General features: G+C 29.5%; 3 protein-coding genes across 3 annotated transcripts; 2 read left to right on the forward strand and 1 right to left on the reverse strand.

The window, feature by feature from the left end:
• Positions 1–1242: 1242 nt before the first annotated feature.
• LOC119687573 (Down syndrome cell adhesion molecule-like) lies at positions 1243–81281 on the forward strand (the record flags this gene model as incomplete). Its single annotated transcript, XM_038101931.1, is given in 20 exon segments — positions 1243–1404; positions 3098–3247; positions 3472–3589; positions 36089–36338; positions 36617–36821; positions 38974–39110; positions 43083–43242; positions 45303–45413; positions 45691–45849; positions 60568–61050; positions 67947–68066; positions 68152–68343; positions 70114–70581; positions 70666–72018; positions 72077–72355; positions 72421–72599; positions 72668–72926; positions 74230–74805; positions 74867–74945; positions 79761–81281. Coding segments are annotated over 20 exon segments (6299 nt in total), but the record flags the coding sequence as incomplete, so codon positions are not given.
• Positions 34615–35255, forward strand: LOC119687574. The gene is made up of 2 exons (XM_038101932.1): positions 34615–34717; positions 34772–35255. The coding sequence occupies exons 1-2, from the start codon at positions 34682–34684 to the stop codon at positions 35063–35065; spliced, it is 330 nt and encodes a 109-aa protein (XP_037957860.1). The 5' UTR covers positions 34615–34681; the 3' UTR covers positions 35066–35255.
• Positions 81282–89044: 7763 nt separating the features above from the next.
• Positions 89045–89794, reverse strand: LOC119688504. Its single transcript, XM_038103181.1, has one exon. The coding sequence runs from the start codon at positions 89792–89794 to the stop codon at positions 89045–89047; it is 750 nt and encodes a 249-aa protein (XP_037959109.1).
• Positions 89795–102248: the final 12454 nt, after the last annotated feature.

Below are 102248 nucleotides of genomic sequence, written 5' to 3' on the forward strand. Positions count from 1 at the left end.
TTATATTATTATTTATTTTATTTTATTTTTTTATTATATTTTATTTATCACATTTTTAGTTTTATCACATTTTATATTATTTAATTTTATTAATTTTTATATTATTTTTTTTTATTATTTTATTTTATCACATTTTACTTTATTTTATTTATTTATTTTATTTATTTCTTTATTTTATTTATTTTATTTATTTCTTTTTATTTATTTCTTTATTTTATTTATTTCTTTGTTTTATTTATTTCTTTATTTTATTTATTTATTTATTTTATTTATTTAATTTATTTTATTTATTTATTTATTTTATTTATTTTATTTTATTTTATTTTATTTTATTTTATTTTACTTTATTTTATTTTATTTTATTTTATTTTATTTTATTTTTATTTTATTTTATTTTATTTTATTTTATTTTATTTTATTTTATTTTTTTTTATACTATCATTAAAATTTAATTAAATACTGATACTTTTGGAATGGAATGGATATAATATTTTGTATTATATATGTGATTATACGATATAATCACGATAGCAATGTAATCGATATCAGAAGAATAAACACAAGAAAAATAAGATAAAATCATACAATAAATAATACGTCCATAAAAGTATAGTACTAAAATTTAATATTTAAAAGTACTTATAATTAATTATTTAAATTGTTGAAGTTAATTTGTTAATGAACTTTCACAGCAAATTAACAAAACTTCAAATTTGAACATATAAGTCAAGTACAGCTTTGGGTTAGTTTGCTAATAAACACTGATTCTGAGCTTTAAATTTAGCAGGCTACTAGTTCAACTCTTTGTACTTGCAGTCTTAGAAATAAATCAACAAATAATTAAATACAATAAATAATTCCAAGAGCCATCATCAGTGGATGGTGGCTGATCCAATACTCAAAACAACTGTATGGTCAGACAAAAATTTGATTAATTAAAATAAATAAAAATGTTTAATGGTTGCAATTCACTATTTTTCCAAAACTTATTATATATTTTTTTTAAGAAATTATTGTTTAGAATTGTCAGTATTGGTACAAATTATAAATAGTAGGAAGTACTGAATATGTAAATGAACGCGCATAATTCATAATTTGATTCACAGTATTCTTCATCTCTAGCATCAACCTATTGATATTTTTTAAATCTTTAATTTTCAACTTGTGTATTTATATTTTTTACTTATATATACAACATTTTTAATATATATATTTATGACTTTCTAAATCTTATACTTGCAGTTGTCAATCAACGCTATGAACCGGAAGTACAAAATCCAGGAGGATTTATTGGTAGCAACGTGCTTATTAAATGCAATATACCATCCTTTGTTAAGGAATATGTTACTGTGACGTCATGGCTACAAGAACCTAATTTTAATATATATCCATCACTAGAGGGTGGTAAGATATCTAATAATATTAACCTTTTTAAATTTTATCTCTGTGCTATAAATAAAGATAAACCTTGTAATCGAAAAAATAAAGAAAAAGTCAATGAGACGCCACACCTTTCGAAATATAGATATATATTTTTGAAAGAATAAGCTACTTGGTGTTTGATCCTTGAACATACGAGTTTATATATTATTATATGAGGGATAATGGCACACCTCAACCTATGAGATATATCATGTTAACCTAACTGTCATTAAGGTAATGTTGTCGTTAATTAGAAAACTAAACTAGGCTATATCCTAGTTTATGGCCTGAACTACAACAATGGTATCAGTGCAACTAACATTCCTTAACTAGTCCCAAAAATCTTATCTAATTGAAACAGCATGCGACTCAACTAACTGAAGACCAACGAATTCGATTCTTCTCAGAAAGAAAGTGACAGAAACATGTGAATCGGAACCCGACAAATAAATTATCTATATATAAGATTTGTATTAATACAAATCTGATCTTGGTCTAATAAGCGAATTATTGTGTATTTTTTCTAGAGGATAACGTGGTATAAAAGTAGTGAAGACATAGATGGGGAAAATGTCTTTCTAAAACTTGATATTTAATAAACTCACATATTGTGTGTTCTGTCATTATCTTTATTGTGTGACTGCATTCTTACAGATTTAATTCGGTTTTCTAATAATACTCTCAGCTTGACATTATTTTTAAAGTTTGGGTTTTGATTCTTATTCCTTATCCTTCTGTTATTATTAAGTTACATCAGAAACTGCATAAAAATAATATCATATATTGTTGATATATGGATTTGTGTAACATGAATTTTGATAATTTTTTATATTTTTACTTCGTGTTTGAGTTGACTTTCAAGGGGCAACTATTTTTGGGAGTTTTTTGGGGTTTGGGAGTCCATTGAAAATTTATCCAGAAACTGTTTTGGTTTTAATTAAAATTTTTTTTTTATTAATATTTTATATTTTTTTTCATGTAATATTTTATATTATTTTTTTCATATAATATTTTTTTTAATATTTTTTATGAATATTTTTTTTAGATATTTTTTAAAATATTTTTTTTAATACATTTTTTTTTAAATATTTTTTTTAAATATTTTTTTTAAATATTTTTTTTTAATATTTTTTTTTAATGTCATTTTAAATATTTTTTTTTAAATGTCTTTTTAAATATTTTTTTTTTTTTAAATATTTATATGTGATTAAATTTTTTATATGTTTTTTATGTCAATTTTTTTCATATTTTATCAATTTTCAGCGTCCATAAATAAATTTTTGATTGGTAGAAAAAATGCAGGATTTTTCATTTTATTGTTTTTATTTTAATAAGCCTACATTAAAATGCTTAAGTCGTTTGTAAAAAGAATTTATCATTAAAAATATATTGAAAGCATTTTTCTTTGTGGTTTTATGGTTTACCTTTACGAATTTGTGGTCCTTAATTTGCGTGTCCATTCGATGACAATTTCTCATACACATATTTTATACCAACAACACCAATTGTATATAGATATATATATATATATATATATATATATATATGAGTAAAATATTCACTTAATAATTTCCATTACTTTTTCATTTAAAATTTCAACTGGGAATATATTTTTTAATAAATAACGTTTTCGTTTCTTTGCATTAATTTTTGGGTCCCAATCATGATGACAAAGATGGCAAAAATCATATGTTGCCAACCGGGGAACTTCTGGTGTACAATATTACGCGCACCGATGCGCATAAAATTTATCGCTGCCGGACTCATCATAAGCTGACGCAGGACTCTGTTGTCAGTAGCAACGTAGGCAAAATTCAATTAACTGGTAAGTGGGTCGTTGTGTGGCCGTAGGGCTAAGTAATCGGTATGTAAATTGAGGTTATAAACGAAAACATTTGTGTGTTATAACACAAATTGTGCTACTATGGCGCACAATTTTAATACACTTATTTTGGAATAATAAGTTTTAATTAATTAATTATTAAAAAATATTTTATTTTTGTGCACTTTTGTTGTATTTGTTGTATTCACGCTTTGTTAAACTTGCAGAAATGCGGGAACTTGTTCCACCAATAATGAATGAAAAAGTGATAACCGTCACAGCTCGATTAGGGGATCCAGTTGTAGTACCATGTGTGGCATATGCTAATCCAAAACCAACATACCGGTAAGTAATTTCATACTTTCACTAAAAAGTTTAAATTTAAATACATTATGAAGAAAATTATTTGTCAATATGTGACGTTTTAACGGTATTAAGTGTTTGTAATTATATAAAAACGGATTATAAAAGAATTTTTGAAATATATATAAATTTTAAATTCAATAACTAAAAAAAGACAAATTATTATTAGCCACAGTTTTAACAACAGCACACAGACGGCTAGCTATGGATATGTTTCAAGGTAGCGGCCTCTTTCTGCTCCTCTAGAACAGCAATGAATGAACTGCTATTACAAATAAGAATAGAAGACCGCGAAACTATAGCATATGCGGATGATATTGCGTTAGTAGCTACCAGTAAATGTGTTACCAGTCTATAGAATATTTGGTTTTGATATCCTGAACAAATGTACAGCAAAATATAACTTTGAGATTAAAATGTTTCTATGCTGCAATTAACGGAGAAAGTTAAATTTTAATTTGATTGTTTTTGTTAATTTTATTGTTAACTTAGTTGGAGGTAAAATATAAATCAACGCGCTACGAAAGCCAATATTGCGCTTTTTCTTTTCCAATAAGCTGGCGACTTAAAATTCAGTGGCTATATATGGCTGTCATAAAATCTATACTGTTGTACGGCATTACGGTGCCATTAACGGTCTAAGACAAACCTTCATTATTGAATGGTAACAGAACGCGGCGTAGCGTTGAACTCTGTATAAGTGGTGTATTGAATATAACACCATCCATTGCGTTGCACCTAATACTTCACTTAATGCCGCTTGTTCTCATAATTAAACATGTGGAAGAATCATCTACTGTTAGACTTAAAGCAATAAGTTTATTTAACAATAAGAGACTTGTGACTACGGTTACGGTTTTATTGTTAATCTTATCAGTTATATTTTAAAAAATATTGACTGCATCTCTTTTGTTTTTAATTTTGACAAAAAATTTAATGTCCATTTTCATCTAGAGATGCCGGGTTGTCGGGAAGCCCATTATTAGAAGATGGTTTAAACTTTTGCAATATCTGAAATAGTTATTGGTGTAGACAGTGAAATTTCCTAGGAAGGATTGAACAAATAGTTTGTCTTTAATTGGATAATATATTTACAGCCACTTTGCAGTCTTTGACTTCCGTACAATTTATATTTATGGCGGTTCTTAACTTCTATATATTTTTTAACAAGATATCAATACAATGTAATATTTCTCAACTTTGAGTTCCACGCCATAGAGATAGGGCCTCACCCTAAGAAGCAATTACGACTTCGGTCAGTGGCTTCCTTTCTTGAGGGTATTGTCTAGTTCCAGGACTTCTAGTTTCCTAAAAAGCAATTTAAATGTGAATTTTATACCTTTAAGATTTTATATGGTAACTTAATGCGAGGATTGGCACTTATAAGCGGGACAGGTATCAGTATCCGTTTAAAATAAGTAATTTTAAGTGAGACGTAGTCATATATTTGTTACATTATGAGCCCCACTCATAATGTGTTAATACTTAATATTTAAGTAGGTTGGAAGTGTACGTTTTAGACGTTTTTTGTACCCTAGGTCCAAGGCATTACTTTTAAATTGTCAAAAAATCTTGTTTGCAATTTCAAATAATGTTATTGCATTACTTTGTTCAACATATCATGGATTTAAGGTCAATTTTTTCTCGCCGATAATGGCGTGTCTTTTTATGACGAAATAAACTATTTAAAAGTTAGACAGATTCGAATAGCAAAGAAAGGACAAAGACAATAATTTTTTATTTTTAATTTATTGAAATTTGGCTGACCATACAACGCTGTTTCGAGTATTGCCAAGCACTCTTCATCAGTGGTCTTTGGAAATAATCGAATTTTATTTAATTAGTTTATAGTCCGTATATAATTTGTTTTGGACTGCAAGTGCCAGGCTTAGAACTTGTGCCTGTCAAATTAGAAGCGATGACTAATCGTGTTTATCCACAAATAGCCAAGGCTGCACAAACTTTCAATGCTCAAATTCCAGGTTTTGTCACTTATTTTTATTTAATTAGTGACACCAACCAAAGCACTTGCCGTGCTTTAAATTCATTAATTTAATTTTTATTTTAAAAATTTGTTGCAGAATATATAAATTTTTAATTTTTATATATAATTGGATGCTCATCGAAAGGGAAGTTACCACATTCTTTGTGAAATATGTAAGCGTACTTAATATGAAATCAAAAACGCAGATGCCAGATGCCTTTCTGGTATTCTTCATTTCAAGATTCATCAGTCCTGTCAGTGTAGCTTGAGTATGCAACCAAAGTTGGGAAAATACATGAAATGATGACAGGTAATTTGAAACCGGAGTGGAGAGTAGAATAATAGCCCGCATCTTATACTCGTCTTGAACTGTCAGCGAATCATTTTGTTAGGTACGCTTTGCCAACTGTTTCGACTCAATTCTAAACATTCCAATTACTGTTGAGTTATTTGAAGTAATAAGCGTGAAACGCATTTAAGCATTAAGGACATTAAATGCTTGCGTAAATGTTGCGTTTGCCTGCAAATAGTATGCGTCTTTGTACGCGGCTTATATTAGTTTAACAAATTACAAATAAAATGCTAGCAAAAATAAATTGCAAAAATAAAATTGCATTTAACGCAATTTTCAGTTTCATTAAGTGCAACCCGCACGCTACAACGCAAAAACGCACACACGCACAAACGCATTCATGCTTAGACCAAATGTGTCGCTTGTTTGGCGACATGAGACGTAAAAAGCCAAGAATGTAGCGCACAATTAAAACCGTTTTACAGCAAGCGTAAGGAGCGCGAAATAATTACGCTCCACAAGAAACATTGGAAAATTTATGTAGCAAAAAATGCGGCACGAGTGGGTTAAAGATGGTAGTGGTTCCGCAATGCACTTCAGGCTTTACTTTCATGGGTGTGCATGTGGATGTGAGTGTAGATTTCTAAGAATTTTATGTGTGTGTGTAAAATTTGAAATAAAATAAAATGAAAAATCCGTGAGTTCATAATTTTCCACGAAACCATAAAAATTTTTGAAATTAAAACTATATATGTGCAAATATATGTACATATAAACACATACGCCTGAAATATTAGTATAACCTAAGAGTGAAATAACAACAAGTACATAGATTTGTAAGGAACATAAAAGTAAGCGAAACAGTTTAGCACAGACAAAACTCTGCAGCAGCATTTAGCTACTATATATGTGTGTGCAGATACACATACATATATCATGAGAACGTGGAAGAAACATATAACTTTACACACATCATAGAATCATGAAGCAAAAAGCAGAAAATCATGGAGCAGAAAAACTAAAAAGCAGAACGGCAAAAAAAGATTTATATATTTATAAGAAAAAAAGAAAAACAAAAAAAAAAACAAAAAATAAGAAAATATATGTGCTATATAAAAAATGTAATGGCAAAGTGCTTAAAATGTTAAAAAAAAGAAAACGTAGCGATACGAAACGAAATGAAGACGACAGTGGAACCTTTCAGCACTAATAGAAACAAAACAACAACAACAGTACGAATAGCAAAAATACTGATTAAAAAGGGGTAAAGAATCCAAACAAAAAAAGAGTGAAAAAAATAAACGTTAACTGAGGTAAGGTGAGTGAAACAAATTCAGTTGATACGCTCGAGTGCATTGACATGCATCATTTGGGTACACAGCAATACACAGAGCAGCAACATCAGCCAGCAGCAGCAGTGCCAGTGCGAAACAGCAAAGCAACCACATACTCAGCATCAAAATAAAAAAAAATAACAAAAACAAAACTATATATACAAACATGCATAGAAGCGCCAAACTCAACAACAATAACAACAACAACATGCACAGGATAAAAAAAAAAGGAAAAACAAAGCAACTGTGAACGATGGCAAAAATCAACGAAGCAATAACAGCAGTGGCAGCAGTGGCCGTAGCGGCGACATCAAGCAAGTATAGCAAGTCAAAGCATCGAGAACAAGGCCAGACCAGGCCATAACGCTAGGCTACTAAAAAACAACAGCGAAATTTCATTAAAAAAATAGAAACAATAATAAAAACAGAAAAGACTACATATACAGTTATGCAAACACAATAATTACACATATACACATAAACACAAACATGGCACTCAGCATATAGCATATAGCATACAACATACAGCTTCACTGCTAGCGATAAGAAAAAAACAACGCTTGACGTTTAAGTGACGAAAAACATGTGCTACCGAAAATAAATTGTACGTATGAACAAATATGTATATATATGCATATGTAAGTATGTGTGCTCACTGCCATGTTGCTTGTGCACGCATACAAACATCAAGACAAATGTATGTGTAAATATCTGCCTTTGCATAAATTCAAATGTTCGCAAATATTCTGCTTTATTTATTTCATTTAAAAGTTAGTAGCCAAATAAATTTTTGGTGTTTATATGCAAATTGCCGCTCTTTCTTGTTAGGAAAATTAAAAAAAATGTATTCAGAACGAACATAAAAAAGTACAGAAAACTATTTTAAACGAATTTAATAAAAATCAAAATTTTGTTCAAGTACAACACAAACATTCATATGGAATTGCCTTTTAGTGCAAGAAAAAAAAACCAAAATATTCGTGCCTTAAATCCCAACTGCCTCCTTATCAAAAAAAAATATTTGATTTTTTTTGGGTTTATTCTTCAGAATATTTTTTATCTTAAATTCAAAGGGTGAAAGTTACAACAACTTGAACTAAAGAGATGAAGAAGAAATTTGATGTTAGTACCGCATTTACCTTAAAATTTAGTATAAAACTTTTGCAAGAAAAAATTTAGAAATTAGAAATGCAGTTTTTTATAGTTCAGTAATCATTAACATTAACTCTTACCTCTACAGCTCACAGTCCGTTGTCATGCTACCTAAGTTCGTGAAGTTCGATCCACTAATATATGAGTTGCTCTTTATATATGTATGTATGTATGCATGTATGTCTCAAAATTTTGTAGACTGTCTTTTTCATATGTATATTGCAACGAACTCTTTCCAACGTGGAACATAAAAACTAACATAGGACTCACATTTGTTATACGAAATTTTTTATTATCTATCCTTTTATTCAACTGATATTTGCGTTCGACATGACATGACATCACATAGATCGTAAAGTGGAATATTACAGTTTCATAACATAATAATTGTGTCATTTCATACTATGTATGTAGGTTAAAATCTTAGACTTCTAACAATCTAACTTAATGTTGCATTCATGACGCTCAAGAAACCGTGCCCTATTTTCAAAACTGGTAACGATTATAATATACAAAAGATTATGTAAATTATAAACAAATATATTTTTTATTTTATAACCTCTCATCAGTAACTACACATGCAATGCATAGAAGTATTAAGTGTACCGTAATTCGAGACTCAAATGCGAGACACAACAGTGCGTATGAGTGATTTTTTATTTCATCCCAGAAATCAATTTTATGTAATAAAACTATTTAAAATTTAAAAAATAAATACTAAAATATTTATAGTAGTAGTAGTATTTTAGCTTTATTTTTAATTTATTTAAAATTTGTTCTGTTACGTAGAAATTTATAACAATTATATTATATATATAAAGCATACAGTTATGGCATTTCAACCGTCAGCATATGTCTATGTATTATAAACATATATTGTTTATACGATAGTTTTAATTTTTCATATATTTTCTTCATTAAAGCCTAGGTTAGGTTAGGTTCGAGTGGCGGAATTGTGCCCAAAGGCGACTTAAGTTAAATAATGACCCGTTGTAGTACCACAAGTTTCTCGTTTGTATATGCGCCAACTAAAGATCAGCGTATGAGCAACGCCGAAAAATACAACTCCTCCAATAGGTAAAAGTAAATGAACTTGACAATTTTATAAATTTTTCTAAGACGGCAAGAAAAGTGGCCGCGAAGATATTAGAACTTCGCGTAGCTGAAGATGGAAGAGACTAAAACCTAAAAACGCCAAATAATAAATTTATTTTTTTTTAGATATAAATAGCGTTAAAAACCTTTTAAAGCAAATCTGCTGCTGCAAATGAAATTACACGTGACTTTGTTTCAGGACCCTTCAGCTAATAGAGGATTTCAGTTTAATTCCTTAAACAATTGTCTTTCACTTCTTATGTTTATTACTTTATTGGTTAATAAAATCATTATTATTAGAGCTCTTACTCCCTTTAATGCATTCCAATTTATGTTTATGATTTACAAGTAAATTCGCTATTAATTTGATAATTTCGTTATCAAATTAATTTCGTAATTTTGTAATAGAATAGGTGGTTCTATTGTTTAATTTCTTCGTAAAATCTTTGGTCCTTTACGAGGTGGCGACAACTAGCGCAACGAATATACCACGAGTTGTACGAGTTTTTTAATGACATTGACATAATTCAGCGAATTAACATACAGCGGTTTTGTTTCGTTGGCTAGGTCATGTTGTGATAATGGATGACGCTTCTCTAATGAAAAAAGTATTTGAAGCGGTAGTTGGAGGAAGAAGATATAGAGGTAGACCCTATCTCTGGTGGAGTGATCAAATTAAAGAAGCATTAACAACACTTGATATACGAGATTGGATAAGTTATGCATGTAGCAGAGGCGCCTGGAGCGTAACAAAAACTACAAGTGCCTTATATCTTATGGATTGCTTATTCGTCGGAACACTTAATTTTTTATATAAAGCAGTACTTCGTGTGTACCATGTAAGACTATATTAATTATCAAATAACATTATTTTGCATTGTGATTTGAAAATAAATCATTCTCTTCAGTGTCAGATCGCTTTATAGAACCATTTTTGTCAGAAATGTTAGAAATTGATAAAAATTTATTATAAGTACAATTTTTTTATATTTTTTTGGTAATTCTTCGTTTTAATTTTAAACTTAATATTATCAAGTTAGAATACTTTCTTATTTTCGCTATTTTACCTTCAATCATATCCAAAATTCAGTACGTAATTTTATGTAGTCTTAGTTAAAATAAGGTATTTTTATTGTATTGCATGTTTAGTCAAGTCCTTTTGGTCATAAGCAGTAATTTTACATAGATAAAAATGACTACTCGTGAGATCCATTGACGTTATAAGAGCGGGAAGAAAGAAAAAAATGAAAAAAAGAAAAAGCATGCAGAAAAAGAATTAAAAAAGAAAGAGAGTACAAAAGAAAATGGAGAGGCAGAAAAAAATTAGGGAGAGAAAATAGAGAGAATTGAAGATGGCACTTATTTAATAATTTCATAATAGTAGCTTTTACCAGCACGGTAATATATAGTAATATAACATTATAGTGTCTGCTATAAAAAAAACAACGCCAACTTTATGCAGGGTTCCTTAAATATGCGTAACCCTGCGGTTCTAAACAATTTCAGAATAAAAAGATATATCTCTCTATACAATCTATATGTAATCTATATTAAAGTTTATTTAATTTAATTTTATATTGTTGAAAATATTTGTAAGAAATTACACTTTTTACTCTTATCACTTAATTAATTGCTGATGCATAGGTAAGAAGGACCTAAAACAAATAAAATCAAGTATTAAACACTTATCAATAACTGAACCGTAAACATAATAAGAAATTTGAGTTTAGTCAAGTTGTTGATAAAAGAAAAACTTTAATATTAATTCCAAACTAAATATTTGTGCAATTATTATTACAACATTTTTCAACACTTCTACATTTGGCCTAGATTTGTAATATTATGTAAATCAATAATTTATTTAACCTACACCAGAAATACAATTTTTACAATACTAATTGAATAATTGAAATTGACATTATGTTCAACCTGTATCCTGATGGATCCACTGAGTTTGTGTGGTGGTTTTATTAAGTTTGTGTAATTGGTTAATAAATTATTTCAGTCATACTCAGTTGCTTTCCATAAGCTTAACGAAATAACATAGTAAGGTTCACTTTCATAAAAACTGCAGAAACGTATACCTTTCAATGTCTTTCGTAATAGTCACACTTATTAATTATTTATGAATTTTAATATTTTTTTAAATAGTTTTAATAAAATATGCAAATAATTGATGTGTTTTAACTTTTTTGCATTATAATAATCTATGGAATATTTTACATTTAATTACGACATGCGATTGAGAGTTGTTATATAAAAAATGCATGAGATTTTTATTGAAGTGCGTCAACTTCGAAAAGCAGAATTCGCCCACAACAAGCTTTTAATTTAAAAATTCTTAATATATTAATAATAGTTTATTCAAATATAATAGAAATCTTATAAACAAGACTAACTGAAATACACTTTAGGCGTAGTCGCCATAGGTCTAAAATATACCAATTCTCTCTTGTACTCTTCCTTATTTTTTTTAACTCTACTTCTCTTTCTTTTTGCATCTCTTTCAATTGTTCTTATTTCTTTTTCCACGTCTTCTTTTCTATCATTTTCTTATTTTTATCCCCAGTTTTCCAACTTCTTTTTTCCCTGGTTTTTTCTCTTCCTTCTTTTTATATTTTCATTTCTCTTTTACTCCGGTTTTTGATTTTTTTCTGTTCCTCTATCACTGTTATTCTTTTTATGGGTCTTCTTTTATTTCTCTTTCTTTCTTTCTTTTTTTCATTTTTTCTCTCTCTGACTCTCCTTTATTCTCTCTTTTTCTCTTTTACTCTCTCTTTCTCTCTCTCTTTTGCTCTCTCTTTCTCGTACTCTCTCTCTTTCTCGTACTCTCTCTCTCTATTACTCTCCCTTTTTCGCCTTTTTGTTCTCTTTGTTTCTTATTCTTTCACTCCTCTTCTTCCCCTCTCTATTTTTCTCTTTACCTTTCTATTCCTCTATTTTCTCACTCTCTTTCTTTCTCTGTTTCTTCCTCCCTTACTTTCTCTCCCCTTCGGTCTATTGCTTTTTCCCCTCTCCTTTGCTATCTCTCTCGTTTTTTATCCCTCTTCATTTGTATCCTTCCCGTTTTCTATCTCTCTTTTTTTCGTTTTCTATCTCTCTCTTTCTCCTTTTCTATCTCTTTCTCTCCTTTTCTATCTCTTTCTTTCTCTTTGTCTTTCTCTCTCCTCTCTGTGTTTCTTTTTCTCTTTATGCCTTTTTTTCCCTCTTTCGCTCTTTTTTTTCTTTCTATTTCTCTATTATTCTGTCTCTGTTTCTTTTTCTCCTCTCTTTTTCTATCTCTTTCCATCTCCATCTATCTTTCTTTCCATCTGTTTATTCCTATATTCCTGTTTCTTTCTGTTTATCTATTTTTTTATTCACTCACTCTCTCTTTTTCTCTCTGTCTTTTTTTTTTATTACTACTTTTTCTTTCTTTTTCTCTGACTCTCTTTCTCTCACACTTTCTCTCTTTTCTCTCTCTTTCTTTCTCTATCCTTCTCTTTCTATTTCTGTTCCTAGCTTTCTTTTTCTCTCATTCGATGATTCTTCTTCTCTTTGTCATTCACTCTTTTTCTCTCTGTTACTCACAACCTCGCTATATTCAATCGGTGTTTGAATATGTCGCTAGCACTAGTCGTTCCTAGTGCTTACATTAAGATAGTTAGTACATTATGCATGATCTATTGGGGTAACTTATTCTGTTGTTCGGCTAACTAAGTCATTACATTAAGAATTTCCAACGAAAAATTGATTGATTTGATCGGAGATAGAAGATTAAGTAAAATTTGTACAGTTTTGTGAAGGAAGCAAATAGAGTTGACTGCAGTCGCTTATATAGTACAATGCTAGAAAGAGAGCACGTGTGGAATATTTACGCCTAGAGAAAATGTTTGTGCCAGGATTAAATACAACAATAAATTGTCAGAGCAAGTTCAGAGAGTATATAATAAGTAAGTTGTTTTGGTGATAGTTGGGTCATGTCATGTGAATTGGAGTCGATGCTGTGGTGAAAACAACACAATTTAATGTGATAGTTATAAAGCAAAGACCTGAGAAAATTCCGTGTCATTGATAGACGTCTCAAATACAGATACAACAAGTCGCAGTTATTATGAGCAGATACGACTTGTGAATACGCAGGTGTGACAGAGACTCATGGATAGGAGTTTTATACAAAATTGAAACATTATAATTATTTGTTAGACCATTCAGGTGTAAGTAATATTATGATATTTATGATTATTACAAAAAAAAATGTCTCACAATAAAGTTAATTAATGAGCAGTTCAACTATTTCTTGTTACTCGTACCTTAAAGTTTTTTTAAGTGCAGTAGGAATCAAATTAGTTACTTAAAAATACTTTTTGTTTTGTTATACATTAAGACCGAAAAGTTTTCGGAAATTCTCATTTAAAATTCGCGCGCTGTATATTTTTCGATATTTTAAGTTTATGTAGTTTGGCAGCACTGTCCTTAATTACTATGCCAAAAATGAGCGCGATCTGTCAGACAGTTCGTTTACGGCAGCTGTTGAAACCAGTTCACCTCAGTAGGGCGTTGCGAAAAAAACAATGGAAAAAAATATTGAACAAAGAGTTTGCATCAAATTTTGTGTTTCGAACGAAATTTCGTGTGCAGAATCGTTGCGAATGCTACAAAAGGCTTATGGGGAATCAGTTTTATCGAAAACTCAAGTTTATGAGTGGTACAAAGCCTTCCAGGACGGTCGTACGACCGTCGAAGACATTTCGCAACGCACTACTGAGGTGAACTGGTTTCAACAGCTGCCGTAAACGAACTGTCTGACAGATCGAGCTCATTTTTGGCATAGTAATTAAGGACAGTGCTGCCAAACTACATAAACTTAAAATATCGAAAAATATACAGCGCGCGAATTTTAAATGAGAATTTCCGAAAACTTTTCAGTCTTAATGTACAACCAATATCTGAAAGTTATTTGAACGAAGTTCTGCTTGAAAACAGAAGTAAAGTAAATACATTTTCCTTTATTACCAAGAAGTGAAAATATGTTGAAACAAAAAGTTTTGAGACATACACATTGTTCTTAGGGATTTGAGTTACAGACAGACACTGCACGCAGGCGAATGCAGGCGCTGATGCAGGAGGTTTGACTTCACAATAAGTGCAACTGTGGCGTATACATCGTAAAAAAGGCAATCCTGCCATCAATAGCAGTGCCAGAAGAGGCGGTAATTTTTTGTAGATTGAGTAATAGTTTCACTTCGTTTAAAGAGGAAAATATTCCGAAGCCTATGTTTCCGTTGTACCCATGCAGCATCCCTGTTTGCTGCAACTTTTGTAATAGCTGATGCTGTATGTGTTAAAAGTTAATTTGGACTTATGGAGTGAAGGCATGGGCTTAAATGGTAAAATAAATGTTCGTACAAAATTCGAAAAATTGTGCTAAAATTTTTGCTGCAAGAAATTTTTAGGCGCAAAATAATAAATGAGCAAAACAACGTAAAAGTATCTATTATGTAAACAGTAGATACACGTATAAACATGTGCTTGTGAAGCTGGAAATGAGTGCAAAATACATGTAATTTTTTAAATTGCTTGCAGCGGACAAATAGCTCAGCAAGCCGTAATTATAAATTATCACATAATTCCCGATCTTAATTTTCAGTGGAAAAGACTTGTAAAATTTTGGATTAAATTTCAAGTAATTTTTTTAAGAAAATGTATTGGTGCCTCGTCGAGTTGCTACAGTCTTTACTGCTGCTGGAAATTTGCATTTCAAACCATTTCGTATCCTTTAAACTTTGCTACTTTTGTGGCTAGCTGCGGGAATAAAGATGTAATATATTGCCTTCGTTCGTATGTGTAAGTTCTTCACAATACATATCTGAATATCCTGAATTAAATATACATATATCGTATACGTATCTGTATATACATATATACGACTATACGTACATACACTTATGTGTGTAAATATTTAATATAAATATTTGTGTATTATGAAACAAATATGTTCGTTCACATTCGGAAGATTGATGATTCACATCAGACCACAGCAACTGCTGCCGCAGTAATATAAATATTTTATATTAGAAATAAGAAAGAAATGTCGAGAGAAATGTTGAAATATATTCACATTAAAAAATGTTCATTTTAAGTTCTCAATGCTACACTCTTCTATGTTACGTAGTCAAGCCCAAGGAACTCTCAGATAAACTCCTAAAATTTATTTCTACTTAAATCAAATGTTAGAAGAGGTTTTTATTTAAACTTTTAAAGGAAAGACAAGTTGATGGTGTTTAGAAAGGGTTATACGTGGTAAATTTTATGTATGTATGGTAAGTATGTATGCACAACAATAGAACCATATATTTTCTTTGACTGTTTTCTCGCATATTATTGTCTAATAATTTATTCAGAAACTTAAGCTAAAATAAATGAAAATTCAATATCTGTTTTTTAAAATTTGGTATAATCTGATTTAGTATAATCACTATATTGAGAAAGTGTACAGCCGTACAGAGTCTAGAAAATGTTGAATCTGATTATAAAAGACTCATATTTCAATTGAAGTGGGTTTGGGACTGTTCTAATCATCTTAACATCTTACCAACAAGGAATACTGTGACTTTGCTATGGATACCGGCATATGAGAGGCACGAAGACAATGAAATTATATTGTTGATTTATAAATTGTAATATTTTGGTATTTTTATAGATAATACTATCGTACCAGTGATCCCAAAAATCCATTCAAGCCTTTTGATTCATTGTCTTATTGAATAAAAACTCAAACGTTTAGCCACTTTAAACCTTTGGCGAAGGCTAAAATATCATTAGAGATGGGTCCTAGAGCTGGCTAATATCCTCAAAAAAGTAAGCCTAGCATAATCCATCAACGTCGCCCTCAACGTTATTGTTGAGGCACTTTCATTGTCCTTTCCAAAACTGCGAAAGGAATGATTAAGTGGGAGATTGAATCTTTTAGCTATGTTCCTTAAATGACTGTTTCTCGCAACCGAATCAACTGATACAATTTCAAGCAGGCATTTCAATGAGATACCTGCTTTTCCGTAAGGCACTCTAAAAGTATCAACTGTATTAATTTTTGAGTTTTATAACCTAATATAAGAAAGCATATTTTTGAGAGTATGTAATAAGGTGATGTGCTCAAAGTATGTTAAATGCGTTAGTGTTTCATTTTCATCTAAGCTTCCGCAACTGTATACAGTTAGAGATTTTCACATATTATTAACTGACTGAAGAAAGTGGGTGTTATTGATTCTCTTTAGAGTACACAAAAGAATAAAAACATCTAGATAGACAGCTATAAAATAACAAGAACATCTTTTTTTCTGTTCAATATTCTTTTATTTGTGAATTCAGTTTCCTTTCCGCTTCATATTCCATCGCATGATTGTAATACACTTAATTGTCAAATGTTATTTTGGTTTTGTGTGACAGAGAAGGGCAATGCATGCGCACAGATCATGATCCAGCGCCTCGGAAAGTGAGTGCCCTAATCGCACGGACTAAACCCCTCACGCTCATTCTTAGTGACTTCGTCCTACCCCAGAACTAAAACTTTCATAGGTGTGACCTGCATCCAGATCCTGCTGCTGCTTCAGGTGACTAACCTTGCAGTTGGTGTTACTATAAAACACCTGCTTGCTCCAGCTGTCTTCTGTTAAAATCTTCATTTCTCAAACTAAGAATCTTTTCAGCAAACATTGCTTTGTGATCTCAGTTTGTATTGTTTTCCATAATGTTTTCTGCCACCGTTCTTAGGGAGAAGACATCATCTTGCGTCACTAGCATTTGTCGTTCGGATAACTACTTATTGCACTCAAAAACTATGTGCTCTCCGGTAATTGGACTTACTTTGAAGTAAGTACTTTGAACGAAAGAGAACTCCCAGATAACTTAGATAGATATTTATGGAGCACCAATGCGAATTAAACTGTTTTCTTTCTTATTTAATATATAAGTAGGGCGATAGGGCGATATAAGTGAATTGCGCTCTATTAAAAAAATCCGTGTTCTTTCAATACAGAAATGGAAAACTCAGTTTGCTAAAAAAAGAGTTGCATACATTCAATCCTCTATACGCAATCTATATAAGAATTTTTTTCTTCTACAGTATTGTCTTTGACCGAAAATATATAAAATATGTTGTATATTGTTATTTCTACATATGGACGTTGTGATCAAGTGAACAATTTGATTTCTGAAGTTTGTGAAACAAACGTAAACAAAAGGATTTGTTAATATCTTCCGAATTTGTTTTATTTTTGTATTTTTTTGTTTTTTTGTTTATTTTTACTTTAAAATTCTTATGTGGAATTGAGGCAAAGTTTCTGCCCAGCTATCAACTATCTGCAGACTATGGGAGCACAAAACCAGCATATTAAGCCACACTAAATCATCGGAGGAGGCAGGAGCGCGCCGGGTATGGCACATCCAACAAAAATAGCTATCAATAAAACAAAAACGGCAAAACTAATTTAGCTTAAGGGTTCCAACGGAAAGTAAATGTGGCAACACTGTATGCAATAACCATCAAAACTTTGAGTTCAACAAAAAGTTTGAGTTCCATTGTTTGTATGCATAGCAAAGAGCAATTGTGTTCATATGTGGATACAAATATCCACACACCCACCTACACATAACCATTTTAGGTTAACCGAGGTCATGGTTATGACTACCCGACTATCCTTTTTTAAAATTTATTTCCGCAATTGAATGTAACGTTTGAACTTTTCTCCATTTCCAATATATTTGCATACATATATAGTCGTATGTTGTTATTGGCTTCTCCATATGTTTTATCATTTGTGATTTGCGATGTAGTATCCTTTATCCGTTATCCGTTATCCTTCAGCCTTTATCTCTTCATTAGAATTTTTTAATGTTTTTTCTATTGTAATTAAATGCAATTAGCTATTTAAATAATAAAAAATTTTACTAATGGTTTAAAAAAACATGTATAATAAAACAATATAATATGCTTATATTGAATAAAAATTTTCATCGTATATAGAAAACTTAAAAGAAAAATATTTTCATTGATTTTATTATGTTTCCCACATTTTTCATAGATGAATTTAGATTTGGATTAAAATAGATTTTTCTATAATTTTAACAAGTTTGAAAAATTAAATGAACAGGACTCATATGTACACTTTAAGGTCTTATTACAATATTTAACTTAAAATCAACAAAAATATTTGTTGATCTGTAAAATAATGTACGTTGACGAAGAGTAGCCATTTTTTTTTATAGAAAAGTGCATCTGAAATCTAATCGACTCAATTCCTGTTTTATGTATTGGTTGTACTGCAAGTATTATGTATGTTAAATACGAAGTGTTTATGTTGTTTGTTTTGTCCTAGTTGAGCGAATAAACCATAGGTAAATTATTTGGTTTAGAAAATAATTTTTGTGAGAATGTAATATATCAAATCAAAAAATTTTATATAAAATTTTATAAACAGGTTTTCGAACAGAAGTGAAACAACAACAAAAATTTATTTTTTAAATTATTTTAAATAATTGAATTTTTGGCTGATCATACAACTGTTTCGAGTATTGCCAAATACCCTTCATCTGTGGTCTTAGAAATAATTCTTGTATTTAATTATTCGTGAATAATTATTTTTGAGACTGCAAGTACCAGGAATCGAACTCGGGTCCTGCCAAATATGAAGCTCAGAATCAGCGCACCTTAAAATTTTATGGTAGAAACAAAATTAATGTAAAGCATGAAAAAAACTGTTTGACGACTAAATTATTATTACGAGTTCATAGGTAATAAAGATTAGGGTCAATACATGGTGATCAATTCTTGAAATGCTCAAAAAATTAAACAAATTATGTTGGCTAACAAAAGCATAACCATTAGATAGGTTACTAAAGTCGAATGAGGGAATCGTGCCTTTCTCGTTGTACATATGCAGTCCTTTTCTTGTGGTGTAAAGAATGGTAAAGTGTACTTTGGGCACAAGATCACCACTCAAACTTGATCTAAACTAGGTTGTTGTAAAAGTAGAAATGCTATACAGCTCATGTTGAGCTGTTTCGACAAATTTTACAGCTATAAAATTAGTGATAATAAAATTTGTTGCTTTTAACATAATACTACAACCATCATGTTCTCTAGATATGGCAACCTGCGTTTTTTTTTTCATTTTTAAAAACTCAAAGTCAAAAATACAACATTTTGCAACTATAGCTTGGAATTGGAATAGTTGGGCGAAAGACTAGACAAAAGATCTTTCAGGTTGCACTGCATGCATAGCGTGACTATAATAATATTAATGACTCAATCATTCGCCAGTTCTTTGGGTTCGCTCTTATCTTTTTAATTACATTTTTTTGGCATTTGTTAGTCTAATTCGCACTTGTGTCTCATTTCTTAGTGTATGCCACTTATTATAAAAACCTAAGGTGTGCTCAGCGTTGTCACAACCTCCATTAACACATCTGGGTAGATTCGTCTTTCCTATACGGTACAGGTACCGATGTCCAGTAAGTATCTGAGTGAGATAGTAATTTTTTTCATCTCGTTTTTCGTTTAAGCCAGGTGATTACATTAGGTAAAAGTTTAGATTTTCATATTCCTTGTGTATTATTGTTTCATCTTTCTTGTCGTATTGCAATGGTTTGCTTCTCATCTTAATTTTGTTGAGTATAATAGTCCATTTTTGTTGTAAACTCTTTAGCATTGTTTTCTTGTAAGTCAGTTGAAGTAAGAGATGGTACAAATATAGAGCACTGAATACTCTTTAATCAAGTTTGATTGGCGTATTTTTAATATCATGTCATATCTCTAACTTTGGCTTAAAATTTTATATATTGGAGCAAATCTTGTTAGTTGCATATAAATAAACATTTTTTGCCAGTTATTCGATTAAGAAGATACATGTTCTGTCAAAGTGATATATTTGCTTCTCGTCGTATGTTTAACTAAACTCTCTTCATGGTACTCACATTGCACGAGCTGTTCGCGAGAATGTAGTAATATAAGGCATTAAGTATAACCATCTATACTAATAGTAAGACGTATAAAACAATAAATATTAAAGAATTGGTTAGAATTTTTAAACTTTTTGTTTTGCTAATCTATAGGAATTAAAAATAATAGCAATCTATAGAACTTCAAAAGTACTTGAAGGGCAATATTTTGAATTAAAATTCATTCATAATTCCTTCTAATCTCATAAGAATTAAAATCGTTTCTTAATTCTTTTGAATCCTTTTAATTAACGATTTTATATAAGCTGAGGCTTTTCTTTTTTCAAATATATAAAATTGTTAATAGAAGAGTCCTCGACAATAATTGTGCAATTTATGTGCCCCTACTCTAAACGTTACGTATTTTACACAACAATAAAAAGGCACCCAAACAAAAATTTACTGCCCTGCCATACTAACGTAGTCTGTGGGCTACTCCTGCCACAGTTCCTGCGTTCGGATTTTGCGGTATCAGCTACTTAATGGCAGTAACAGAATTACATACTTACACGTATAAGTACCCAGCAGTGTTTACACAAGGCGGTGCATATGTGGGAAAAAATGGCAATTTGCTCAATGGTATGAAAGAAAATCTGTAGCCGTGGCTTTACTTTTGCGCTTTGAGTAAACACAATTAAAATAAAATTTAATTAATTAAATTTTTATGTAAATAGTTATGTAAAATTTTTTACACAAAGGATCCTCGCTGGCATGAACGTGTGTACGCAAGCACATATGGTTGCCAAAAAAAGTTGTCCCAGTTATGGCCAATTGAATTTTATGTCTTAATAAATGCAAAGGTTGCAATGACTGACCCAATCCCGTCATAAACATATTATCAACTCAGGGTTTTAAAACGACAGCAATTAAGTTCAAAATGACACAAGCAAACCACCCCTGCTGAATTATATTAACCTGAAGACTTGTGAATTATTGAGATTTTAAGTGGATATTGAACTATTCTAAACTTTACTCGTTTTTGAGCCCAACTAATACCGAATATTCAATAAATGTCTTTTAAATAATGTGTATTAAAACATAAATCCTTCACGCTTTTTATAGGTTAGGTTAGGTAAAGTTGGAGTGGCGGCCTTGTATAGCCAGATATTGTCGGTGAATATGATATTGTCATAAGTGAGCTTCATGAAATAAGTCTGCCTGATATGAAGATATGAATATTTTAAAGGAACTATTATATATATTTTTTTTTAACTTTTCCACACCTCATAGGATCTTTTAAAAAGTGTGATTATGTATATTCATATAGTATTCTGTTCTATGGATGTGTCGCTTTAAATATTTCAAGACATCTGCCACTGCGTATGACAAAGGTATGTTGAACGTTTGTGGCACGGAAAAAGTAATTATTTACGATGACAGAAATCACATTATTTTATATAGCTATGAAATTTCCTGTTAAATTGAAACTCGGACTGACTTTAAGTTTATTCTCTTTATTTTATTTCTGAACATTTTTCGATTACCAAAAATGCTATGCTTAGCAATTTTATGTAATTTATATGAAATTTGCTCACTAATGTCGCACTGTGCACACATACATCAGAAGCCTGCATTATTTTGTCACATTAAAATGGAAATTACAATAAGAAAATGTTGTAAAAACCACATAAAACACCCGCAAAGGCAGTTCCTTGATAAAAATACAGGAGGCGGAAAACTCAAAAAGCAATTGAAACAAAAACGCCATTTTTATAAAATTTTTTTATTTTTATGGCACAACACAGAGATGCCAAATTGTCATCAAAACGAAGCAGAGACGGCAATGAAAAACAAATCAGAATGGAATTAAACTTTAATGTTAAAATAGTACACTGCCATGCAAGAAATTATGCCCAGTTGAAGCGTTTGCTATCGTAGCAATTGCTTTCGCAGTAAATTTAATAACATAAATTATTTAATATTAATTTTTTTTTTTTATCGTTAGTTATGACGGCAGTGACTATTTTACTTAATAGAAATTATTGTATTTAGTAGTGAGCTTTCAAATCATAGTAAGTTGCAACAACAATATTTTTTATTTATTTTTAATTAATTGAATTTTTGACTGATCATACAACGTTCAGAATTTTTTACGTGATTACCTGCCTTGAAGGCTTCAGTTGCCATAAGATATGATGAGGATGGTAAAGGTTTTTGGCAAAATGTTTTCATTCTCTCCACAAAGAAGTCTAAAGCTGCACTTCTATTATCAGTTACTCATTCGCTCATTCACTTATTGTCAAGCACACAGTATAAGACTTGAGATTGCTGTCACATAACTAAGGTGCCAATCTGGCACGTCGAATTTTGAAGGCTTAACACCACGGTGTTCTACAAAAACATGTATCAAGATAATGCGCCGATTAACACCAAATTGGAAATTCTAATAAATTTCCGCGGTTTTCAAACTTTTCGCGGATTTTGGGCATAACTTCCTCCTTGGTAAGGAGCGAGGCCTGCCAATACCTCTGCTAATCTTTGAATCTCAGCACCCGGTGGTGAATATGCTACTTTACTCTGAATGAAAGATAAACAAATACCTGTTCACTCTTACCGCGTAAGTTTGGGTATCAACCACAGCCACTACGACTCTGCCAACCATCACTTGGCCAGAACTGCCGATCAGTGCCCGCACCTGATCCCCTTAGTACCAGATTTATATCTCCGGTCGGATGTCGCTAGTGAAGACACGCACTTACTACCATGCACACTTCACAACAATGTCGGTATATATAATATCGGAATATTCTAATCCCTTACTCGCAGGAGGATATTAATTATACATCTGTTTCAAGTGTTTCTTATATTTAATTGCTATTCAAGTACGGCCTTGGGGCACTTGGCTAATGAACACTAACTCTAAGCTTCAAATTTGGCAGGGTACGAACAATTATACTTTAATGAGATTCCCATACCACAAATTGATACAATAGAACAATAAAACGTTCCAAAATTAATACAACTTTTATACACATTATACATAAACACTTTCGCAAAAAATTTCAGAATAGATGAAATATTCTCCAGAAAACTGAAACGCAAACCTTTCTGCATACTTGTAAATAATATAATCATTTAACTCTAGCCAAATTATGATCACAGACTTGTCATCAGTTCGAAAAATATAGCAGTTAAGATTTAGTTGCCGTTCAATCAAGCAACCTTATATTTTGATTACAGGTTAGGTTGTACCGCCGATTCAAATGCATCTATTTAGATCGATTGGCCCGCTGTGTTTATGTATAAGTGAGAAACTGAGTAGTATAAAACCATCTAGAACCTTTGGCATAGCTTAAAATGTCAGTTAATAGAAGGTCTTGCAGTTGAACAATATCTTCAAGAAGAAGAAGAAGACCTATAGGATAGGAAGGCGTAGGGCAAGAACAAGTTAGATGAGAAGCACTTTTAGCGTTCTCTCCACAACTGCGAGAGATATAATTGAAAGAGAGATTTAATCTTCTAGCATGGTTACCTAATATGCAATGACCTGTAAGAAAATATATCATAAGACCAATATTCATCAAAAAGTTCAGCATAGAATGAACTAAATAGCCATTTGCATAAATTCAGTAATATACACAGATTGTTTAAGTGTTTTGAGTTATTTCCTGAAGCACTCCGTATGACTAACTCATCTGCTTTGCATTTGCCCAGTTTAGAGAAATGTTGAACTTTGCGACATCCCCTTTACAGAAGTGCACTATTTTATAACCGACCTGAACACGAGAACTTTATAGCAGCCTGACTATTTGGTAGTATGTATATATTCTTATTAAGTATATTATTCACGTTTAAAAAAAGCATGACTTCTCTATTGGGGATCATCTTCGCCTGAGAAGCACTACAATGATCTGGAAGCTTGATAAATAAGATTTAATCAACTTTTTTGAGAAAATTTCACTGCCTACATCACTAGGCATTTAAATTTCTCTGATAATAACTAAAAAAAAGAGTGGCCATATTATATAAAGTAAATAAATCAATATATAAAAAATTGTATCTACTATAAATCAGAGAAAAAAATTTAAGCAGTTTCTGTCACGATCCATCCAGCTGTAAAATTTCTAAACATTTAATTTATTTTATTAATTTTTGTTTAACTACATATATATTGTGCTTATTTATAAAAGCATTCAATCAATTTATAGCTTGCGGGAGACAATTTCTACTAGTAAATCCTAATAATAGGTAAACTTAGTAGAACGTATAACAGAACTTCATATGCTAAAAATCGATGCTTTCCTGTAAGACTTAATTAATTTTGGTTAATTTCCGTTCTTTAGTTTTTGAAACAAAACGGAAACTCCAAACTCCGATTACATATTTCCACCGCATGAATTCATCTTTCACCACAAATATTCCAGAAGGTTTATTGAGTCAGAGCTTTTCATGTCAACAGTGCGAGTTGTGCTTGGTTTCCCGAAACTTCTGTAAACTACGAAAGCCGCACTAAAACTGCTTTAACAAATTTAATTAAAATTTTTATTCATATTCACTCATTAATTCCTGAAAAGTGCTATAATGTTTCAAAGGACAAAATAATTTCGAGTTAATTTCATTTTTGTCAATTACAGTTTCATGGATCATTACGCGCTCCTTTCTATGCTTCAAATACTCCTAACATTTTTTTAATATCCATAAAAAGAATTTTCAAAACAAAGGAACATATTTAGGCACTTCGAAAAAGGATACCACACATTCTCCAAATCGTTATCAAACACATCCAAATACAATGGAAAAGCAGGAATACAAATTTCAATTGTACGCGAGAAAATTGTAACGAAATTTTGTATTCAGCTTTGCCTGGGCATTTTTATAGCCTTTGCTTTGAAAACAACAAAAGCAACAAAAACAACAAAAACAAAAAAAAATTACAAAACGAATTAAAAGGAGCATTTCGATACTCTTTTTTATTTCGGAATTATTGCTGCTTTTTTATTCCAAAGGCGCTCAAAAGCAGACCTTTTTCGCTCGCATACAGAAGGACCTTTTTCCGGTAGATTGATTGTTCAAAGTGTGGTGGTGTGGACGCGACAAGTGAGAAGTGAAAATTTCTTTTTTTTTTTTTTCTCATTTTTCGTCGTTTTATTTTTCTGATAAAAATGGTGCAGGTCGCAAATGTTTTATTGCTCCGTAAACTGCACCGTGCGGAGTGGAGCATGAGAGCATGTTCTAGTTGGAAAATACAAAGGACCTTACGGTTGGTGGAGCAGGCAAATCCAATTTCAAATCGAATTGAGTTGTGTTAAAAATGTTCGGACGCAGCGTTTAGATATGCCTGCAAATAGGGGATACGGTTCTATGTTATTAGACTCAGATAGGTTGTTTTTGAGGGTCGCTTTCGCAATTCTGGCAATTCGATAGAAGCAATTTGGTTATGTAATGTAAAATACCTGTAATACTACCTCCATAAAAGCAGACACAAATTAAATAAAAAAAAAGAAACCAAAAAAGAATTAAATAAATATTCATTATATCCGTAAAAAAGCAGGGGCTGCCTTAAAACTTTGTTGAAAACTGTGGAGTCTAACCCGGTAAGCCAAAAGGCAACTTAAGTGAAAACTGCTATAAAATTTTGAATAAAACTGTGTACGGATTTAACACTTGCGCCATTTTTAGTGAAAAAAAAGTACAGGGCAATAAGTACAGAGACAAATTGATAAATATTTATGTCATCCTTATGTTAATATCTAGATAAAATCTAATGATATTTTCTCTTATATATTAGAAGTGTTTGTATTTAATGAACAAATTTTATAATGCAAAGAAAAAATTCGTAAACCTCAAAACATTTGTGGTTATATATGTATTGTAAGATATCGTAAACCATCATATGATCTGTAATATTATTTTATTGAAAAAATTTTTAAGAGGTTATCTATTCTATAATAAAAGAATATCTATTCTTTATCTATTATCTAAATATCTATTCTTTAATAAAAAAATTCTTTAACAAAAAAATATCTATTTTTTAAAAAAAGAATATTTATTTATTAATGTAATGGAGTATATAAAGAAATATGTATTGTTTATCAAAAGAATATCTATTCTTTAGTAAAAGAATATCTATTCTTTAGTAAAAGAATATCTATTCTTTAGTAAAAGAATATCTATTCTTTAGTAAAAGAATATCTATTCTTTAATAAATGAATATCTATTATTTAATAAATTAATATATATTCTTTTATAAAAGAATGTATATTCTTTTATAAAATATTATTTTTTTGAAAAAATTTTTGAGAGGTTATCTATTCTATAATAAAAGAATATTTATTCTTTAATAAGAAAATATCTATTCTTTAATAAAAGAATATATATTCTTTAATAAAGGAATATCTATTCTTTAATAAAAGAATATATTTTCTTTAATAAAAGAATATATTTTCTTTAATAAAAGAATATCTATTCTTTAATAAAAGAATATCTATTCTTTGATAAAAGAATATCTATTCTTTAATAAAAGAATATCTATTCTTTAATAAAAGAATATCTATTCTTTAATAAAAGAATATTTATTCCTTAATAGGAATATTTATTCTTTAATGAAATAATACTTATTTATAAAGAATATCTGTTCTTTAATAAAAGAACATTTATTGTTTATTGAAACAATATCGATTCTTTAGTAAGAGAATTTCTATTTAGCAAATGAATATTTATTCTTTAATAAATTAATAGATATTCTTTTATTAAAGAATATATATTCTTTTATAAAAGAATTAATAAATTGAATAAAATTAATAAATTAATTGATATTCTTTTATTAAGGAGTGTATATTCTTTTATTAAAGAATATATATTCTTTTATTAAAGAATATATATTTCTTTATATTCTTTAATAAAATATTATCTACAATAGGAGTATAAATTCTTTCCTTAATAAAATGATGTATATTCGGTATAAAAAGAATATCTCTTCCTACTTGAAACACGTTGAAGTTTTGTTAATATTTTATTTTACATAACAACATAATCCAAACTGTCATTTCCAACTGTCATTTCAATTTTTGGTTACAAGCGATTTGCAATTGACACGACGGTGTATTCTTTACAAATAGAAACATTCTGCAGCGATTAAATAGGAAAACTTTGTAGGAAAACTGCATATTGTATATTAAAATATTTATTTTGAATACTAGTAGTGCTGTACATAAATTATATAAGGCCTTCTCTATCTTCGCTGATACAACAATTAAAAGTTATGTATCATTCTTTTATTTTGATTGATTTAATAATAGTGTTTTAATAATAACAAGAATAAAAAAAAATCAAAGAAAACCCATATATATATCCCGTGTAGAGCATATAAATACTCTCCACAACATATTAGATGGACTGAATGAATGGCAAGCATGGATAAATTTAATCATTATCGAGTTGAAGACAGCATTAACCCGTTCTTCTATTTTACTTAAACTTGTGTTATTTTACTATAGATAATATGAGTCTATTTTGAAATTTGATTGTTGGTTGAGTTAGTCTGAATTTGATTGTTTTATGCAGTGCTTACATTTCTTCTTACTAAAAGTTCTGTCGTTGTTATTTCTCTGTAAATAAAATTACTATGTCGTGCCGAAAATATCTAACAAATCAGGAACTATTATATATTTTTGATGATTGGAGCGAACATGACCCATCAGTGTCAAATGATATTCCGCTACCTATTAAAATGGTGCTATGTTTGCCACCGGATAATGTTGCGGGTGAATCAGACATTGAATTGATTGACGAGGATGAACTTTGACTGAAGTGGCAGATTAGTATTTTTTTCTTCTTTTTTGAATTGCGTTTGTCTTATTGTGAGAGGGTATTTAGGTACATTAGGATTGTATATGAATAAAATGCAGAAGTTTATGGTGGTCTTGTGAAAATGCCAGAGTCGCAACAATTTACATTGGAACTTGAAACATCTGTAAAAAAGTATCGTACTCAAAGTGATTTAAAGCCGATCTGGAAAAAGACTGCGCTACAAATATGATATGGTGTAACTTAGGCCTTTAAATTCTTATTTACCTTTAAATTTTATTTTGTAGATAAAAATAAATTAATTATTTCAATTTTTTTCGATAATGATGGTGTTGAAATGCTTGTGGTGGAAACCAATCGTTAAACTGATTAATACAATATTGCAAAATGTTGCGATAAATATTTAATATAGCCTTTTATCGGAATACTCTTACTTTTCGGATATTATTATGTGTCAAATGTGAAATTATATTGGACAAATAATGCCGCGGAATACCTTCCTGCGGTTGAAATCAAATTTACATATCGCAAATAATGATACATTGTCATTGTCTGACAAAGGATTATTTGGACGATAAGACGAATAATATTTTGGTAGTTTGTTGGATGGACAATTCCGAAGTCACTATTGCAATTAATTATGATTTCGTTGAACCCATTGTAAATGTTCAAGGCTATAGCAGAAAAAAAATAAGGTTGGTGTCCCACAATCTCAAGTTATGGGCGGCGTCGATTTACATGACAATGGAGTCGCTAATTATCGTATCGGATTTAGAGGCAATAAGTGGTAGTGGCCATTACGGGTACAGTGTTTTGATAGCGGAATATTTTTAACTTGAAATAAGACCTTTCAGAAAATTTCACCATGAAATTCCAAGTTTGAACTTTCCTAGTAATAAATGGATTAAACAGTATTTTAAGATTCGCCAAAGACTCCAAGTGATTTTAAAGCCTGAGTTTCTCCATAATACGGTAGCATTCATATTAATAAATTCATATTAAAAGGACTAAATGAGTGCTCAACATGGATAGATTTGACCTTTATCAAGCTGAAGATTTACTGCAAAATCATTTCAAATAATATATGATATTAATAATGGTAATATAATTAAACTCAGCCAAGTTTATTTTATAGATCTGTTCGCTGCAAATATTAGAGCTCCGAATTGATTTATTAGTCCAATATTGAATTTCCATAATGCATGAATATCTTTCAGTCCCAATGAATTCTATGTCACACTCTCCAAACCGACATTTTTTTCACTCACCGTTTGTGATGTGTTACCTGATTTTGGTTACGATTTGTGTTTACGATTATATCATATATCATAAGCTCTTTATCTGCAGCAACACTGTTCCTCAAACAGACTGTTCCTCTGTACATTTTTTCCGCAGCAAATAATATTTCTCTTAATAATAGTCCATGTTATTTAAAATTATTCTGTTAATATTTAGTTCAAAGCAATGACAGGGTTATATACAATCATCCTTTAAATGAGGAACTTTATCCTTTAAATTAAGAAATCTTTATTTCTAACTTAATATTTTCTGTTTTTTTCATATTGAAAATGTGTGTGCGTATGACATCTCTTCACTCAAAACATTTTCGTATTATTTTTCTGTACTTTTTAATGCTCTAAACTAGCACTTTCACTTATGCTGATTTTAAAATACATCTAAATATTAATTATATTGTAAAATATCTAGCTGGCTGAGTAAAACAAAGAGGTTTAATTTCTAATTGATGTGAATTTAATTATATAATTATTTATATTATTAATTATAATTTCAATTTACATATATATAGTATTATACGTAAAAAAGGTTTTTTATTTTATATTCGCTACATTTTTAAATTTGACGTTAAGTTTTAATGTTAATAAATTTAACACAAAACTTGTTACACTGAGGTAAAAGCACTTTTTTCAGAATAAGTGCTTGTATATATCTTATTAATACTAATTAATACTAGTAATAAAACTATTAATTAATAAAGTTAAATTATAGTTCTCAATTGCTTTGGTTTTTTATGAATATATATTTTGTGACTGCTTACGAGTATGTGTTGATTAAGATTCTGTTTATATAAGAATATATTAGGTTGATGGCCAATATAAACGATTATGTTGATTTGACGGAAGCCTTATATATGTAGAAGCACTTAAATTTGAATTAATATTACCTACATATGAAATTTAAGAATCCAATGTTGACTTCACATATTATAGCTAAAAACAACTATTCAATTTTGCAGTGTAAATTTAATTATAGAAATCATATTAACAATAAACAAAATATAATATTATGCTTGTTGTAATAATATGGTGCTGCTATATAGAAACCTTTTATCCAAAAAATGTTAATAACATTTTACAATGATTATATTTTGGTAGTATTTTATTAAAAATATATCTAATCGTTGTTTGTAAGAAATCTAACTTACAACAATTATATCTAAATAAAAACTAATTTTTAGAAAAAGGTATTATATAAAGATACATTTACGAACCTATTCTGTGCACTTTATAAAATTGTCAAACATTGAGACTTGTCAAAATTGACTGCTGTAAAGGTTTTGGTATTCTGTAACATAAATAAAAAGCACTTTTCCTTGTTAGTTGTCAATACCTCAAATGCTGTTCACAACTATAAAAATATGCTCTTTTTAAGCATTTTTTATTATTTGCATGCATGACAAATATTCTTAACTAAAATATACGCTCCTTACAAGCATTTTTTTTATTGTGATTTGAATGAATGAAAAATGCTTTCTACAATTTAAAATATATACTATTTTTTACGAACAGTTACGAGCAATAACGAACAGTTACGAACAGTTTTATATACAAAACACTTTACACCATAGTGTGGTGAGAAGCATTAGGTACTTGAGACTTGAAATTTGTCAAGATGTGTCCAGAATACCAAAAAGCTTTCTGCTTTATAAAAATCAAAAATTTTATTAAAGAATTTGATAAATTTGTCAAGTGCACAGAATAGGTCCGTTAATGTACCTGCAAACCAGTGTTGCACTTCTACTAATGTCTTTATATATTCATTAAAATAAAAATTTACCTACTAGTTTTTGGCTGTATTCATGTGTTCATGTGTTTGATGTGTTTTAACTACTATAAATTTCGTAATACATTTCAATACAAAGCCATCGTTCTTACAAATGAGATCCATTTAATTTACTCAACGAGTTCAAAACACAGGGATGTTTTTAACAGTGTGGAGTTTTTTCTCTAAACTCTGTAGAGTTTAGACAGTGCTCAAACCTTTTTTATATGTTATAATGTGTTTTAAATATCAAACAAAAATGTTTGCTTTGAACACTGTAATCAAAGGTATCTAGGTTAATATCTGTCTTTACAGGGAACTGGTCAATTGGACGGGATGGAGCTAGACTCGGCCTACCTGTGATATCTCTTGCAGTGCGTGTCTACCAGCCATCGAAGAAAGGACACCAGAACACTTGATGTGTCTTTGTACAGGTCTGGCCAGCACTAGGTTTAAGTTTCTAGGGGCCCCCTTCTTCAAATTACTCGGCGATACCTCTAGCATTAGCCAGATTCTTACCTTTATAAATGTCTTTGACTGGTTCTAGTTTGACCTTCTCTTTACTACCCACTATTACGATGTTTTTGTGGATTCAAAACGGCTTTTTTAGCTAATTGAGGAGGACTCGTCCTCCCTTCATCACAACTAACTAACTAACTAACGTCGTTATTCGTTATAGGAAACTAATTGCGTTTTCGATTGATGGATCGATTGGATCCATTTTGTTCGAGATTCACTGATCGAAAATGATGATTGCACTGAAAATGAAACTCGTTTGAAAAAGTTATCCCAAATTTACTAATCAAAAGTGGCATATACTCTCAGCCGAAATGAGAATATTATACCTTTTAGAAAAAAAAAACATTTTTGTATTATTGGTGAGTTGAGCATACGTTCTCAGTCAATCGAAATTATGGTAATATAAAATTTAGCCTATTATTATTCTATTATATAGAAATTTTATGACAAACTTCTTTAATCCAATTTTTTTGTTAATAATTTATTTCTTATCATTTTATATATTAAATTATTACTTCACAGTATTATATAATACAATATTTTTTTTTTTAATATTTATTATATCTTGTTATTGTTTTATAATTGATAATTAACTAATTTTTTGAATTGATAATAATTTGTTACTAAATTCAAGCAATTTTTTATTTCTTTAGATATTTTATAGTAAAAATTTATTTCTCTATATTTGTTTTAATTTTAGTTACTTATTATAAATATTTTTTATATTAATTTCAGATATATTTTTCAGAACTATTTTAATGTATTTAACGTAATTTGAAATTATTTAAATTTGGTATAATTCATCATAAAATGAACATGAAGTGAATATTTACTAATAATAATTGTGATTATTAACTTCTTGTTTATCTTTTACAATTAAAACGTATTTGAAATATTTCAAAATATATTTACTATAAATGTAATAAGTAATATTTTTATTGGAAAGGAATTTAATCTGAAATTATTTTTAATAATTATTAATATGTCTATATAAAACACGTTCATGATAAAATATATATGTTTATATTGTGTTATTGAGTTCCTATGCTTTAGGGGAAGATACAAAAACTGATGATGATGATATACTAATAGTATAGTATATTATCTAAAAGATATCCGTATTTATATTATATTTATATAATATTATAAATGTACCATAATATTAATAATATTAAATATATTTATTTCAATATTTATTTTAAAACTAAATGTCATTTTGTAACAATTACTACCACTCGAAATATAGTTCTATATAATGTTAATTTTTTTCTTGTCGAGAGTGACGCGTCTTTATGATTATTTAAAAATGAGATAGATGGATTCGAATAGCAAAGAAAAGACAAGAACAAAAATTTAGTTAATTTATTAAGACCATACAATGCTGTTTCGATTATTGCCAAGTACTCATCTTCAGTGGTCTTAGAAAATATTTGAATTTCTTAATTAGCTCATAGTCCGTATATAATTTGTTTGAACCGCAAGTGCCAGGCTTAGAACTCGTGCCTGCCAAATTAGAAGCGATGACTAATCGTGTTTATCCGCAAAAAGCCAAGGCTGCACAAACTTTCAATGCTCAAGTTTCAGGCTTCCTATCACTTCTTACTTTTTTTTTTAAGTGACACTAATCAAAGCACTAGCCGTGCTTTACATTAGAACGAGCTTATAAACTAAAGTTTTATTTGGAAACCCAAGTTCAACTATTTGAAAGCTATCTTTTGAAGTTGACTATTTCTATTCTATATAGTTTATATAAAGGCTAGGTAAGATTGCTTTATAATTACACTTTCATAGCATTTAGTTATATACATGGTATATATTTACATTGAGGCGAGCACTTTTTACACTATCTAAATATTAGTAAATATAAGAGTTAAAAGTTATAGAAAAAAAAGAGTATGGAAAAAGAAAGAGAATGATATATACAGGTTAGGACAGAGTGAAATAAAAGCAAAATAAAAATGGGAGTCTGAAAATGAAATTTCTTGTAAATTTAAAATAAATTCTCTCGCAATATTATGAAATCAGATTTAGCTATTAATATAACTAACATACACTATATCTTTTAGTATCTGCAAATAAACAAGTAATAGATTTATACATACATATCTATATACAATGCAATATCCTTTGCGATAAAAAAAATGTTAAATGTTTTTTCCTAGTAATATTTTCATTTACTTTAATGCCATGGTTTGTAAAGCGGCCAACGTTATGCTGGTTCCAATCCGTATCCTACATAATCTAATTTACTGCTTAAATTCCATTTGAGAGTGAAATCGTTTGGCAAACTTTATTGGCTAAAACCGAAACCGTAATGTTATAACGAAGTTTGAAAGCAATTTAGGTAATCATTTTTTTGTCATTTGCGAATCTGATATTTTTGAGGCACAATTAGAAAATTCACAAATAATCCCTTCTACTTCTGCAATTGTTATCAATTTTTCAATTAATTTTTTGGCACATACTACCATGGACCACCTTTTTGATGCCACAATTTTTCAATTCATGCAACAATCGCAAACGTCTGTATCTATGTATGACTGCATACTTACATACATATGGCTATGTCCAGAGATATCACATATGAAATCTAGCTTGGGAATTTCATGGCAATCGAAATCAATAATTTATTCCATTTTAATATTGCGCAATAACCAAGTTTTTCTGCGTATGTTTCGTCTAAATAATTTCGATACCCTTCGCACAAATAGTAGCGGGAAAAGGATATATTAAATTTGTCGATATGTTCATTTGTCAAATATCAAGTATTCATAGAAATTTATTTTGATTATAAAGTTTGTTATGCATTAAATTTTTTTATTGTTTTATATTTATTTCAATTTAGTTTAGTAAATTTTTTATTTTTATAATTCCTCAAAAACAACGTCGTTTCCAAACGATAGGTTAGCAGGACAATGGAGGTGTCACCGCTTTGTGATATGTTCTTGAGGGTAATTTATTGTGTTTGATATTTGTCACATAGTTTTACTAACGCTTATATATAGTCATCTTCAGAAAGCAGTGGTGAAGACGATGATGTTCCAGTGAAGGATTGCAATGATACTAATGCTACCCCTGAAGTAACAAAGTTTCAAATTGTTGAAGCTCTGGGTGTTTTATGTTCTAAAGGAGATGTAACTTCTAGAACTAGTATTATTGAACATATTATGAAAAAGTATCCAAAAATTAAAAATGATTCAATAACTCGAAAAATAGTTAAAGCACATATCAATGAGTTACGGGATGCTGGAGACATTATTTTTCTATGCAAACATCACTTTCGTTATAACGGCGAATAGTGGCGGCATTATTCACACCTACCTACCTTCATACGTACACCTAGAAGACAAATTTGAGGAAATCGTAATAATGGCAGTGATATTATATTGTCTAAGTGACACCACTGCTTAATGTTTAATATATATATTTTTCAAATTTTAAATATTTGTTAATAAATTTGAGCAATGAGTTAATCAGTCCAGAACAGTATTCAAGGCATGTGTTTTTATTCAAAAGCAAAATACCGCTTTATTTTATAAATATCTGTGAACCACAATCCATTGACTTCACAAATGTCAAGGATATTGGAACAACTATAATCTGTAAATATTATAGTTCAACTGAATACAATTATTTGAAAAATATGTTTAGGACTATGTAGAACTTGTAGCTTTTATGTTTGCGTTATTTGTATAAATGAGACTCCTTACATTTTTTAAAAATGACCCATGTTTCTATTCCACGCATTGAGAAATACGAAACCAGTGCCATATTATTTTCAAGATTACTGTAAAAAGGTAAAAACAAAGAACTGACACGAAGAAGGTTTTGATATTTGACCAAATGACTTAAAAAATAAGATACCTTCGGACAACAAACCATAGGATAGAAAGCCATAGGATAGAAAATTCTTGTAACTAGTAAGAGGAGTAGAAGACAAGCTTTAAAACAAGCCTTAAGGAGATATCTTCAGACTGAGCGCGATTATTTCTGGAACAGTTGGTCAAAATGGGACTCCGAAATAATATTCATTGTCCCAGCTATTGGTCTCATATTGGTCTCATCATTTAAACCAATCAAATAAATGTAGAACGGTCATAAAAATAAAACATAGAATTGACCGTACATCTCAAAATATTCATAAGCATTAATTTTATGTCAAAAAATTGAATAGTCTATAAAAGCTATCTGTGTGAAAGGTATTAAAGTTTCGGCAAAACCAAAGCTATATTTTTTGCTTGTTACTTTTTCAATCAAATTTGAATATTTTTTAGACTTGTTTAATTTAAAATCCTCTATTTTTTTCCTGTTTTTATCTGCAGTTGGCAGACCAAACGGTCGAATAATGAGGAATCCATACAGCACTTGTTGGCCACTGGGCGTGCAAAAATCAAAGATGGCACTTTTATAATAACCGCAGTGGAAAAATCGGACAGTGGAGCTTTCTATTGCACAGCTACGAATTCTGAGGGCAGCGAAACCCTAGAGGTGCAGATGTCAATCACTTCGCCGCTCACAGCAAGTATCCAACCCACCATACAAACAGTGAATTTGGGAAAAACTGCGGATTTGGTAGGTGTAAACAATGTTTTCCATTTTTATATTCATTCCACTATTCTCATTTATTCATTTCTACGAAATAGCTTTACTGTCAGTCACATACTCCAGATATACACTCCCACTTACACCCATATTTCCACACACTATAACACAAATTTGTTACACATAATGTTTCCGCTTCGGCGATGCTGTGAAAACCGCATTGGTTTTGAAATTTTGATTGAAATGCCAATTTTTTGTGATATGACTTCTTTCACTTCTTTCACATTTTTTCTTTTGCTCACTTTCAGATCTGCAGCATATCGGGTTTTCCGAAGCAAAGTATACTGTGGCTAAAGGACGGACAACCACTACGTTCAGGTGCACGTGTGCGCTTACTCTCCAAGGAGCACATACGTATCACATCCATAACGAAGGAAGACAAGGGCATGTACCAATGCATCGTAAAAAATGATTTGGAGTCAGTGCAGGGCACTGCAGAGTTGAGGCTCGGTGGTGAGTGAATTTCAAATTATTTTTCACACTTTGTGGGTACATCATACCATAAAATCGTAAGAAATAGCAACACAGTTGAGTTATTGTTTTTTAATTTTTTAGAAAATATGTTTTCAATTTTAATTTAAAAAAAAACATTTGTGTTCTATATACACAGATTTGAATAAATTTTTTATCTTCATAATCATAACCTATTTTGTCCTTAAAACACTGTAATAGGCACTAATATATCAATAGATCATTGAAACAATGCACTTCAATTAGCAAGTTATAATAAATTTGATCGGTTTTGAGGTTTTTGTAGAGGGCTATGGGTTCCCAACGATCTGGAGCACTGCGCCTTTATTTCATATTAAATAATCTAAAATATTACACTGCTGAACATTTTTTTTTGGAAACGGCTCAGTTGAGAAAGAAGCAGACGAATAAGAAAAAGAAGAAGAAAAAAAAGAAGGAGAAGAAAAAAAAAGAAGAAAAAAAGAAGAAAACGAAGAAGAAGAGGAAGAAGGAAAAGGAGAAAAAGAAGAAGAAGAAGAGAAAGTAAAAACGAAAAGAGAAAGAAGAAGATCTAAATAGATCAAAATTTGGCTAAGACAATAAATGTCCGAATTTACTTCTATTAGAAGTAAATATGTGTATTTTTGGGGATTTTTAAGTATATCCACGCAAAAATAATTGCATCCTCTATTAATAGATTTTAATTATAGATTTAGATTTAATTTAATAGAAAGGTTTTGAACAATACTTCATAGCAACAACAAAAAATTTTATTTTAATTAATTTAATTTTTGGTCTGATCATATTATTATTGCACACGTAATTTTTCATTATTCGTAAATAATTTTTTAAGACTGCAAATATCAGGGGTTAAACTCGTATAAACTCAAATCTCAGAGTCAGCGTTCATAAGCCAACTGACCCAAAGTCGTTCTTGATCTTCGAACTTGGAGTTTTGTTAATTTGCTGCGAAGGTTCATTAACAAATTCACTTGCTATAGTATAATATGTATAATAAAGAGTAATCCATAATATTTGTATGAAATTGAGGGGTACTTAGCATAGTTAGAATGATCCCATTTAGGTCAAATATGCCTAAGCCTGGTGTATGCATGGGAACCTTTCAACCAAGTTTTAACAAGTCAATATCGATGTGTGTAGCCTGACGTTGTCCTGATGGAACACAATTACTCTCCTATTGTTCAAAGCTGACCGTTTTCGGGCGATTGCTTCTTTCATAGTCGACAAAACCTAAATTGCTTGGATTGCGTTTTCGTCTTTATTAAAGAAAAACTGTAAAATAAGGCGTATTTTTTCTTTGCTAGTGGCTATTTTAGATATGCGCTCAAAAAACACTGAGTCTACCAATTACCAAACTATCTAATCTCATCTCTCTTATGTCGTAACCCAATCAGACTTAAACATCACGGGATACAGATAACTAAAGCCATCTATTGGAAAAATGATGCCATTTTTTTAACTGCACCCAATATTAGAACGAAATCATAAACCAGCTGTAGAATAATTAAATTAATTATATATATTGTTTTAATAGTTAAGCATTATTCTTTTTTATTGATGATGGGTATTTGGCAATACTGGAAATAGCTGTATGGTTAGATAAACATTAAATTAATTAAAAATATATAAAATTTTTTGTTGTTGTAATTCACTACTATTCGAAGCCTTCCCATTAAATACAAAAGAACTGACGTTGAAATTAAATTTAACATTTCAGCTTGAGAAATAAAAATATTTAATAAAAATAGTAGTTGAAGTACGGAATTGACAATTACGACATGACTCTCTGTAGAGCATGCCTTTTGGTCATGACCAATAGCAGTAAATCTTCGTCATATGACTATCTGTATCATGCAACTTGACCCTAATGCAGACCATCACATTTGATTGAAATGATTTTTAATATAGGTATATGTACTTTTTCTTTGATGGATTCAATGGCACTTGCCTTGTTACTAGAAGAGTGGTCATTAAAATATATGTTTCAGAATCACAGTATTATTTATTAGTTTTTTACAATGCAGCAGTTTTTCCCTAAAAATAATGATTTATATTAATTATAGAATGTGTATTCATAATAATTAACAATACTTTATTCATATATAAAAATAACTAATCTATAATTATTTTACAGAGGTGTCCCCGCAGCTAATTTACAAGTTCATTGAGCAGACAATGCAGCCTGGTCCGTCGGTATCTCTGAAATGCAGTGCTACTGGCAATCCTACACCAAAGATTGTATGGCACTTAGATGGTTTCCCACTACCAAATGTAAGTATACCTGATGAAATTTTCCGTAAATATTTTTAGAGCCGTTTTGTGTTCCACATACGTAGTACAGATATTAAATTAATTTTGTAAAACAGCAAATTTTGGATGTGAAGTTAAAACATTGGAAAAATGTTGCATTTTTAGTATTGTCAATCGCTGTCTATGCTAATGAAGCCCCACTTAAATGAATCCTTCCGTAAATATCAATAACACAAAAATTTGTAAAGACCGTCACCGAAGCGTGATTGATAAGTTTCACGTTGGTATTGAAATTTTGCTTTTATACTTTGGCTGCTGCAGGATTATTGTCATTCGGGAATCTCGTACAGATGTGCAAATATGCAGATGCGCCCGTTATAGGACTTACAGAGTTGAGTTCATGAAATGCGAGGCACCAGAACAATTCCAGCAACACCGACACCAGCAGTGCGAGCGCCATTATTTTAACAAGCGAACCAGCAAAATCATCCAGAATTTTGTTTGTGCCGCATGCATGGGTGTTTATCTGGCGGTGCGTATGTGCGTGCAAGTGCTCTTCCATAGTTCACATTAGTTGCTGGGGGGAAGGGCTTCTATGTGGAACCCGCATTTCCAAACGTTCCTCTATGCACTGCATGAGAGAGCACGCAAATTAAAGCAGGAATCCTTGCCATCATTCGGCAGTGAATCATTTGTTGTACGCTACATGTCTCGAATTTTGCTTTGCATTCCAAGTCACTTTACTCCGCAGTGCTGTACTCTTGCGTAGCACTTCATCATGCCTGACATGCGGATAGTTTGCAGTTACATTAAAGGTGAAAACGGCGCTGCAGCTTGTGTTTAGTGGAAATTTAACTTAAATTTGCCTTTTTTGTCAAAACTGTTTTTATTTTTATATTCCTGCATTTGGTAGTTTTATTACTTCACCATCAGCGAAATCACTGCTGTGGGCAAGAGTTAACCGAACCGCAACTAATGTGTGTGATGTATGCCCCGGTGACTGTTTTGGTAAAATTGTGAAAAATGCCAAAATGTGTTTGCGAAAGGAAACAACTGCAATGAATAGGAAAAGTCCTGCGTGATCCATGCTAGGTATATCATAAATGCAGTACCACTATAAGAACAAATAGAACTCATTTCGGCTGCATTCTTACTTCCTCACAACAATCAAAATGTATGCTTGCATACGCAAATGGATGTGCATAAATTTTAGTTGCAGAAGAATTACTTGAAAATACTTTTGGCATTTCATAGATTTGTGGTTACCATAAATCTGTTTTGTACACTCGGTTGTAGTAACTTTTTAAAACTCATTTTTATTTGTTCTGCACTGCAGTTACTACCCTTTAAACTAACTAAATCTACGCTTTTAAATCTCGATTATTTGTTTACAATACTTGTGTTTCGTCATCTATACCATTTTGTATACGAAGCTTTTGAGTTGTAAGACACACCAAAACAATTTCCATAAAATCTATAATAGAGTTGAACTGATTTATTATAAGAATCCATATCGATTAAACAAGAAACAGTCGCTTGTTTCTATGTAAACATATCGCAAATAACAGCAAGCAGGTACCTATGTATGATCCAGAAAATAATCATGACATTTTTAGAAGAAATTTCTAGAGGAAGATTTTTTAAATGACATAGATAGTTAGATGCGAGGATGATATCGTTCACTTCCAAATAGAATTCTGTAATAAATAAATAGTTGTGTAAGTTCTTGAAGTTTTTAATTCTAGTTTTTGTCGTTCTCATAAAAATTTAAAGATAAGATAAAGACAAAATAAATACTTGGAATATGTTGAATAGTAAGGGGAGATCAAAACACTACAGATGTGGAAAAATAAAATGTAGAGAACTAAATATAGATGATATATTAAAACTAGACCTGATCGAAGTGCAGAAACCTTTTAGTTTGAGCTCAGATTTCTCATTTAAAGAGGAGCTGCAATTAGTGCTTACATTAAAGACGAACAGGTTTTGCACGTTTCAATTTAGGATTTAGCACATTGAAAGATGAATTTTTGCAGTGCGAGAATGACATCTTTTATACCCGGAGACGTTGCAGTTGTACTCCTCGAGAAAAATTTGTTGCAATAAAATATTGGTATGCTTAATTTAAACGTTGTCGTACGAGTGTTCTTGATGAAGAGCGTCTGGGTTGTCCAAAAATGGTCACAACTAAAAAAAAACATTAAAAAATTCTCGGTTTTATGTTAGATGATCCAAAAAGCGTGAGATATCAGAAAGCTTAGATCACAAACATATCATATAATATTTTATATATGTATCGAATATTTTATATGAATATTTGGGTATAAAAAAGCTTTCGACAAGATGACTATGTCACTATTGCTCACAATTGATTAAAAAAAACGATAACGTCTTCGTCATTCGTCATTAGCTGACTATGAGTTAATCAAATCGAGTAGTGATAAATGAGTAAACATAGATCCATTACTTAACACTGAGAGAAAACAGCACAACAAGACAGAGAACGGTTAGAGTCCGAGGGGAAGTGGTCCCAAACGACCACAAACTTAACAACCGACTTGAAAAGTTTTGGCTTCCGTATTTTTGGATTCAATTCGAATGATTTTCATATACTATTTGGAAAAAGGAAAAACAATAAATTTAGACTACTATTTCATAATACTGGATCAATTAAATAAGGGAATCAAAAAAAAAAAAACATGACCACATTTGCCAAAGAAAAAATTTTATTTTTCCAAAATAAAGGCACCTACTGACACGTGAATATAAATCATGGTAAAATTAAATGAATCACGGTACGAATTGCTTCCGCTCGCACCGTATTCTCCAGGTTTGGCTCCCAGTGACTTTTACTTGTTTTCAAACAGGTATAGATTTGCATCAAATGCTGAAGTGAAATGGGTGAGGCTGATCTTTCAGATGCTGAAAGTTCGTTGGACTTGGTGTGTCGAGCTAAAAGAATACTATATTGAAACATAAAATATGTTTTCCCAAAAAAATGCATATTTATTACTTAGGCCGCGTATTTATCAATTCACTTAGTATGCTTAAAATAACTCGCCATATGGCCACCATTGCATAAAGTAGACTTCTAACATTTGAATAACTTGCCAGTTTCTGAACAACTTTTTTATATTTTCTGTTGAATCTCTGTTCCGATTTTTAGTTTTTGTGAACCTAATGATTAATACCTAAGTATTTCTTTTCACTGCATAACTGCATTTCTTTTCATCATATCAAGTCCTTTAATGTAAAAGGATACACATTTTTAGAATAAATTAATACCGCAATCAGTAGTATAGTTTCATTTATCAAATAATACATTCTATACTTAATAGTTGAGGATACAACAGCACTGAGACTTTAATTTACCACCTCAAAATAAGAACAGTACCAATCTAAAGAAATATTTACAACATTTACATATTAAACGTATAGAAAATATGTGTCAAAATTTGCATCTTCACAGTGCAGCATTGCAGAACATATATTTTTTTCCCACAAGTTAAAGTTGCTCCCAAAGACAATAAATATAATCATATGCATGTCCGTCTGTTGTATTGTCTTAGTGAAATATGTGCTGATATTAATTAAACATTTCATCAAAGCAGCAAAAAGTTTGTTTTGCGATTGCAACTTCAGCTGTCAGGGTATCAAAATTCATCTGTCATGTCGCTATAGTCTAGTATAAAGTTTTCGTTTATGAAGCTAAGCATAACAAAAGTTTTTCTCATTTACATAAAACACAGTTAGCAAAAGCAATCGTCCAGTGCATAATATTGCACACCAGTGCGTATGAGTAACTTAATTTACTCACGCTAGTGTTTTGTACGTACACAGAAATTTATACACTGGTTGCTCTAAGTGTGTGCTCTATGAATACTTCAAAAAACGTCGAAATTAAATACGAATTAAAAAATATTTATGCTAAAAACTTTTATCTAACGTCGTGTTTTAATAGAAAAACTCATATTTTTTTGTATAAATTGACAGAATGATCGTCTTTTGATTGGACAGTATGTTACCATGTTTGGCGATGTTATAAGCCATGTCAACATTTCCGCTGTTAAGTCAGAAGATGGTGGGGAGTATGAGTGCAAAGCAATTTCACGGGCTGGTGAAGCTTCGCATTCAGCACGCTTAAATATTTACGGTAAGTAAAATGAAAATAACTCGTATAAACATTTTTTTCAATTAATTTAATTCAATATTTTCAAGCTATCACATATAGATATATATAATATTTATATAAAAATTTTTTTTTTGTGTTTACTTATTTTTTTTATTTATTTTTATAATTTTTAATGTAATCGCATTAGTTTTTTCTAAATTTAAAAAACATTTGCAAAATGTTTTGAAGTATTTCGACTAAACTGCATTTAATTATGTACATTAGATATTAGAAATTTAAAAAAAATAGTGAATATTATATAGACGTTCCATAATTTGACAAGCGAACGTAACTGTAAGCTCTGTTTTGTTAATATTGGAGTCTCTTTGTGATTATATATGTATTGCTATGGCCATTTATTAATGACATGATATTTAGTTTGAGTTAAACATATCATATGGTGTTTATACGTCATGTTGTATACAAGACTATCTCGTTTTCAAAATAGTTATCCGATTACACCAAAACAATGCAAATATATAATAAGTACATGAATAATTATCGTCGACCTCAATAATTCTGTGTTTAAATTTTGTCGGGCTTTAGGTCGTGTTTTTAAAATGATATTTTTATATAATAACAAAAACAAACTTTTATATATAAAAGCAAACTTAAGATTAAATAAAAATTATCACAGTTGTTAACGTAAGTAATATATTTTATTAACAGATATTTCGGACTATCTTCAGTGTTATTAACACATAAATAATTAAAATTAATAAATAAATAATTAATATATAATAATATAATATATAATAATATAATATATAATATATTATAATATAATTAATATGTATAAATAATTAATAAATAATTTATTATTTTAAATTTAAAAACAGCACCCAGCGAGCCTTGGACTTTTTTTCACGAAAAGTCAAATATTTTCATTATTATATTTGTAGCATAAGGGTTAAATACACTATCCTCTTTCTTGAAAAAAAAACACATGTTAGTTTCTAAATCAAAGCATTAAACAAAAGAATACCTTTATCTTTATACTGATCTGTTGCCAACAAAATTATCCTTTTGAAGTTGTGAGATTATTTATTGTTATAAAGTCAATCAGCTATACAAAATGATTTCATAAAATTATTTTAGTAAGAAAAAATATATTATATTATATCCAGCATAACCTCAAAATATCAAATATACTTTAAAAAGGTACTACCAACATTAACCCACAAAAAAAAAAATGGGAACGCCATTCTGATTAATAATCACGTCGAATGGACAATGTAAGTACTCAACTATTTTGAGAGCGGTTTTCTATTCAACAGTATGTTGATATAGCTTACTTCTTGAGCCATCGAAATTTGAAGTTGTAAATTTTTTACATAATGCCTTCTAGTATATGCAATTTTTATATCGGTTATAAAAACGACGAGAAACAGCAAGTAATATATTATATTTATTATTGTATTATAATTATTATTATATTATATATTATATTTATTATTATATTATATATATTGTTATACATGTATTATAATATACTATATATTATCAGATAGTGCAGTAGGTGATTTTCTTGTAAAAAATTTCCAATTTAAAGCGCGTTATTAAGTCATATTTTTCATATTATATACCATAGGAGTAGGTTTTGCTCCACAAAACTGGAGCAAATCCTATTATCCTGGAGTAAATTATTAAAATTCATTAATAATGGATTTTCTCGGCATGCTCGAGAAATTAGAATCATGTACATAGATATTGTTTATACTAGAAATTTGTTGATATAGTTGGCTTTTTCTAAAGAAGAACCTTATTTGTTTTTCCACTCCATACTATCATATCTCGTACTATATTCATTATATTTTATTTATCAAAAATTTGTAAATTTTGTTTAATAATTTAGTACCATAAAGAAAACTATTTTAAAATACATTTTAATTATTTTTATTCCAATGACATTTTAAACTCATTTAAATAAGACAAAATAAATCAGAAGAAATTTGATTGATTAGTTTTTATTTTGAGTTAATTATTCTCATCAGTTAAAATATATTTATCTGTGCGTTTTTATTTATGTATCTTTACGCTAGGTATGCCGTATGTACGCCCAATGCCAAAATTGTCCGCTGTAGCGGGTAAAACATTTTTCCTAAAATGTCCTGTGGCAGGATATCCCATTGACAGCATCATTATAGAAAAAGGTACGTACATAATGTTGAGTTTAATAACAAAAATAGAAACTTTACTCTTCTATTTCTAGGTTTGTGTTAGTGACGTCTTCATTAATCATTCTGTGTGTCGTAAAACATATTTCATGAATATTTGAATGGCACCATCTCACTTTTTACACACAGACATGTATATATATATATATATATGTATATATATATATATATATGCTACTATATATTATATGCTACTTAAAATTTATGTATATATATGTATATGTATTTTAATATGTTATATTTTTAATAATAGACGGCATCAAGCTTCCCACCAATATATGACAGCGTGTGCAAAATGGCACCCTACTTATAGAGAATGTACAGCGCACCGCGGACCAGGGTACCTACACTTGTATTGCACGTAATAAACACAACTACACATCGCAACGTTCGGTGGATGTCAAAGTTTTGGGTAAGTCATTTCATTACAGGGAGTCCTGTAGATATTTCATTTCAGCTTTTATCGTATGAGCATTACAGTATCTACGTAGAAAGTGTATAAATGTTTTTTAATTTTCAAGAGCAAATGCTTAGTAAGGGTTTTTAATAAAAGAAACGAATTTTGTGTTAAACACGATTTAATGCCTTTTTTGTTATTTGAAATCAAAAAAGTTTACAAAATAAATTCATTTAATGGATTTCATTTCATTTTTAATATTTTACTGCTTTGATCATTTCAGTATAAAAAATTAAATATTAAAATTTCTACGCGCAGCAAGAGATAAGGATGGGTTTCGGAAATTCGACTTTTTCAGAGTCCGATTGTAGGTGTTCAAGTATCAAAAACTTAAATAATATTAAATAATAAAAGAAACATTTTCTTACTTAAATTATTGTTTAATTTTCACATTTTTATAACACTTTTACAAAATATTATTTTTCTATTTCTACTTCTCCGTTCTTATTGGGGAGACTGTTTCTTAATTATATTAAAAAAGCAAATTCAAAATAAATATCGAACAAAAATAAAAATTATATTTGCTAGTTCTACAAATTAAAAAAAAAATTTCTACGTTTTCAATATTTATTAAATTTTTTATAACATTTTTTTATATAATTATTAATAATTTATTTTTTTAATCATTAAATTAGTAATAATAATTTTATTTTTGATACAGGCTAGTTGGTCAATTATTAAATATTACATTTAAAAAATAATAATTATGCTTTTAATAATAAATAATAATAATTATACATTTAAAAATTATATAATTATACTGATAATTATACTTAATAAAGTATTGTATTATTTTTTTGTAAATTATATTAAATTATTACTACATTAATGACTATAGATTCAAGTCGAAATATTGGTTTGAACAAAAATTAAAATTTTAAAACTAAAATTTTTTTTAAATTGTTTTATTTAAAAATTGACCAATATTAAATATTTTTTGTTTAATGTTAATTTTTTCTTAACGAAAGTGACGCGTCTTATGACGCAAAGAAACTATTTAAAAGTTAGAAGGGTTCGAATATAAATGAAAAGACAAACACTAAAATTTAATTAAAACTTTTCTTTTAATAAAGCTGCATGTTCAAAGATATCAACTTCCAAGCTTACTATAACTAATTAGATCACTTAAGTGGTTTAATCTTCCTAATGTTGTGTAGTTAAGTGTTAGGGAGAAATATTATTCCTACTTATATGTTATTTTGATTTATTATGATTAATAATTATTATTTATACCAATTATTATTTAATTCAACAAATAGTTAACTAATCTGAAAACCTTAGTTCTCTCCTTAGTTCCCTCTTGTTCCGTTAGGTGTCATATGGACTTCTATTATTTCCACTTGTTATCTGTCTTGAAATCAGATTTAGAATATTCGAAATAAGAATTTAATTATATCTTACACAAATACCTATGTTTCACTATAGATATAAAATAAATTTTATATATATAAACTATAATATATTAATAATTCTTTGTATGATTATTTCAACAATCCTCTAAAAATATCTACATACTACTATTGGTGGTAATTATTCTAAATCTACTAATATTCATATATATAAAGAGTAGAGTAGAGGAACGAGAATGATCAAGTTGGATTTAAGTTCATTTTTATTTTTCAAAAATCGAGACCAGGTAACAGTTAAAACCGAGTATTTCCCAATTTTATATAAACAATTTATTTCAAAAAGTTATTTAATTGTATTTTAACGTATGTTATGACGTCAGTGACTTAATAGAAACTATTGTATATAATAGATAGGTTTCGAACAGTAGTGAATTATGACAACAAATTTTTTTTTATTATTATTTTAATTAATTAAATTCTTGACTGACCATATAGCTATTTCGAGTATTGCCAAATACCTATAAAAAGATATTTAAGTAGTTATATTGTAGCCAATGCATAAGACTCAGGCTAAATTGAACGGCTAATAGATGGAATATTAGGTAACTTACACAATCTTGATCAAATTTTAATAAATAAAAAAACTAAATGATCAAATTTTAAACAAAATTGTTGAAGTTGGGTGCAGATTAAAGTTCCAGAGGCGTTTGTTTACGGAGACGTGTGAAGTTTCTTCCTTCTGCTATAATTTTACAAACAAAATGATTAGGATGATATTGCACACATTTTTTGTGATTTCTGGCTTGGCTTTTTATAACATCCTTAACTACGGGTATGTTGAGATCGCGGTGTATACAATCATTTGTCATATATCTAGGAACATTTGAGATTATTTTAAGGGTTTTTAATTGGAAAGGTTGAGTAATCTTTATATTTGAAGATGCAGCAGTTCCCTAGAGTTCAAGGCCTTAAGTAGATAATAAGCTTATTTTCGATTGAGAGCTTTGTGCTTTTGTTCAGTATCCAGTAGAGCTCCCGCAGTCTGATATCAAGTGCTATTCTTTTTGCAAAAATATGATGCTTTCAAGTTAGTTTTGTGTCAAAGTTCATCCCTAAATATTTCGCTTGGGTAGGTTGGGGGATTAAAACATGGTTAAGACATACCGGTGAGCATATATTTCTTTTTGTTATAAAAGTTGTTTGTGTTTAGTTGAAACGATTTGCGAGAAAATAATATATTGTAGGGTGCAAATAATATAGGGTGCAAACATTTTACTGACAGTTAAAAGTTTGATGAAAATATATTCAATTATTATATATCTTATAATTGTTATTATAGGTATTATAGGTTAATATAGGTATAGGTTAAGCTTTACCCGTTTTTCTTGTAAATATAAAAAATGTTTTTTTTAGACTTTTATTGAATAAACGGTTTCAAAGAAAAATTTAATAATTGATTATCCTAATAAAAACACAGAAATTCCATATTGTTATAAATCATACTACTTAAATACTGATTGAACTGTATTTATTGTCTGACTCAAAGTTTCTAATTGAATATGTATGTGAATATATATTCACGTTCACATTTAAATATTAAAGTTAGAATAATATCTTTGCGATATAACTAACATATTTCTTAATATTAGATTAGTTAGTATCATTCAAGAGGAAGAACGTAAACTTGGCTTGCAGAAGTCGAATTTCCTGAAACCCTCCCATATATAGAAGAGTCCCTTAGATAAAATTGCATACGGAACAATATATTTATGTTAGTTTATTTTTGTTTTCTTTCCAACATCGCAAACAATAAAAACAAAAATTATTAAAAAGGTTCATTGAATAAAAATTCATCAAATTCTGAAATTCCATACAAATTAGTTATTTCTGCAATCAACAAATATAAAATGTTCATGTCACGTTGAGGCCTCAAATCATCAATCAACATAAATTGCGACAACATCACCCCAGTATGCAAATCCATATCATTTTGTTCCGTTGCGAAAGTTGTCGGCATAGAACTATGCAGCTGTTCCAGCTATGTACTTGCCCGTGGCCAAACCGCCTCACTGACATTATGTGTGAAGTGGAGCAGTGCCTCTCTAATTGACACTCCTCGAGTAATGCTGATAATTGACTTTATAATTATTGTCGCTGTTGGCAACGTAACGCATTGCAATCACAACATCGGCTTTTGTAGTTTTGTATTGATTCGAAGTGTCAATTTATGTGACTGCAAAGATACGCACATAAACAATTGCGCATAATTCGCAATATAATTTTTTTATTAAATAGACGGATTTGTGAGCTTCAATCAACATACAACAGCAGCGTGTATTGAAATTTTAAGAGACAATAAGGTATTATTAAATCTTTATAAACTAATTATAAATGATTAAAACTTTTTAATTGCACTTTAAAATGCAAGAGACTATTGGAAATAAAATTGAGCTTTCCTAATTATCCTTATTAAGTTCGAAATGCCATAATATGAGTATGTGTTCATAATAGTAAGGATATAAAATTTAAAATTAAACTAATTAGTTTTAAATTTTACAATTTCTTGATATGTAAATAAACTACAAAGTAGTAGTTTTATTTAACACAAACTAAATAGTAAAGTATAGTTTCTATTTTGATTATATCACATATTGATACGGCTTCATAACGGGTATTCTCTACCATAAATACTCAATGGATAATTAATTTTCTAACCATCATTCCATTATACCATTCCGATTAGCACTTAAATACTTAATAAATACCATTCCGTACTAAAATTTCAAGAAATGACTTTACCAGCTATTTTACTGACTGTCTATAGATTCCAACACAAAAGTTCCCATTCAAGTTCATAAAGAAGGAATACTCACAACAACAAAAAAAAAATCCAATAGAAAAAATACCAAATAGAACTTTTTCAAGAAATGGCTTTACCAGCTATTCTACAGACTGTCTATAGATTCCCATACAAAAGTTCCCATTCAAGTTCATAAAGAAGGAATACTCACGACAACAAAAAATATCCGATAGAAGAAATACCAAATAGAACTTTTTATAAAAAAAAGAAAAAATCAATCCCGGATATACAATATCTTTGGACCATATTATGTTTTTTTAGCTAGTGGTGTGTCTGACAATTTTATCGCAAATCCGTGAAGACTCCGTGTACTAAGTAGTGTAAAGTTTTTAATTAAAACACTTTTTGATAATAAAAAAAATTATTTTTTCGAATTTAAAAACATTTTTGGACTGAACTTTATCATTTTTATTAGTTTTATATTTCATTTGACATGATTTCAATTAAGACAGTGGATTCTATAGATGCATTAATTATGTTTCGTGGAAGTAATCTGTAAATGTATCTGAGAGAATAAGAATGCATGGACAGAAAATCTATAATCTATTTTCATTACAATAAAATATGACTTATTTATTATCATCTTTTTGAAGTAAAAAAAAAAAATCAGTAATTTGCTTTTTTATTTACTAAAAAATATAATGAATTTGTCCTTTAGAAATTACAAATAAATGTTGTTGCATTTGGCCTCATCCTGCAAATGTGTTAGTAAATAAAGTATATTTAAGCTTTGAATTTCTTCAATTTATGTTTATGCTTAAATAATAATACTTTAAAAAAATTTTATAGAAAAATCGACAATCATTGTAAACACAGTGAACACAGTAAACATTTTTATTTTACATTAAATTTGATAAAGTATACTTAACTGAAATATCGCACTTACAATCACGGACTCCAAAGTCGAATATACCTCAACTTAATCTATATTCTTGCTGTCTCATTACTACATTTACAGAATTTTAAATAGACATTATAAAATATTTTTTATAAATTTTATAAAACTACAATGGATTCAAAAATCTAATATAATTTTAAACACATTAATTATATGTTAATTGAGAAATTATCTTATAAATATATTCTAAATAACAAAAAACAATAAAATAATTTTTTTAAGTTAATGTTAGTATTGATCATAAATTATGTTTTAAAACTTAAAGCAGTGGTAAAATATTAAGACTACAGTATTAACTATTGAAATTATTAAAAAAGCTGAAGAAAATAAAAAGAAAAAAATATGCGTATAACATAACCTACAATAAAATAATTAAAAACGGTAAATGAAAAAAATGACTTTTGGTTCCTCCGAGCAATAAAGCCCTTCACACAGACATTTAATAATATCATAAATCTATTATTTATCTAACTCAATGTCAGAAATCAATGTTAAACAAGTTTTTCCACTTCAAAAACTTGTAACAATTACAAAGTAAATACCTTAGCTACACTTATGCATGCAGTCAGTGCTCAACTTAACTCAAATATATAATGTGGTTTTTGGAGGTTGTTTTTTTATGTTTTTTCACAATAATATTTTCGTGTCAACCATTTTGATAACTGATCGTTAAACTATATATACTTTTTATACTTTTATATAATGTATATACTAGTAAATATGTTTCTATATATAAATATATTATACAATATATATATATGTTGTATATATGTATATTGTATATTGTATATATGAAAATCTATACTATATTTGTATATATGATATTTCTATACTAATGTTTCATATGCCTTATGAAACAATGGAATTATTAGTCTGTAGTTTTTGAAGAATACTATAGCACCACAAAGAATAACTTTACATGACTGAATGACTTTACAGCATTTATAGAATGACTTTATAGCAACAAAGAGAAGTACAGATATGTCAAAATCGGTATATGTTTTGATAATATTAAAAAATATATGTGGTTCATATGGTTTTCACCGTATCCTTGACGTATGAAAATAATAGTTGTATTATATTTAGAATGTTAGTTTAACCTATACAACGTCGTAATAATATATCTACATCTTTTGTAATTTTTTTTTATAATTTTTAACAAAAAAATTTAAACATAAAAAGACTTATTTTTTTTTTTTGGTTCGCTTATTATTTTTTTGTTGAACAATGTATTAAGTTAAAATGCCAAAACAATACACAAAAAATGTACAAACTATATACAAAAAAAAAATATCGAATTAGCAAAAAAAACGATGTTGTCTTGTGTACTTCAGATGTTCAGTTGTTTATTTAAAGTAGTATATATAAGCTTATTTGAGCACTGACTGCATACGTTCGTAAAGCGAAAAGATTTACTTCATAACAAATATAAATTTAATTAAAATGTCATCACCAAAAACATATTAAACATAAGCTGAAAAAAATATGAATTATTTTGTAATTAAAATATTTTTACTAAAAATTTATTGAAATAAACAAATATTTTAAATATATTGAAATAAAAATAATAATTGCAAAAAAAAAGAAAAAATATAATAAAACAAAATAAAAATAAAAAATAAAATAGCAGGAAAAAATAAAGTAAAGATAAAAAAAAAATAGAATAAAAAACATAAAATAAAAGCAAAAAAAAAAATTTAATTAAATAAAAAAAAATAAAACAAAAAAAAATATAAAGTAAAAATAAAACAAAAAAATAAATAACAAAAAAAAAATGAAATAGTAAAAAAAAAATAAAATAGCAGGAAAAAAAATGAAATAAAAACAAAAAAAAAAAATAATAAAAAAATAAAATAAAATAAAACAAAACAAAAAAATTAGAACAAAACTGAAAACAATAAGCAACAAGGGATTCGACATATATGTAGATGCAGTACACACTTAGTAGTATTGTCAGGCTTTAAATTTATCATTTCTATAACTTTTGTTTTGTGAAAAGGTAATTACAGAGCTTAACCTAACATAAAAAACTTATATGAAAAATTCACAAAAGAAAAATTAATAATACATATATAAAATTATAAAACATATAAACATAGGAACAATTTAATAATATTTTAATCACCAATGTGAAAACTAAAAAAATCAAAATGACATTATATATAACATATAACGTTATATATAAAAATTGAAAAAAAAAAGACAATAAAAAAAATTACAATAAATATAATCATAATAATATAATAATAATATAATATAATAAAATATAATATAATAATAATAATAATAATAAATATATAATCAATAATAAATAATAAATGAACTATTTATAAATAAAAATAATAATAAAATAATATTTTTGAAATAATTATATTGAAATAATTCTTATTAGAAATTTAATTATGAATTATGAAAAAATAAAAAATATATCAAAAATAGAAATTAAATAAGAAATCACTTCTCGTCAATTTTTAAATAATTATATGTGAAAAAATGAACGCAAATATTAATTTATATATATTTTTGTTAAATTTTTAAACTTCAGGCGTGTTATTCTTGTGTATTTTAAGTATATAATGGGACATAAACTAAAATTAATAAATTTCAGATACAAAATTTTTTTTTAATTTTGGTGAATCTGCAAAACGAAACCTTAAATATACGTACGAGTGCATGTTTCCATTAATTTTTTTTAAACTAAAATGCAACGCCTTTGTGCAACATGTGAATTATGTAAATCTATTTTGCTTACATTTTCTATATTTTTAATTATATAAAAATAATTTATTTTCAGTTTTTTTTTATTTGATATAGAATGCAAATATAAAATACTCCGATTTCTACTGTTTTTTACTTTAAAATCAATTTAATTTAATGTTAAACACTCTTTCTTTACAAAGTTGCAGCGCACTCATCTTTTCATAAATTTTTGGTATTGATTTTAATTTATTTTTTTAAATCAGTAAAAATATTATTAAATATATTATTTTCAATAATATATTTTTTTCAATAATATATTTTTTTCGCTTATATAATTTTTTTAATAAATTTATTGCATTTGTTGTGTTAAAATATGATACAAAAACTGAAATTTTAAGTTGAAAAAATAATTTTTTACTAACAAATATATTTTATAAATAAATTTTATTGCATTTTTTTTTCTTCAAATTTTTGATAACGCCATTGCAGAAAGTATTAATTTATTTATTAATACTCTTTATACAATCTTTACAAGTTATACTTTCCTTTAATAGCTTAAATAGCTAATCAGAGTTTTTATTCCATATTATTTAGACTCAACTATGAGAGTATCTACAAAGAAGTAAAGACCTCAATATCAAGTCTCTTAAGTTAGTTTTAATCATTTTAAGCAAAAATCTCTATAACAAGTCTATTGAGTTATAAATAATGATTATAAGTCAGAGTTTTTATATAAGTGTAAGGAACTTAACCTGAAATATTGTATATTGAACTATCACTAACCAATTATTTGTTGAGTGATTATTTATTATTATTACTCGGAGTTCTTCCTCTATATTATTAAGTCTCAGCAATAAGTAATTCATTAATTAATTAATTTATTCATTAATTTTTACTTAATGTGTTTAGTCTACATTGTTAAGATACGTCGATGAGAATATTTATAAACAAAAAAAGGTTTGTAAATAAAGATTATAGAATAACTTGTCAATAATGATTTTCACTCAGACTTTATTGAGTTATTATTAATATATTCAACTCAAAATTTATAATCTATAATATTAAGTCTCAGCAATGAGAATATTTGCAAACAAGTAAAAATATTTATATGAAGTTTATTGAGTTATAAATAATGATCATAAGTCAGAGTTTTTACTTATTTATATAAATATGAAGAATTTAATATCATATTAAAGTATCACTAACCAATTATAAATTGAGTGATTATTAACTATTATTATTTAGAGGTTTCTATAGTATTCAGTCCCAGGAATGAGAATATTTTCAAAAGCGTAATGATGTCAATACCAAGATTATTGAGTTAACATCAATTTTGTCACTCAATATTTTGAGTAGGATTCATTTGAGTGAATATTTTGACTCGTCGATGAGAAAATTTACACATCATGTCATACAAAATCGGAATATTAAGTTTATTAGGTGACTTATCATTAATAATTATTACGTAGATTTTTTATACTGCATTGTTTTGATTCAGAAATGAGAATATTTTGAATCGTGTGGAGGTCTCAATATCAGTTTATTGAGTTATTATTACTGAATTTAACTCAGAATTTTTCGCGTTTTTTTTTTGTTTTTTGAATTATCGTTAATGATTAGGTTTTACTTCATATTTATAGACTCAGCAGTGAAAATATTCACATATACGTAAAAAACTCAATATTAAATTTATTAACCCTTTTTTTAAAGTATTGTCACTCGTAATTTTTAAATTACATTATTAAGACTCAAAAATGCGACTATATTGTTGCTTATCAACTTAATGGAAATCTAATATAGAAATTATATATAAATTATATATGTATAAGTAGGTGTTTTAATGTTTCTAAAAAACAAATTATTTTTAACAAAAACTATTTCTTAATATATTATTTGATTTTACAATTTAATAAGCAAGTTGCTCAAAGTCAGGCTCTCCGAAGATTCTTCAAAGTGCTTTAGCACATCCGCACAAATAACCTGCTAAAAGAACTTAGACAAGAACCAGTCAAAAAATAAATAAGGGACAGAGACCTGAAGCTATTCGCGAAAACCGATAGGCTGCCCTACTTAGCGCTATCTATGTTAATCTTAGAATAATCTCTAGCCACATGGGGCGGTATGCGGTTCTTAGATCAGTCATCGCATATTCACGAAGCTTTTGAGGAATACATAAAGTAGTCAGTGAGAAGGGTGAGACTCTGCAGAAACTTCCCAGCTATAAAAGCATAAAAGTGCTCAGATACACTTACTCGGAAAAGACATAACATGTACAAAATTTTAATTAATTAAAATGGAATATATTAATTGTTTAATGTGAGAAAATATTTTATATTCTACAGAATTCAATAGAATTTTTTATTTTTGCAAAAGTAAATACAGTGAAAATTATATTGACACTCATCGTATTAAAAAGTGAACTCCTATTTGTTCCAGAAAGTTGCTTAAGGAAAGGGTTTAAGGGTTCAGTTGCTTTTGAAAAAATTATCTAACTGAAGTGATTATTTATTAACAAAGAATGGTGTTCATTAGTAGAATTTTCGCTATATACAATTTTTGTTCCATACCAAAATTTTTAGTCTAAAATTGACAATATTTGAAAAGAGTATCTTCAGTATTTTATTTAAAAGTTATATTATATTATATTTTATTAGCTCTAAAATTATTCACTAAAGTTGATACGCTAATTAACCCCGCCCTAACAATCCTCAAGTCCACTTCTGGACTCTCAGAAAGATATGCTGATTTAAGGTCCGTCATCAACTAAAAGACAAATAAATGATATGTTTTTTTTTAGCCTAGTTAAAGCCTAGTGTGGGGTAGAGATAAGCCCCCCAGCCATTATAGAGTAAAAGTGCGTAATAGCACTAACTCAAGAAGAAGAAGAAGAGATAGAAAGCGATATATTAATATATTATTTTATTTAATCTTGTCAAAAAAAAAAAATATTCTATTATTATTATGAGTATTTTAATTTGTTTTGTAATATTATTTATGATGATTTTTGTCATTGTGTCTAAAAAAATTATTTTTTATTAAAATCTATAAAACATTTTGATTATAAAATCTATTTTTTTTTTATTTTTTTTTTTTTTTGGTTTTATGCTTTATTATTCATAAATTCGCACTCTTTATTGCACACGTTGGTTGCACTTTTGCTTTTGACATGTGAACGGAATATTGTGAATGTTAATTAAGAATTTTATTTTCAGCTTAAAATGAAAAAATAATGCAATGCATAGTACAGAAGTTTTAAAATGTATGAAATATGAAAACAAAAGTAATCAATACAGAAATAACAAATATTAAATATATTTATATAAACTATCTATAGATATACATATATATGGTATGGTATATATATTGTATATATTATAGAATAAAAATAATTGAAAGTGGCATTACAGCTGCAGCCAATAAATAAACAATAATAAAATTTATCATTAAAATGCACTGCCGTGGAGCTTCCACATACGAAAGAACGCACGTGAATTTTTTGTGAATCCTCCTTGTTATTTTCACTACGATTTTCGATTTTCGATTTTCGATTTATACTTTTGCGTTTTAATTGCCTCAAGTGCTGATCCTGTTTGTTTCTTTAACATTTATATTTTTAATACTTCTTGTTGATTTATTAAATATAAATTTTTTTGTTTATTTACCACTACTGCATTGTGATGTCAGGAATATGCACGCATGCAGCGCACATGTTAATCCTTTAACGCCCATTTGCCCTACCTATCATCCATCCATATCCTCCACACTCAGGCCATCAGGCCATCTGTGACCTTTGCACCATTTAAATGCACAAAGCAAACGCACTTTTTAACAAATTTAAAGCATACATCTTTTTATCGTATTTATCGAAATTTTTTTATATAAAATTTTTGTTCCTTTGCATTTTGTATTTGCATCCGCATCTGCTTCCGCAACGCGGCGCCATTGTGAGGCGCCCGCCACAGTTGTGTGCTTGTTGCTGCTCTCGTCCTCTGCAACTCGTGAAGAATCCTCATTATGGGGCATTGTGTTGTGTGTCATGCGATCGTCCTTGTCTAAACATATTTGCGGTGTATCGAGCTGTTTTGTGGTCAAATGATGAATTAATGATGATAGTTTACTGATGGATTGCGAATTGTTGGTATTACATGCCGGAAATAGATTCTATACATATGTCCATCCACCGGCATTTATATATGTATGAATTTGTATTAATATGGCATAATTAACAGGGTGACAATATATATTCAAATCAAAGTATCAGTAAAAATTAGCATTAATCAAGTACTTGAAATTACAATTTTTTATAAAAGGGTTTGAACACTAATGAAGAAACAACAACAAAAATTTTAACTAATTTATTGAAATTTGGCTGATCATAAAATGTTGATCATACAATATTCGAAGTTTTATTTAATTAGTTTATAGTCGGTATATAATTTGTTTGGACAGCAATTGCCAGGCTTAGAACTCGTCTCTGTCAAATTATTTTTCTTTTTAATTACCAAATAATAATTTTTTAAATAGATGTCATATAGGCAATTAGATTTTTAGCTTTTTTACAATATTAAAAGGCTGAGATTAAAAAATATTTTACGATTTCCAGATATGATATTGATTGGGATTAAGAAAATTAAAAAATAACGAATTGAAATAAATGTCCATAGCAGTACAATTAGACAACCAATTTTTGCTCAAGAAGCTTTTTTGAGAAATAATTTTTGCCACTTGAAAATTTGTTTCTCTACCAAAATTAATTCAAACAGGTTCTATTTTTTCTATTGACTTTTAATAATAAAAAACAATACCTCCAGGTATCTCAGGTACATCAGGTGCTCCTGTGTAGGCACTCTCTCTCTGGAGCTTTGCTTGACACAACATTATCTATCTATTATTTATCCTATAGCTAATATTGAATATGAACTTAGAAAGTACAAATATAGATGGAACTAATAATTTAGTACTACTACTTTTTGTTTGTAATGCGATCACTTTCATCAGTTCTTCAGTTATTTCTAATAGTAAGCTAATTATATATTAATAGTAGTAAAAATCAGATTAATCATTTCCGAAAAGTTAATCGCTTAAAAAGTAAAAATTTTTACTTTAAAAATCATAAGGTAGAAGTAGTCAAAATAAATACATATATAAGTTTTGTAGAGTAATTGTTTCTAATTGCTTTAAAGACAAATCTACAACTCAATTGGCAGTTAAAAAACACTCCATCAGACCTATACCTGTTCTACACAGTACGAGGTAATGCAAGGCCGCTGCTTAGAAAGATATCGTCAAGGTATAGTCGAGTGCTTCATATATACAAGAGTTCTATATAGAGTGGAAATTTATGGCGGAAAATATATGCAGGATATTGAAATTGTGTGATCAATATATAAAGAAAAATTAATTTTTAATCATATTTATAATTTTAAAAGCTACACCTAATGTGACCTTACGTCCTGAAGAAGAATCTCCTTGTTAAACTAAAATCCAAATACTAGATCTCAAAGAATTTTTAAATTTTCTGTTATTTTGAATCTTATATAGATAAAATTTAAACATATAAAACAGATTTTACTGGCTTACGTTTAGTTTTAGAATACTATATAAAAAATATAAAAATAAAATAGATAAATGATGACTACTTAATAGGCAAATATTAGAATATAAGTCAAAAAAATGTTTAATTTTTCTATTATAGTTAAGGTGTTAGACCAGCCCTTCAGACATTATGGGCTAACATTGAGTTCTACAACTTTTGCATGGAAATACCTATTATGTCAGCAAATAGTTAAATGAGAGTTACTTAATAAACTTAATAGTTATTAGAAAAAATGTTAGAAATTAGAAAAAATTGTTCGAAAAAGTTTTTGAATATTAGGTATTAGTTGTGGTGTTTAGAAAACGTTGAACTTGCTATTGAAAAAATAAGGACTAAATTTAATATATAAAAATAAGTTTTGTTGACTTAATTCGCTTTCAGTACAATGTTGTGTTATATCAAACTATTATTAGCGCGTATATATCTTTCTTGTCGTAGATAATTAGCACAAAAGCTTCATTACGTCACCCTGTATAACGACATATGCCAATTATTTGCTTTAACCTCAAAATATATTCACGCAAAAAGTCGTTCGAACGCATTTAATGTACTTCAACAAAAAGTCGCGATTTCAGTTTAAATGATTTTTAAATAATACTGTGAAAATTTACCTTTAAAAGCCACAGTATGTTTTTAATATATTATTTTTCTTTTGTATTTTATACATTAATTTTATTAAAATGTTTTAATAATCGTCATGAAATTGACCACAAAGTTAACAAATAAATAAATGCCGGCCAACCGCAAAATATAAACTCTTCCATAAAAATTGCGAGAAAAAAGTAGAAAGGATGAACGTGTGTCGCACACTCACTCGAATATAATTGCCACGCCCCTCACCACAATGTGTGGCACAGCAGGCGAACGTGTGGTTCACATTTTTCAAATAAATTTTGTGCTATTCATTTGTGTTTGTTCTGATTTTGTTGGAATATTGGAACACATACAAAAGTCCTTAAAGAGAAACTCAAACAAAGTTGTATGTATATGCGAATTTTCGAATATATGAATTTTCGTATATATGTACCGATTTATGTATGACGTACTCGAATTTTAATTATCACACATTTAAAGTTAAAGTAAATATCAATTTAAAGTACACTTGCTCAAAATTTGACTACACAGGATTAAAACTGAACATGTTTAATTTTTTATCATATCCATATCATATCAGAACATAGATTCAAAAAACAAAAAAATATAATACTATATATAATAATTATTTGCGTAATACATAAATAAAATGTGCCTTTACCAACCACAACCACAGTCCCGCCCAAGATTACACCATTTTCATTCGCCCGCGATCTGAATGTCGGCGACCGTACGAGCATTCAATGTGTCATTGGCACCGGTGACCTACCGCTCACATTCACTTGGCTTAAGGATGGACAACCGCTACAGCCGGCAGCCGCGCCGTCTCAAACCATTATGATGAATACACGTGACGGCGGCAGTGTTAGCGGTGGGCTTAGTGGTACCGGTGACGTTGCTGCTGCATCGGGTCCCGGCGGCCCACATCAGGCGTCGGTAGCAGTAATGACAATGATGACCCGCTCATCGCACAATGAACCGAATGACGATGGTAGTAGCGGTGGTGTAGGCGGCGGTCAAGTGACAATTCGCCAAAATGATGATTTCACCAGCGCCCTCAGCATCACAAGTGTGACGAGGGCTCAAAGCGGCACATATACGTGCCGCGTTCAAAATGATGCCGCCACTGTATCGCACTCTGCACAGCTAAGAGTTAATGGTACTTTTATTTTAATTCACGCACTTTAGTTAATCTTTAAGCTTTAGTTCTGTTCCTTTTTGCCACTAATTGCTTCTATAATACAATTTGCAACTAAACTATATATGTGAATGAGCTTTATAGAATTTTCGTTATTAGTAAAAATATATTTCTTTATCTGTAGCGTTGGTAACGTTAAAATTTTAGTTGAAAAGAGTAGAAGCAAAAATTCATGTTGCATGAAAATCGCTTGACAAATAAAAAATTAGTAAATAAATATGCATGAAAATTAATTAATTATTTATATAAACAACGTTTTTTTCATAAATTTATTTAATATTTTTTTAAAGCTGGTAGCGGTAGAAATCCTCACTGTAGATTTTATTGCATTTGCAAATGTCCTGTAAACAATGCGAACATTGCCACGCTGAGTTTTTTATGATTGTATGGTTGTGTGTTATTTTTTAATCAAATTGATCAAATATTTCAACAAATATGAGAAAATATTTCATTTAATTAAAAACAAAATATGCTGTATGTGTGTTATGCACAAATAAGAATAAATCCTTTTTTTTCTTTTTTTTTCTTTTGCTGTAAAAACACAGAAAAGCACTGAATTACTTTTTAAGTTCATGAAAATTTCAAATATGTGGACTCGTAATATCAACATAGACTTATTTGCACTTTCTACTCAACATAACCAATATGGGGTCCAAGCTTAATAAAAATTTAGGTCACGTCAAAACTAGAATCCTCGAAAGTATTACCAATAACAAATTCATTGAACTGTTTAGAGTTATTGAGTCAAAGCAATCTTTCAATCGAGTATTTAACAAACATTTATGGTTGAAGCTTTACTGTTAAATAGGAACTTTTATTTTTTATGTCCATATCGATATTGACTATGTATATATCATTGTATATTTAGTTTTTGGTGAATATCATACTGGAACCTCATCTATTGTCAATCTGTGGAGAGACTCTTTTTAAAAAACCTAGAGAAATCAAGATTATTTTTATATCTCTTGGTTCCAGAAGTTTTCCGCATTAAATTCAATGACTACGTTATAGAGGTACTGCACTTGCCACTTGCCAATCGCCAGACAAAAGCAAAGAAGATTGACGAATATATCAACTGTATCTCATACAATGTGTAGGTATCAAGGCCCTTTAATCTTATCTTTTGATAGTTAAAATTAGTATCTTAAAGTAAAAAACTTGTCAATATTTTTATTGTTGACTCCAGTAAGTTTATGCAACTGAGTCCAATGTAGGGTTTAGCGCAGATTCTTCTACATAAAATATTCTAGTTAAATAAAATCAACAGATAAAATTGTCCCATTAGTTTACTCCCATGAGTAATACACACTTTTTAAGTGATAGTCACAATAAATATAGGTGTACATTTTACTGCGTTTACATAAAGGTATTTCTTAACTTTTTGTACGAACCAACGTTTTATATATATTTATTTACCGTAGTCCACCATCTGGAATATAGATTGTTCATATAAAATCTTCAATTCTGTTTGTTTAAAGTTAAATGCCGTAGTTCTTTCAAAAATATACTGGTTTCATTAAAAATGGTGCGCTTTCATGTGACCTTAGGTTTGCCATCTCTTTTGCTGTCTTGCAGGTTCCATTCCAGAGTAGCATGACATATTTCATCGTGTGGTTTTCTTAGTCTATGACCGACCTAGCAAGAAATATGGAAAAAAAGGAAAAAAATGAGCTGTAACGATAGCTTTAAACAGTTTAACGCACTAAACTTAGCTAAATGTTTATGCTTTCATAACATACCTGGTTTAGATCAAACTAGCCTTGATATTTCGAGCTATTTGCGCAGTTGTTATTTGTCTCATTAATCGTTTAGAAAAGAATACCGAGAGTCTTAATATCCCTTGACAGTGTTCATTATTATAACCAAGCGTTATTATTTTTTTCCTTGCTTTGAATCGTTAATATAAATATTAATCGACTTGCCGCTATGTACAGGGTTTTAGTCATGCCTTATGTCTTAATAGGGACAAAAATTTTGTATCTGTTATCGAAAATTGTGTTTGAAGCAATGAAGCCAATATTTTATATATAGTTTTGATGTTAGTGATCCTAATTTGAATGCTTTTATCTTTTGATGGAGACATGCCAAAAAACACTGGAAGGCAAGAAAAAATTATTATTATATGTTTAATTATGATAATAATAATTATTAATAACAAACATTTAATAAAGTTTAAAATTGTCTTATGTGTTCTCAATGATGCAGTTCTTATAGTCTTCGTTATGATAATATCAATTTATTTTGTCCATAGTTTTGTTATGAGTTTCCGCTAATGTTGAAATAAAATCTTGTAAGAGAAAAATATCTAACAAATTTTTATTTAATTTTTAACAATTTTTTTTAATATTAAAATATAATAAAACAATAAAAAGTTACTATAACTTAATTTAAAAATATATTTAAAAATCTAAGTTTCTATTTGTGCATAATACATAGGCTGCCAAACTTCTAAACAAGTATGAGTACGAATGCTTCCCACATAATTACATATTATACGTATCTAAAATCTCTCTGACACCATTTATTATTCTATTTTTACTTATATTTTAAAAAATAATAATATTTCATTATAAATAAAATATCATGGATTATATTGAAGAAAAAAAGTGCAGTATCACAACTTCAGCACTTTTTCTAAATGCAATATTGTTTAAGGTTTCCATCAAAAGTTTACTGGAGTGATTAAGTTAAGTAATTAATTAAGTAAAAACGAATTTAAAGACTCACAAAGTAATTAATATAATGGGTTTCTTTAAGATTATTGAAAAACTTTCTTAAGTCTAATTTTTTCCTATGTGTAATTCTATTTTATTTTTATTTCCCCAACATTTTCATTAATAAATAAAGAAAAAAGTGTGCAGAATTTTAAAAAAAAATGCAAAAAACAAAGTGTCTTGGATGCAATTCATAAATATGTTTATAAGATTAATTAATAAAAGCAATGTGCATAAATATGTGTCCGTATATTAATCTAGTGCCACCACGCATTTCGCCTTTTAATTTTGAGAACGAAATCACGGAAGGCATGCGTACACAGCTAATGTGTTCGAGTAGTCAAGGCGACCAGCCATTTAATATAACCTGGCTAAAGGATGGCATTCCAATACTAAGCGGCGATGCAGCAACGAGTAACAGCAACAAAGGGCATATCGATTCGCATGCCTCGAGTGGGACAAGAAACTTTCATCCACCGGATCCGTCGCTCACCATTAACGAATACGCACCCTTTTCCAGCATTATATCCATACATAATGTAACATCACGTCACAATGGTAATTACACCTGCCGCGTTACCAATCGTGCTGGGTCTGTTGAGTACACGGCCGTATTATCAGTTTCGGGTAAATTAAAACTATTTCAAGAAATATAAGTAACGAAAGCACAGCAGTAATGCATTATTTTGCACCAGTAATCATAATTATGCACCAACAAAAACTAAAAACTAAAAAATTCATTTCAAAAAACATGCAAAAATACACAAGTTTTGAGAGTAAAAAATACTCAAATATTTCGATGTTCATTTTGTAGTTTTTATAAAAAGATAATGCAAATAAAAAACTATTTCATGAATTTCTGTGGTTTCACATTGTTCATTGAAGTATGTTCTGGTAAAAATTGTTCTAACACCATCACATCAGGGATATGAATGCAGTACACAAGAATTTAAAAAAAAATATTAAATTTTGAATTTAATTAAAAGTTATGAATTTTATTCATTTCCGCCATCAATTTAAGTCACTCACAGGGACTTCATTTGCTCTGTTTCCAGCATAATCAATAATATTATTCATACAATTTTCCGTAAATAGAAATATCTAATTTTAATATTTAACTTATAGCATACATCACCTTCAATCTTAAGGTTCTCTAATTCTTGTTAGTAATACTTTAGTACATAGTTTATGGTATATTAGTTAAGTATAATATTTTAAATATAACATATCCCTCGTTCAAAGGTGCTCGAATATTCTTATTAGTACTATTTTAGCATTTTACAGTTTATAGCTTATAGCATATTAGCTAATTTTAATGTTTTAAATATATCATACCTCTCATTCAAAGGTATTCTCTTATTCTAATTAGTATTATTTTAGTATTAATTTAGTATTAATAGTACTTAGTTTATGGTATATTAGCTAAGTTAAATACTTTGAATATATCATATCTCTTGTTCAAAGGTACGCTAATATTCTTATTAGTACTATTTTAGCATATTACAGTTTATAGCTTATAGCATATTAGCTAATTTTAATGTTTTAAATATATCATACCTCTCATTCAAAGATATTCTAATATTCTTATTAGTACAGGTTTACGCTGTAAAATATTGACCAGGTATTGAATATTGAATATACATCAACCTTTCTTTTGACGCCTTTAAAGTAACTCCTGTCTGAAGCAACTTACATGGGCTGACGATTTACCCATACGTGCATAAACTTTCTGTAGACAAATTTCGATATGGTTGTTAGTTCCTACAGCGATTACGCTTTTATAGCTTCAACGGAAACTAAACGTCTTCCTTCTCCATGAAGTCGTCATTTAAGTCTGGAAAACCGGTAATAATCATACGCTGCTATTTCTACTAGATAGATAGAGAGATTTTGAAAGGTTTGGAAGCTATATCACCATGTCACTGCATTCTTTGAGAATGATATGATAAACCTATATTAGTTCCATAAGCCTGAAAAACCGCTAACAATCATGCTCAGCTGTAAAGCTCGAACCCATAATGTGTTACATTACTATCCACTATTCAACAATAAAAAGGAGTTGTAAAATCTATTTCTATGGTAATCTTTAAAATATGTTTTCGGGTCAACTTCATAATATATTTAATAAAATAGCCACTGAATAAAATGGAACTGAAACTAGATGTTACTACAATTATACTAATTATACTAATTATACTATTATACTATGTTTTCGTTTGTTTAGAAGTATTAACAAATTATTTGTAAGTTTAATCTATTAAAAAATAAGTATAAATAAATAATTATATTAAAATATGTAGTAAAGCGAAGATTTAATGGATGTGACTTTAAATTTACTCGTAATAAACGTTTTGAGAGTTCTCCGGTCAGCTTTTTGAGAGAACTTCACTTTGTTTCCCTTCACCTTCTATCTAAATTAAATATGAATTAATATATTTTCTTCATTTAAAAAAAAGGGGCTCAATAATTTTGCATTATCTTTTTATAAATCTTTTCTTAAGTCAATTTTTCACAGTGTTAACAAGGCAAATAACGCACTAATGCACAAGTGAGTTGATGCAACGCACTAGCACGGAGCACGGAACAGCACCATCGCACGGTATCGTACCGCACCTCTGCAAAAAAAAAAACACAAATCCACTAAAATGATTCCAATGAACTTAAAATAAAAAAAAAAACAAAAAAATATTAATATTTGTAAATTATTTAAGCAAACAAAAGTGGAATTATATTACTGTAAGCCGCACTTTTAATCTAAATTTCATTAAGTTTTCTTGATTTTGGTTCTGTCATTCACTTTTTTGCTTTTGGTGAAGACACCAATTTTTTAATTTTCTTTCTCAAGTGTCTACATATAGTACAAGCGAATTTAAATACCTCCGTATCTACAACCTATAACGTAACGTTTGCTAAGTAAGGAACCTTTTAATAAAACATCCTTGTGACGTCTTCCAAGCGGGGTTTACTTATTAGTTATATATGATATTCTATATGATATATAGAACCAGCATTATATCATAAATTTATTATGAAAAATAGCATCCGCAGTTTATTTCAAAAAAAACTCGCCAAAAAATTGTTATTGGTTTAATTGCAATAGACATGTAAGGCTCGAGTTGGCTTTGATCTCTATTAATTCTAAAATGTAGTTTTCCGATTTTTTTTTAATATATTTAAAGTTACTCCACTCACCTTTTACTTTACTTACAATATATGTTATAATATTATAAAGAGGTCAAGGTTCACACTGGGCTATAGTGCCCAATGAGAAGAAGATATATTTACTAAAGATTTACTAAGATTTACTAAAAAGTTACTAAAAGTAATGTCTTCACTTATCTGTTTTATGTGAAAGACAACTGGCATGTATTTTTCGTCCTTTTTCGTAATTGGTTAGAATAAAATAGTTCAAGATTAGGCTCATGCAGAGAGACACAATTGCAATTGCTACAACGGCCCAAAATATTTACATGTCGTTTACCTAACAAAATAAAAAGAGAAAAACTATATTCAGAGAGTACTAACCAAAATTTACAAAAAAATTTCAACTACGCTCTCGTTGAGAATATCCGCAAGGAGTTTCTCTTGTGATAGCCTCTGTAAGACAGTTGTCCGAGTTCTTTTGGCAGTGGTAATAAACTAAAAAGGTCTTCTCTCGCTCTCGTTGAGAATATCCGCAGGGAGTTTCTCTTGTGATAGCCTCTGTAAGACAGTTGTCCGAGTTTTTCTGGCAGTGGTAATAAACTTAAAAGGTCTTCATGTCCGCTTGTTGTTTCATATATTGACACTTGTGCTAATTAATAATTTGTTATAAATCTTTTTATTGTTTTACAATCCTTGCTTATTAATGTATCATATATTTGGTAAGTTGAAATAGAGTGCTATCTTTAAAGGTAGAACTTATTCATTATAGATTAATAGCCCATATATTCATTTATATATATATATAAATATATACAATATAAAACAGTACATTTGCATGAGTATATGTAAAAGCAAGCATGAATTCTGGCGCTATATTAGCCATAGTAAGTTAATGGTAATGTTTCTAAGATATATTACAATCATGTGATAAATGCATATGCGTAAACTAATATAAAATAATTTCACATTCGATTACATCACAACAAATACAAAACACAGTGCCACCACGTTGGATTTTAAAGCCCACCGATCAAGATGCCATACTCGGCAATCCAGTTGTTATAACATGTAAAGCAGATGGTTTTCCAGTGCCTACAGTGCAATGGAAACAATCGATTGGTAAATTGTTTACATTCAAACCAATAAATATGCGCAATTCTACTTTAAATAGATCATTTATAATAAACAAATTCCGTAATTATAGGTGAATCCGGTGAATATCGTGAACTAAGCTATGGCATTGGTAATGGCAACTCACAATCCGTCATTGAAACATACAACAATGGTTCGCTTATCATTCCAAAAGTTGGTAGAGATCATGAAGGTAGTTATCTCTGTCAAGCCAGTAATGGTATCGGTGCAGGACTAAGTACGTTAATTAAACTAACCGTACATGGTAAGAAGCATTCGTTCATAAAAATTTACTTTACTTATAGTATTTTACACAATTTGTGTCGCCTTATGTCGCCTATTTTGAAGATCCTGGGCATCACAAACTGTGGGTACCTTTTAAAAATCCAAAAAAAAAAAAACTGCATATGAATGTGAATGACATGGCTTTAAAATGCACTTTATTGGAAATCAAATTTTAATGAAGTGTTATCTATTTTATGAGGTGGACTTATGTTAATATTAGTTTCTTCTGGTACTTCAATTTCACAAAAATTTCTATCGCTTTGAAGTCTAATTTGAAATTATTATTTGGCATTATATTTTACACACATAATTGACAAACCAGGTAAACGTTCCTTTTTTTAGCTATAAAAATGTACCTTCACTATAATTAGTGATCATCACGCAAGAAAATATTCTTATAGCAAACTTTCACATTCCGGAAAGCATCACTCTGTAAATTAAAATGGTTTCATTAGAATATGTAAGGCTAAGATACTCAAGTCCACCGATTCATTTGAAGGGTTAGTAAGCGATCCCTTGAAAATAAACACATAAACATTCAGGACAGAATTCGGGACATTATTTGCATTTATTGAACTACTCTTAAGCTGTACAGTCAATAGTGCTTCTTCAAAAAAATGAGAATGTACTGCCAGTGATTTTTCTCTGAAAACCCTATATTAAACCAATATATGGATGTTTTCTTTGACCGTCTATTACTACGAACCGAAATGACTATGTGCACTATTGATACAATCAACAAGAACTTGAAATTGTTTTATATCAAAGTCCATTGTAATGATATTATTTCGTAAACTTAATATTGTCGTATTGTTAATTCACAAAAGGTCATTCCAACAGAATTGCTTTAAATTTTTTTACTCATTTGAAAAGACTCTACAGCTTCTTGTTTATCCTGGTTAATAGATCTTTGTGACAGCTAATACCAAAACTTTAAAGCTATTATATAATATAGACATTTTGTAAAACATTTAGAAAACCAAAATTTACAGACTATCGAGTTTTCGAAGGAGACTATATATAATACTTAAATAGAGACACTTTATTATTGATGATACATAATAAGTAAATGAAAAACCTCAACCAACCGACAACATCAACATCTATAAGTCAATGCGTTTGTCGCCTAAAATATAACATATAGGTGTCCAAAGAGGTCTAACATTTGTCTTAAATTTTTAGAAAGCTCTTTTTCTCACATATATCAACTGAGTGTCTAAATGAGCAATTAATCATTTATGTTCACACCCACACCCAAGGAAATATTGGAGAGTTTTCTTCAATTAGTTGTTTTAAAATAAGAAAATTTCAGGTCTGAAAAATCGAAAACTTGTTGCCAAAAAAATTTTGTGATAAGTACATAAATTCTATGAAACAACTATCTTATATAGTTGCCTTTAGCATTGGTATTTGCTGTCCGTGTCTAAAGGTGACACTAGCGTATTGGATCTGACATTTCTAGTTTGAGATGACCCACCAAAATTTTCAAGATACTTGAAAATCAAATTGATGATAATAAATTAATTTGTCTAAGAATAATTATAAAAAAAATTTGTTTATTCTTATGACTCTAATTAACCAGCCCGATTACCCATTTCAAAAAATAGAGTGTGTTTAAGTTATTATAATCAAAATAAATGTAAACTCTATATAAGGTGACAGATATTTACCAACAACGTCAAGATAACTACAAAAATTTTACACGTTAACAAATAATAAGCTTGCTGATTAATTTTTCATTGAAATATAGTTGGGCCTTCGGTCACAATCTCCAAGAAACAAATGACAGTGCGTCGTGGTGATAGAGTTACTTTACGTTGTGAAGCAGATGGTGATCAGCCATTAGATATATCCTGGCGCGCCAAAGCAAATCGCATTGATCCATCGTACGATATACGTTATCATATAAAAGACTCTCCACTGAGTCGTGGAATTGTTTCGGAGATGACTATATTACAAACAACTCTTAGCGATCGTGGAGAATACTCTTGTATTGCAAGCAATACATATGGTCATGATCGAGCTATTATACATCTCCAGGTGCAAGAACCACCTAATTTTCCGGTAAATTTACACGTAACAGATTTAGGAAGTCGTTCAGTTACACTTGCTTGGTCACCAAATGATCAAGATTCGATAATGATGGGTGGCGGTGGTGGAAATAACCGAGATTCACAACCTATATCCAATTATATACTTCAATACAAGAAAGCAAGTGGTTAGTTGAAATAGTTTACTTAATACAGTAAAACAGATATTAATTACACTATTTCTTTTTTGGTTTGCTTTTTTAAATGCGCAGATGTCTGGCATGAACATAACAATCAAAAATTACTGCCAGGTGACAAAACGACTGCACAGATCAGCTCATTACGTCCAGCACAAGCATACCATTTTCGACTTTATGCAGAAAATCATTTGGGAACCAGTGCACCTAGTGATATATTATTAGTACAAACAGATGCTGAAGTACCTAGTGGTCGTCCTCAGGACGTGTCTGCCGAACCTTTAGGTGCCCAACAATTACTAATAACGTGGCGACCACCCGAACGCGAAAGCTGGAATGGTGATTTACTTGGTTATACTATTACTTATCAAAGACATGGTACCGCAGATAGTGTACAAAATTTTACAAAAGTTAGTAGTTTAGGTGGAGAAGGTTTAAATGATTTTCGCCTTACTGGTTTGGAGAAATATACTCCATATTCAGTTACAGTCTCAGCATTCAATATAAAAGGTGATGGGCCACCTAGTGAGGTTGCTATAGGTCATACCTTAGAAGACGTGCCTTCAGCACCACCTCAAGGTGTGACATGCATTGCACTTACAGCTCAAAATATACAAATTTCGTGGCAAGCACCACCTAAAGAGTCTAATCATGGTATTATACAAGGGTATAAATTACTTTACGAACCTGGAAACATTGAATCGGAGTATGGAGCTCGCGAGACAAAAATAACTTCAGCCTTGAGTACTGTTTTGCATGGACTACAACCATTTACAAATTACAGCGTGCAGGTACTAGCGTTTACTCGAGCTGGCGAAGGTGTAGTGAGTCCAACCGTGTCTTGTACTACAGAAGAAGCCGTTCCCGATGCGCCTGAACGTGTTAAATCTGTTGTAAGCAGTGAAACATCAGTAATAATAAGTTGGCTTCCACCAAGACGACCAAACGGTATTGTAACGAAATATAATGTATACATACGCATTCTTGACAAAGGTCAGGAGTTAAAAATACTTAAGGAAGTACTTCCAGCGCATAACCGTCATTTTGAAGCGAAAGACTTAACAACGCGCGAAACCTACGAAGCGTGGGTTACTGCATCAACAAGAGTAGGTCAAGGTCCCAGTACTCCGGTGATTAAATTAATACCAAGCGCTTCAATACCAGCCGCGATTATATCCTTCAGCCAAACCTTGAGCGTCAGTTGGCGTGTAGACATGAAGTTAGCTTGTGTGTTTGTAGGAAATCCAAAACCACAAACAGATTGGAAGGTACTCAATGCTCGTTCCAAAAAGCATTTCCGCTTAGAAATCAGTAATGACAATACTTTAACATTGCGTAACATACAACGCACCCATGAGGGCAATTATTCTTGTGTGGTAAGGAATGCAATTGGTTCTGATCACATCGTATATCAGTTATTTGTGCAAGGTAGAAAGAATCTTTGTTTTTAATACTATATATTAAATATCCATAATATTTTTTTTAGTACCACCAGCTGCCCCAACACTTTCAGTTATTGGCAGTACTACCAACTCAGTATCTTTACAATGGCGTGTTGACGATATAGGTGGTGCTCCTCTGCGTGGTTTCACACTTACTTTTCGAAAAGAATTTGGCGATTGGGAAGAAATTCAATTAGATCGCCGCATAAGCTCTCATCTGTTGGAAAATTTACAATGCGGTACTCGATATCAATTTACAATTATGACATTCAACAAAATTGGAACTAGCGACACTAGTGCTATTGAGACGGCGAAAACAAAAGGTAATATTCTCCTCTTGCAAAACCAAATTTTTCTCATGCTTCTTTTGTTTTTTAACTTGGTTAAGGTAACAAGCCTATTGGACCACATAAACAAAGCTTTATACGACCAAATATTACATCCGCACTATTGGAACTGTCTTCGTGGCAAGACGGTGGTTGCCCAATATTATACTTCAGCATAGAGTTTAAGCGTTATGGTATTTCTAGTGATTGGATTATTGTTTCTAGTCGTATAGAAACACACGTGAGTACCTGTGATATATAAATAATTATCGAAATAATTTTATGTTATACTATTTTGTATTTCAATAGACTCGATATACAATTGGAGATTTGGAAACTGGGGCACCATATAATTTACGTGTTACTGCTCATAATAATGCTGGCTCAACAGTCAAGGAATACTATTTTGAAACTTTGCATTTTAATGGTGTTTCCGCTGACTTGGATCAGACAGATATGCCAGAAGTGCGGTCTTTGTTCAGGGATGCTCATTTAATAGCGGTTATCATAACATCAGTCTTTGGTACAATACTTGCACTGGTCGGTGCATGCATTTGCTTTAAAAATTGTAAGTACATATTTTGATTTGGTGAAAATAATTTTTTTTGGTTGGAATAATGATTAGAAATTTTATTTAATTACAACCCAAAGACTTTCAATATTAAAAATTTCTTATTATATTTGATTCTAAAAATGTCAAAAGGGTTAGTGTCATTTTTAATTTTCTTATTAAAACGCGTCAATGCTGAAAACCTTGATTATGTACTTCAGCTAACTTGAACTCATTTTATTCTACATATTTACGAATAAATGGTGCATATTCATGGCGTTAGATGAAGTAAATAACTCCACTGCAGCTAAAACTACTTATGTTAATGTAATTAAGATTTGATCGTTTCCATTGGCATCAACTAATTTATGCATGAGAAATAGCTTGTTTGTTTACATTTTACATATAGAACATACGATATATATTTGAAACGATATATATTTGGTAATTTCCCTTATGAAAAAATTATTTTTAAGGGTTGCATTCGACATTTTTCACTTCAAATCAGTTTATTTATTTATAATGCGCTCATTTATATAAAAGCTCTTTGTATGGTAAATTGTCTTTATTAGTGACCTAAATGAGCAAAAGTGCCTAAATGAGACTAGTGGAAACATGGTATAAGTTATTTTAATGTTGATAAATTTAAATTTGAAAAATTAAACAAAATCGCGGTAATATATTTCACTTAATGCTGAAGTAGAATTCAGTTCCATTAGCTAGAAATCCTACCTCATTAGCCAGCTTCGCAATTTTTTCTAAGTATGATGATAAGTTCTGTACCGTAGAAAGTTCAATATAATAAATGAAACCGTGTATTTACTAAAATTCGGTTATAAGTACATGAAATATGTTTCAGATAAGAATATAAGCATTTAGAAGGTCAGAAATTATATCACTTAATGTACTCTCAGATATAACTACTTACTCAACTGTTACTTATTGCCAAATTCCGCCAACTCCTCATGTATGACTTAACAACAACGCTATCTGTGTTATGACATTGTCTATTTGTGGCGCTATTAGGATGTTTGGTTTTTAGGGATGGTTTATGAATTCGATGCTGATTTTTTTTTCTGTGCTCGCTGAAATCCCACAGATCATTTTATAAAACTTCACGTTCATTCAACATTTGGTTACAATTTTAAAAATTACTTGTTTACTCCACCCCATTTCTGCCTACAATATGAATATAATATCAAAGATTTCTGTATGATACTTAATAAATACAATTAAATAAAGTTTAATTTTATTTTTTATTTGAGTTTATAAAACAAATAACTTTCGAAAAAAAAAAATATTTACCTTTGTTTTATTTCAGATCCCCGCCAATTATTTAGCCGTAATGTGGATTCCATGCGACCAAATAGTGGCAGTGACGGAAAGGACATACAACATCGTGAACAATATTACGGTACGGTGCGCAAAACTTGCCAGCAATCACCACGAGAATCGGTTGCTGGACTTGAGCGCATTCCTGAATACTCTGAAGATATCTATCCTTATGCTACATTCCATTTACCAGAACATGAAAATCAATCGGCCAATATACCACTCAACCGAAAAGGAATGCAACCCATGTTTGATCCACGCTCCGGAGATGATAACACACTTACAAGTTCTGGTGCCAAGGTTAAACGGTCAGCTTCAGCAAGTATTGGTGGTGGCAACAACTCTTCAAGTGCAAATATAGGTAATATGCCCGGGACAACATCAGCAGAATGTAGTCACACTAATACTGAGAAGCGTCATAAACGGCGTTCTAAAGCAATCAAATCTGAATCGGAAGAGTACGACAGTCTCAACAGCGATAGCGATTTAAGTGGAGAGCGTATACGTGATGACTCGCGTAGTGGTAGAGACTCTAACAATCAATTAGATGATTCAGGATTTAATCGTATGTACTTAATATGCACAAATATATATTAAAAATAAAAAAAACATTGAATTTGTTTTAGCAGCTCACGGTCACAGTCCTCGCAGCGGTAGTAATAAGGAACGCCTGTCGGTTTTTAGCAGGCCGCAACTTCATAGTAAGTTAGTACCTATTTTGCTTATATTAAAAATAATCAAACTTTATGAAAAATACCCAATAGTCCATTTCCATTCACGTAATAAATTAAAAAAACCACTGTAACCTGCACTCTTCCGAATGTCCCATTTCCCTTAATATTATACTTAATAAACGTTCAAGTGGCTCTGAATGCTACTATTAAATATTGCAATAAGACAACTTTATTTTTGTTATAGTTTCCTGTAGAATAAATAATTTGTTTATGCAGAACCATAAAATTCTGATGTAATTTGTATGTAGAAAATATTTTGGCGATACGCAAGAAAGATTCCACGAAAGAGAGCTCACGCACTTCTAAAAAAGAGTGTCTCACCTCTGCTACTACCGAAGTTACTACAAAAAAATCTAACAAACATCAAATACCTACTGACAAATTTCCAAAATCATTTTTCCATGCTATTATACCCTCCAAAATAATGTCGTCAAACGCGCATGCAACCCATCAAGCACAACCCATTATTCCTAAACAACTACCAATTTTAGCTAAACCATCATCACCCCAACCAATACAAAAAGTTATGAAAAATCCCAAAAACCACCAGCAACATGCTTCTCACCAACTGCACTTGCTGCAACAGCAACGATCCTTATCATCATCACCTCTACAAGTATCACAATCACAGCCTCCACCACTAATTCAACCAACAACAACTACGACAAATTTACAAACACCGATGCGTCCCCTTTCACCGTCACCACCTTTTCGTTATGAATCATCATCATCATCTACCAAGCACGAACGTTTCGTTATGACTCCTAACCAAAAAGCAACAACAACTGTAAGCAGCAGTTCACGCAGTAGCCCCAATGCTCTAATCCATATCAAGTCATCGGGTAGTGGCGGAAGCGGTAGTAGCGATATTGTCGGATACCACAAACGTTCACTTTCTTCTAGGCAAGAGCAAATAGTTGTGAATATAATCATTTTTAAATGTGTTTTTGGTTTCTATCTCTCACCTTTTTTAATAATTCCTTTGGTAGACTTTAGAGAGATTACAATCCGACAAGTTTCACTACATTTTTTTTTGGTCAAAATTAAACTAATTTATTTCTAAATTATTTTTTGAGCCGCTAAATCCGAAAATGATAATCAAGTGAAAGTTCTAAAAAGATAAAAACTATTTACCGATGTACATACATAGTTAAAATATCGAATGCTTTTCGTATTATGGTAAATCTATTCATAATATGGGATCGATTAAATGGGACTAAGAATTTGACGAAGAGAATAAAATTAACATTCAATTGCATCATTTTATCAATTTATACTAAAGTCACAATAGATTGCTTATTTTTCATAAGAATTGTTTAAAAAATAGTTTAAAATTTGATGGTACATAAATACTACTAAGTATACTGAAAATATTTTTAAGTCCAAAAACTTCTAAATACCACTGATAACGAATTTTTGACGGTATCGAAACAGCTGTATTCTAAAGAATTCAATTGATTAAAAATTTAATTATTTTTTGGATTAAAAAATATCTACAGTATTGCTTTGAAATAACTTTTGAAAAATGAATCTTCAACTTTTCGAAAATTTTTTGAAACCTATTGTTCACCAAATAGACATCGAAAAATTCGAAAAAGGAAGATTTGAAAAATGCTCGAATCTATCGTTTGTATTACATGTGCTTCAAAAGTGAAGTAGTTCTGTTTTTCGGTGGTTTTAGATTAATTTGAGCTGCTGAGCTTAAATCTGCAGCCCGTTTTTCTGCTAGACATGTGGGTGTCTGGCAGGAACGGTTTAATATTCAAAAATTGAGGTTTTAAAGAGCTAACGAACAGTCTTTTATTTTTAGCAATATGGATTTCGTATTTTTTAGCAAATTTGCTACGATTAAATAGATAAACATTTTTACCCCCCTCAAATATTCCTCTCTTCCTTTCAATTGAAAGGATATCATATTTGCAATATTTTTTTAAAATTTTCTTCATCTACAAGGTGATTTAAAGAAATATTCGAAAACTCTGTGTCATATAGTGTTAACATTTTCGGATTTATCGGGTAAAATTAATTTGGCTTAAAGGAAAAACTTTGTCGGCTAGTGTAATTGATAAGCAACACATGCTTTGGTTAATTAATACTAAATAAAATCTCATAGATGAGTTCCATTGTTATCAATCGTTATTGTTGTAGAAGAATGGTTAATGGACTCATGTTGCATACAATATAAAATCATAATATTTTTTAGCAATTATGATAATTATTATTATATAGATTTAAAATTTACAGAGTGAGAACTTAAAAACTATATGTAAAAGTTATTTGAAGTGGAAAACTGTTTGCTATTAATTTTACTTCACTTTATTCCAATATTAAATTTTATTAGATCTCACATAATGTGGGTCAGTTTATAATGTTTTCATAAAAAACATTATAATTCTAACAGTTATTAGTTATCCAATTTATCATAATAATTTAAAAATCTATTGACCAAATTTAACACCTCAAACACTTTTGAAATATATATGTTTTGGAGTGAAAAAAACTATAAGGGGTACTACAATTTTCCAGGTGCCGTGCTTTGCTAATAAATTTTGGTAAATTTCAATTCCTGAGCAGTCATTTTCAGTGTTCTTCATGTATATCGATAAAGCGTAGTTCTCGTAGTATTAAGTTTTAGAGTTGTGATGTTGTTACATTAATCACTCTGACAAAAAAAGTACACACGCCATCTAGCAGCAACTAATATTACAATTTTTATATTAATAAAGCAAACGATGATTTGACAGTTCTTGTGAAAATCCCGAAATCTCCAGAACATTGAAATATACCAAAATAAGAGTTCTTAAACCGCGGCGTTAGGGAAATGAAAATCATGTTAAACTATGTTGTTAAATAAATTGATCTAAGCTAAATTAAGTATTAAATCCCTTTTAAACGTTTAGGAATTTTATTTTAGGAGTTCAAATGTTATTTGCACCAATCTACTTATTTTTATCCCTTTAATCGTTTACAACATCTAGTATTGCATGATTTTTGTTAACACTTTAAGAACATATTCATATTGCTTACACTTTTAATGTAAATTGTATTATAAATTTAATAATTTTTAAGTATTCTAATTATTTTAGTTATAAAAAAGTAGTTAGTTAAAACACTTTTGTTGTTTTTCCTTCGCGTTTACGACGCGGTTGTTAAACAACATTTAATCGACGTAGACATGTGCCTCTGAAACGTAGACCGTGTTCCCCCTAAAACTTGATTAAACTGCATTTTGCTTTTACTTTAGTCTTAATTTTTAAAATTTAAGTTTGCATTATTTATTAATTGTATAGAAATGACAGAGAATAAAATTCTGACACTGTGACACAGCAAACTATCTTGGCTTAATTCAAATCCGTTTGAACACTACTATAGATAACAGATGTATTACTACGGTAATCTACACCTGCATGTATACAATAAATAAAAAATGAGGCTTTAAAACGATTATTACTATAACTCTACTGTCGCACCAAAACCAATTTACGTAGTTACATAATGGCTATTGCTCAAATTGAAGAGTACGGTTGTTAAGCTGGATCAAGTTTAAACAACATCCTATCTCTTAATTACAGGAAGCTTAAGCTCAACTTCTTTAAAAGTCTTATATACCGTACTTAATCTTCTTTTAATCGATTTTACATATATGACTGTGCTGCTAAAGCAACAATTAATGAACAAAATGGAAACCACATCTTCAATAATTACTATGTCTACAAAATAACTCTTCTTGCTTTTATGGTCAGAATAATATTTAAACAGACAATCCAAACAAAATAATAAGGTTGAGTTTTAAAGTTACTGCTCGTATATTATAAGAGAGATATTTAACAGAAACTGTTGTTAGATTCTGTAATTATAGCCAAGTAATGTTGCAAAACAAAATAAGCAGACATAAGATTAGCATTTGTCATTTAGATATAATGCTATAGTAATTACTTAATACAATGCAGTTCATTGTACTTCATAAATCAACACAAATAATCAGCCATGAACTGTATGGCTAATTCTCTAGGTATATACGTATTAATCAATACTTTTAAACTTATAAAACCCTCATCTCTCTCCCAAAAAAGTACAAATAAGGTGGCAAGATGAGACGTCTAATGCATAGACAAAACAAATTTGACAATAACCCAACTACCCATTTAAAATGGGAAACTAATTTAATTGAGTATAGCCGAAAGCTTAAATATTAAATCTCTTATAACCCTATTATTGTTTAATAGGTAGACCTGCATAAAGACTTAAAGGTCTTTAAAACTTTCACCTATTGCGGAGATATTTAGCCTTTGTGGGGATTAGCTTTTCAATTTTTGAAAAATTCAATTTTGAAGACTTAGAAGAATTATTAGAAATTGATATCGAACACCATATAAAATTCTCGAACAAAACCTATGGTAGTAACGCAACGTACCCACAGGCGGTCTACGTGGACTTTATAGGAGACACACTCTTAACCTAACCCAACCCACTCATTGTAATATAATTACTTTCTTCTGTCTCTCCATTTTCAATTTTTTTTAATGTACAGTTTTATAGATTTATTTTATTATTATTTTAATATATATATATTATATTTAATATAAAAAATTAGATTACTGCACGTTCGTAATATTCACGATCCCTTTGTAGTATATTAATCGAAAACTTTTGTATATAAAATCGAAAATTCTTATACTGTTTACTATATTAAATATTAAAACTATTTTTGTTAAATGTCCACAATTATGCACACAAAATATGAACAAACAAAAACCTATGATTTTTTTTTTTTTTTTCAAAACAGCAGCATGGACCCCGTGCCCTTCGACTACCGGCTCTTTGACCCGCCACCAAAGCAGCACAAACAATCAAATTCAGCAACCGCAACAGGCTGCAACTCGTCGCAATCTCCACATCAGCAACATCATCACCAGCGACAAACATCATCCACATCTTCCCAAAATTCAACCAACAATACAAATATGCCCAGCAGTGTATCCAGCAAAATTCGAGCAAAAACTACCGATAGTAATTCCAACAGCAGCGACATCTCCAATGACTTCCAATGCACACCTGGCAGCATCCCCCCCACGCATATTGTCCAATCGGGTTCATATATCGAAATACTAAAGCAAACAACAGCGACATCTACACCTAATAACGTCACCACCGCACAAGAACGTTTAAATCAAAAACGTAATATTATGCCATCATTAGCTTGCCATAATAAGAGCTATGGCGACTTTCTCACCATAACTCCACGGCGAAAGGGTAAACTATTAGCAACAAATTATGACAAAAAGCAACATCTCAGCGGTGCTGGCGTTGATGTCCAAGACAACTATCGGCACCATCTGCCACACAGCATTGAACCACTACATTTGCTAGGCATACCAAATGACAACATGTCGACATTTTTTGATTATCGCGCAATGGAAACTCTTAGCAATGCTGACACACTTGCCATAGGCTCGACTATGGCTGGACATATGTTCCCAAAAGGCAAAGCTTATGACACCAACATGCAAAACCTAAACGCCAACAATTTCATTGGCGCGCATGCTGGCACAACTGTACCAGATGAATTTCAACACATAATATCCGAAAAGAATTTAAGCCCTCCCTCAGCATTTAGTGACAACATATCTATGGGTAAAGCTTAAGTCTGAAACAAACTAGAATAAAACTAGCATATTCAAACAATATTAATCGTCAAAATAAAAACTATACCATTAGAAATTAGAAGACATTAAGGAACCATTATAGCACGAAAAAAGGATCACACAACTATCATGATCTGATCATCACAGAGAAAGTTTCCACAATTTCAGAGTACATCGATATGTGCCAATTGGAAATTCACCATAGCCGGTTATAGACTATATGAAATATTTTATTAGCCCTGAGGGTCAATAGACCATTCTTATATAAAGATTTTTAGTACACAGTTAAGTAATTATTTAAATCTGAAATTGTATTAGATTTTATATTCACTTCAAGGGACTTGTTTCTTCAGCATCTTTCTTTTTTAATTTAATTTAAATTTAGCTGCGGAACGAAAAGTTAAAATTTCACAGAACATAGACCAAAGCATATAAAACATATCGATATACAATTTTGAAATGGTAATAGACCTGATCACCAGAACTGAAATTAGAAGAATGAAGAATTCTGCATATCACATAGATCAGAATGTGTTCTCAATAAAATAAAATGTACGGTTGTGGCGTCAATGAACAAAAATGACTGTTTATACAGACTTAAAAAACACCCTACAAAAACATTAGTCAATATCTGAAAATCGATTAATATATAAAAATTATTAAGTGTGTAAATTAAAACAAAAAATCAAATTATTTTTATTATTATTATTACAGTAATAAAAAAAAAAATTTGTTATTCATATTTTATTTAGTAAAAATTTTTAAAAATTAAAAAAAAAATTAAATTGATTTTATTTTTTATTTAAAAAGTATATTTGCAAAAACTAAATAAATGTATATGTATAAAAATCTATATGTTATGATCGTCTGTGTAGGTTATATTGGAAATATATAAACTTTTTATTTATTTAACCCTTTTCTGCCAGAATTTATAGGAAAGAATTTAGGAATAGTTGAAATCATGCAATTGTTTTTTCACATAATGGTTTAACTTGAATGATTTATTAATCTGTTCGAACTATATTTGAATAATATTAATTTAACCGGGCTTAACGTCGGTGTTAGAGAGTTAAATGAAATTTCAAAATTAAAATTAAATTTAATATACTTATGATAGTCTTACCTCACTTTCGGAATGACATCTACCATATATTTTTGGTATAAAAAAAGATGGATACAACTTAAGGCCTTCGTTCAAAAGCCCGCTCAAACTCATAATAATAATTAAAACGAATGTATCTAAAGAATTATTGTATAGAGTTATTGTACACTCTTGTACATAATTTTACAAATTATCCATACAAAGCAACCAATAAATCGTAATATTAAAGATAGTAAAGTATCAATAGTCCCGACTACCGCTAGACTCTCAGGAGTCACACTACTTTAAATAGAAAAAAAAAGAAAAATTAAAAAAAACCAGACTGAATGTCTATTGCATTGACAAAGTGAACCCAAAAAAATAAGACCATAAGCCCTCATTTTAATAAATTTTTAAGACCCATATGCAGTGTAGCTTTTTATATGTATCAATTATATATTTAACGTAATAAATAGTGCTAAGAATTTTTTTTTTATAATTTTAGACGAATTATTCGATTGTTTTGAAATATATCGATAGTTGCGAAAAATATAAAACTATCGATACTATTGTTAGTGCAATCGACAATTTGCCACTACTCATTAATATTGCATAAATTGGTTTTATTTCATTCGTTGTAAGCTTTTAAGAACTATCTCGGTCTTTCAATGCCTTTTACTAACGATCTTTTATGCATTCTACAAACTCGTGATGGATTATCTTTGTTATATAGAAAATCACTATTACTATTTGAGCGTTCGTTATTTGAAAGGTTCGTTATATCGATTATTCGTGAAGCCAAGAGATTACTGTAATCTGTGTGCTTTATGAGATAAAAACACCAGATTAAATAAAACCAAAAAAATCGTAAAACAAATATTAATCTATTGTCTTTTTATAATCAGCATTTGGCATAAAAGGGTTAATAATTATTTAGAGATATAAACAATTTATATTTGTCAATTAGAAAATCATATTTTCAATAACATAATTGGTTCTTTATGATATTTTATATGGTATTTAAAACTTATAGATATTTTTTCTTTTTTTGCAAACTTTTAGCACTTTTAACTTAATTTAATATAATTAAGAATGTAAAAAAGCAAAACTGTGAGGAAATTTTTGAATCCATAAACTTAATTTTTAATTAAATATTTCAAATTTTTTTTGTCTTATTAAGAGAAGAAATCTATTTTGTCTAGAATGAAGACTAACAATGAGTAAATACTTAAATCCATGAAATTTTTTTTTAATTTAAAGACAGTAAATTCTGAGTTGATATTGTTATTATATATACAATAGTGTTATTATATATCTATCTTCAGTGATCTTTGAAAACATTTGTTGAATTATTTTCCAAATATAACTTTTAAGTTTATAAGAGTCAGGAATTGATTTCGATCAAATTTAATTAATATTTGAATTTTTAGATTTAAAAATTTCCTTAATGACATCTTAAAAATTTCTTTACTGACACCTTAAAAATTTCCTTAATGACATCTTAAAAATTTCCTGCATCTTCTTCCTTAATTCGAAGATAAATTTCTTGTCATAGACAATAGATTTTTCATTCCGGAATAAAAAATTCTTATCTAATTCTTATTCTTATATGTGTTGCCTAGGATATAGATTAATTGACATGAGACATAAGATTACTTGTCACAGAATACAGACTTTATTGTTATATTATATAGATTTTATGGCACAGCTTTTTGCTGGTGGGACATAGAATTCTTATCATAGGACATAAATCTTGTCTTTTGTCATAGCACATAGTTTTTTTTTAATAGAACATTGGATTTCTTGTAATACGACAGAGATTCCTTATTCTAGAGATGGATTTCATGACATTCGGCGTTTATTTCTTGTTACAAAACGGAGATTTTTTGTCAAATGTGATGAAGATCTTTTGTCATATAACATCAATTTTTTGTGATAGGACATAGAACTCTTGTTATAAGACATAAACTTTTTTTATTGATCAAATGTTTCATAGATTTCTTGTACTAGCGTATACAATTTTTATGAAAGAATATAGATTTTTTATTTTAGGGAAGTATTTCTTGTCATAGAATATACATGTTTTGTTATGGAACATAGATTTCTTGAATTAAAAATTGATTTCTTATTATATGACATAGATTTCTGTTGATGGCGCATAAATTCCTTATGCCATGACATACATATCTTGCTATAAGATATAGATATCTTGTCATAAGAAGTAGATTTCGTAACACAAGACATCGATTTCTTGTCATATTTATACTTATGTCATAAAATGTTGTTTTTTTTCATAGAACATAGATTCCTTATCCTCGAACACATATTTTTTGTGATAGGACAAATATTTCTCGTCAGAGAACATACTCTTTTTTTTACAGGACGTAGATTTTCTATCAGAAAGAATGAGTATCCTATCATAAGCATAGATTTATAATCCCAAATACAGTTTTATTGTCCCACAATTTAATTTCTTGTCCTAAGAATAGATTTCTAATCGCAGGACAAGGATTTCTTGTTATAGGTAGTAAATTCCTTGTCATATGACATAGATTATTTGTAAGAGATTGTAGATTTCGTGTCACAAAAGAGATTTCTTGTCACAAAACAGATTTCTACCCATAGAGCATATGTTTTTTTCTTATCAAGGGACACACCTTAATCCATGGCATAGATTTATTGTCATTAACGTATAATTTTGTAGTTATTAATAATTTTATAAAATTTTAGAGTTTAAAGAAAAAAATTTCTTCAATTTTTTTAAAATTTTATAATTACTATATGCATTTTGATTGATCAATATTGTAATTAAATGAAATCAATTTAATAATTTATTATAAAAACAAAAAGATATTATGAATACATTAATATTTTGACTGACAATTAATTAAAAAGAAATTTTAATAAAGTTCTGATGATGTTAGAATATTTATTTTAATCACATGAATAATACTATATTTTTGTAAATATTAATTAATTATGAATTTTCTATTGACTGTGCATTGCATATTTACATATCTTGAATAAATATTATATGTATGTATTAGCATTATATTATTATTAATAACATATAAGAATTATATTCTTAATAGCAACACAAATAGGTTAATAAAACAAGACAAATGTTTCATTGTTGGTTAGTTAAATATACACATTATATGCATATAATATAACAATTGATATTTATCAAAAATAATAATAATAATTAAATAGTAATATGTCATTAATAAAATTAATGTACGGATAAATATGCATTAATTTAATATATTAAAAAATTATAAATTCTATTAATTTTGAAATTATGTAAATGAAATCGATTGTGTTTTAGTCTAAAATTTATATTAGCAACATTTTATATACATTATTTACGTAAATTGTTGTATGTAGTTGACTATTCATGTTTATATGTACTTATTTATATCCATATATACATATATATATATATATATATGAGTATATAAGAAGTTGAGATAACTGATGATGAATCATGTGTGCCATGATAATTATCCAAGAAGTTCATTAATTAAAACGTAAAGAAGTCAATAAGAATTGAATCCTGAAGAAAAGTTCAATTAAAATTCAATTATATATTTCAAATACAAGGACAAACATTACAAAAATAATATATATGTATAAATATATGTATAAGCATATATTTTATCTGAATTTATAAATATAATTTTTTATACTTTAAATATGTACGACATTTTTCAAGTCAATTTTTTTTTCACTTATTAAATTATAAAATATATAGTAATAAAGATATTGTAGTCGGTCAGAACCGTACTTGAAATATCCTACACTTTTGTTTCGATCGTAGCTTAAATTAACAATTTCTACATATGTGTATATCCAAGAGAGGAGTGGAGTGTGGGGTGTCAAATTAAATTAAAAAAACTTCAAATATTAGTATTAAGAGCAAATTTGCAAGAAACCGAATTGAGTAAAACTTAAATGATATATATGTCGTTAAATAATTATTCATTGAAATCTAGTAAAAGTAATTACAAGAAAAATTTTAAAATAAACCAAATTATTTATAATATAAAATAAAAAATCGATTCAAGCATTCGCTCAATTTAATTAAATTTGAATTTCAAAAAATTTTAAATTTTATGAATCTACTAAAATGAAAGATAACCAACACATTGCAAAAATAGCAACTGTGTCTGATTTAATTAAATCAAATTAAATATAATAAATTAAGTATAAAAACGAAATCATAAGTTTATAATAACAGTTAAAATAAATTTATAAAATAATAACAATGAAGCCGACAATTGTTCCAAACGAATGAAGTTATATAAAAATTTCTAATTTAATGTAAGGAAACCATTTAAAATAAATTGTGCAAAGTTTATAAGACAGAAATTGGAATTATTTTGTTTTTCAAGAAACTCATCGATATTAAATATGTTTACATACTATTTTTTTTTTTTTTTGCGGCAAGGAGGAGTGAAATGCTTACGCATTGACCACAACCCGGTGCATCGGAAAATCAGTGCCCGATTCCCACGGACTAAGCCACTCCTCCTCATTCGTAGAGTTCTTATTCTACCACGTGATTAGATAAGTATTACTTCGAGGTAAGGTCCCTATTAGTTATTTAAGACTTTCATCGATGTGCCCTGCGTCCAAGCCCCGTTACTGGTTTACATAATATCAGTTTTAAATATTTTTAATGTACAAAATTTGTTTATTATTACAGAGGACGTTCGCAAATAAGAACTCTTAAAAATTAGTAAATCCAGAAACTGGAACTTGATTTTGATTTTTGATTTTGTAAATGCGCGTCTTATAGTTTCACTCGATAGTACCTTTCGCCGATATACGATTCCAGTAGTTTACGGTATAACTCCAGTAGTTTACAGTATCAGTCAATGTTATTTCCCTGGTTTCTTACAAGATTTTTGTGCAAAGTTCTATTCGTTTAATTTTGAACCTGATTGTATAATTTAGTGACATCCATACATACAAACATTCGCTTCTTGTACTTTAATAGATGCTTAAATGCTTTGCAAATGTATCTGCTCTTTTAAAAATGCTTCTGGCATATTTATTAAAGGTTATAGATTGCTTATTGCTTTGCGATTAGTAACACTTCTTGGACCCAGGTAGTTTAGGTTGAGAACGTCTTTCACTTCTTTTATAATCTAAATTCCTTTTTTACAAACTGATTTTCTTTTAGTTTTATATTCACTTATGTTAAAATAATTACAATTTATCGCTGAACAAGTAAAAGTTGAGTTCCATACAGCCTTTTGGAGACATAATTTTAAAGATGGAAGAGAGGTTAAAGTGTTAAGAAACCTAAACTTTACTTCAGCCTTGGTTGTCCTTTACGTTCTAATTTCACATTAGACAGACCTACAGTTTAATGAAGAAATAAAAAAATGTTTGTGCTATTTTTAAATCAAACTTGATTTTTTTAATTTAAAGTGAAGAAAGAAAATTAAAGAAAAAAAAAATTATTAAATTAAATTTACATTAATTTACAAAAATCGGACAAAACAAGAATTAGATCTATATACATATGATTATGATTTGTCATTCTTACTCTAGGGAATAAAACTGCATAAACTAAAAACTAAACTCCTTACCACTTCTAATAGATTTCTTCTCTAAAATATGGGACTTCATATACAATATCCACAACTGCGAAGTCAATTTTAAACTGAAAGCAGAAGCTTTGTTTTATTTTAATTACAAAGCATAATTAAAAAAAGCTTTCAAAAGTTTAAAAAAACTTTTAAATTTTCAACGTAAAAAACCTCTGCAATTATTATTTGTGTAAAATAAAGTTCAAACATGGTTTAACGTGAAGCTTTTCAATAATCGTGGCAACTTTTATCCAAAAGCTCCATTAAATACACAATCCTTCTTGGTTTCTGAACCACAAAATCAATTTATACTTTTCATTAAATATAAACTAAGTCCTGTGAAAGCTAAAAAGCTCTCAACAAGGATTTTGTACGGAGTAAAAGCACCATTTTGCAGCTTTTTAAGCTTTTAATTAACTTTAGTTTTATTTAGATATATTGTTTTCCTTAATAACAACCGAAAAAAATCTTGGTTTGTGTCTATTCTGGCAAGCCCTGGAATATTTTTCAACACATATGTAGCTTTTTAGAAAAATGTTTTAATCATTAAAAGGAAAGCATTTTGTGGAGGTTAGTGATTACTCAAAAAACTTGCACCGACATTCTAAAGGACATGATAGCCCATATTCTAATACCCATTCATTTGGCGTATTCTAATACCCATTCATTTGGCGTACTTTTAAACTGTTTAAATAACTGTACTGAGTCAAGGAGGAACTGCTTTAAATGAAATAAATCAGACTTTGCAAAAAAATTTTAAGTTGTTTCTATTCATAAGCAGTTCTGTTTATTTATTTTAACGGAATCCTAGAGCTTTATTTATCTTAAAACTTTTTATTGCACTAATAGAGAATTGAGCTTATCTGCTGCCATTTCTCTTTTAGTAATTAGAAGTTCTACCAATAAAACTGGATATTGTGATTATTTATTTTATTTTCTTTCTCTCTCTGATATTCTAACAACCAAATCTCTCTGATATCTATTGTAGAACCTGCTTTGAAGCATACGTGAGTAGTGTTTTCGTAATAGCGGACTTACTTTGATTCATAGACCAAATTTGTCTATAATAAAGTATTTCTGTACTGTGGTCTATCAATTAATACATTGTTCGTTGGTATAAATATTATAATATAATATAATATATATAGGTATATATTATATTTTAATTTTAACAAACTCCAAGAAGTTCTAGAAATTTCTTATATTGTAGATATAAGAAGAAGTTCTAGAAATTTCTTATATTGTAGATATAACATATCAATAGATATGTTGAGGATCTTACATGTTTCCAAATATGCATGCCCCTTTTAGCCCATTTACGCCTACTAAAATAATAATTACTTGCTTAGTTGTCAATAGATTGAGGACAGTGTATTGACAATTGAATGTACCATGGAGCTTTTATTATATCTCGAAGAACTTTGATGTAGAAGTCTTTAATTTTATTTTAGTTAAGTTCATTGGTGGGTTCTGCTTAGTGGGCAATTGAATATGAATATCAATTTAATAAGCCATAAATAACAATTAATTTATTACAATACCATATACGTAAAAAATCTACTCATTATTAAAACATACTGCTTGGACCTGTAAGGTAATTAAATATTATATTGATAAAAAATAAGAAAAATATTTTTTAATAGATAAATAAGAATATTTAACTATTTTAAGTTTATTTGTTTGATGTTGAAGCATTTGGCAATAAGTAAAATTTTGAGATTGCAGTCAATGTACTTTAAAGTTATTAGTTAAAAGCTACATTGTCATAAATCTTTATGACGTGCGGTATTTCCAACAACTTGGTAAGAAATTTAAAATAACGCCCATTTTCCTGGCAAGTCAATCGAATCGGTGCTTTTGCTATAAAATTGCAGTTCATGTGCAAAATGTGATAACCCCTTTTCTTCAGAGTCTGACATGTTGATTTTAGTTGCACTGGATCACATTTGAAGTTTACAGCACCAGTTTCGTAATCCAACATTTCTACTGCGGTCGCTTTAGAAGTTAAGCCATCTTGCATCAATCGATTTGCCAAGTCCTTAAAGTTTAAAGCAGTTTTTTCTGACATAAGTGCTTCCACATTGTTGGTGCAATTAAAGAATGGCAACACAGTAGAAAAAGCTCCTCGAAACCGTTTCAGGAGAGGCTGCAAAATGCGTTTAAATTTCTGCAACGAACTGCAATCAACAGTAATGATAGCACAAATTTTCAGTCCAATACGTAATTGAACAATGTGTGTACAAAATGGATCGAGTGGATTATAAAAATCGTCTATTATTTTTGAAATCTTCTTAACTTGCATACCTTTCTTTATAGCTGTCCGTATAGTTTCTTTGAGTGCAGCATTCTGTTTTGGATAAATAGAACCTCCCTCGAGAACAGCCAGACGTAGTCGATGAGCTAACCTTTCTGTGGAGCGGGCCTCTTCTAGGTTGTATTGTATTGCAGTATTTTTTTTATATTTAAAGACATCACTGCAAAGATTACCATACATTCTTTGAGATAAATTCATTTTGCTTCAATTACAAATTTTGTTAGACATCAGAATTTTGAAAGAAAAAAACTGACAATTTTAAGCTAACAAATATATACTTTTAATAAAATACGTACTTTTTTATAATCTATATTATAACGTAAACTTTTTTTGGCATTTAAATTAATATTATACGGCACACTTTGGTTTATATAAAAATGAAGAAATTAATTCACTTAGTGGGGTGTGCATATCAAAGAATAAATATTATGTGGTATGTATTTTACATCTGTAATTTTGGTTATTTCTTATCTCCTCCCAACTGAACCGTTTATTATAGTTTGATACTTTCACATATTAAGTCATTTAACATGGGTTGTCCCATGATGTCCTTAGTCCTACATTTCTGGACCTTCATCTTATAGTCATTTGGATCAAGCAAGCATTCTAATAAAAAAAATGAAACCTCTAATTTAATAATCAAAGTAAATACAAAGAAAAGAGATAATGGCTGAAAAAGAAAAAAAAATTAAAGAACTTGTAGGTATTTTATAGGCATGTCAGAAAGTTTTTAATTTCTGGTATAAGTTTGATAATCACTTTCAATTCTATCACTATTGCTTTTTCGGTTATTCTTTTCCAGAAGCAGAAACGAATTCAGATATGTAACATACCATTAAATAAGTCTTCGATCTACTAACAAATCCATATTATTTTAGAAATTGAACTATCAAAACTGATACACTTCTTTCAATGCTATTTTAACTATTCGATACCTCCGATCTAGTTGAGAAAATAAACTTTTTTTTAGAAATTCGACTTCTTTCATTAACATAGTTTTCTTCAAGGGTGATGTATATAATCCAAAGCTCCATTAACTTTTCGATAACTTTTTTGGAGAGCTAATATTGTGCCAAATTTATTTCTTAGTACCATATTTTTAATGTTACAAAAAAGCAGTATCTGTTTGGAGTCAGATCTTCAGAGTGCGGTGAACAATAGTGAACAATAAATAATTAAAGCACAATGTTTATAATTTTCAATATTTTTTATATACCATAGCAATGTTAACGTCAAGAAGATTTTTTTGAGTTTTTCCTCAAGACATTTGGAATAGGTGCAAAAAAAACTTAAAAATTATACTAAAGAAAGAACGGCTGGACCGTATTGCAACAAGAGCAGGTAGTGTTAATTTATATAGCCACAGTTTTCCTTTGCGTTCATTGTTTTGTTGATATTTTTCTGGATGTGTTATCGCTCCAGGGTCAGTGTTTTGGTATGTTCCCCTTCTTTGTCTATTATGTGGACATTATCAAACTCTGGAGTACGTTTGTTGTTTATCATGTGGTGAACTAGTGCTGTAGTTTGTTTTCCTGCTTTGATGTCATTCTTATGTTCATTAATCCTGATTTCTTATGTCCGTTTCGTTGCACCGATGTAATATATATTTGGTTGCAACTTTATTCTTTGCACTTTATTTAGGACACTATATTTGATTATTCCTGGATGGTAGTTGCTGTCATGCAAAATTGTTAATACATTATATTTTGATATCTTTAAGCAATCTTATGTAAACTCACTTTACGGTCTTTCAAAACTTTATTACGACTTTAGTTGTTTTCCGAATAAATCAACGCTTAATTAATGGTTCTTCTTAGCATTATCGATGTCATCGCTTAGTAAGTTACTGTTTTCTTTTAACAGAATTATTTCCCATTAGAATACCATGTATTGCAAGACTTCGGCTATCAAACCACTGTAACAAATATTGTATTAGATTAATCACAATACTTAGAGTTGAGGAGCACTTTAAGATATCACTTTTTTTAATAATGACTATTATTTAAAATATAAAAAAAGCTCTTAAATTACGGATAGAATACATTATATATTTTTATATCTTAAACTTTGCAGTTTTTCGTTTTCAAATTAAATTAAAGTACTTCTGCGGTTGTGAATGAGAAAAAATCATAGTGTGTAATGGTTGGTTTAATATCCTTACCCAAAGTGCTAGCTAATATCACCTAATAACTTAAGACAAACATTATATTCGAAAAGAAATTTTCCGCACAAACATTTTTAATAATAAAATTCTATGCGTTAGTCTCTAACAGCAATTTATAATAATAGCAGGGACATCCACTTTATTCTAATAGAAATCCAAGAAAATCCAATAGGATGCGAACCCACCGAATTTAAGACTTTATATTAAACTAAATTTATTACAAACTCATTATAATGCAATAAGGTCTTATATACTAAGATCAAATTATAGCCAATGAGAATTAAGAATTGACACTAATTATTTTTATATAAATTGTGACATATTATTATATTTATAGAAAAGAAATCAAGAATTCTGATTTCAAGGAATTGTTATCACATTACACATTTTTATTATTATTGCTATTAACCGTACTCCATCAGGAGCATTAAATAGAATCTAAAACTATTTCTATGTCTAGCTATTGTGTGATTTATTTAAAGATTTGCCGATTTCATTTGTTATCGTTCTACTCCTGGTATTACGTGGTCTTTTTCTGTGTTTTATTCTTTGAAGGTTCTATTGAAGTATTGCGTGGTATATTCCATTGTATGACTTTCGAAGAGTGTCGCCAAGCCAATTGTATCTCCGTCGCTTATCTGTTTGTTGATATCTTCTTGGTTTGTTCGCTGATGTAGTTCCATATTTGAAATTCTATGTGGCCACCAAATTCTTAAAATATTACGCAGAGTATCTGTTGGTACAGCTTTAAAGTTTTCTTTGTATTTCATTATTGACCAACTAACATACAATAGGACAGATTTCACACAGATATTGTGAACATGTATTTTTATTTGAGGAGATATTTCATTTAAGTTCCAAACGCTATTCTGGCTTTTGATATTCTGCTATCCATATCATATATATGTTCACAAATATATGTCCAAAACATTGAAAAATTTAAAAATAGATGTATATATATTTAAAGAAAAAATATTAAAAATCACCTTGTTTTCAAATAATAATAATAATAATAACAATACCATTTTACGTAAAATAACGCGGAAAGTTTCAGACGTTGTAGTGATTCATTTATATGTGAGAAATCCATATTTAAAAAGCTGCTAGATAGAACATATTTTCTTAAAGGAAAGTAGTGAAAGCATATGTGTCTTGAATGTCCCAGAATTTATAGAAAAGAAACGAATTAACATTTAAGCTAAACCAAAATTTAAAGAACCGATGTCACCATAGTCTGGATAATCTGCTAGTCAGAAATAACTATAACTACAAAGTTTTAACTTCAGGAAGAATTATAGAAAATAAATGTATATATACAAAAGCTGTTGTAACAATAAATCATTGTCACGTCGTGACAATTATAATATTGGCATAATTTTGACTATACTGACTGAAGATACTAACATCCAACGGCTTCGCTGGCTTGGTCATGTCGTGAGAATGGATGAAGACGCTCCGGCGAAAAAGGTGTTTGAAGCAGTAGTTGGCGAAAGAAGACGTAGAGGTAGACCGTGTCTCCGGTGGAGTGATCAAGTTGAGGGGGCACTAACTGGACTTGATATACGAGACTGGAGAAGGCGCGCACGCAGCAGAGGCGCCTGGGGAGACATGCTGCGTCAGGCCGAAACTCGGTAACGGGTTATTATGGCCACATAAGTAAGTAAGTAGTAGACTGAAGATACTGACATAAGCCTTTCTAGCATTGCTGGAAATGTTAATATTGTTGTTAATAAAAAAGTACTTCTATTAAGTCACGTTTTTTAAGATTTCAGTTAGATATCCTTCTTTAAGGGTGGGTGTAACTATTTATACTAACGATTCTAAAACAAGTAGTGGTGTACGCAGTGAAGTTTCTCAGAAGGTTTGAATAAATCTTCTCAGGCTTGTAGACCAATGCAGTGTTTTTTAGGCAGAAGTGATCGGTAGTAAGAAAGCTATCGCTTGTCTGGAAGGTGATGGTATGCTCAATAGGAATATATATTATTTACTATTGGATAGTCAAGCTGCTTCAACGTCCTTGACTTCAGTTCAATTTGCATCCAGGACGGTTTTTAACTGCTACACATCTCGAAATGAGATGTGTTTGCGGTGTGTTTGGTTATATGGATATTTTCGGCAATTATAAAGCAAACCAGCTAGTGAGACGGAGTGCTTCAGAAAATTACTCGAAACATCATGCAAACTGTTCCATGAGTAACTGGTTCTTTCGGCAGTGAGCTACTCGTATTTATTTCAATTAACTTAAATCAAAAGGATTGAAATAAATAAAATTTTATTATTAATATTCCTTATAACATTAAATAGATTTGTGTATTATTTTAGGATATTCAAATCTTATATGATATATAATATATATTAAATTTTTTTTTTATTTAGTATCATAACTCCACGTTACGTTATTAATATTATATTCTCAATATTAATATTCTAAAACCCTTAATAAGATCAAATAATAAACAAACAATAGATATTTTAGTCAGGTCTTTGTTTTTAGATTCAAATAAAATTGAAGTCTTATTTTATATTTTTAATCCTACGTTTCGTTAATTCCAACAGCTGTTGTTTATTTATTTAATTGCACCACAACCAAATCAACTAATCATTTTTAGTCAAAGTTTTTATGTAAACTTTTCACTCAACCGATTATATAGCTTTACTCCAAAATCTAAATATTGTATCTGATTTTTCCAAAAAGTAAAGATGTGTTTACTATGAAGTTTTTAAATACCAATCTATCTTATCATTAAATAAATAATAAGATCGCTATAAGGGCGGGATACCAGGACGACGAAGGCGATCAACAAATTTCGGGCGTCATGCCGTATTGGTGACGAAGACTAACTTGAACACAACATGCCACATGGAGTTTCGTTGTCGTGACGGTTCTAGCGTTGCAATACATTATCCCTCGTCGATGATATATCAGATTGAACCATTGTGCGCCGTCGCATTGTATTTTAAGCGGGTACTACATATCATATTTGGTACTACAACTTGGTGTGACGTCACAAAAAAAAACAACAAATATACCACAAAGTAAAATAATGTTCAAATAATGTAAACAATGTTCATCGAAAGCCTTTCCCTAAAAATATAATGAAATTTGCGTGTAAGCCGAAAAAATCCAGTTTTAAATGAAAAAAACATAAGCGAGTCGGACGGAAAATAATCGGTTGTGCATGATGTACAATAGGAAGCGATGTCGCACCAAGTACGATGTGTAATACCCGCTTCATAAGTGATGGCACCGTCCAGCTTTTTAAGGAAGTTAGTCTTGTGCCGCAACTTTATCTTCACTCGATGTACGCTCGATACAACGGTAATGATACTGCTTCCGGGATTGTTATCGGTTATCGGTTACCGGTTGCTGTCGTCTGCAGCCGTGCAAATGTTGCAGTTGCAACAGTCATGACTATTACCGATCTCTGGTATTCGGCAAAGTTGGGATTGTGATTTATTTCGGCAGGCTGCACTCAGCAGTAGTGCAAACGTTGTGATGCCAGGTGTTGTAGCGTTCATGCCACTTATTTTCGCTGACCCTATAAATCTATTGTCAAGAACTGTCTCTATTATTTTATAATTGGCATTAATCTGCGTTGAATGGCTGTTGGACATATAGTTTTAATATTACATTGTGCTAATTTAAATTTTGTTGTTTTCTTGGTCCAAAAATGCATTTTGGATTACATTTTGCGATATGTTGACGATATTGCGATATTGGCACAACGAATGAACGAAGCTCATATGACTTTTTACTGTCACACTTGCCGCATCGATTAACTGCTCTTTCATATCGAATGGCCTGCATTTCGGTTGACGTCAATAAATATTTAAAATTTGCTGCGATATGCAACAAACCAATGTTTTGCTGATACTTTGAGATACTTCTGAAAAGTTATAAATTGTGTAATCAATTTTTATTCATTTGTTTTGCGATTGCACTTTCAAGCAACAGATGTTTTATTTTAATATGAGTATGTTGCCCGTCGGTGAAATTTAAAAAATTAAAAATATTTCATAGCTACTGAACACACCATAATAGTTTCAAAATGTGTGTTTACTTACACAACAATACATTAACAATTGTGCAATTGTGTATAAAAATAATATCAATATTCAAACAAATTGAATATTTAATATTGAAATTCGCAGAAAAGTGTGTTTTGCAAAAGAGACGATTTCACTTCATTTGTACTAGATTTGCATTGAAGCTGTAGGATGCAATACAAAATACTCCGCCACGGGACAATCAAACATACTCGCACGATATAGGCTCATATAGAAAATGGTACAATCAATAATGTTGCCATCATGCGCTTGCAGCAGTGCGTCCTTTTGCTTATAAAAAAAATAGCTGCATGGCGGTACAGGAAGAGGGACATCTGTGATAACATGAAAATTTATGAGGCCAGCAACACCATTAAAAACATACGGAAGTGTTATTTTTCCCCTTTTATAATAAATTAAAATAAAACATAAAACATAAAAAATAAAATTTATAAATTTTATACGTTTAAGCCCAAGCCCATTCGCCCACAATAGAGGAGTTTAAATTTGAGACCATAAATTATTTTCAGATATGTATAAAATATAAAATATTTTATAAACTAAATGCGTCCATTAAACCGGCTTCAGTTGATTGAATTTGGAAACGTATCAATATTTCATTTTTTTGTTTTTTTAATTTTATAAATTAATTTTTTTAAAGATTATCATTTAAATTTAAGTCGCTAATATGTGTGCCTTTCTTGAATACTGTTTGCAAGGATATTTATGAAGCAGAACTCATCCAGATAATGTTGTGATATATAACAACAGGAACTGGATTCTTCAAAAGCAAAAATATCAAAAAGTTCGACAACAAATTTATGGCGTGGCTTCGAAAAGTAGTAAACTACATTAACAAAAACTTTTTTTATATTATTTTAATTAATTGAATTTTTGGCTGACCATACACATGTTTCGAGTATTGCCAAATAACCATTCTCAGTGGTCTTGGAATTATTCCTTGTATTTAATTATTTGTTGATAATTTTTTTTGCAAGTACAAAGGACTGAACTCGTACCCTGCCTAATTTGAAGGTCAGAGTCAGCCTTCATTAGCCAATTAACCCAAGGCCGTATTTGACTTGTATGTTCGAACTTGGAGTTTTGTTGATTTTCTGTGAATATTTATTAATAATTCACGTGCCTTATTTTATTAAAAAAAAATCATAAACCACTTGTAAAATAATTAAATTAATTAATTTTATTTATATATTTAATTATTAAATTTCATTATTATTCTTTAGTTTTTAAAACCTCTCTATCAAATATAATACGAGTAGTTTCTATTAAATAAATAAACTACTACCGTCATAACTGACGTTAAATTACAATTAAGAAAAGGTAAAATAGTTTCTGTTCGGTTTAACATTTTTGACGAATTTTAGGAAAACAGATCTGAGATTCGCTTAACTCCATTCTTAACAAAAGCCTATGTCTCTGAAGTTATTATCACCAAAATATATTTCGATTAAATATATTGTCTACATTGTATGAAATATATTATATATATATACATATATATATATTTCATACAATATAGATAATATAGTTAATCGAAATATATAAATCTATATATATATATATATATATATATATAAAATTTAGAAGGTTTTTGAATAGCAAGGAAAACTGATTAAAATTCGATTATTTCTTAAGACCATTGATGAAGAGTACTTGGCAATAGTCGAAACAGCTTTGTATGGTCAGGTAAAATTTCAATAAAATTAAATAAAATTTCAATGTTTGTCCTTTCCTTCTTTGCTATTCGAAAACCCTCTAAATATATATATCTATGTATTATTAGAATATGTAGATATTACCTATATATCTATGTTGCTCGACGCATATTCCGTTGTTGTGTATTAATAATTAATGGATTTATTTTATATTAAGTAGATTTCTTTCGGGCATATGTTTGTAGAAACGCAATACTAACAATATATATATTAACAATATACATAAATTAATAATCACACATCATTTTATTTATTTAGTACTTTAATTAAGATTATATACGCACATATATATAAAATTATATAAGTTAATACTAACAATTTTTCCCTAAATTTATCCTATACCATTGCTTATAGCTATCTCACTCTCTCGAGAGTGATTATTAATTTATGTACATTGACACTTGGTTAAGGAACAGAACATAATGCATTTTTTAAGTAAGAGATACTATTTGCAAATCTTGTGGGGATAACAACCCAACATAATCCAATTTATATCAGTTAGTGTTTTTGCACTATGTTGTTGCTAAATTCTCGGTACCAGTTGGTTGTAAGCTCCGTATAGTTGAGAAACTTCTGAAATTAATTCATATTAGTCTCGGTTAGCTGTCTTCAAAGAGTAGAGATAAATTAAGAAATACTTTCCTATTATTACGACTAATGGCGACAAATACTATGTACAATTCACATTTTTCCGGTGTGTACTTCAACCTAGAAAATAGTAATTACTACTGTCCCCTTATTTGTGGTTATCAGTGATAATGTTTGCTAGAGATTGTGACTTGATTACAGTATTCTTTTAGTTTTACTTACATGTTGCAAAATTTGTCTATATGCAATCTGTTATTTGGTACTAATGGCTCGTTTAATTACCTTAACGGGTGTCGACACCAAATCTATAAGAACTTCTTGTAGTGTAGTATCTGTTTTTGTCAGTTCATCGCTTGTTTCATTTCTCCTATATTCTGATGATCCGAAACTTGGATAAAAGAAATTTTGTGCCGTTACTTAAAGTGGTTAGCCTACTTTTGTTTTATTCCATTAAGTACAATATATATATTAAAAAAACAAGTTTTGAATAGCGGAGAATATTCTAACAGTGAGACGAGCGAATAAAAATGAGATGAGTGATGTTGAGATTAAAGAGGATGAGTGAATAAAGAAAATACAGCAATAAAGTTTAAAATATCACAACAAAACAAGATAATCCAATCAACAAAACTAAATCACTAAGCATCTAAAAAATGGAAAATAAATAAGAAGTGGAACATTTTTTAATATAAACAAGAGAAAATAAAGCATTTTGTTTTTAATCTTTATTTTCCATAAATTAATAAAATTGATAGAACAATAAATAATTATATCAATTCTCAATAAACAATAACGAAATTAAAATTAAAATGCTTATAATATTTAATACAATAAAATTCAATATTTTAATTTAGCTTATTTTTTGAATTTTTTTATACGAAATTTTAAAATCACATTTTTTCATTTTAACAAATTATATTGTAGTATTTTGGATTTACAAAATTGTAATTGAACTAATTGCAAATATATCTTTGTGTTTGAAACTTTATAAATATGAGTTTGAATTGAACGTTCGAAGTGACCGGTTGCATAATACAGAGTGCGGAAAGTAAACAATTAAATTTAATAAATTAAATATTGGTTAACAATATTTAAAAACATATTTAGAAATCTAATAATCTTCGTTATAAACCGCGTCCATTTAACAATCTAAAAAGATTCTTGCCAAGAAATTGACCACGAAAAATAAAATGCCTACTGAAAGAAGCCCTCCATCCAAATCCACCAAATTAATGAATGATACAATGTCTGGCCCAGCAGCAAAACGTACTATCTCAGAGGTGTCACCTAATAAAGGTGACCTACAATCTGTTGGCAGTATGGATGTGACGCAGCTTTTACAGGACATACAAAAAACAATGGTGAGCATTCTAGATGAGAAATTGAGGGATATTGCTACTAAATCCGATTTAGAGGCTGTCAACACAAATATAATCAGCCTTAATCATATAGTCGAAAAGCTTTCAGAAGAAAATAAAACTTTAAAAGAAAAAATAATTAAATTGGAGCATGAAAAACAAACCGACCACGATGAGCTGATGCGGCTAATTGACGCCAATAAGGAGAAAAACCTAATTTTCAAAGGCCTAACAGTTCAGCTGCCACCCAAGGAAGCTGTCACAAAACTGTGTGAAGAAACTCTTGGCATAAACATTGTAGTCCGTAAAGCTAGAGTCATATCACAGCGGGAAAATAAAATCAACGTCTTGGCAGAGATGACGTCAGAAGAATCGATTGGCCTAGTTTTCCAAAACATACACAAACTTGCAAACTCTACGATTAGAATTGAAAAAGACCTGAACAAAGACAGACAACGGCATAGAAAAGCTCTTCTTTTAATAAGGAAACAAATTCTCTCGATAGATCGTTCGCATAAGGTACTCGTTCGAGATGATAGAATACGCATTGGAAACAAGTGGTGCAAATGGAACAAAAATGGAATCCTAAAGTGTGGCAATGAAGAGGCAACTACTACTCTCAAATTTATGTATGGAAGCAAACTTGAAAACCTTAATCTTAACTTATTAAGCATCATGAATGAGATAGATCAAAACAACCATATGGCAAAAAACTAAAGAACGAATACAACACATTAACAACAACTACAGAGGAAGCTCCATCAACATCATGGAATACAGAATCTACATACAATCTTTTTAAGCTTCAAATAACTTTTTGGAATATACACGGTATTGCAAATCTTTTTAACGAACCAAAAATTGCTGACTCGCAGATCATATCTATCTATGAAACCTGGTCAACAACACCTTTCAATACTAGCCTTAGTCCTTGGTGCAACTATGATGCACTGACAGTCTCAGCAACAAGGGAAAAGTCCACTGGTAGAGCTAGTGGTGGTATTGTATCTCTAGTTAAAAAAAATTAAGCAAAAAATTGCGAAATAAGCAAAACAAATTTGTGGATTTTCAACTTTTATTGTATTAATAATTTTAATTTTATTTTAGGTTCATTGTACATTAAACCACATTATGATATAAATATTGCTTTAGAATTGCTTCAACCATTAATCGATGAAATAATTAAAAAATATGCAGGGATCCCTTTAATAATAGGTGGTGACTTCAACGCTAGAGTGGGTGAAGAGGGTGCTCAAGAATTCTTATCTGAAATTAGTTCTATTTTCATATCTAAAAGAAGATCTCTTGATTCAATCTTGAATACGCGTGGTAAAAATATATTAGAATTTATAGAAAATAATGGCTTTATTTTGCTTAACGGTTGCACAGACGGTGACATCCCAGCAAGTTTTACATTTTCAAACAAAAATGGAAACAGTACTATTGATTTAATTTTGGTCAACGTCGCTGCAATCCCATTTATAAAAAGCCTAGAACTACAAGCGCTTGCTTCTGGCTCAGACCATTTCCCGGTAATCCTAAAACTTGAATTACCTATCGGCACTAGTAATATAAATTGTATAAATGTAACTTCTTGTAAGCAAACCAGATTAAAATGGGATACAAAAAAGTTTGACATTTTTACAATGCACATGAACCGTTGTCTTGAATCATTAAACATGAATCATCACTTCTGTTCTTTATCCATTGACCAACAAAGTGATCTAATCATATCCTCCATACAAAAATCAGCTCAAGCATCAGAAATGGTAATTACAAAATCCTTTATGCCTCCTTATTATACTTCTCAGCCATGGTTTGACTCAGAGCTACGGGCCTCAAAGAAAAATCTAAATCATGCCCTAAAACAGTGCAAGCGTCAAAGCTTTTCACCTGAAACCAAAACGGTATACATTGTTTTAAAAGCAAATTACAAAAAAATGCTGTCTGAAAAAAGAACGGAATATGAAATTAAGGTCAAAAATAAGTTCTTTAATGTAAAAAGTTCGAAAGACTTTTGGAATCTTATTAAATCGTACAATCGAAAACCTTTTGTCAACAACCCCATACCAAATTCTGTTTGGAAATTCTTCTACGAACAAATTTATCCACCTCGTCCTACCATTGAACATATACTGTCTGAAAACTTTATCGAAGCGCTGGATTCGGAAATAATAATTGAAATAAAAACAGCAATAAATAAAATCAAAATCAATAAGGCTCCAGGCGAAGATACGATTACGGCAGAGTTCTTTAAGAATTTATCTAGTCAATGGATTTATATCCTACAGTCTGTATTCAATAACATTCTCTTAACTGGAAGCACACCAGCTTCTTGGTCACGATCCGTACTTGTTATGTTACACAAAAAAGGTGATATAAACTCACCCGAAAACTATAGAGGCATTGCTCTATGCAATATTATCTTAAAAATTTTTACCCATATTCTGCATGATCGCCTCTTGCCATGGGCGGAACAACACAATAAAATTCCTGAGTCGCAAAATGGGTTTAGAAAAAAAAGATCATGTACTGATAATATTTTTACTCTTCAAACAACAATTCAATTACATCTACGTCTAAAAAGTAACTCTGCTTACGGACTTTTTATTGATTTCAAAAGGGCATTTGATTCTATTGACCAGATGCTGCTCTGGCAAAAACTTCATTCGCAAGGTATAAGTTCGCGCCTAATTAAAATTCTCCAATCTATTTACGACAAGGCTTTCTTCGTGATCAAA

The sequence above is a fragment of the Teleopsis dalmanni genome, chromosome X (assembly GCF_002237135.1).
Source record: "Teleopsis dalmanni isolate 2A chromosome X, ASM223713v2, whole genome shotgun sequence".
Classification (NCBI taxonomy): Eukaryota; Metazoa; Arthropoda; class Insecta; order Diptera; family Diopsidae; genus Teleopsis; species Teleopsis dalmanni.

What these genes read in the sequence shown, in the direction of transcription:
- LOC119688504 (XM_038103181.1), bottom strand. Translation starts at nt 89,794, where the DNA reads ATGTATGGTAATCTTTGCAGTGATGTCTTTAAATATAAAAAAAATACT.
- LOC119687574 (XM_038101932.1), top strand. Translation starts at nt 34,682, where the DNA reads ATGGAGGTGTCACCGCTTTGTGATATGTTCTTGAGG. An exon ending in TTTGTGATATGTTCTTGAGG is followed by an intron (nt 34,718 to 34,771) that starts GTAATTTATTGT and finishes GCTTATATATAG; the next exon opens with TCATCTTCAGAAAGCAGTGG.